The sequence below is a fragment of the Molothrus ater genome, chromosome 2, assembly GCF_012460135.2.
Source record: "Molothrus ater isolate BHLD 08-10-18 breed brown headed cowbird chromosome 2, BPBGC_Mater_1.1, whole genome shotgun sequence".
Lineage (NCBI taxonomy): Eukaryota > Metazoa > Chordata > Aves > Passeriformes > Icteridae > Molothrus > Molothrus ater.
Genome location: NC_050479.2, coordinates 89,171,020 through 89,292,915, shown reverse-complemented (window position 1 = coordinate 89,292,915; position 121,896 = coordinate 89,171,020). Strand labels below are relative to the sequence as shown.

At 50.1% G+C, this 121,896-nt stretch overlaps 9 protein-coding genes and 2 non-coding genes across 17 annotated transcripts; 5 read left to right on the top strand and 6 right to left on the bottom strand.

Annotated features, from left to right (window-relative positions):
- The first annotated feature begins 2,675 nt into the window (after positions 1-2,675).
- On the top strand, positions 2,676-9,384 carry SCNN1A (sodium channel epithelial 1 subunit alpha). The gene is made up of 12 exons (XM_036384721.2): positions 2,676-3,040; positions 3,402-3,657; positions 4,507-4,691; positions 5,473-5,573; positions 6,267-6,430; positions 6,737-6,835; positions 7,077-7,194; positions 7,439-7,517; positions 7,838-7,895; positions 8,023-8,078; positions 8,604-8,679; positions 8,900-9,384. The coding sequence occupies exons 1-12, from the start codon at positions 2,691-2,693 to the stop codon at positions 9,224-9,226; spliced, it is 1,869 nt and encodes a 622-aa protein (XP_036240614.2). The 5' UTR covers positions 2,676-2,690; the 3' UTR covers positions 9,227-9,384.
- A 5,768-nt stretch (positions 9,385-15,152) lies between these two features.
- Positions 15,153-19,936, bottom strand: VAMP1 (vesicle associated membrane protein 1). 2 transcript variants are annotated; one of them, XM_036393878.1, is made up of 5 exons: positions 19,896-19,936; positions 19,074-19,233; positions 18,103-18,261; positions 17,821-17,872; positions 15,153-17,420 (listed from the first exon to the last, which is right to left on the bottom strand). In XM_036393878.1, coding segments are annotated over exons 1-5 (390 nt in total). In that variant the 5' UTR covers positions 19,898-19,936; the 3' UTR covers positions 15,153-17,403. The 2 variants fall into 2 exon arrangements, with proteins under 2 accessions (XP_036249771.1, XP_036249762.1); XM_036393869.1 differs by having other exon boundaries at positions 15,153-17,872.
- A 2,281-nt stretch (positions 19,937-22,217) lies between these two features.
- Positions 22,218-22,972, bottom strand: MRPL51 (mitochondrial ribosomal protein L51). The gene is given in 3 exon segments (XM_036382804.1): positions 22,218-22,489; positions 22,683-22,917; positions 22,919-22,972. Coding segments are annotated over 3 exon segments (471 nt in total). The 5' UTR covers positions 22,958-22,972; the 3' UTR covers positions 22,218-22,292.
- Positions 22,973-23,169: 197 nt separating this feature from the next.
- NCAPD2 (non-SMC condensin I complex subunit D2) lies at positions 23,170-47,846 on the top strand. The gene is given in 32 exon segments (XM_036382791.2): positions 23,170-23,341; positions 23,434-23,509; positions 23,606-23,664; positions 24,113-24,294; positions 24,823-24,962; positions 25,240-25,367; positions 25,452-25,575; positions 25,668-25,815; positions 26,689-26,886; positions 27,408-27,542; positions 28,096-28,180; positions 28,781-28,958; positions 29,165-29,286; positions 30,215-30,261; positions 30,263-30,425; positions 32,368-32,542; positions 34,050-34,134; positions 34,270-34,403; positions 35,384-35,516; positions 37,021-37,105; positions 37,210-37,371; positions 37,612-37,826; positions 39,469-39,580; positions 39,895-40,018; positions 40,214-40,369; positions 40,574-40,751; positions 41,793-41,887; positions 43,847-43,927; positions 45,980-46,166; positions 46,379-46,505; positions 46,641-46,799; positions 46,964-47,846. Coding segments are annotated over 32 exon segments (4,200 nt in total). The 5' UTR covers positions 23,170-23,217; the 3' UTR covers positions 47,047-47,846.
- Positions 23,715-24,038, top strand: LOC118694010 (small nucleolar RNA U85). The gene has a single exon (XR_004981363.1). It is a non-coding gene; the product is annotated as a small nucleolar RNA U85 (small nucleolar RNA).
- Positions 47,847-51,130: 3,284 nt separating the features above from the next.
- LOC118686546 (C-type natriuretic peptide 2-like) lies at positions 51,131-53,916 on the top strand. 2 transcript variants are annotated; one of them, XM_054513992.1, is made up of 2 exons: positions 51,131-51,177; positions 53,505-53,916. In XM_054513992.1, exon 2 carries the CDS (start codon positions 53,505-53,507, stop codon positions 53,775-53,777), a length of 273 nt encoding a protein of 90 aa, XP_054369967.1. In that variant the 5' UTR covers positions 51,131-51,177; the 3' UTR covers positions 53,778-53,916. The 2 variants fall into 2 exon arrangements, with proteins under 2 accessions (XP_054369967.1, XP_036238709.1); XM_036382816.1 differs by lacking the exon at positions 51,131-51,177 and adding an exon at positions 51,755-52,144.
- A 2,296-nt stretch (positions 53,917-56,212) lies between these two features.
- GAPDH (glyceraldehyde-3-phosphate dehydrogenase) lies at positions 56,213-59,497 on the top strand. The gene is made up of 11 exons (XM_036390391.2): positions 56,213-56,304; positions 56,831-56,874; positions 57,452-57,551; positions 57,687-57,793; positions 57,879-57,969; positions 58,144-58,259; positions 58,374-58,455; positions 58,601-58,752; positions 58,854-58,932; positions 59,162-59,245; positions 59,396-59,497. Exons 2-11 carry the CDS (start codon positions 56,852-56,854, stop codon positions 59,495-59,497), a joined length of 936 nt encoding a protein of 311 aa, XP_036246284.2. The 5' UTR covers positions 56,213-56,304; positions 56,831-56,851.
- An 11,841-nt stretch (positions 59,498-71,338) lies between these two features.
- Positions 71,339-81,625, bottom strand: IFFO1 (intermediate filament family orphan 1). 5 transcript variants are annotated; one of them, XM_036379230.2, is made up of 10 exons: positions 80,883-81,625; positions 76,039-76,099; positions 75,859-75,954; positions 75,492-75,632; positions 74,979-75,041; positions 74,389-74,573; positions 73,788-73,908; positions 73,019-73,111; positions 72,698-72,828; positions 71,339-72,091 (listed from the first exon to the last, which is right to left on the bottom strand). In XM_036379230.2, the coding sequence occupies exons 1-10, from the start codon at positions 81,566-81,568 to the stop codon at positions 71,989-71,991; spliced, it is 1,680 nt and encodes a 559-aa protein (XP_036235123.1). In that variant the 5' UTR covers positions 81,569-81,625; the 3' UTR covers positions 71,339-71,988. The 5 variants fall into 5 exon arrangements, with proteins under 5 accessions (XP_036235123.1, XP_054374545.1, XP_036235146.1 ...); XM_054518570.1 differs by having other exon boundaries at positions 73,019-73,114; positions 80,883-81,623; XM_036379253.2 differs by lacking the exon at positions 74,979-75,041 and having other exon boundaries at positions 73,019-73,114; positions 80,883-81,622.
- A 6,672-nt stretch (positions 81,626-88,297) lies between these two features.
- NOP2 (NOP2 nucleolar protein) lies at positions 88,298-94,303 on the bottom strand. The gene is made up of 16 exons (XM_036401667.1): positions 94,177-94,303; positions 94,055-94,100; positions 93,879-93,979; positions 92,511-92,773; positions 92,169-92,212; positions 91,886-92,052; positions 90,937-91,136; positions 90,757-90,846; positions 90,590-90,677; positions 90,354-90,494; positions 90,039-90,178; positions 89,685-89,774; positions 89,280-89,402; positions 89,096-89,193; positions 88,868-88,998; positions 88,298-88,759 (listed from the first exon to the last, which is right to left on the bottom strand). Exons 1-16 carry the CDS (start codon positions 94,280-94,282, stop codon positions 88,500-88,502), a joined length of 2,088 nt encoding a protein of 695 aa, XP_036257560.1. The 5' UTR covers positions 94,283-94,303; the 3' UTR covers positions 88,298-88,499.
- Positions 94,304-94,845: 542 nt separating this feature from the next.
- Positions 94,846-115,741, bottom strand: CHD4 (chromodomain helicase DNA binding protein 4). Its single transcript, XM_036401799.1, is given in 41 exon segments — positions 94,846-95,413; positions 95,529-95,704; positions 95,806-96,001; positions 96,872-97,004; positions 97,326-97,434; positions 97,529-97,666; positions 97,782-97,859; positions 98,008-98,143; positions 98,369-98,478; positions 98,841-99,006; positions 99,200-99,344; positions 99,829-99,962; positions 100,048-100,136; positions 100,302-100,388; positions 100,489-100,669; positions 100,825-100,997; positions 101,168-101,405; positions 101,693-101,817; positions 102,031-102,148; positions 102,265-102,396; positions 102,847-102,988; positions 103,288-103,461; positions 103,572-103,693; positions 105,645-105,782; positions 106,726-106,926; positions 107,012-107,203; positions 107,584-107,680; positions 107,982-108,093; positions 108,096-108,112; positions 108,345-108,550; positions 108,632-108,835; positions 109,568-109,807; positions 109,930-110,111; positions 110,552-110,687; positions 110,816-110,943; positions 111,026-111,267; positions 111,673-111,791; positions 112,158-112,349; positions 112,533-112,660; positions 114,634-114,799; positions 115,655-115,741. Coding segments are annotated over 40 exon segments (5,751 nt in total). The 5' UTR covers positions 114,731-114,799; positions 115,655-115,741; the 3' UTR covers positions 94,846-95,395.
- On the bottom strand, positions 98,676-98,814 carry LOC118693984 (small Cajal body-specific RNA 11). The gene has a single exon (XR_004981356.1). It is a non-coding gene; the product is annotated as a small Cajal body-specific RNA 11 (non-coding RNA).
- Positions 115,742-121,896: the final 6,155 nt, after the last annotated feature.

Here is a 121,896-nt window from a genome sequence, read left to right as displayed (position 1 = left end):
ACGTCTGGGGTCACCATTTAGTGGTGGACACAGGACTGACACTGAAGATGGTGGCAAGCATCAAAACCCCACTTTATTGCAAAACCCAGGCTTTTCTAGCAGTTAGCTGGTTATCAGTTTACATAGTGCTAGGGCACAAGAAATCCAAGTCAACCAATCACCATACACCACAACATGGACATGCAGCAGTCCGTGCATCATGTCTCTCATGTCTCCCTACCCCTATTCCAGCTGAGACCCTCTCCCATAGACCTCTTCTATTTAGCCAAAGCAGCAGGCCTGAGCCATGATTTCACAAGGGCAACAAGGCCCTTATTTCATCAGGCTTCACCTATATACAACAGGGTATGGAGCTGCACGGACTGTCGGCCCAACCCAGGATATTTCTAATCATGGAATGGTTTAGGTTGGAAGGGACCTTTAAAGGTCACCCAGTTCCAACCCCCCTGCCATGTGCAGGGACACCTTCCACTAGATCAGACTGCTTAAAGCCCCGTCCAACCTGGCCTTGAACACTTCCTGGGATGTAGCATCTACAGTTTCTCTGGGAAACCTGTTCAGTGCCTCACCAATCCCACAGTGAAAAATTTCTCCCTAACATCTCATCTAAACCTACCCTCTTTCAGTTTGAAGCCATTCTGCCTTGTCCTATCACGACATGTCCTGATAAACAGTCCCTTCCCAGGTCTCTTGTAGCCCTGTTAGACACTGAAAGGATGCAATAAGGTTTCACTGCAGGCCTTGCTTCTCCAAGCTGAACAACCCCAACTCTCTCCTCGTAGCCTGCCTTCACAGGAGAGATGCTCCAGCCCTCTGATCACCTTCGTGGCCTTCTCTGGACTCTATCCAAAAGGACCATGTCCTTCCTGAGTTGGGGGCCCCAGAAGGGGAGGCAGAAATGCTCCGAGGAAGCTGCATTTGACAATATTAGTCCATTCACCTCACACCACCCACTTTTCCCAAGTTTTATCTTGATGAAAGTTCAAAATTAATTTACTGGAGGTACAATTAAGTTTAGAACTGCAGGGGAAACTATGCTTTTGCATTGCTCTTTGTCACAGGACAGAGCTAGCGGAACGCTCCAAATTGTGGCTGTAGGTTTATAACAAGCACCTGTCACAAGGCTGTTTCTGGCACACTGACACTTAACTGCTGGCCTCAAAAGTGTACTGCTTGCCATTTTCAAGCATGGGATTTTGCAATATGAAGAGGTGAAAGTGGCTGAGTATTTTGAGTCACTAACCAAACCACAGCTAACTCAACAAGGATCAAAATTCAGTAACCAAAGACTCTGAACAAGGACCTATCTGAAGGAGGTAACCAGAAAGAGAAGAAATAAGTGAGAACTTCAGAGACAGCTAGTTTAAAAGAAAATCATTGGGAGAAAAGATTGGTAAAGGAGTTTCACGGTTATAATGACGGGAGAGTGTTTGAGACTTTCGGTCACATTTTGCTAAGGGTGTTCATTTCCGTGGTCCGAGGAAACACTGGAAGGCTTTGGGTAATGCCGGGAGGCCTTGATTTCCCAGACACAGCTCAGCGAAACAAGTTCCCACTCATGGTTGGGCCAGGCAGTTGCGGACACAAAAGATTTCTTTAGTTAAGGCACCAGCAAAGGCGATGCGGTAACTGAGGTGTATCACCGACTTGCCCCCAGTCTTCTCTGTCCCAGCTTCATCCCCCTCGCAGTTCTCACCCGAAACTCGCGGCTTTGCCCTTGGAAAGCACAATTTGGCGATGAAAGCCAGGCCCTCTCCGCCGGTCGGTGGCAGGGCAGGGTCCCGGGGGGTACGGACGGTGGGGGCTCCCGGCCGGCCGGCGCTGCCTCGGGGACCAGCGCTGCCAACTTTCGTTCTGCATCGCCTGGGCTCGCCGGGACGCCGCGTCGCCGCCGGAGGGGATGGGAGGAGGAGGAGGAGGAGGAGGAGGAGGAGGAGGAGGAGGAGGAGGAGGAGGAGGAGGCTCAGGCTGTTCGGCGGCCGTACCTGGCGGGGCCGGGCTCCCCTCGGGGGGCCGGGGGGCCCCGCTGCCCCGGGAGCGCCCTGACCCCGCCGGCACCGCCAAGGTCAGCGCCCCGACGTGTCCCCTGTCCCCCGGCCGCCGCTGCCCCGCCGCCGACACTTGAGAGTTTAAAGAGGCTTTTCTTCCCCGGGAGCGGCGCCTGAGGGAAGGGGAAGGGGCAGGAGGGGGCAGGCAGGAGGGACAGGCGGGAGGGGCGGGGAGAGGCTGGCAGGGCAGGAGCCGGGCGGGGTGCTGGCTCCAACTGGAAAGGAACCGGTCCCAGCCCAGCCGGGGAGGCTGCGGGAGAGCCGGCAGCGCTGGGCAGAGCACGCCGGTCCCGGCCCCGGCCCCGGTCCCGGTCCCGGCCCGAGCAGCCGCCGCCCGCCATGGGCACCGCGCCCCCCGTCAGTGCCGCGGCCCCGGGGCGGGCGGGGGGCGCAGCCGCGGGAGGGACGGGGGCTCCTGGCGGGGGAGGATCGACCCCGTGGCAAATGTGGGACGGGAGGACTCGGAGCGGGACCTGCAGCCTGGGCGGGGGTCAGGGAGGAGGGGGTGAGAGCAGCGGGGCTCGGGGAAGATGGGGATGCAGAGCCGGTTTGTGCAGCGGGCATGGCTTCCCGGAGCCACGGTCCTGCTGGGCGACTAATTCTGGGTTTGTGCTGTAGACTGGGTCTGTGAAGGCAGGGAAGATGCCAGAAGGGGAGAAAATGAGACAATATAAGCAAGAAGAGGAGCAGCAACAGAAAGAAGAGGAGCGGGAGGGTCTCATCGAATTCTACAGTTCCTACCAGGAGCTATTCCAGTTCTTCTGCAGCAACACAACCATCCACGGGGCTATCCGCCTGGTGTGCTCCAAAAAGAATAAGATGAAGACAGCCTTCTGGTCCGTCCTCTTCTTCCTCACCTTCGGCTTAATGTACTGGCAGTTCGGGATCCTCTACAGGGAGTACTTCAGCTACCCTGTCAACCTCAACCTCAACCTGAACTCCGACAGGCTGACTTTCCCGGCCGTGACGCTGTGCACCCTCAATCCGTACAGGTAAGAAACAGACTTGCAGAGATGTTGAGTGCCTTGACTTTGATGGATGCAGGATAAAAGCACCTACTCTGGTTCTCCTCGTGGTCCTCGACTGTTGTAGCTGTGCTTTTCAGAGGCCTTTGCTGCCGCGGGGCACTCACAGTAAGGCATGTGAGCTTGGGCAGCTCTGCTCGGCGGTGCATTTAGCAGGCTGCGATGTAAAGTGCCACAGGGCTAGAGCAGATTAACTTCTCTCCAGCAAGGGGTTAGATTTACAGCTGGGGGCAGGAATCACCCCAGCAAACTCTGCTGCATGTCTTATTCAGAGCTGATTGTGTGCATCCAGCCCTAAACCTGCTGGTCTTCTCTCCCCCCTGCACAGATACAGCGCCATCCGAAAGCAGCTGGATAAGCTGGACGAAATCACCCACCAGACACTGCTAGACCTCTATGACTACAACATGTCTCTGCCACAGAGAGACTGGTCCACGTCGTCCTCACAAAGGCGTAGCTCAAGGAGCCTGCTCCATCACATCCAGCGCCATCCTCTGCGGAGGCAGAAGCGGGACAACTTAGTCAACCTGCCAGAGAACAGTCCCTCAGTGGACAAGAATGACTGGAAAATTGGCTTTGTTCTGGTGAGATCCCTAGATACTCCATGCCCTACCCACTCCAGTCTGCCTGGCTACTTCTGTCTTGTTAGACCCTTGGCCATGCCTTTCCTTACACAGAAGTCTGATTAATCTCCACCGGCTTTTGCTACTGACAGATAAAAGCAGAGCCGAATCCTTTGCTCCATACAATCCTGCTCCCCAAAATCTATCCATGTTCCTGCAGGCCCCAGGGAACATGTCCAGGTCAGTGTAGTCTCTCCCCAAGAGCTGGAAAACCTTGTCCTTCCTGAGGGTACATCAGCCTTGCAGTTGCTTTTGAGAGCAGTTTATCAGCATCAACTGCTGCATTGCCCAATAATAGCAAAGGAGAAAGTATTTGATGGTCCTGGGCCACCTGAAAGGTGATCATGGTCGCAATTGCTCCTAGGTAGCAGCTTCCTCGCCCCAGGGTATCTGTGTTTGCATTTAAAAAGGCACTGAAGGACTGAAGCTAATCGCTCAGCAGCTAACTGGGGTTCCCACAGGATCACAGACGTTTTTCTGGACACACCCTGAAGGAAGGGCTCCCCACGCAAGAATTTAAAGCTCCTGGTAGAATTTATGTGCATATTACCCTGCACACCTTGCTGCCTCCTGGGTCTTACTCAGCCTCGCTTATTCGCCTGGCGTTGCCCTTCCACCGAGGAGCTGCCCTGGGTTTTTTTCCATCCAATCACCCGTTGGTCACACACAGGAGTCCTGTGGAACTCTTCACTTCCTCGGTCACCTGCCTGTGCTGAGGGAGCACAGCTTATCCACGGGCGGAGCCTTGTCTCCTGGATGAGAAGACTTCTCTGACACGGCTCTTCCTCTTCTTCCTCTTCCTCTCAACAGTGCAATGAAAACAACGACTGTTTCCACCAGGCATACTCCTCGGGAGTGGATGCCGTGCGGGAATGGTACAGCTTTCACTACATCAATATCCTGGCACAGGTGCCTGATGCAAAAGCCCTGGACGAGTCTGACTTTGAGAATTTCATCTATGCTTGTCGCTTCAACGAGGCAACCTGTGACAAGGCGTAAGTAGTGGGAACACCCCTGGAAACACTTATTTTGTGCCTGGGGTCCAGGGAAATCAAGGAACCCACATTAGAGAACCTCTTTTCTGAGGTGGAATTGTTCCTTGTTCAGTTCCCATTTGAAAGGTCAAAGGATCTTTCTTGAGTCTTTCCCGTGGCTTTTGCATATCAGGGCCACAGGTTCTGTGACCTGGAAGTATGAACCTTGAAGGATGGTTTTGCCTTTTTCTGGGTTTCACACAAATGAAATAATTATACTGGTACAAACACCAGAGAGGGCACAGATGTACAGCGTAGAAGTATTTTTATTCTACCCTCCACAGTGGTAAAATGGTGCATATCAGCCCACATGAAGGAATAAGAGAGATTTGACACAAAAAGACAGTAAAAACATATCCCACTTTTCTCCTGCCATTATTGGTCAAAAAGCCCCAAGGAGGTAGTGGAATGAAAACGATCTGCAAGGAAAGAAAAGGGGGTAGGAAAATCTAAGAGCTTCATCAGTATTAGGAAAATAATACAGTAATTGCTAGCACTGCTAAAACCTATTTGGGCTCTGAAAAGCAGCATGAAAAACCTTGTGTAAAAACCTGTCCAGCTCCAGACATTTTTTACAGCACTTTTTAATTGCTTTTCCCTGTTCATGAGAGTTTACATAACAAATACTGCCCATCCGCTGTAAGCCCCTGTCCCTGCTGATGGAAAAGAGAGTTGTTCCTTTCAGAAAGCCCTTCCCCTTGGTTTTGCAGCCCTTCTCACTCTGCTTCTGTTCCCCTCTCAGGAACTATACTCACTTCCACCATCCCTTGTATGGCAACTGCTATACCTTTAATGACAACAGCAGCAGCGTATGGACATCCTCGATGCCTGGGATCAATAATGGTGGGTGAGAGGCACTCTTTGGTGAGTAAGCTCACCAAAGGCTTACTCTTTTAGCTTACTTTTCTGTTTTCCCTAGGAGTTACAGGCATCCTGCTGTGCTCAGTACTGGTGGTGGCAGATTGCAGCCCTGCTCTGCCTCGCCCAAGCTGTTTTCACCCATCTGGAGAGAGCTGTCTTATGGACGTGGCTGCCCCTCACCACTGCCCACTGAACTCTCTCTCCCTCATCAGTGCCTGATCCTTATGCTCTTTGTGTCCTCTGGGCATCTGTTGGCCCTTCCTCAAGTCCTCTGCTGAGCCATAGTGCTCCTGGTCTTCACCTTCCCCATTTCCCCCTTCAAGAAACTGACCTGTTTGTGTTCCTAAACTCCCTGAAAGCTCTCCAGACCACATCTTCAGGCTTTTCTTCCATCTGGCTTCAAGTTTCTCCATGAAATCTCTCTCAGTTCCCAGTTCTGTCTTTTTCTAAGCCACGGTGATTAAATCCAGTTTTCACTGGCCTCTTCTGGAGCCTCCAGCTTTTTCTCTGGCCTCCCTCCAACCACCCTCTATTGCTGCCAGGCTTTGGTGCAGCCCTGGTTGATGTCTGTCTTCTCCTTTATCTCTTTCAGACTTCCTTCTAAGCATCCTGCTCTCCCTTCTCTGCTGCAGCACAGCTAGCCATGACCTCCCTGGCTCTCTGGTGTTCCCTCAGGTCTCTCCCTGGTGGTACGCACCGAACAGAACGATTTCATCCCTCTGCTGTCCACGGTGACAGGAGCCAGGGTCATGGTCCATGATCAGAATGAGCCAGCCTTCATGGATGATGGGGGCTTCAACGTTCGTCCTGGCATCGAGACCTCCATCAGCATGAGAAAGGTGAGCAAGCAGAAGGGGGGAGAGCTCTGGATGGGAGGTTTAACTTGGTGGACCAGCAGTGTGTGTTTAAGGGAAGGGACTAATCCCATGGAGTGAAGGGAGAGGAAGAACAGCTTGCTGGACTAGATGAGAAGCATTTGGCTACAGTTTATCAGTGAACAACGAAATGGAGGCAAGCAGGGGGAGCTGGCATCCCGAGGAAAGCATAAGGAGCAGAGACTGATGGATGAGCAGTGTGTGGTTGGGAGAGTGGGAAGAGGACAGCAAAGTGGAGCTGTTGTGTGCAGCGAGAGTCTGCTCTTGCAGGAGATGACCGAGCGCCTTGGGGGCAGTTACAGCGACTGCACAGAGGATGGCAGTGACGTGCCAGTGCAAAACCTGTACTCATCCCGCTACACCGAGCAGGTAACTCAAACCTGTACTCATCCCGCTACACCGAGCAGGTAACTCAAACCTGTACTCATCCCGCTACACCGAGCAGGTAACTCACCGAGCTGATCCCTTCTGGGTCACATTGGTTCTCCTCTTTCCTGACATGCTCCAGCCCCCTGATGGCCCTGCCTTTCCTTGGGCTCTGTTAATAGTGATACAGGCACGGTGAGTTTGGTTCCCTTGATCAGCCTTTTCCACCTTATGTGCCTCCCAGGTCTGCATTCGCTCCTGCTTCCAGCTCAACATGGTAGAGCGCTGTGGCTGTGCATATTACTTCTATCCCCTGCCCAGCAGAGCAGAGTACTGTGACTACACAAAGCACAAGGCCTGGGGTGAGTGGACAGCAGGGATAGCAGAGCTCGTGCCCACCTGAACCTGTTTGGTCCAGCCCACGTCCCAGCACATCCCTTCGTCTTCAATGAGCTTCCTGGTGTGAGACATCCAAAAGACAGTCTTGCCTTGAATGATTAGCCCCTTGTGGAAGGAAACCTCTTCTGGGTTCCCCTTGCTGTCACATAGCACCTTTTGTCTAAAGATACTGTGAGCTTACCTGGATGTACTTTCTTTGCTGTTCAGGCTACTGCTATTACAAACTCCTGGCTGAATTCAAAGCTGACGTGCTGGGCTGTTTCCACAAGTGTCGGAAACCTTGCAAGTAGGTTGATCATCAGTCAGGCAGGAAGATTGGAAAGTATTCCCAGAAGTGTTGGGAAGCATTCACTGATGGGCAGAAGCTTGAGTCAATGGCTGAGCCCCAACCTGAAATGGTATTTCTCCCATCAGGAAGCCAAAATGGCTGAGGAGTATGTGGGTTGGCTTAGGGGTGAGCTCCCAAGGACTGTGCATTCCACATGGTGGGAAGTGGGTGGAACTTCAGCATGGGAGGGAATCTCCAGGTGTGCCTGAGGATGGTGAGACCTGGCCCTGTGGCTCCTACAGCTTTGCCAGCTAACACAGCCTCCCCTTGCCTTGCAGAATGACAGAATACCAGCTGTCAGCTGGATACTCCCACTGGCCTTCTGCTGTCTCAGAGGTAAGGAGAGGGTGTCCTGGCTTCCCAGCACTCCTCCCACCTCCCATTTAGTCCCTCCTCAACGGGTACTAAACCTGCAGGAGGTGACTGTGATCGTGTGACACAATGTTTTGCACTTTCATTTCAGGACTGGGTTTTCTACATGCTTTCACAACAGAACAAATACAATATCACATCCAAGAGGTGAGAGCCCCTAAACAGAGACTGTCTCCAAACCAGAAACCATCCCAGTGGAATGTGTGTGTTGGAAATGTTAGAGTAAAGATTAAATTACTGATGGGAAGAGATCAGGCATGGGACCTGTGGACAAGGGCAGTGGATTTGAGTCAGAGTAGATGTATAGCCAGACTTCAGCAAGGACTGGGGACCCAAGTGAAAAAATTTGAAAGAGGTCAGATGCTGATATGAAAATAGTAAGCCTCAGCACTTGCTGTGTGTTTTGGAGACACAGAAGGTGCTTGTGGAAAAGTGGGAAGGAGAGCTGTGTGAGAGCTTTTGCCACAAACACTGGGTTTTTAAAGTACAGTGTCAGAAGTGCAAAGTACCAAAGACTGTATTTAGGGCAGAATGAGAACTGCAGAGATGGGAGAAAGCCTCTGGGTAGTACGTGCGGGAGAAGGACAGGGGGCAGAAGGGGACAATTAGGCTTAGTGAAGAAATGCAGGGATTGAGGAGTTGGGGTTACTGAGCGTCATCTCTCATTCACAGGAACGGAGTTGCCAAAGTGAATATCTTTTTTAAGGAGTGGAACTACAAGACCAATGGGGAGTCTCCAGCCTTCACGGTACACACTTTACTACCGTGTCTTCTCTGGCCACCTGTTCCCCCACGATGTCCCTCCACTGTGGCAAGCTTTTGTTCCAGCAGCATTGCTGGATATTGTTTCTTTTCCTTGGGCAGGGTGAGGGGAACCTCCCCCCAGCCCCACAGGGAAGAGGGAACAGGCAGGGAGGCAAAGTCCCAGATGAGGGCTGTTGTCACTGCTCTTTCTCCATCTCCTGCAGGTTGTGACTCTGCTGTCCCAGCTTGGGAACCAGTGGAGTCTCTGGTTTGGATCCTCTGTCCTGTCTGTGATGGAGCTTGCAGAGCTGGTTCTGGATTTCATTGCCATCACCTTTATCCTGGGTTTCCGCTGGTTCCGCTCCCGGCAGAAGCTGCCTGCCGCGGTGCCCCCCCTGAACAGCCAGGATAACGCCGCTTTCCAAGACGAGGCACCGGCGCTCCGTGCTCCTCATCGCTTCACCGTGGAGGCTGTAGTGACCACGCTGCCCTCCTACAACAGCCTGGAACCACGTGGGCCAAGCAGGGATGGGGAGGAGGGACACGAGTGAGGCAGCAGCTTCCTGCACTGTTCCACTGGTGGCTGGCAGCTGGAGCAGAGACTGCACTCTTTGTCTGCGGGGCCTGCGTTTCCTTCTTTCTGGGGTGCTGCACATGGACCACAGCAAAAGACTGCTCCATGGTCCGCCTGGGCTTGTTTCTTTCACTTCTATAGGCACATTCTTCACTCTCATAAAATACTATTGCTGTGGGATCACCAGGGATGAGAGTTGATCTAGTGTATGTGTGGGGGAGATGTCCTCCAGATTTCCTTATGCTCTGTGCATGTGCACACCTACACGTGCAGGCATGCTTCTTCCCTCCAACAAGGATGCTGCCACAGTTCTGGTCTGTCATTAATTAAAGAGGTTTGGCAGGTGTGACTGGCCTCCTCTGTGGTATAACAAGGAACAGGAATGGAGTCTTAGCTGGGGTACAAATCTCCCAACAGGCTGAGCTTTGTTAAGCTTTCCGTAAACTGGTTGCTCTTTCCTCGTTCTTCATGAGCTCTGATCCCAAGACTGTGTCACCTACCCTCTCCTCCCCCCAGGAGAGGCTCCTTGAGACAAGAGCCATTGGCACGATCTCAATCTGTATTACACACAATGCTCTAGAGAGGTGCTCCAAGCTTGCTGCCACTCCCAGGTCTGGGACAAAACACCCCTGGCAAAATAAAGGCTCCCTTTTCAAGCTGCCTTTGTGGCATTGGTAGATCTTGGATGTCCCCCCTTCCTTGGGATACACCATACATGTGTACATCCAGCTGATTGTTTGCCAATAGCTCTGGGACAAATCGATCTCTACAATTTCTTAACCCTCCAGCTTTCTTCCTGAGGGAAATAAAAAGTTTGGCAGGATTATGAACACCCTCCAAAAATCCCAAATGGTACCTCTGCTGCAATGGGATCCTGCAAGAGAGGCTCAGAGCAGTGCAGGTCATGCAGTGCACATTCTGCTCCTCCCAGTCCTTGTCTGGTCCTCCCACAGAAACTCTGCTAAGCCTCTTGTTCCTGAGGGAAGCACAGGAAAGTACTGCAGGCTTTAATCAAAAGTGCTTCCAAGGAAAGCTTTAGCCTATTTGATTGGACCACATGGGCAAAAATGGTCCTCTTCTCAGGAACTAACTGGGGGACCTTTGTATGAGAGAACACATTTCTTGCAGTGCTTGCCATGCTCTTTTTCTTACAAATACTCAGACTTCTGCTGCAATGGTGTTTGCTCTGCACTTTATGGGATATCAAGAGAGCAAGGGTGATGTCCTTTAAAAACAGGATTATCCACTTCACAGGACAAACAGAGATACCAGAATTTAAGCAGTTTAGGCAAAGACCTGTGGAACCCTGTAACAAGTCACACTGCTAACAGCCACTTTTGAATTTAAAAACTACTTAATCATAACAAAAGAAAAATTGAAGCTGTTTTAAAATTTAAGGTAGACGCACTGCCCTTGGGAAGTTGGAGGAGTTTACTGTAATATCTAAATTGTTGCCTAATTTTTCCCTTTGAGATGCTAAACACATGCTGGTTGTACTACTCCTGCCTTGATTACCTAAAAGCACTTTCCAATTCCCAGCAGAGTGATTTTATTCTTTTTCACATACACACACAAATGCTATGTTCTTTATTGCACAAATATTCCTGCTTTTACAAATTTTATCGCAGTGCCCAGCTGATAATTCTTGTTTGAAAGTGAAGATAATGTCTCTCTGCTAGGAATGGAAGCTTGCAATCTGGGAGGTGTCCTTCAGCAAGGGTGACAGTCCAGCAGGAGGGAGGGGCCTGAAACAAGCACTTAAGAGGTGTGGAAACATGTATTCCTCCTAGGAGGCCCCCCACTAGAAAAAAAATCAGAGCTTCTGCAAACATGAAAAAAATCCATTTTCTAAATGAAGTAAAAAAGAGTGAGCAATCAATGAAATCTCAAAATTGCCTCTGTGAAGGTACTTTCATGTTCTGTAAAAACACTGCCCAAGAGGCAGAGGTAAAAGCTAGGTTTAGTTGCTCAAAGTAACTTTGGCCACAATTAAAATACAAAAGGCAAGCAGATAGAGGAGCTAGGATGCTGCACCCAGTTCTTGGTCACAAATTCAGTACTGCAGACTGATGCATTGGGTGTTTTCTAGCACATGAATGAGCAAAAACCTGACACTGGACACAAAGCTGTTTGCTTCACAAAGCCACCTTTAGATCAAGAAAGGATAAAGAGCAGGTGCAACACCTCAAAACAGTCTTTGTATACCATAAACATACAGTGATTCATATGGTAAGTATGATATTTCCTCAGTATCCAAAGAGTAAGACACGATTCTTCACATCACAGAACCATAAATAACCTTGTAATAACCATAAAATTGATGAGACCTGCTGCATCATGCATAGTCAAGTGGGTGATTAAAGCAAGATTAATCAGAGGCATAACTACTTGAAACAGTAAGTTCTCTTCATCAATAAAGAAATACAGCTGCAGAAGTTGGTGATGTATTCCCTGGGGGAAGCTTGAACCATATCCTATCTGTTCCATACGAGTGTTAAAATGCAAAAAAAAAATGGGTTTTGACTGATGAACTCAAAGTAATGGCACCATTCAGGATAGCTGTAAATCCAGAATTAAAAGCCTGTACAAATGTGAAGCAGTTATACAAGTTGGTAAATAGATGAGCCCTCCCTGACCTGCGAATCAGTGCAAAAATTGCCATCTTGGGAGAAATCAGGGGCTTGTTCCAGAAATAATCCCTACATTTCTTGTAGGCTGGCAAGACCACAAATGAGCTCAGCAGATGTATAGTGAGCTTGGCCTGGCTGAAAACAAGAGGCAAGGCCAGCAGTGCTGGAGTAAGAGCCCAAAAATGGGAGTGTTTCACTGAGAACATGAAAAATTGGAGAAAAGGGAAGAAAGTATGCAAGTATGAGGGATCTGCAGGTCAGCAAAAGGCAAATTAAAGGTCTGAGCTGGGGTGAATTTGTACAAGAGGAGAAAGTTGAGGGGATGCTCAGTAGTCATAGATGTGTTAGAGGCATAGCAGAGTTATTTTGTGGACATGGAAAACATGCAGGAAACAGCTGAAGGTTGTGTCTTTTTGGACTGGGAACAGATGCCAAACTATTGTTTTTCCATAAGAATTAAGGTAATAGAGGAAAGGCATGGAAGTACAACAGAAGTGTCTAGGGAAACTAGAAAAAAAATGAGACAACCATCACTTTGGAAAATAAACAATATATTTAGAAGAACAAAACTCTGCTTGCTGGAGAGCTTGAGAGAAGCTGGATAGATAGGTCAAGGATTGTCTGCACAGACTGAGGTCAAACTGAGAAAGAACTTGAAGAAAGGGTTACCAAGCTCTTGGGACAGGTTCAATAAAGTCTGAGGGGTTACAGGCTACATCAAGAAATGGAAAGGGCGGTAGTGCTGCTGGTGAAAGGACGCAGGGGAACCACAGAGATCAGGAACACACCAGAGCCACAGCCACGTTCAGTCACAGTTCTTTGTATTTAACAATATGCAATATTTAAAGGGGGCTTGTAAGCACAAGAGGGGAAAGTGCCTTCAGTTTCCAAGTGCATGCTTAAAAGCACTGAACTAAAAAGAGCTTATAATCTTTATTAATTTTTTAATACATTTATGGCAAATTTAGTTTTAAAAAATAGTACAAAGGCTTTTGGAAAAGAAGCCTCTGAGGGAAGAACATAAAAAGAAAGTGTCATTTAGTCCTCTGCAGAAATCATTTAGTGGATCTGTGCACTGAAGGAAAGGACATTATGAGGCTGTTCATATTTGAAACCTGGGGAGCAAGTAAGGGTGTTCTGTGTAAGTGTTGTACTCTATCTCAGGCCAAAAATAGGTCAAATATTATCAAGAGTGTGGAGGCTCAATATCCAACAGACATGGCTGAGCTGCCTATTTGTAAAACCTGTATCTTTATCTGTTACATCTCTCAGAGCAATCATTTGTTTAGAGGTCAGAACAAAGATAAAACCTCCCCCTTATTACCTCCCTTCACCAAGTTAAGGCTTCCAACCCCAGTGGATACATCAGAACAGGGACCTCTGTCACTTCCCAAGGAAGCCAGGTTCATTAAACAAGTGTTGATGCTGCATTCCAGCTGTGAAGAAAAATCTGTCTTGCCCATCATCATTTGGCTGCTCTCCAGCTGAGACAACAAACCCCACCACTGCTGAGAGCCTGCACCTGGCTTTGACCAGCACAGAGACACCTCAGGAAAGGCCAGAGCAATGCCTCAGGCATCTGGAGATATGGAGGTTTAGGGTATTCCATTTAGGAGCTGTACAGTTGAGGCTTTTCTTCCACCACATCTGAAGACATCAGGATGAAGCAGTTGATATGGGAGCTGCATTTTGCACAGAATGGTTTGGGCTGGAAGCAACCTTAAACATCATCTTAGCTCCAACTCCCTACCAGGCAGGGACACCTTCCACTACACCAGGTTGCTCAAAGCCCCATCCAACCCAGCTCTGGACATCTCCAGAGATGGGGCATCCACAGCTTCTCTGGGCAATCTGTTCCAGTTCAAAGGCATGTTAAGCATGTTCCATGTTTAAAGGCAGAGCTTGACTTTTTAATTAAACATTCAAAGAACTATTCTCCCAAAGCCTTGGCCTTGCTTTTGGAGCACATTTAAAATCCTGCTTTGTCTGGGATAAGAGAGTACAGGAGCAGCAGAAACGCTGATGCAGGTAAGGATGGCACCTCAGAAGAGCTTCCAGTAGAACATGGTATTTTCAATGCCTAAGAGAGGATTTATGGCTAGACATGCAAGTCTTTGCAAACAGCCACAACATGACTCATGAACTGGGCTCAACCCTGGGGCAACTTTCAGGGTATGTTCAGCCCCAGCTCTGTGCTCCAGAGCAGCTGCCAGCTTTGGAAAATTAGCATTCAATCCCCAGCTTTGGCTAGGGACTTGGACACTGCATCATCAACAGTCCAAAAATGCATCTGTCCCATGAAAACATCTTCCCTATTCCCCTACATGAGTGAGGCTGAGAACTGACAGGAACGCAACACAAAACTTGGCAGGAATTGTAGCACGACTCGTTTGTTCAGGTTGTGCAGGCCTGAACTGTGGGGAATTTTAGACTGTACATGCTGCTTTAATCCACCAGCCAGTCCAGACACCCTCCTTTCCCAGGAGGGCTTCCATCTTTGAAGAATAAGTCTAGCTGCCTTGCTCCAAATTCACCATTGAGTTGTTCCAGTGTGTTCACTGTTCTGGTGTGGATTTTGGTGACGTATAAGACTGGACAAAGACTGATCATAAGGGAACCAGAAGCCACATGGAAGATTGGTTTGCAACCTAGCTTTTGTAGCAATAAGGGCAGATAAGGGCACGAGTACCTAATTTTAAAAGAAGTCTGCACTGGACAAAGCTCTGTCATTTCCTTTTAATGAGTTTCAAACATACAGTGAAGCAAAACAAAGGGGCACTTACCTTTATTCCAGTCATGCTACAAGATATATTGTGAACAGCATCCTACTCTTGGAGGTCTTCATTTGTGTCCTGAGCTTAAATTCCAACACCAATGGATAATTGTTTTCTGGGTTTAAGGATCTGAGGTTATTGAAATCCAAAGGCAGCACAGCCTGAGAGCCAGAGCTGCCCCCAACACAATAATGCACAGAAGGCAGTCCCCTGAACAAGACACTGGCTGGATATTCAGTGGCTGAAAGTAGATTTGGCTTGGGCAGCCTCTTCTCCCAGAGCTTCTGCTTCTCACATCTTGTTACAGACTTACCAGAGTCAGTCCAGCACACTTGGAACTACCATCATTTTACAATGGAAAAGCAGCCACTCTCTGAGGGACAGAACTTCAGGTATGTGCATGCTATGGAAGTCACAAAAAAAAAAAAAAAAAAAAAAAAATTCCAGAAGTTCGGTATCCCAACCCCTTCCCGCTCACTGACAGACCAGACAGACTCAGTAAGGTGGTGAATCGTGTTTCTTAGAGACCATTAAAAGTACATGAGCTGATTTCTAGAACATGCCAGAGGAGATTACAGTTGTGTTTATAGAGGAAGTAAATAAACTGCACGTGCATGAGTGGCTGTGATGCTGTGGGCAGCAGAGTCCCTTGCTTTTACTAAGAGGGCCTTGGTGATTTGTATTGCCCATGCACAGAGACACAAAGGAGGGGAAAGGGAGCAGAGGAGGAGGCAACATACAACATCTGAGAGAAAGAAATGAAAGAGACAGCCTAGGGGGACCTCAGCTCCCAGAGAGACAGGAGGAATGGGACACCAAAGGCTTGTTTAGAAGAGTTCAAGAGAATTGCTGGTCTGGGGGCCTCAAGCTTGTAAAAGCCTACCCCCTAAAATGAGAGCAGGAGGTGGCACAAGCAGGCCCTGGCTCCTCTTCAGCAGATGCACTTCTGACCGTCCATCCCATCTCAGTTCCAGGGAATTAGGGAAGTGCTCAGGGGACGAGGGCTGCTTCACTCCAGGTCTTCATCTCTGCCCTCCCCCAAGGTGGAGAGGAATGGAATTGCAGGGAGATGAACTCAAATGAAAACGCTGGGGCATGGAAGTGAGCATGCAAAACCTAGCCCCTTGCCAGGTGTCCTGGGAGGCAGAAAGGGGCTTCCCCAGCACGTCCAGTGAAATAAAAAGCATCTGCTCCTCCCATCTTTTGTACTTTGCTCCTATCTGGGAACTCCAGTGATGTCCTCCCTGCCTCCTCTTAAGCCTAAACAGATCCCAGTGTATTCTAGAACAGAGGCAGAGCTTTCTAAATTAAAGGAGCACCCTCTTTCCAGTCTAGATTACAGGCTACAGCTCAGCTTGTTAAAAAAAGTTAAAAGACAAGATACACATTCCTCAGAAGACTCTACAGAAACAGGGCAGCTCATTTAACCCATGTCTGACAACCATTCAAACAACTCACAGCTCCTGTTACTTTTGATGGAGAAGAACAAGGGAATCACTCACAGAAAGCCACAGCCACAAGTTTACTTCCATCAGAAACCACCCTGGACCTAAATTCAGGAGAACCCACAGCAAGTAGGAGGATTCAGTTTGATCAGCAAGATCTCTAGAGGCATAAGTTGCCAAACTGGGACATCTGATGCCACTTTGCAATATCCATGCCCAGAGCACCATTTCCCTTTGAATCCCCAGCTAACCATTTCAAGTGTTTTCTAACTCCTGCTGAAAGTTAGGGCTTTGTGGCAGCAGAAACAGAGCAGAGATTCTTAATCAGAAAGCTGTGCAGCTCATTTAGTGTCATCTGGAATACCTCCAGCCCCCTCACCTCTATCTGCTGTGGCAGTGAGCTTCCTCGACCTTCAACCCAGTCACACAAAAGCAAAACACCAATTCCCATTCTGCCACTACTCCAAAGCCTTCCTTCTGGAAAGCTAGAAGACAGTAGGAAGCTACAAGGTCCTGGCTTGTGTGTGCATAGATGAAAGGCATATTTGACTAATTGTTGTTCATTTGTTCCTTGTGGAGAGAGGCTTTACTCCCACACATGGGTTTTAGATGGTAGCAATGCCCCTTTCACTGAACTGTGTTTAGCCTGTTACACTTGACTGAGGTAATCATGTAGGCCCTCCTTTATAAAAACTGAAATGGCCATGTTCAGGCAGCAAGTCACCTGGAAATAAGGACAGGCAGAATAAATCATTTCTTCAAGTGCTCACCCCTCCACAGCTATAGAAACCTACATCACTACGTGTAGCTTAGATGGCTCACAGCCACTGGCCAACACAAACTAGCTTTTATTTCAGAAGCTCAATGAAAAGCTCAAGTCATGCTGCCACTCTTTTTAGGCAGAACACTAAAGGCTCTCACATGCTGCAGGTCCTTCATCCCAAAAGGCACTGTGTTAAGGCATTCTTATTTTGCTAGAGTTCACACAGGCACTATTTGACAAGCTTACACCCAGAAATAAACACAAAAAGTTCTCTGCAGAAGAGCAGGAGCAAATAGCTACCCACTCTTCCTCAGCTTCCCTTTCCTCTAAACTTAGAGGATGCTCCCTAAAGCTGCAGCAGCTATTGAAAAGGTTACCTATGTTTAGTAAGCAGCTCAGAGTCCTATAGAGAAGATAAATTAAAACCAATAAGGAAATCAATGAAGAAGCTAGGTGAAAGGGAAGGAAAGGAAAAATTCAGAGGCAAGAAGAGACAGGCAAGGTAATAGGGTACAGGAGGTTGCAGACTGAAGGAGCCACATTTAAGTAAAAAAGTAGACTGGAGACAAAGCAATAGAAAAAAGAAAAAAGGAAAGAACAGAAGGGCAAGTTACACCAAAGGTCCCTCAGAGACCTCCAAACCACCCACCAGGGAACGAACTTGCCAACCCACCCACTCCAGGGTAAATGCCCCTCATATTTACAAGCTTATCTGACCTGGCAGGCAGAATTTCCCATTTCTATAGTGATGGCATTCCCCATTCCTCATATTACTAGGTAAAGCATACCATTTCCACACTAAGTGAGGGAGTTCCAGCACTTCTACCTCCCTTTCCCAAAGACTGGAGTTGACACTTACACAACTAAGATCCTCAAGACCTCAAAAGAAAAAGGAAAAGTTTAAAGTACTCTAGAGGTGGTATTTCCTCACCTTTGAGCCTGAGGTTTTTCGTACTTACTTGCAATCACCACCACCACAAGGGCACCAATCACTCCCATCATGATCATCATCTGAAGAAAAAGATTGTCCAAGAGCAGTACTCAGAACAGATTGACAAGCTCCCATTCTTCCTGACAGCCAGGGAACCTAAGCCAGGCCCCAAAGGCAAGACAGCCAAAGCCTCAAAGCCTTCCCACAGTGAAAGAATCTTAAGCATTTGAAACTGTTAGCAAGCCTCAGGTATACTTGAAAGCTCTGCAGGAGAGGAGTAGCCCAGCTCCCTCCTGACAAGGAAACTCACCTTGCAGTTCTTCCACCAGTACTTCCTTTTGAGTTTGGCTGCACTGCTTTCAAACACTGAGGCGCCGGCCTGCAGCGCATCTGCCCGGTCATCCAGCTCTGACAGCTTCTCGTCTCGCTGCAGCACCTTGTCTACGTTTACACACATTATATCAACCACCTGCAGAAGGAGAACGGTAGGAACAGTTGTATTGTTAAAGACAGCTGAAAATGTAAGAGGAGTTACTTAGCCATTAAGTGATGTTGCAATACTAACCAACAAAAAACATGAACAAGAGTGGGGGAAAGATCAGGGTAAGAAAGAAGTGATTTCAAGTCATTGCCTACTTTGGAATGAAAAAAAAAAATCCGAGAGTAACTGTTAAAACATCACTTCAAGTACACTTCAACCATGTCCTCAGCCTCACATTCTCATCTGCTTCTAAGAGCCCTCCATTCCAGCAGCAAGCCAAAGCCACCCTCGGTATGAGAGGAGTCCGGCGCTCACTCACTCCCCGGGAGCTGCAAAATCACCTTATCAGCTTCGTGCTGCTGCCCCGGTGAGGCACACAGGCGCTACAGCAGCCAAGCCACCGGCTCTGATCCCGGGAAGCCAGGCGAGGGTTCCCCACATCACTGCACACAGCGTTCCCTTGGAGCAGCCCGCAGGGATTAAGAGCTGTCCTGGACGCCGTACAGCTTTATTCCCAAAAGAGATGCGCGATAACGAGATACCAAAAGAATCTAGCAAGCCTGGTCCTTGGAAGTCATATCTGGAATGAAGTGGCTTTTAAACATAAAGCAATCTCTCCTCCAGCTTCTTTAATAGGTTTGCCACCCTATTTTTGAGTATTCAGCATTAATTAATTTCTGGCTTTGGCATGACAAAAGGAGCCACCCCTCAGCGCCAGACACGGGTCGGGAACACCGCTGCTGCTGCAGAGCGGTGGGAGAAGAGCCCAGGCGTCCCTCAAGGCTGGCAGAGCTACTGACCTCCTGCACTTGTGCCTGCGTCTGCTGCAGGCGGCGATTGCTGGTCAGGTTGGGGGGAGCCCCGGGGGGACCCCCGCCGGGGGCTGCCCCCTCGGGAGCGCCTCCTTCGGGAGCTCCTCCTTCGGGAGCGCCGGGAGCAGGCTGCTGAGCCGGGTCAGACCTAGGGGAGCACACGCATGAGCCAAGGGAAAACTCAGCCGCTCAAGAGTGAACCCCCCAAATGCGGGGGGGAACCCCAGTGTCCCCAGGGCTGCAGCAGCGCTGGCAGCAGCCTCGGCAGCCTGCAGCCTCGCTGGATCCCGCCGCATCGGGAACAGGGAGACCCCAGAGCAGGGGCAAGCCCAAGGGAGCAGCGGGAATGGAACGAGCCTCTCGCCGAAGGAGCTTGCGGGTGCGGTCGCGCCAAACACTGCGGCCTCCCGGGGGAACAGCGACCTGGCCGCACGGACATGACCGGGACCCGGGGAAGGAAGGTGGGGGAAGAGGGACAGGGAGAAGCGCGGGGGCACCAGGCAGCACCGGGCTGGGCGCAGTGGTGGCCACCGGCCAGGCTGGCTCCGGCTGGGCCCCGCACATCATCCCCACTGGGGCACGGCCCACGCACCCACTCACCCACGCAGCCAGCGGGGGAGCGGGACCGCCCGGGGGCGGTGCGGGCAGCCCAGCCTGCGGCTGCTGCAATGCGCCACCCGACCCCACCGCCGCCAGTCGGGACGCGGGCTCTGCACCGACCCCCGTCCCTCACGCTGCAGCAGCACCACCCCCGCACCGCGCCCGCCGCAGCTCGCCCACGGCCGGTCGGTTGGGTGGGCGGACACTCACATGGCCGGGCCGGAGGGAAGCAGGACCGAAGCACGCACGGAGCTTCGTACCGACAGTGCCCCGAGCCCCCGGACTCCGCACTTATAACAGCGCGGTCCCGCCCACAGAGCCAGCAGCCAATCAAAAGTTGCTCCGCAGAGAGATGCAGCTCGGCACCGCCCCTCGGTTCCTCCTCAGCCAATCAGCGCTGCGCGCCCTGCGGAAAAGGACATAAACCTAGCCCCGCCCCCAGAGCGCCACAGGTTTAGCCCCACCCCGCCGTGTAGCTGCCCAATGGGAGCAGCGCCCTGCGCCCCGCCCCCGGCTGGCCCCGCCCCTGCAGAGGTCCCGCGGTGCCGGCCCGGGGGTGCCCGGCGCTCCCTCCGCCGCGCCGCCCCGCTTCCCACCCACGGCCCTGCCGCGGGACCCGCCGGCCCCGACAGCCCTCAGCGGGTCCGCCGCGCTCCGTGTAGGTCAAGCAGGGCCCGATCGTGGTTACCTGCACCCTTTTGGAGCCCAGCCCGGCTGGCGCCGCTGTGGTTGGGCCGCGGAGCGCTCCCGAAATCCCATCTCCGCAGTGTGCCTGTTGGCTCTGGCTAAGCCGCTGGCCTTGCAATTAAGAGATGGTGTCGCTGGCCCACTTCCAGCATACAACGCGTCATGAAAGCGAAGCTGAACAAGTCCCGATCGAGCTTCTGCAGCCTCCTGGGAGAAATGAGGCTCCCACAGCAGCCCCAAGAACGGCAATGTGTTTGAGGTTTTTCCATCTAAATATCTGGAGAAGCCTGCTGGATCAGAACGGGAGATTCTCCAACTCAGGACAAAAAAGGGGACAAGAGTGTACTGGACAAGACTCTTCATACAGAATTTCGCATGGTGAGTAGACAGTGACAAGCATAGGCTCACACACTACTTTTTCCTTCCATAAGGTGATGCAGGATGTTCATGTAAGTTTTTAGTGTCAGATCTCACAGATGATTAGGTACACAAGACTGGTATGTTACAGATTACAGCATAGTAACCAGAAGATCGTGGTTACAAGGTGAAGAAGAATGCAGCGTTGTGACTAGAGACAGGTGATTTGCAGACAGGAGCAGTCTAGCACTGACCTCAGAACTCCAGGTTTTTACACTCTGCCTTCAGATGAAGGCACAAGTTGAGGAAGAAGCTTCTGTAGGCTGGCAGCCTTTCCACTGCAGTCTGAGCACCGTTCCAATAACCACTGCAAATAAGTTTGAGCTTATGGAATTAGTGGCCACAGAGTTTTTGCCAGGTTGGTGCTGAGGGATGAAGAGATGACAAAGGGTACAAGATACTTTCTCTGATACTTTTCCAGTTTCTGACATATTTTCAATCAAGGATTTGCTATTCCTGCTCAGTCTCCACTTGGATCTGTGCAAGCTTCCAGAATCCACAACACCTTTTGGCAAGTCCCACAGGTCTGTCACCCTGCCTCTGAAAATGTGGACTTCAGCTGTTTAAACAGAGAGTTTGCCATCACTTTCCTCAGGCTTAGGCCTAAAGAAAGTTCTTTCCATTCATTCCTTGCTGCTTCCAAACAAATGCTTTTGGAGACAGAGCAGCATTGCTCTGTAGCAAGATGCATCAAGTCAGCAGATAACTCCCTGGATTACTTAGCATCTAAATTAACAACTAAGGCAGAATTGGTTTGCAAATGCTGCTCATCTAATGGATTTTCACAAGTGTACTGCAGTGTTGGACTAGAGGGATGCCAGCTGTGATTCACTGTCACTTCTCCTCTAGAGGAACTGGCAACAGTTACAGAAAACTAGAAGCTAGAATTTTAAAAACATTTAAATACCTGAATTACTTTTGCAAATCCTGCCTAAATTATAAACAAAAGGCCATTGGTCATAAAGTGTCATTAGCAGGGGATAAAGTCATCAAGAGTGTGGAATGAGACAAATCCCATTCTTAAGACAAGTTTTGATGCACTTCAACTAACATTTGGATCATTCACACTTAACTACAGATGAGTGGATGGCAGTGGGGAAAGCCATGAGCAGGAAGACATATTAGCAGGACCTCGTGGCATTAATTTGAAAAATTTGGCTATGAGGAAAAATCTAAGCTGGAGAATACTGGAATTGTCATGATGTGTGAACCTGGGGCTCAGAGACTGAAATGATACTAGAAGCCTGGCCAAAAAACCAGAGGAGCGGAGGGTCAAGTTGTGGGATGCAGGTTGGAATTGATGCCTGTAAGAAGAACATCAGAAATGACTGAGGGAGCACAGAGGAGCTCAGGCCTGGAGCAGGAGCAGGACCTTGGGACCTGGGTAGAAATAGGCAGCAAAGGTTGTAGAAAGCACTGGGAACTCAATTGTGTGGAAGCTGGCTTTATTCTGACTGCAATGCCACAAAACGACACTCCACAGGCTGAAGGCACTGCTGTTCCCTAGCGGTGCTTTCCGGTGCGATTGAAGCGCTTGTACAAGTAGCGGATCCTCTTGTTGAGTTTGTGATAGTCCTCTGCAAACATCCGATCGCCCACCATCCGCTTCTTGCGGAGGCACCTCTGCAGCTCATTCCCCCGCCAGCCTCGCAGCCAGGTGGGCCCCATGATGAGATTCTTCGGGTGGATCTGGAAGCCGCCTGAGAAGAGGAGAGCAGAGACAGATGAAGCCAGGCCCTGGAGAAGGCTGTTCCCAGGGCGGCCGGCCCCCATCCTCCCCGCCCTGTCGCTGCTGGCAGAGGCGCCATCCCGCAGGTGAGTCCGGCCTCCCTCCCCTCCCGCCCCGGGCGCACAGCGCCGGGGAGGGAGCTGCGGACGGGCTGTGTGTCTTACCCAAGATCCCCACGTTATCATACACCCCGAACAAGGCCCGCTTCTTCGTCCACCGATCTACCGGCTTGCGCTTGGGCGGCTCCTTGATGCGGATGGGCCGGGAGAGCCCTGCCAGGGGCGAGGACAGCGGCACGGGGAGGCCGGGCCGCGCGGGGGCCCAGCGCGCCCCGCCGCAGTCGCTAAAGCCTCGCTCGGCGCAGGGCAGGGGAGTGGCACGGCCCAGCAGGGCCCGGCCCTGCCGCCCGCAGCAGGTGCGCTGCTGCCGCCGCCGCCATGGGGAAGCCCCCCGGTGCCCCGGGGAAGAGACGGGACGGGACGGGAAGCGCGGCGGCGCTGCCGGACCGCCCCTTCCGCCGCCAAGCGCAGAGGCGCGCGGGTGACGTCACGCCAACGGTCGGGAGGGCAGGGGAGCCGGCGATTGGGCGAGGGGCGGGCGCGCCGTGCAGCCGGCGGGCGCTGATAGGCCCGTGGCGGGAAGGGGCGGGGCTAGCGCGGTCCGCGCGCGCAGTTTCGAGCGCCCGGGGCTGTGGCGGCCATGGCGGCGGCCCCAGAGTTCCACCTGCCCCTCGCTGCCGCCGATCTGCTGCGGGATGGCGGCCCCGGGCGCTACGTGGTGCAGGAGGTGCTGGCCGCCCGCGACCTGCCGCCCGCCCTTGCAGGTAAAGTGTCCCTGCACCCCCTTCCCTGCCGGGCCCGGTCCTGCCGCCGGCTCACGGGCATGCCCCCCGCCTCTCTCCGTGTTTTGCCGCAGCTTTCCGGGCCGCCTCCCGTGCGCGGGGCGCGCTGGCCGTGCTGGAGCACTTCGACTGCGTGTACAGCGTGCTGCAGTGAGTACGGGGCAGGGATGGGCGGGAGGGCGGGCACTCGCCCCTCTGCCAGGCGCTTTTCGCTCGCCACCCTTACGCCCTGTGCTTGTCCCGCAGCCACTTCCAAACCGTGGGCACGGCTGTCAAGGAGGACGCCCTGGAGCTGATGATGCACGGTGGGTACTCGCTGTTTCCGGACTAACAGAGAGCTTGTTTTCCCTTGGCAGCTCAATGATGATATAAAGGCTAATGTGACTCGGACAGCTGGGCTGCACCCTCAGCCCACTCCTGTCATACGGGTCTGTAATCTTGGTGGACGATGCTGAGTTGTGCATGTTCGCTGTAAGGGCAGACCGACAGAAAATCCTCTTGCCCCTGTCCCTGGAAAATACATCTGTAGGATGTTTCAGCTCAGAGCGAGTGTTTCTCTGAGCTGACGGAGGGCTGTGGGGATAGGACAAGACAGGTGTGCCCAAGGTCTGGGTTGCAGGGGGCAGCCCGTGTTACAGCTGGTGAGATGTGAGCACACATCTTTGGTAATCTGATGGCTGCTCTAAGCCTCCCAAAGAGAGGATGGCTGAGGCACCTGGCAAGGAGTGCTCATGACTTTCTGCTTCTCCTCAGTGGTGTCCCATCATTCCAATGAACTTCCCACTATCCTGAGTGACTCTGGGCTGAGCCATGCAGAGCGGGCTGCTCACCTCAATGCTCTTAAGATGAACTGCTATTTGCTGACTGGCCTGATGGATGCCTTTGAAATGGAAACCTGCAAGAACATTTGCTCAGAGGCAGATCCTGGTAGGAAGGTAGGTGAAGGGACTGGGGGAAAGATTATAAAAGTCAGAATAAAATTTTAAGCTTGCTGAACTCTCTAGTATCTATCAGATTTTATAGCTGAGTTTATATAAACACGATGCCAGCAAGAGAAGTGCATAATGTGAAGCACTGGTGCTTCTGTGAAACTGTGCATGGAAAACAGTAAAGGGACAATCGTGTGTCTAAATTTCAGAAGGGACTTGGATGCCCAGACCTTTCTATTTCATTCTTGAGTTTCTGGGTGGAACTTAGTGTGCCAGTGTTTTCTCAAGATTTCCTTTCTGTGATGGCAGTGGATGCAGGTATAATCCTTAGACCACACAAGGCACTGGTGCTGGCCTGAGCTGAGAGACAAGAGCTGGGGGGAAAAAAGCCCCTGTGATCTCACACATCTCACTGTGTGTCTCTTAATGCTGTAGAATTTAATAGACTTCTTATTTTGAAGGAAGCAGAGTAGTGATGGGGTTTTGTCTGTTGTGAAGCTGCTGATGTATCTTACTGTGTAACCTCCTTTCTAGAACAGGAAGAACCATGCCAAGACTTCTGGATCCTTGTGGGAAGAGGAGAGGGAGCCGCTTTTACGGCTGCTTACACAGCTGCTGCAGCTGGATCTCCGTCAGCTTTGGGGTGGTCTAGTGGTGGAAGAAGAGTTTGTCAGGTATGAGTTGGAGAGGAGATATCCATGGAATGAGTGACTGGTTCTGAGGAATAAAAATGTGGGGTGCAGATCATTGGGAAACTGAGGAAACAGCTCGAGGCAAAAGCAATGTGCATATGAACCACTCCTCTCCTCACATAGGCCACAAAAAACTCAGATGCTTGCTAATTTTTAGAGGACACTGGAGAATCTCTCAGACAGAAATGTGTGGTGTGCTAGAATGATGTTTGTGCAAGTTGTGATAGTGAGGTTTGCTGTCTGTCTTCTGGGGGTGTAGCTTGATGATGGGGAGCTGCTACCGTATCCTGGAGAATCCAAGTATCGGCCTTCAGAAGTACCGGGTCACACGGGAGGCTGTGACACATCTGCTTGCTGCAGCTCTGGTTCACTGTGACCGCATGTTCAGTGAGTTCCTGCTCTTCTGCCTTCTTCTTGAAGCCGTTCCCAGTTACTTTCCCTGACCTCTTTCTTCCTTCTCACGTGTTAAAGGTGCCACTCTGAAGATCACACAGATGCTGCAGCACTTCGAACATGTAGCCCCAGTGTTTGCACAGGCTGTGAGCCTCTGGGCTAAAGAGTATGGTCTAAAAAGCCTGGTGGGTGAACTGCTAAGGTGAGAGAAATACTTGGAGGCTTGTCCTTTTATCTCTAGCAATTTGAGGCTATTCCTTGTTTCCCCATTCCTTGTTTCATCTTTCTGTACAGGGAAATTGGACAGAAATGTCCCCAGGATTTGGCTCGTGAGGCTTCTGGAGTCAAGGGTTATGCTACTTTTATAAGTGAACTGGCTGAACAGATTCCAGCTCTGGTGCTCTCCAACATGAGTGTTCTCCTGCCTCACTTGGATGGGGAGGTATGTTTCTGCAAAGTCACCTGTCCAGAAAAGTCAAACGGTAGAGATGCTGCTATCCAGTTTTTCTGTCTGAAACAGAAACTCTTTCACAGAGCTCAAGTATCCAAAACCTGCTCTATTGGAATAGATTCTGCCCTTACCTAAAAGATGCAAAGGGAACAGAAACCATGGCAATCTCCTGTCTGGTTGTTAGACTCTGTCTGTCTGCAATCTCCTGTCTGGTATCAGATGTCAGAGAACAGGAGACTGCCTACTTGTCTGAGGTCCCTACTGTTGTCCCTTGTTCTTCAGCACTTGATGAGCTTGTCATTGTGTACCTTTTCTTTATCTGCTGTAAGTGTTTCTCCTGTCAGTTCTTGGCTTCTGTGTACCTACCTGGATAGCAGGATTTGGGTTGGAAGGGCCCTTAGGGTCACCCTCCACTAGACCAGGTTGCTCAAAGCCCCATCCAACCTGGCCTTGAACAATTCTAGGGATGGGGCATCCACAGCTTTTCTGGGCAACCTTTTCAAGTGTCTCACCACACTCTCAGTAAAGAATTTCTTCCTCATATGTAATCTAAACCTACCTTCACTTTGAGGCCATTCCCTCTTTCCCTATTACTGAATGCCCTGGTAAAAAGTCCCTCTTCAGCTCTCTCACAGCCCCCTTTAGGTGCCTCCCCAGAGCCTTCTCTTCTGCAGGCTGAACAAGACCAACTCTCAGCCTGTCTTCATAGCAAAGATTACTCTGTCTTGCACGCACAGCTATGTTCACCCAAACTTAATACAATATCCATACTGAAAAAATTCACTTAGGGCTGGAGCCTGGGATGTGGAAGGCCTAAACTCTGGGCATGGTCTGTTCCTAGTTCACCAACTCCTGTCTTGGCAGAGTTACACGATGCGAAACGCCATTCTGGCAGCCATGGCAGAAGTGCTGGTGCAGGTGCTGAATGGTGACCAGCTGGAGGAAACAGCCCGTGGTACTCGGGACAAGTTCCTGAGCATGCTGCAGACCCACGTGTGTGACGTCCATAGCTTCGTCCGCAGCCGCGTGCTGCAGCTCTTCACCCGCATCGTGCAGTGCAAGGCAAGTCTGTGCTGGGCAAATGGTGCTCCTCAGTCATCTCTTCCATCTTGTGTGTTCTGTGGGAATTTCTACCACCCTGCTTTTTGTTTGCAGAGACTGAAGTTTTAACAGAGAAAGGAGGTGCTGTCCCTGTGTACTGTGGTGGCTGCAGTTTCTTCCAAGAGACCAAAGATGCCAGGGGTGGGGGAACTGGGGGGTGGAAATTAGATGCTGCTTATTCTTACCAGGACAAACTAGAAGAAAAAGCATAGCGTACAGCCTCTTTTCACACACTGGTATGGGAGAACATCACAATTACCAGATATACTAATACTCAATTCAGCAGCAGGATCCTCAACTCAACCTAAATCCTTGCTTTCAGTGGATGCTGGACTAGAATATATGCAGAGGTCTTTTGAGCCCTAGAGTCTTCAGTAAATCTATAATCTGTGCTTTTTAGTACATGAAGATGTCTGCAGTAAACTTTTCCCAAGTCTCTGAGCCTTCTTGATAACTTTATCTGTGCTCTTGTTGTGTTCTAGGCCCTGCCTCTGACTCAGTTTCAGGCTGTGGTGTCGCTGGCTGTTGGGCGGCTCAAAGACAAATCTGTCTTAGTGGTTAAGAATGCAGTCCAGCTCCTGGCTGCGTTTTTGTCCAATAACCCCTTCTCCAGCAAGGTAATTCCAACTAATATGGTGGATGTGTTAGATGTCTCTTTGCAGGCTAAATATCTGCAGTGTGCTATAGTCAGGGCAGTAGCATTTATGTGTCTTGTGGGAGGAATGGTGTAACCTTTGATTCTGCAGCTGGCAGCTTTCTGGTCTTCCCATGTTCAGATTTGAGTTCTTGGACTCATCCCTCTCTTGGTGAAATTCATAGCTATGTTGAAGGCCAGGAGGGGTGTGATTGAGGTAAAAACCTGCAGCAGTTTTGAGTCCACTGTGAGGTTTCTCTCCTTAGGATCAAAATTAGTATTTTAGAATATTCTTTGTGGATGTGCAGCTCTTTGTGTCTAGCTGAACCTTCTCCTGAGTTTCTGAGCCTTAGACAGGGAACTTAGAGCAGTTCTCATTCTAGGATCAGGGCCAGAGTCTACTCTTCCACTTTCCCAAAGGAGGGTTATCCATGGGAATTGACAACTAAGGCAGGGAGTGGAAGAGAGAGGAGAAATCTGGCATTTCAGGAAAAGGAGGATAGCTAACATATTTCTTCTCTTCCTGACATCTTCAGCTAAGCTGGACTGACTTGGATGAGCCACTAAAGAAAGAAGTACAGAAACTGAAAGAAATGAGGGATCGTAGCAGACCCAGAGCAGGTAATTTCCTTTCTTCTTCTTTCCACTTTCTAGGACAGTCCAGAATGTACTTTTCCTCATATTAAATTTGCTTCCAAAATTGTTGTGACAGCTTTTGTCTCAGATCTTATCTGTGTGAGATGGTGAGACCAGATAACTGGTATTAAACTCACAACAGTTTTCCTTATGGTATTGTTATAAAAGCATCACATTAATATCCATGTCTAAATCAACAGTCCTTATAGCTATATATCCTATTTTCTGCATAAGAACTGAAAATGTCTATGAACACCCTCCCAGGTTTCTCTTTTCTACCACTCAGGGACTGCTTGAGTCATGATTTTGATCAGATGTTATTTAAACTTGATTTGTGGGCAGCACCAAAGTCCAAGGCTAAACAAATGATGGTTCTCTTACCTGTCTTTTTTTCCTAGCTTCAGTGGTTTATTTGTTTTAGTCAGAGTTCTTATCTTATTCTCACTGCAGTCTGGGTGGGATCAGCAATGGGAACAGTGCCTGCCTGGGAGGTGGTAGGGGAAGTTCCTAAGTTCCAAATGAGTTTTTTCTTCCCATTAAAGGTGTCACCTGAGTCTGTGTTCTTCAATCCCTCTGTTTTTTAAGTAGCTCCAGTGATCGCCCCAGAGGAAGAGTGGGAAGCGATGCTGCCAGAAGTCAGAGCTGCCACACAGCAGCTCTTTCAACCACTGCAGGAAGGGGAAGAGGAAGTGCTGGAAGTTGAAGAAACAGTGGAGAGGACAGTGGAGCAAATCACTGGGCTGTTGAAGAAGCTGAATTACAGGTAAGAAGGCTCTGCAGTTTGACTGTGTTTATCCCAAGGGGTGATTTCCAATAACATTACTCTGTAGGAAGAGATTGACGTGGGCATCCAGTACAAGGTGCTGATAGGAGCTGCTCTCCCAGGTGTTCAGGGCAAAGTTGGATGGTTTCCCTTGTGTTCTGCTCTGATGTGTTGCTGATACTCTCTTGGGCAATGTCATTGTCCAGGAGCGCAGCCCGCCTTACGCAGAAGGCCCTGTGTCGCTTCCAGGGAAAGGAACCTTTCGTGGGCCCTGGGGAGGAAAACGAGGAGGCAACAATCCTGGGTGTTCTGAAGAGACTTTACACAGGTAACTGTATCACTCTCTGTTCCCCAAATCCAAGAGAATGCCAGAGCCAGACTAAAACCCTCTGGAATGCTCTGTCCCTCCTCCTGACCTATGAGGCTCAGTCTGTGTGTACCTGACGGCTCCCAGAGCTGCAGCATCTCTGCACAGTTTGTTCATTGTTTGTCCAAGTACCTTGGCATTTTAGCTGGATCATATTGATCTTGATTTTTGGTTGGAACAGTTCCATGGTCCCAATCGAACTGCATTTCTGGTGTGTTAACTCACATATCTGAGGGGAGTGGAGCCAGTGTTGCCACTCACACCCTTCTGCCCTGTCTGAATTCGTCAGGAGTTCTGCTTCCTGAACAGGTGGTGGCACATAATGCAGCCTTGACCAAGTATCTGGTTCAAGCAGAGTCTTGGTTATCTGGGGCCTGAGCCTCTGGGTGTATTTTCAAGACTTCACACACTTTGTTTGGTGGTTGTTTCAGCATAAGGTTACTTAGCTCAATTGAGCATATTTCTGTTGGAAGTCTATTGTCTAAAAATCTTAACTTGGTGAACACTCAACATTTTCACAAACTGATATGGAGTAGTAGTGTTTGCTTTCTCTTGGTTCCATTTTAGGGTCCTCATCTGTCCTTGGGGAATTATCAAGTTCAGATTAACCCCATCAGCATTTTAATAGTGTTTTCCCCAACTGGATCATGCCTTTCTATACCCTTTCACTACAGCTGGCAGTTCTTTGGAGCATCACACTGTAGTACTGGAACTTGTTCCACAGCATGCTGAGATTTTGTAGCTAGGTCTGATTGCAGAATTTGGATTTTTGTATCTTGGCTCTTGGAAGCTGTCACTGTGAGATGGGGAGAGTAGGGTTAAAATGCCCTGAACTGTGCCTGTTTATTTTGTATCTTCAGTACTGCTCACAAACAAGTGTGCTGTGTAGGTTCATGCCCAGGTGAGAACAGTGAGGATCCTCCACATGACAACAGCAGGTGACAAGACTGAAGAAGTTGTACAGGAAGAGCAGTCTCAAACGGAGCTGGTCAAACAGGAGATGTTGGTGCACTACCTGCAAGATGCTTACAACTTCTCAGTGAAAATCACAGAAGCTCTGAACCTGATCAGCAAGATGATGTACGAAAATTCTGTCTCAGGTATGCGAAATAACCTTTTTTTTCCCATTCAGCGTTCTAGCTCTTTCCTTGCTTGACAGAAAATGGAGTGGTAGAGCTCCAGGAGAAGGAGAAAAGATTGAAGGAGCTGCTCTTCATTAGGCAGATGTCATAGACACTTCCAGGGTATTGGAAAAGTGAGCACCATATAAATGAGTGTCATGAAGGGGTTGAATAGGGCATGAACAGGCTTTTTAAAAAAAACATTATTTTTTAAATACCAAGGTTGAAAAATATTTTTTTAATATGTTTTAAAGTTGTTTTAAAAAACAAATAAAATACATTTGGACTTTCTGAAATTAAAAAAAGTCAGGTGACCAAAGTGAGTTCACTTGTGGAAGCCACCCTGCCTCCTGTGGGGAGGGATGGATGTTCATCATCTCAGCTGAGGTTCTCCCAAAGTAAGCCTGGCCAGTGAAGCTGGGTTTGGTTATGTGCTCAGTGCCCTGACACAGCTTCAGCTGTTTTGCTGGCCACAAGGGAGGAACTAAGCAGCTGGTCTCATCTACTCACCTATCCTCAAACTTTATTCTCTAGTTAAACATGAGCCTGATCAACAGGTTCTGTGGCCTCGTCCTCCTCAGTGCTGTAGAGAAAGGTGGTGATCAGAAGGCCTTTGAGTTAATTCAGCTGTTCATATTTAATGTTAGAACTACTGTAATCACTTAGACTTTTTTGTAGTGTTTATCAGAAATTGGCATTTCCAAGGGATGAGGGGCACAAGTCCTGCTCCCATCCTCTCCAGCGCATCCACTTGCACACATCTGGGGTGTGGATGGTGTGGGACACTGCAGTGCCCCAGACTTCATGCAAACACTTCTGAGGCTTCATCTCTGTTGAGGGCTCATGTTACTTTGTGATAAGCAGTGGGCTTCCCCAGCAAGGTTTGGTATTGTTAGATATTTGCACACAAAAAAAATGAACTCCTGGGTTCAGTGTCTTTACCAATCCTTTGAAGTTCAAGGCCAAGAAATTGCCCTACCTGGTACTTAAACACCTGGGGTTTGATTGTGGGGATGTTTTTTTAATGGATGCACAAATTTTAATAACTTTTCATTTCCCTGTTGTCCTGTGCTGTAGTAGAAGGAAGGCAAATTTAGTGTCTGAATAGCAGAAGTGCTTTGAGACATTGTCTCCATTTGGAGAGAGTATGCTGCTGGGTTAGGAAGACTGGTGTGTGCTAAGGGATGTGGGTGCTCAGATTGACCCTTTCTTAATTAAAGATTTAATATTTGAAGTTTCAATTTTTTTCTGTTGCAAATTAATGTATTCTGGTGTGACTGGAAAGCATACCAGCTTGCCTGATAGATATTCTTAATTCTGGTTTGTAAGGGCTTATACTGGTAAAAGCTCTTACTTAACCAGAGGTCAGACTCTATGAACTGTTGCAGCACAACTCCTCTGATCACTGCTGTGGATGTCTTGTGATGTGCTCTAACTTAATGGGGTTTTATTTTTTTGTCTTATGAGAAGACTGAGCAGTCTATTTCAGGAGTAGTCAAGCTGGAACCAAATACAGTACTCCTTACCCCATTTGTACATCAAATAGCTTAGTTCCTCTGATTTTAGCATTGCACTGGGGCTTATATTCAGCTGTCTGCTGCGACTATGAGATCTTTTTTCCCAAAGCTACTGTTTCCCAGAAGAGAATTTTGTTCTTCCTCAAAGATAGTCTCTGTGCTCTTTCCCTAACCATATCACATTGGATTTAGCTGTGATATTGTTAATGTGTGTCTCTTTTCTGGGACATCTACATCTCTGTACTAGTGATCCCATTCTGACTCAAGCCCTCTGCAGACAGTAGCAGTGATCTCTAGATGCTTGTAAAGCTTGCTGTGAGACCAGTACTCGTATGAATTTGTTTTAGTGGCCTCTTTAATGGGAACTGGGAAGAACTGCACTATCACAACTGTTCTCTCTGCAGTGGTGCAGGAAACCATTGAGTTCTTCGTGACAGTCTCACAGTTTGGCGTGCCCCAGGCACTGCTTGGAGTCCGCAGGATGCTGCCCCTCATATGGTCAAAGGAGCCTGGAATTAAGGAGGCTGTGCTCAATGCCTACAGACAGCTCTATCTGAGCCCCAGCGAGGATTCCGAGAGGTATGGATCTCCCTAATCAATTTTTTTTTTCTTTTCCCTCCCCCCCATTCCCTTTCTGCTGTTGGGAATGGGGTATGGACAGAAAGAGAACTGAGAGTTGGCATGCTTCATGCTGATCTGAAATGTAAGGTTATTATCTGAGTATCCCAGTCTTCCTGCAGGACCTACTGCTGAGCTTCTGTTCTTGGTTTGTCATAGAGCTCACGTGTAGGAAATTCATGCAGCAGAACTCTGTGAGACCTTGCAAAGCAGATGCTGAGAATTACTTGAAGTTAAACTGCTGTCAGGCACTAATATTTATTCTCATAAATTTCACTTTTGTACAAAGCATTGCCTAAATAGTCTGGGTAGGGTCCCTATCTGATAGGGAACAAGAAGAGTTAATAATGAATTTTTCTCTTGCCAGAAGGGCTCTTGATTGGCAAAAATGAATTTCAGCCCATTAGGAGTCACCTGTTGATATGGAGTCATCCCATGTCTGGGAGTCTTATATACTTCACTCTGTGGGCAAAGTTGTTGGCCAATGTCAGTTGTTTGAGTTTCTTATAACTGTAGTTGTTCATCCTGCTGGGATAATAAGAGAAACAGTGTGGTCTAAAGTTGAAACTGTATTTCTATTACCAAACCTCAGGGTTTTTAGCTGACAAGTCATACATGCTGTGGCCTTGGTCAAGTGTAGGCATTCATCTTCTGATGCACACAACACATTCCCCATTTCTTTATCCTTCACACTATACAAGGTTTGTTCTTATTTGGGTGCTTTCACATGTATTTCTGTTTGTATTTCAGTCAGACCCATCTTAAATCTTTTTCTAACAATTTCTACATGCCTTAGATGTTAAGGATGTTAAGATGAGAGGATGTTAAAGGGTCTTTGTTGCTTATCCTTCTTGAGGATTTGGTGGTGGGAGCTGGCTACCACTTGCAAGTTTATTTCTCCCATACTAGAGAAGAGCTGTGTCTCCTCTCTGCTGTGGCACTTGCCCTTTTTTAGTGCTTACACACTTGTAAATCCCATTGGATACTCGTGCAATAAGTGTGATCCCTGGTGAGATGCACATAACTCACCCTCATTTGTACCATCAGGCAAATAAAGAGCACCTGCTGCTTTTTATTTCTTCCTGATAATATTGCCTGGAAACAGCTCTCCTGCAGTTGGTGCTCTGTCCTCATTTGTTCATAGATTTTCAATTTCTAGGGAATTGTACTTTGACTTGTGGCTGCGAAGAAACTGGGAAGTGGCTGCTTAGTGCCTCTGATTGGATCTTTAAGCACCAGCAGAAGCACCAGTGCATAAGGCAGTGGACATATAAGCCCACATCATGGTCATTGGTACCTGAGTTGGGATGACTTTGAGAACTCAAGCTTGTTGTGGGAGTTTTCTTGATCCTGTGGATCATCTCTGTTCTCCAACAGATGTTTTCAGCCTTTTCAATAGGGCAGTAATTGTGACAGTTGCTTTTTCTTTACCTTTTAATATTTTATTATTCTTTTTCCCCTTTTGAAGGGCCAAGGCACAGGCCCTGGTGCACTCTCTGTCTCTCATCATGGTGGATGCATCACTGGGAATGATACAGTGCTTAGAGGAGATAGTGAGTATTTGCCTTGCCTGGGTTTGGGTTGTGCATCTGTTTTAGTCAAACAGTAGTCAATGCAGATTACATCTTTACTTTGAAGCTCATGCTACTTTGCCTCTCTCTAATTTTTTAATTGCATCCCTTTTGCAGATCTCGGAGTTTGTGCAGAAAGATGAAATCAAGCCTGCTGTGACCCAGCTGCTTTGGGAGCGATTCACAGAAAAGTCTCCATGCTCGTTGCTGGAGCGCCGCGCTGCCGTGATGCTGCTGGGGATGATGGCACGGTGAGCCTGGGGCCAGGTCAAAGCCTCTTGAGTGGAAGGGTGTTCAGGGAGTCAATTTTTATTGAAGAACTGTGGGTGCTGCATCAGCTGACTCTTTGGCTCTAGCTTCAAAAATAGTAACCCTATCGTGGGGTAATGAAGCCTGGAACTAAACATAGTTTTGCTGGATCCCACCAACACGGCCTCTGAATGATTATGATGAGATTATTTTCCTTGTGTGAATGCCCATCCCTTCCCAGAGTTTATAGTGTCACAACTCTGCAGCTTTGTCTGTGTTTGGATAAGAAGAGTGAGAAGCTGCTGAGTAGAGATGTCTGGAGCCTTTAGCATGAAGAAAAATGAATCTGTTTCACTTTCTGGGGGCAAAAAAATGTATCTGCACTAAAAGGTTTTCACTTCCTCAGTTTCCCCTTTGGCATTCACCTTACTTGCTCTTCTTGCTGTGCTTACTTCAGTCCTTCATTAGTCAGAAACAGGCCCACATAATGATGATCCTACAGTTCTTTCACAGACAGAAATGGGAACTGGTAGGTATGGATTTGGGATTGGCTTTTTTTGGATGAATGTTGGTTTGATTTGTTTTGTTTCCCACAGTAGAGGAAGGAATGGTATATGCCACAAGTCCTGAGCTCCTCTACTCTTTCCTACTTTCCAGCATTTTTGTTTTTCTTACCCCTCTAAATTTTGGTCCTTTCTGATGGGAAAAAAGAGCCAAGAATCTTCTTTCTTTATAAAGAGGCTATTGATCACTATGGAGAAACTGATCTCCTAGTGGAGAGTGGATTACACTGGCTTCTGTGGGATACTGCTTGCTGCTCCTCCAGCTGTATCTTGAGTTGTTTGGATGGGTTTTATTTTTTCCCCTCTTATTCAAACAACTCCCTTCCACAAGGCACAAGCAGTATTTCTCTTGGTTACCCATAGTTCCATAAACTTTCAGCAGCACCTCATGTGATATCCCCATCCCTTCCATTCCACAGAGGAAAGCCAGAGATCATAGGTACCAACCTGGACATCTTGGTGACAGTGGGGCTATCTGAGAAGGCATGTGAAGACTACAGGCTGCCTCAAGAAGTATGCAATGTTATTTCCAAGCTTGCCAGTAACCCTAAGGTAAGGCTATGGGTTTGTTCTTTAGGTCATCCAGAAACAAAGAAAGGGGGGAAATTGTTTGCATGGAAGAAAAGACAGAGGTAATGAAATTTTTACAAATTTTGAAATTAAGTAGGTTGAGACCATTCAGCAGCACTGTCTGGAAAGCTTAGCACACACCAGTGAACATGTAATAAAAGAATTTTCATTAGGCAACAGGCTGGATTCAATTAGTAAAGAGTTCAGTGCACAAGAAAATATGTTTTCCTTTCAATTCTCTTCTTCAGACTCCCAATTCTAAACTGATTTGTGTTTTCTCAACCATGAAGCCCTTTCCTCTACTGATGTTTTCTGGTGGTGTGATTCTTTTGCCCTCCCTATTAATTGATATTCAGGAGTTGTCCGCTGTACAGCAGAATATAAAACATGAAAGGCTTTCAAACCTGTCCATGTTGTACTTAGAACAACACGATGGTTGATGGCTTCTTTCCCTGGGAAACAATTTATACTTCTTTTTTTAATACACTTGGAAAAAAAAATCTGTTTTTTTGACTCAGTCATTTGGGGCATTTTAGTTCAGGAGGTCTATCACAAAAGGAGTCCTCCTTTACAGAGCAGCATCATTCTGTGACAGCCCCTTGCACTGGGGATGTCGCTGCATGAACTTCATGAGTTAATGTGTATCACAACATTCTTAAATATTCTAAAGATGGCTGTTAATTCAATTTTTGGTTGACTTAAGTCTGCAGTTAAGCTTGTATGTGAAAAGGGACTGAACTGAAAATATTTGGCTGACTGAGTGGCAATAGCTCTTCTCCCCCACCCATCCTCCCAACCAGAAATCAGGAGTTGAAAATCAGGTGACTCAGGAGTTCTTGTTTCAAGCTACTGAAAGCTGGTAAATCCTCAAGTAAATTCTGTTTTGTTCAAGTATATATTCATCAGGCAGACACAGGTATGCTGGGACACCTCAGGTATTGTCATACTTGGTTTAGTATTTCTCTAGGTTATCTTATTCCCAACCTAAAAGGTGGTGTGACTGATACAGAATATATGCAACAACCTTGGTGTGAGGTGGTCTTGGATCCAGACCTATCCTGTGTTATTTCCACTGATGATATTTTGCTTTTAAACAAACCCATGTGGTTCTGGAGTACCCCAAGGCAAGCTGACTTACTGTTGTTGACTCTAAGATGCTCCAGAGGTTTTCCTCTTTATTCATTGCAGAGAGTGAGTAAATAATACCAGATTTTAAATGAATTCTTTTGACATTTCAAAGAGTTATTTTGATTTAAGGTGAGAACTGTCTGGGTTGGCCTGGGATCGTCATTTGGTCAAGCTTTAAATCCTCCCAGTGTAGTCACCATGCTGTCACAAGTGACAGTAATGTCCCTGCTGCATGTTTAGCAGCAGAGCAGTGCTGGATGTCCCTGGCATGGGTTTGATGAACATTGTGCACACAGGAAGGCTGAGTACTGGGAAGGGCATGGGGGGATGTCGTGTAACTCACCTGTTGTCTCTGCAGCCAGCACTGGAGAAGAACAGTGCCCCTTTTCGACTGCCCCAGAACCACATGCTCTTTGGTTGCCTGAGTGAGACTGTGAGTAAAGGTGAGCCCAGGTCAGCAGGAGGTTTGGAGGAGATGGGGTTGGGCTGTGAGACCACCTGTGTTATCATTGGTATGTGTGGGTACATTGCTCCCTCTTCTCATCAGGCTTTGCCCAGCCAAGCAGTCACTGGATCCCTTTCATGGAGGCAGCTATAACACTCATCTACCAGCTGGCAGAAGGGGCAGAGGAGATCTGTGCTGACATCCTGCATGTGTGCAGTCAGCAAGCTCTGGAGAAGCTGCAGGAGGCTGATGAGCAGAAAGCTGGTGAGGAAAAAAGCTGATGAAGGAAATCTGTACCTGTGGTTTCCAGTGCTGCTTTGGGTGGCCTTGAGTAACTGCAGAAGACTAGAGCTGAGGGGCTGGTGGAAATGTTGGCATGGGAGGGTGTAAGTGCTATGAAGGAGTCTGTGGAGTGTGGAGATGGATTATATGGTGAGACTTGGCACTAACTGACAGGGAAGAGGTCTAGATCAACACTGAACTGGGGCCATTTTTCTCCTTTAGATGCAGGGGATTCTCCACGCAAAGTCTCTGATGGTTCTGGCAGTCTCTCCACGTTCCTGCTGCTGCACCTGGTGGCCCTTGTGGGACAGGTGGCACTGCAGCAGGTAGCATATTTGGAAGTGTCAGTGAGTGCAGAGCTACGCAGGCGCCGCCTCCTCAAAGAGGAGAAGACCAAGAAGCAATCTGACACCAGCACAAAGAAGCAGAGACCCCAGGTGAGAGCCAAGGGGTTTTGGGGCAGCTCTTCTGGTGTCCCAGCTACAGCAAATTTCTAGAGAATGCAGTCCTGAGGCTGCATGAGGTACAGGGCAATGTGTGCTTCAGGAATAGAAACAGACACGTATTTGCCAGGATTGACAGGGAGAGCTGAGGTCCTTGAATGACCCTATTCAGTAAACTCCCATGCTGGTCCTGAGTTTTGAAGAGGCAGAGGGGAGGGAGTGAAGGGTGATGTCCTGGCCATGCTTATCCTCCTGCTTCAGGAAAACATGCCCCTTTCACTCATCACCTTCTTTCTTACCAGTGCAGTCTTTTGCAGCTGATGCAGTAGTGGTGCATCCATTTGTGCCCCGGAGTTCTGGAGAAAGGCTTCCTAGAGCCCGAGTCCAGGAGATTTGACAGTCCTATCCTCTGTTAAGTAGTAATGATGAAGGTTTAACAGTAGTCTCTCTAATGTGATTTGGATGCTACAAATGCCCTGTTTGGTTAGGGCTATCTTGGAACATTTTCCAGAGTGTAATGAGGCTAACATTCCTGGGTAAGAATAGAGACAAACATTGTGTCCATCTAGGTATCCAGTCTCTATTAGATGCTTATACTGCTAAGTCTATAGAGAACTTTGTAGTTCATTTTCTCATCTACCTGCTTATCAGTGTCACTACCATTTTCCACACAGGAGGAGGTTATTATGAGATTTTCAAAAAAGTAGCAGTTGGATACAGATTTGGTCCCCATTGCAATCTCTCCTTTCTTCCCTTGTGTTGCTTTTTATTTGCTATAAGGTTTCCCATAATCTTGCTCACAAAACCAGCAATTCAAAGGCTGCTTTGAGCTTCTTGTTTTTAGTATTTGAATGTCCCTTAAGTTACGCAGGACTCACACACTGATGCTGGATGTCTCCTAGGTCTGTTTTATCTTAGTAGTGTCAGTAGTTTAAGCTTTCTTTACATTCTGCTCTCCTCATTGCAAGAGAGACAAGGTGCTCCTGGAGCAGGTCTAGTGGAGGGCAATAAAGATGATTAAGGGACTGGAGTATCTCTTAGAAGGAAAGGCTGAGGGAACTGGGCCTCTTGTAAGCCTCAAGACTGAGAGGGGACCACATCAATGTCTGTAACTATTTGAAGAGTGGGTGCCAAGAGGATGGAGCCAGACTGTTCTTGGTGGTGCCAAGCACGAGGACATAAGGCAGTAGGCAGAAATTGATGCACAGGAAGTTCCACCTGATTATGAGGATGAACTTTACTGTGGGGGTGACCAAGCACTAGAACAGGTTGTCCAGAGAGGTTGTGGAGTCTCCCTCACTTGAGATACTCAAGAACTATCTGAACACAATCCTGTGCAATGTGTTCTAGGAAGACCCTCCTGGAGCAGATGATCCACTGTGGTCCCCTCCAACCTAACTATGTGATCCTGTGATTGGTGTTCTGTAGCATGTGGACTGGCAAATCCCAGACTACCCTTCACAGCTTCATTCAGTTCTTGGGGGAAAGTGGGTTATTACACTCTGTGTCAGTCTGTTCTCCACTTTAGTTGTGCAGCTGGTAACATGCGTGTACCTCACACCTGAGAGAAGAGAACCCTGTGAAGAAAGAGGTTGTTGTTGCCTGACATCTTTCTTACAGTCTCCTCTCTGCACAGAGCACAGGGAACGAGACCACTATGGAGGAGGAGCTAGGCCTTGTGGGAGCCACAGCTGATGACACCGAGGCCGAGCTCATCCGCAGTATTTGTGAGACAGAACTTCTGGATGGTGAGTGTGGCTGCCACTGAGCAATACTGGCTGTCTGCCTGTGTGAAACAGCAGGTACAGCAGGCAGCAGGTCCTTAGGAGGAAGGCTGTTTCCTCTGGAAGGAAGCACTGTCATTTTCCATGGTGTCACTTTCCACGTAGGCTGTGGAAATGGCTGTTTCTTGGCTCTGCCTTTCTGGAGGTGGTTGTTCAGTGGTGAAAGTGAGTCAACTAGTTACCGTAGTTTGCAGCAGCTCTGAGATAAATGGAGTAATTGTTCTTAAAGCACGATGCGCAGTGCTCTCATGCTCGCTGTCTTTATCCCCACTCTCTAGGGAAGCACCTGCTCTCTGCCTTTGTTCCACTGGTGCTGAAGATCTGCAACAACCCTGGACTCCACAGTGACTCGGCGCTGTCAGCTGCTGCAGCCCTCACTCTTGGCAAACTCTGCATGATCAGGTACTGCTGAGCCATGCCAGAGTTCTTTTCCCAGCCTTCCTAGTACTAAAGCACAAGCAAATGCTGCAATCCTTTCCTAAGGAAAGAACAAACACAGTGTTCATAGATCGCTTTTTTTAACTGTTTTTTCCCTCTGCTCTCTGAGAGATGGAATTTTGCTATTTATCCCTTTTTTCCTGTACCCTGTCTTGTTAGCTCTGAGTTCTGTGACTCCCACTTGCGTCTGCTGTTCACCATGATGGAGAAGTCCCCCCTGCCTGATGTGAGATCCAACCTCATAATTGCAGCAGGAGATCTAGCTATCCGCTTCCCCAACCTGGTGGAGCCTTGGACATCACATCTCTATGCCAGGTAATGCTACACTCATTGTTGGGAGAGGACGTGAAGAAAACCCTGTGGAAAGGTGACACTGGGCCTCCAGAAGGTGAGAATGACTCAAGAAAGCAAATTTGAAGATGCTGGTGCAGGGAGACCAGAGCTTTGGGCTGTCACAAGTACCAATAACTCAGAGACACTCCCTTGGTGCTTTCTGCAGTAACTGTTTGCTCCTGTCAGGTTGCGGGACCCCTGCCCGAGTGTGAGGCAGACGGCTGGGCTGGTGATGACTCACCTCATCCTCAAAGACATGGTGAAGGTGAAGGGCCAAGTGAGTGAGATGGCAACTCTGCTCATAGACCCAGAGGAGGCAATCGTGGCAGTGGCTCAGAACTTCTTTGGTGAACTGGCCAACAAGGCAAGTGGATGCTCAGGGACCTTATTTCACAAGACCAGGCAAGGGCTGTTGGAAGCTGGGTCAATTACATGAGCCCTGGAGAAGGCGTGTTAATGGTGTAGAGCCATTGGTCTGTCTCTCTGTGGACTAAATAAGGGTATTAAAAAGAAATTTTGCAATACAAGTTTTGTTTCATCCTTGCTTGATGTTGCTGAATTTGACCTCATCCATTCACACTGGAAGGCAGGCTCCAAACCACTGCCTTTTCCCTTTGCTTCCTTCTATATGCCCAGCACAGGGTTAACAGCAGTTTTCCATAGCTCACCTTTAGGCCTTACAGCAGAGTTCCCAGACCTTATGGCTCAGGCAGTGCACCTTCTCTGAAACCTTTCTGAGTTGTTCTTGGCTGTGGGACACTGAGATACTTAAATTGTAGCAGTTTCTGCCCAGGCAGGTGAGAACAGGAGCAGTCTTACCCCCACTGTTCATTCCGTGTGCAGCCTTGCATGGGCCCTTCAGAGTTTGAGATTTACTGCCTGAGAGGCTGCAGTGACACTGGGGCTTTTCTGTCTTGGCTTGCTTTGTTAAAGCAGAACTGGCCACCTGACTGCACTGACTTCCTACCTCTGCAGAGTATATGACTATGCTATGTGTAAAGCTATGTAAAAGCAGTGGGAAAGAGAATATGCATTGGACCTTTTCAGGCAAGAAAATGGGAAGCAGTTTCAAGAACTGAGGAGCTGTTTCCTTTATCAGGAAGCTTTTTTTTTGGGGTTGTGGCAAGGTTGGAAGGCAAAAGAAACTGCATCCAAGTCTGCCAAGGAGCAGAGCTGGAGTGCAGTGTTTAGCTTGTTGGTTGGCTGGGTTTTTTCCCCCCCAGCCAAATAGTCCTGGGTAGGTTTGGCTGGCTGTGTAAGCTTGTTTCAAAAAGCTGATGCTTTCAGTCAGTAGATTTGGGGTGGAGAAAAAGGAGGTCATTTTAAGTGGGCAGCTTATTTGGCTTGACTCAAATATTATCCTTTCTAATTCTGTATCTCATGTAGAAACTTGTGTTCTGCACAGGGTAATGCTGTCTATAACCTGCTTCCAGACATCATCAGTCATCTCTCGGATCCTAACAGCAGCATAGAGGAGGAATCCTTCCACACTATTATGAGGTATTCTGAGGTTAAATAAATCCTCCCTTATTGCCAGGACTATGTTTATGCAAAGGGGGTGCCATATCAAGGGAAGAAAAACTACATTGACGTGTACAAAATGCTTTTTCAGTTGTTCTCTTTGATCTGACTTTTTCAGTCTGTACTGGAAATGGAGTCATGCTGAGGGGAATTGATTTTAAAGCCACACACTTGGGAGTGAGGAGAGACTCTACAAAGAGTATCCACCAACTCAAAATTACTTTCCCTCTAGAAAAGGAAAATAGTTGGTTTTACACATGGGAACGTGGATATGCGACATTAGGAAAACACAACAGGTTTTAAAGTCTGTTGCTTTTGTCATTTTGGTGGCTACTGGAGTTTTGTAAGCAGTTTTAGTAAAGCTGTAGTTACAGTAACAGTTTTGGGTCTGGGTTGTCTTTCTGGTGGTTTGGTTTGTGTGGGGTTTTTTTAGTTTGGTTTCAGTTTTTTTTCAAGAAAGCCTGACTCTGGAGATATAGAGATATAGATATAGAGATCTTGGAATATTTCACTCTGAGGTTATTGGTTGCTCATAGACAGCATTAGTAATGTCCTTATTGGTACCGTAGAGACATTCTCCTCTCATTTCTGAAACTTGACCACATGAGGGTTTTTCTGAGCCATTCGAATCCCTATGGATTATAGAGGGGGGTGTTAGACAAAAGTATTGCTGTTGCTGAAGAGAAGAACAATAAAATTTCCTGTGATTTTTCAAGTAGTCTTTTTGTCTATGGGAATCCAGTGCATTTAGGAAGAGGGATGGGATTTTGGATAGTAGGAATTGCAAGACACAGAAAAGGTCTATTAGTGAGGCTGTAATTGAAACTAAAATTAATTTATGGTGGCAAAAGTAGATGGATATCTTTGCTTCTGCTTTAATTAAAGAGGGTAATGTGAAATACTGGGAATTATAGCTTGTGGTTCCTGACAGCACACATAGAAGTGGAAGTTAATGCCTGAAGTGAAACAAACCATCACAGGTAGACAAGACGCAGCATGTAAAAAAAATCCAAATAATTTTGGAATTTTCAATCCTGTTTTTAATTAATATCAAACTGAAGGTGTTACCACAGACATAGAGCATAATTGTAGCAATTGCATTAAAGTGTGATTGGTGGGGTTAAGATAGGTGTAAGATGGACATTTTAGTTCCAACAGCATACATGGAGAGAACTGGAGGTGTCTAGCAAATAAGAGAAGAGGGATTTAACAATGTAGACAGGTATCAAATTAGCATCAGGATAATTAATTTTAAAGACTTGATCATCCGTTAACGCACAACATATCCTTTATATAGAAAAAGAAGGGAATGAGTAGTTAAAGATTAATTGATGCTGGAAAAAATGCAAAGGGAGGACTCTTGAGAATGCTCTCTCTGTTATGTATCTTAGAAAAGCAGTTTGGTGTGGTGGGTTAACAGAAATGTTGGTACAAGAAATGGGGAGAGCAGCAGGACCTTCTTAATAAATAGAAGTTATTCAGTGATTTCTAAGAGGACATAGTGCAAAATGCACCAGTACTTAACTGTGCTAAAGTCCAGGTGTCTCTATCCCTCAAGAAGCTAATGAATTAAGTTAGCATTTAAGTTCTGTTAGACTTTGTTCCCATTTTAGTGCAAAGTAGTGCTTACTTTTGCATTGATCCAAAATGGCAACAACACACTTTTAGCAAATTAATAGTGAAAAAGTCACAGGCTTGGTTTTGAGGAGGGAAAACGCTGCATGCCACAGTGCTCCTCTCAAGGTTTGCTTGTCAGACAAACTAGTCTGTCAGTGCAACTTGTGAGGTGAGGAGATTGTCTGGAGATGCTGCATGCTCTTAAAACTGGATGGAAAGAGCAGATAAGAAGTCAGCACTGCTGCCTTTTCAGCACCTCTCCTCCCTGAAATGGGGATTCCTCTCTGGGCTCTAATCTTTTGTGCTTTTTCCCCCTTGCAGACATCTGTTCTCATATATTACAAAAGACAAACAAACAGAGAGCTTGGTGGAGAAACTTTGTCAGAGATTCCGGACTGCCAGGTGGGTTGTAATCTTAATTTTCCTGACAAGTGTTTCTGCTTCTCAGGATTTTTCAGAAGATATGAGCTTGTATGTTGTGGTTCTAAAAGGTTCCCATTAAATTCTTCATGTGACAAATGCAACATAACTTGGTTTTGGTCCCCCTTTTTTTAAACTACCTTCTCCTAAAAATACATGAATACTTATAAATTAAGGTTTTTGATTTTATTATGCAGTGATTGACCCCCTCTTCCTTCCTTTTTAAGGAAAAAGTTATGTGACAGTCTAGATCTTCATTATAGCTGAGCAAGGAGACATCCCACATGTGGATTTTACATACTTTTGTGATCCTTCCCCACAGGCTATTCCCTTGTAGCTCAGCTAGGAAATTAGTGTGTTCAGCTGAGAAGTTGGGATCTTTCCAGCAGTCCTGCCTGGGGTCATCTCAGCTATCAAGCTGATACAGGCCTCGCCTTGTTCTGTGTGCATGGGCTGCTCAGTACCAAGTCTATGCCTGGGACTCTGTTCTGGAGTTTTTATTATTATTATTTTACCTAAGGGCTTGTGCCACCATACACTTTGGCTTTTGCTCTGTTCCATCTCCAAGATGTGCAGAATTTGCTTGTGTATTGCTGATTACAGAGTATAGAGTGCAGGACCCACGCTGTGAATCTGGGATATCACTTTTCTTTCTGGGTTTTGGAGCTTTTTTGCTGCCTTTCTCCTGCTCCCCAAGCTGTAACTTCACTGGCCCAGGCATACACTTTTTGTTTCCTTCCAAGAAGAATAATTATAGAAATTTATCTCCTTCCATTCCAGTGAGATATCTTAATTTTAACTTCCACTGGCTTTGGTGTACCCTGCTTCCCTCCATTCCAGTGGTTTTCCTTCTCCATTGTTGTGGCTTTGCCCTTGAGATTTAAGCTGTCTGCTTATCTTGGCCATTTGTGCACAGTGCCTGGGCATGTGACCTGCTCAGCTGCCTCAGGGAGTTGCATATTTCCCAAAATATTTGGATTTTGTTTCCTGAGCAAGAGTGGAGAGTGGTCCCTCTCTCCAACTCCCAGGAGCATTGGTGAGCTCTTCACACCACATTTGTAATTCACTGTCTGTGTGTATGTTGTGTCTCACCTTTAGTAGAATGCCCTGATATTTCTGTACCACAAAGGTGATCAGCTTGGTGCACACTAGTGGTACTGCTGGTGCAAGACTCTCACTCCAGGCTAAAACAGGAGCTTATCAGAGCAGATTTGCAGCCACCATCACCCTCCTCAGCACTTCTGGAGTTCTAAACATAGGAACTTGCCAGGTGTCATTCAGACTGTACAGGTGGAAACACCTGGATGCTGCAGCTTTGTTCTCCATCTGTCTGGGTTTGAGCAGAGCATCCTGAGACAGCGTGTGCTGGACAGACTTGAGGCCCTCACTTAGTGTATATTAAAAACAAGGGCTTTGGCCTTGCTTTTTCCTTCCCATTCCATCACAGTGATCTACATTAGGGATGTTAGTTTGTGCTTTTGTTTTTCTTTCCCTTTGGTTTTATTCCAGTAACTTTTGCCAGAATTTGAATGTAGTCATTCTCTGATGCAGCAATTGTTATTCGTTGACTTAATAACTTAATGAATATGACCTTCTTTATGTAACTAACCAGGAAAGGGAGAGAGAACATCAAATACAGCTTCTGCTTGAGATCATCTCAAACATGCAAAAATAAACAGCTGGGGGGGGGGTTATTATAGGTTGAAATAAGGCCCTTGAAGAGGAGTCCTCACCACTGAGTCTTTTCCTCCTGATCAGCAGTAATTTCTGACACTTTTCAAACAAGTAACTGTGTTCTTTAGCAGTGGAGCTTTCATGTTTTTCCAACAGGCACTAAGTCAGTGTCATGGAATACAGTGGTGGTTATCTGTGGTATGGCACAGCACCCTGTCACTGACCTGTAATAGAACAACCTGAATCTCATGTTCTCCAGGGCAGAAGCACCTGCAGGAAATGCTGGTAGTTCTGGGTGGGATGTGCTCATCCTCACACACCCTTTTTGTAGGAGCTAATGGTGATCTTTGTCTTTCCCAGGACTGAGCGTCAGTATCGGGATCTGTCCCACTGCCTTGCTCTGCTTCCAGTCTCGGAACGGGGCCTTCACAAGCTGCAGGACAACTATGACTGCTTTGCAGACAAGCTCCAAGATCCAGCTGTCTACAATTGTTTCCAAACTGTGCTGGCTCGATTCCGCAGAGCAGGCATCAAACCTGAGACTAAAGTAAGGGTGTGGGACAAGGGTCCAGGCCAGAAAACAATTTATTTTTACATGCAGGGACTGGAAAGCCATTTTAAGCAGACTGTTCCTCACCCCTAACAATTTATCAATTTATTTCTTTAACTTGATGGCAATTCTGCTATGAATGTAATACTTCTCTCCCCTCACCTTCTCTTTTTTTTTTCCCCTGCACTGCTGTTTTACATCTCCATCAGGCTCTAGCTGAAGAGCTGGAGCAGAAGCTGTCTGCCTCCCATAAACGAGGACTGGATTCCACAGAGACATGCCAGGACGGTAGTCAGACTCCAATGCCAGCACCAGCCAAGCGGAAACCAATAGGAAGTATGTTCCTTTTTGTGACATTCCAGCCTTCCCCTGATCCTGCAGTCCAGCAGAAACACCTAAGCACTTCTCCTCACCCTTACAGACAGAAATTTGCTGCCTTTCTCTATTTTTTTTTTCCCTTTTTCTTGACAGGTTCACGGCGCCAGCCCCTAAGCCCAGTCAACTCAGACAATGATTTTGTCACACCCCCATCCTGCACCCTCCGAAATCATAAGCGTGCCCAGAAGCACGCTCCACGCAAAAAAGCCATCATTACCTTCTCCAGTGACGAGGAGAACAACTCTGAGGATGGTAAGGCACTGCACACGTGTGCTCTAAGGGGGGAGGGACTACAGGTTCGGCCCAACAGGGATGTCCCTTTGGTCATGGGCTTCAGACCACTGTGGAGGTTGCCTGTAGGTTTCTCTGCTCAAGGCAGTGGAGTGCTCATTATTGACACGTTTTACTCTCTTTAGAGCTATTGGCAGAATTAAGAGAGGAAGAAACCCCCACCAAAACAACTCCCATCACCAGATCTTCAGCCCGACGGCGGCGCTGAAGGAACCATCTGCCACTGCCTTTAACTAAAAATAAAACTCCCTTTATGCAACCATCGCCTTCTCTTGTCTGAACTACCCCAGAATACAGCAGTGCTTTAAATGAGGACAAAATGGAAGTTAACACCAGGATAAAGCAATTCCAACCCTTTCTTCTGATATCTCCACAAAGAAGGCAGTGATGATGAACATAGTTGCCACTTGGCTGATTTTGCCCTGACTTTGCAGATGAGAATAAGCTGCTCTTATTAATTATTTTTTTTTTAATCTTTGGAAGAAAGTGTAAGAAGAGCCAGATTACCCACAGAGTACAAAATGCTCATTCCTTTCTTATTTTGTATGTGCTTTATACTACACTATTTAGCTTTTATCACAGGACCAATGCAGCAGTGCTGGGTTTAGGCTCTTTTATATTTCATGCTTTTTGAAGCTCTTATCCTGTAAATCCAAGCCAAGGGTTTTGAGGTGAAGGCACCTGCATGTTTTTCTTGTGCATATCTCATCCAAGAAGTGTTCAGGGAGTGGGGTGTGAGGAGAAAGGGAGAGAGGCTAACTTAGACTAGAGCACTTGAATAAACAATAGGTAAAGTCCATAGGAAAAAATACATCTTTTAAAAGCTAAAAACCAAAACCAATCCAACACTAAAACTTTAGAAGTAACTTGTAATAATGCTAATTTTATAAGTTACGAAGAATACTGATACCCTTGATTGTCTTACTGCTTTCTGGAATGTATTTGCTGCAAATCCAATTATGTTTCAAGTAAAATTCGCACTTGGTTTTGTTCTTTTTGCAAATGCCACATCAGTTTTCAAGTCAGTCCTGCCACTCCTTAAACTGCCCCGTGAACATGAAGTGCCCTAAATTAGATTCTGTGTTAATCACATAAATAACCTTTAACCTTCTGTCTAGAGGCAAGTTGGCATTTGTCCCAGAGCTCTTACTACAGAATTCTTTCCTCTTACCTTGTCAGCTGCCTCGAAAGCAGACTAGTCACTAGCTGGGCAGGAATGGGAAGGGTGCTCCTCCTCTCCACTGGTTCCTGCAGATCTGCAGTCTCTGTCTCTGAGGCTCTACCACCTTCCCACAGTTGTGCTCATGGGTTCACCCAGCAAGTAGAGCATGCTGCTCAGTTCCCTTCTGCTCTGACTGCAGAAGTAGCTGCTGTAGCTTATTTTGATCCCTATTAAAAAAAAAACAAACAATCATTAGGAAGTGCATAGCTTTGCACTAACCTGAGCATACCTGAATGGACATAATCATGTTAAATGCTTCCAGAAACAAGTAAAGGGGAATGATGGGGTAACAGGTGTATTTATAAACACTCCACTTGAGTCCCATGACTCAGTGAAAGTACTTGCCCACTTGCCACCAGACTAAAATAGCCAAATACCAATATCAATATGCTCCAACTCCAGAGCACACCAGTAGCCTCGGGACAATCACATGAAATACAAAGATCAGAAAGCTACAGCAATGTTGTCCTCCTCCCCTCCTTCCTGACAAAATATTCAGTGAGGGCTCCAGGAGGCAAAGGTAGCAGCTACAGCATTGACAGTAAATACAACACAGAGTCATGCACACCATACGTGATTCCCTCACCACCCACAGGGTATGACACTCACATACAGGAATTAAAAAAGCAAAAGATAGCATATATGGATGTCTGCCCAGGCTCAAGGTTTTACAAGCAATCAATCTTGTGTCCATGTGAGATAATATGTTGCTAATGGTACGGTAGGGGAGATATGAATTCGTGGATAGAGGAAGTGAGGTGGCCATAAAACTCTTAGGTATTGGCTCATGGTTGAACTTTTTCCTTCAGGAGATCAACACAGTCATCCTTCTGGAAGGAGGGTTTGGCAATCAGTGACTGGACTGACATGCTGGCTCCTTCACTGCTTTGCAGTCTGTCCTTTGCTCAGGACACTCAGACATTGTACTACCTGGGCAAGTGAGAGTGAGAAATGAGTGGGTGAGAACTCTGATTGGTCCCTTTCTGCAGATTTTTGAGGTGGAGCACCTTCCTCTCCTCACTATCCTCCCCTGATATTAGAAGAATTCGCAGTCCTGTGTCATAGACAAACAAGTCCTGAAGAAAGATGAGGCAAAATCTAAGAGGGATTGGGCAGCTACACAGTGGCCACAGCCTTAAGTAGATATTTGCTCTTCTATTCCTCAAAAACATATATTTTGGTGGCTGCCACAATGACCATAAATCACTGCTGAAGGAGTAATTTCACTCCCCTGCTCCTGAGGCAGTGGGATTACTCAGTGCCAAGATCAATGAATATTGTACACTTCTAGAGCCTGGTGTTCCCTCAGGGTTCTTCACTCAGTTCCCAGATCTCCCAGTCTCCAGTTGCCCTGCTCCTTTCCTATATGAGCAACTGTTTGTAGAAGGCTGATTGTGATTCAGCAGCACTTTTCTGGTCTTGCAAGCTCTCGAGTCAGTGCCCCAGCATCCAAGGGGGAAGGGTTTTTATAAAGGAAACTTGTTAGCATCAGAGAGGAAAAAAGGACAATAACCTGTTTGAGACTGAGAAAACTGGGGCAATCAAGGACTTGTCTGCCAAAGCCTTTTCACTTCACAGTCACTGCCAGGACATGTCAGAGTAACTAATCAGTTCTACTGCAGTCCCAGCAAGGATCTGGGGCGCAGAGCAGCTGCAACATCACAGCACCTGAGTCACTGAGCACCTGCGTTTTATCCAGGCTTTGCTGGATTTGCAAGAACTTACAAGAATCTGCAAGAAAATTCGCGAATTTTCTGCAGTCTCTGAAGTTTCTTGCTTGATATGGGAGGGGGATGGCTCTTTCCCTCTTGCCAGCCCCAGCTCTTGCTGAACCCAAGGAGGGCATTTGTCATTTGAGTTCTCAGAGCCTGCCCACCCCTGCAGGGCTCAGTCTTTGTGCAAGTGGACTGGAATTTTGGAGCAGTTGCAAACACATTTTTGGCATTCTTGCAGTATGGGGGCCACCCCATTCAAGGGATGCCAGATCAAACTGCTGCTACATTTCATATCAAAACCAAAGTGCTGTTCCTTTTGCACTTACCTTTCCCTCAGCAAAGGAGTGACTCTGACTCATGTAACCGGTGTGTTCCAGTGGAGCTGCTCCTGCCGGCAGCAGGAGTGCTTGAGCACACTGACTCAGCTCTTTCTGGACAGTCACATGTGACTGGGAAGTACAGAACAGCATCCTCTGGGACACTTTGCATGCAGCATGAACATGTGCTGACTTCCTGTCCTTCCTCTCTTTTCCATCCCTCTCTTTCACATCACAGGGCTCCTTACACCACTGCATCCAGCACAAGGAGGGGCTGGCTGTGCACACACATCCCTGTACCCCATTTGTGCCCAGGCACCCCATCCTAATGCCACATGGGGTGCGTGTCCTGTGGCTGTCCAGCAATCCCCTGTGCTTTGTTAATTCAAAGGTTGGTATGAAAGTAATCCTGTTTCCCACAAAATGTCTTGGTGGGGCCTCGGGAGCCCCTCCATGTGCTGGCCCAGATGACAGGGTGACATAAATGCCACACAGGATCACTAGAGCATCACATTGCTCTGGACACAGCACCAACCATGGGTTGCAGCCATCAGCTGGAGCTAACAAAATGGGATGTCCACAGCTGTGCAAAGCACTGCTTCCAGCATCAGTGCCCCACACTGAAGGGCCATACTCACTTCTCGAGGACTGGATGCAAAAGGTTTGTAAAACTTTCTGTCTCCTTGGGCAGAGAAGAAATGGACCCACAAACCTGCATCTGCAAGTGAAAAATGCCTGGAAAAAAGGGAGAGAAGGAGGGAGAGACAGCAAATATCTGAACTGTGACTTTTGTTATCTCTGCAGAAGACCTTTTTCTAATTTTCTTCTTTCTTTGAAAAAAATAAACAAAAGCAGGCAGAAGAACATGTTCTGTCAAGTTCTGGCCTGACTTGTGCAACAGTACTGAACTAAGGGAAGTTCGGGGTGTTAAACTCTCCCAGCACACCCACTGCTAATCCTGTACTGGGGTACAGTCCCCCCATTCCTCTCCCTGACAAACTTTGCTGATTAATTTCTGTCTTCATACCCAGGCTGACTTCTGCACCCTGATCTCTAAACAGTGACCTCATTGCCTTGTTCAGCTGGTGAGAAACTACAATAAAATGGAAGAGGTAAACAAAGTGGGGGGAACTAATGGCCAGAAGATTTAGGAGGTAGGAATCTGCTCCTTGCTATCCTGCTCCCATTGTGTGCCTGAGCTTGACAAAGTGCAAGCTGAGCCTCGACAAGCTCTTTTCTGTGACGGTTCCTCTGGAAACTCAGCCCAGTCCTCCAGATGGTGACTTGGGACAGACAGCCCGCAAATTATATGCTAATAGTACTAGACCCACGCTCCTGTCACTGCTACAAATTCTGTGTAGTACTGGAATTCACCCACCTTCTGCAGCAGGAGCTCTTCATCCCCAGCCCAACTGTCTCACCAAGATATAAATATTAAAAACAAAAGCCTGTGTTGTCACAGACCTGAATTTGTGTCCACTCTGTGCAGCCAGCAGTGTGCCTACCTCTACCTGAGCTGCAGTTCATGCTCACACTGATCAGAGAAATAGCATTAACAGCACTCTGCCTATGAGGAGGATGTTAAATACTCCTACACAATGCAGCCTTCAATATCCTCCTTTTGGGATGTGTTTCAAAGTGTCACCCTGACCCTGACAGACACCTCCAGGTCCTGGCGAGCAGCAGCTCAATTCACATTTGTCTTCCCAGACACTCAGTAAACACCTTTGTGTCCTTTTTCTTTAGAGGAAGGGGTCTTGCTGAGCTCACCCTGAAATATATCATCCTGGACAAAAGGGCTGAAAGGTTCAGGAGCTCCAGGGGGTGGTTCAGCAGGGAGCTGGGGCCAGCTGCCTGCCAGGACCAAAGCTATAAAGGCAGAGAGGGGCTAGGGACCACATCCCACACAGATGCTGCAAGTCCTGCCTTGCCTCCCACCAGCCCTGGGCTAAGATGCTGGGGCTTCGGTTGTGGCCTTGCTCATTTTTCCTCTTCTTGGTTCTGCTCTCTGCCAGCGTTCAGACTGTGTCCTTACCAAGACAGAGACTACAGGTAGGAGGGAGAGAGCTGAGGTTGATTTCAGGAGGGGAGGAGGAGGAGGGAGGCTGTGTTTGAACCTCAAATGAGAGGTGGTCCCAAATTCCAACTACAAGAAGGCTGCTGTCTATTCTTGTTGCACTCTGCCCTTCAGCAGCCTCAGCTCTAGGGTGACTTTATAATCCAGCCCCTAAGGAGCTCCAGCATTTCAAGACAGGAAACAGACAAAAGCTTTTTAGTGCTCTGCAAAAGCTTTTAGCAGTGAAGAGCCTGGTCCTTTTGAAGCCCACTGTGTCAGCAGCCACCAGATATTACAGTCATGTCTCTCATCATGGTTCTGGTTCTGGTATTTCAGAGGGGAGATGCATCCTGTTGGGCCAGGAGTTTTGCTCCTAAGCTCAGTATTATCCCCCTTAAAGACCCTCTCTAAGGCCAAGAGCCCTGTCCGGATGCCAACTAAGGGCTTCTTCACTTGAGTAAAACTTTATCCTCAGCAATTATAGCAATAATATTTTTGACTTTGCAATCTAGTCAGCTCCCTCTTACCCAAACCCTAACCTGAGCCCCAGCACCTTGCCTTTACATCACCCTGGGAAAGCCACAGGGAAATAGGACATTAACTAAAATCACAAGACTGAGCCTGCTATGACTCACCACTTTCACTCCTCGCTGAGGATGCCTGTGTCCGCTTCAGTTAACTTGCTACCACAAAGAGCTGCACAAAGGCATCCTCAGCCTTAGCTCAGCATCCATGTGAGAGACAGATGTAGAACGGCTCCTGCAGGCTGCTTCTATAGGCAGCAATGCCATGCCTCCACTGCACCCAACACACCCCCCAACCCTTGTCTCCCAGCAGTGCTGAGGGCTTACAGTCAGCACAGTTAACCTAGAGGGTTTCCAGCAGATGGGGAGTCCCTCTTCCTCACACCTGCTCTGCTCCTGCCTCTCCCTCAGCTTTATAATGGTCCTTTGAGGCAGGACCATCCTTCCCAGCAGCCCTCTGATAAAATGAAATAGTACACAGCAGCCTGAGCACATAGAGATGCTCAGCATCCACAAAAGGAGTGAGGACTGAAGAGTTACCTTCCAAATCTGGGGCAGGGCAGGACGTGTGTATGGTTTTACAAGCGCAGGGCAATCTGCCCGCAGGCAGAGCTCACAGCAGCTGTCTGCCTGCTGTTTTGGTCGACAAAGTCATTTCAGACAGTGGGAGTTACTGGTCAAGGCTCTTCCCTGTGTCTGGATGCAATGTCACAGGCACAGTGCTGTGAGCAGGCATCACTTTAATGTCCTGCCTGAGCCCTCAGGAGGGTATGGGCAGTGGGGTACCAGAGGGTACAAGGCTTATCACCCCTCTCTCCTCTGTTTATCCCAGATGCTCCTTTCACGATTGCTGCCCCTGGAGCCCGAGTCCACGCTGACCGAAGAGGACACAAAGGAGGGGTCCAGCTTTGGTCCTCAGCTGCTCTCCTCCACTCTGCCCTTCCTCCCATCTGGGGCTAGAGCCGCCCGTCCATCCCTCTGGCGCAAGAACCTCGCCAGTCGCAAGTGGGCACTGCCTGGAGATTGGGCCTGGAAGGCCATGCCCAGGGGTTGCTTCGGGCTGAAACTGGACCGAATCGGGACCTTCAGTGGTTTGGGGTGTTAGCTTTGGAGGGCCTCCGAGGTGAGAGGGCTAAGAGCGTGGGCTCGAGCAAGCAGGCAGGGAAGGAGTTCAGGGCAGAGTGGAGCGCACAGACAGACAGCGAGGGGATGGGGCAGCGGGGCAGGCTGTGGGGCCACTACCTGCCAGCCGCCGGGGCAAAGGCCGGCACCGGGGACGCGCCGTGCTGCCGGCGCGGTGCTGGGGCCGGCCGGGGCGAGAGCAGGCGGGCGGGACGCCGCTGGGCGGCTCACCAGGCCCGCTTCTCCGCAGCCGGAGGGCACCCAGCCTCGGGAACCTGCACGGCTCGGGAACCAGCACCGGCTCGGGAACCCGCACCGCTGCGCGAAGCCCTGAAGCTCCCGCTCCGAAAACGGGAGGCTGCGGCAGCGAGGAAGCGGCGCGGCCGTACGAGGAGGAGCTGCCCGGCTCCGCAGCTGCCCCCCGCGGCCGCTGAACCCCCGCTCCGCCGGCAGCCCCCTCCCTGCTCCCCGTGCCTGAGGACTCGCTCATTAAACAAGCTGTACTCATTCGCCGCGTCCGCGCTCGGCGGTGGCTGCCCCCGGCCGAGGGGCGGGCGGGAGGCGGTGGCAGAGCCCGCCCGGCGCCCCCGGCCCCACGCGCGGAGCCGTGCCGGGCCCTGCCGGCGCCGCCGCCATTCCGCGTGGGGCGTGCGGCACGCGCGGCTGCGGCGCGGTGCGGCCGGGGGGGCGGACACGGGTGAGGTATCGACCGGGCACGGGGCACAAGGGCCGCGCTGCTCACCCCGGCCGCACTCTGCCCCCGCCAGAACAAACACCGGGGCCTCCTGTTTGCGCTGAAGCTTCCCCCGAGCCTGCCTCGGTGGGCTGCGGCTGGGGCACCACCGACCCCGGCACGAGCTCGTAGCCCTGCTGCTGTGCCCCGCGAGCCATCACCATGTCCTGGCCTTTAAGAAAAGGTTGTAACCTCAGCTGGGTCTAAACTTAGCCCCTCAGCAGCACCGGGAATAGCAGTGGTTTACGGAGAGTAGGGTTACGTTTGAGCTGCATGACCCCTCTCTTGTCCCCCACCCCAGTACCTGCGTGGTTCCCCCAGCCTGCCCACCCCCTCCCTTATCCTTAAAGCCCTGCTCAGCGGAGCAGCCAGAGGGACATTCCAGCTCCCACCACCCCCACCCGCTCTGACAGTCGAGATTTGCATTCCCACTGGTCCCACACCTTCCTCCGGGATGGGAGATTTGGGATTTGTGCGTGCTCTGGGCGTTGTACCTAAGGCGGGTGTGTCCCGCCGCACCTGCCCCGCACGGAGCCGAGGGATGGAGGCGGCAGGCTCGGTGAGGGAGCCCAGCATGGGGGGCGGGGAACCGGGCAGCGGCCATGCCAGGAGCGCTTCCTCCTCGCAGGCAGCCAGGGAAGGCGGGCCGAGGCGGCAGACGAGCAGGATTTCCGCCGTCACGTCCCGCGGGCAGCGGCAGCAGTGCCGCAGTGCCTCATTAAGATGGTGCTCACGCTGCCGCCCGTGGCCTGCTGGGGCAGCGCCCGGCCAGGGGCCACGTCCAGAGCACGCCTGGATAAACCCATCCAGAGGGGGGTCCTAGCCTAGAGGCGGGAGAACTCCCAGACAGTACCTCCCGTGCTGGGGGGAATAGGGATCCGCTGATCCCTCGGGGTGGCCCGAGCATCCCTGCAGTCCATTTGCCCTTGCAGCCATAGAATCATGGAATGTTAAGGGGTTGGAATAGACCTTAAAGATTATCCAGTTCCAACCCCCGTGCCACCTGCACGGATGCCTCCCACTAGAGCAGGTTGCTTAAGGCCTTATCCAGCCTGGCTTGGAACACTGCCATGGCTGGGGCATCCACAGCCTCCCTGGGCAACGTGTTACAGTACCTCATCACCCTCACAGTAAAGAACTTCTTCCTAATATCCATCCTAAATTTCCTCCCTTTCAATTTGTACCCAATACTCCCTTTCCCATCACTACAGCTCCTGACGAAGAGTCCCTCTCCGGCTTCCCCGTAGGTCCCTTCGGATACTGGATACTACTCCATCCAATTGGGCAAAGGCTACAGCCGGGGCGGGTGACTACCTGCCCTTTGTTACCAGGTGAAAACAGCGCATATCATCCTCCGGAGCAGCAGCGAGCCCGGCGGGACCAGCCCCCGACCTGCTATCACCCTCCCTGCCTCCTCTGGCAGGGGTACAGCCGCCCATCCCCGCTCTGGGGACACCTCCCCGCAAGGACCGGTGCCTTTTTCACCACTGCCACCAACCCCCTCGGGGTGGCTCGACGGGAGGGTGATCGCTACGGAGCCTGTGTTCCCAGAGCGGGGCCTTTGTTAACGGGGGGTGGCGGGGCGGGGGAAACAGGGGGGGTCTTCGGCAGCCGCACCCGCAGCACGGGCGCACGTAGCCCGGTCCGGCCCTCGCGCTGCCATTCGACGGCGTCGCGGCGGGGCGGGCCCCCGCCCTACCCTCACGCGGCTATAAAGGGCGGCGGAGAGGCGCTGCGCCACCTCCTCACTGCGCGCCGGGCGGTTCGGAGGCAGCAGGTAACGGGCGGGGCGGGGGAGATGCGCGGGGGGAGAGAGCGGAGGCGGCGGGGGGTGGGCGTGTGAGAGCCCTCTCCCCACACACCCGCGCCGCCCACCGGCAGGGGGTGCGGCAGCCCCCGGGCGGAGCGGGGCCGCGTGGCGGCGGGGCCCATGGGCACAAAGGCGGCGCGGCGCAAAATGGCGGGGGCAGCGTGAAGGGGGGCGGTGAGGCCAGGAGGGATAGGGGTGTGAGGGGGGAGATGGTCGCCGGAGGAGGAGGAGGGGTGGATGGTTGTGGCGGGGGGGGGAGGTGAATTAATCGCCCGGGGCGGGGGAGTGATCGCCCGGGGGGGGAGGGGGGTGGGTGTATGGGGCTGGCTCGGAGCGCGGGCTCCCGCTCGCCCGCTCTCCTCGCCCTCCCCCCCCGGTGCCCACTCGCCCCTCGGCGCGGGCGAGGCGTTAACGGCGGCGGGTGCGGGCGCGACCGCCGCGGGTGGTGGTTGCCAGTTCCCCTCATGCCCCTACCGGTGGTTTCTGCCCGCAGGAACATCCCGAAGCGGTAAAGATGGTGAAAGTCGGAGTCAATGGGTGAGTGCCGGGGCCGACGGGACCAGCAGGGATCTGGGGGAGGGTTGCGGTGGGGCGGCAAGGTCGCCTCAAGGGCGCGGGGGGAGGATTTGGGGAGAGGGAGAGGTTGAATCCCGCCGGTCCCGCTCCGCCGGCGCCCCCCGGGGCAAAGAGCGGTGCTGCTGACTCATTTCTACTCGGATTCGGGGTGACTCACTCCGGAAAGGGCTGCCGTTGCTCGGCTGCCCCAGTTTCCCTCCCCATTCCCGGGGATCCCTGCAGCCCCCCACCAAAAGGTCTCTCGGTGGATCGTGTGTCGATGGCGGCCCTGGGGCTGTGACCTTCTCGTGCCGGGTCGAGGAGTAACCGGATCCCCGGGGCTCTCAGTAAATTTAGCGATTGACCTTTCTGGGGCGGGGGTCGCTCTTAATCTTTAACTGGGGTGCCTTGGCCTTTGGACGAGCTGCAGGACTCTCTCCCGCCCTAATGGGCAGGGAGCAGCCGATGATCCCGAGGGAAGGCTGCCAAGGACTGCCTCCCATGCCCAGCTGGGCTGGTTCTCTGTTGCACCTCCTCACCCTTGTCTTTTTCTCTCCAGATTTGGCCGTATCGGCCGCCTGGTTACCCGGGCTGCCGTCCTCTCTGGCAAAGTCCAAGTGGTGGCCATCAACGATCCCTTCATTGATCTGAACTACATGGTGAGTTGCTTTGTAGTGCCCCCTCTGGGCCTTTCTGAGTAGGGCTTCTCTGGATCTGTTCTGGTAGCTTCCCAGGGTGTTAGAGGATGATGGCAGCCTGGGTGCCTGACCTTCCACTCCCCCTCTCTTTATTAGGTTTACATGTTCAAATATGACTCTACTCATGGCCACTTCCGGGGCACTGTCAAGGCTGAGAATGGAAAACTTGTCATCAATGGGAATGCTATCACCATCTTCCAGGAGTAAGTATCTCTTTCCTGATTGCCCCTCTGGATATTGGAAGCAGGTGTCTCATGGACCAGCTTGTAAAATTTTGTCCCTCCTTAGGCGTGACCCCAGCAACATCAAGTGGGCAGATGCTGGTGCTGAATATGTTGTGGAGTCTACTGGTGTCTTCACCACCATGGAGAAGGCCGGGGTGAGTATGCCACAGAGGCACAGGAGAGAAGGGATAGGGCTGCTTTCTGCCTGTTGGGCATGCCACCATGTACAGGGCTGCTCAGGATGGGGCTGTGAAGGAGAAGAGATCTGAAGAAGAAAGTTTGGAAGGATCCTGATTTATATAATCTCTTATCTCTCTCTCTCTCTTCAGGCTCACCTGAAGGGTGGTGCCAAGCGTGTGATCATCTCTGCCCCCTCTGCTGATGCTCCCATGTTCGTGATGGGTGTCAACCATGAGAAGTATGACAAGTCTCTGAAAATTGTCAGGTAAGGAGAGAGGAGCGTGCTTTCTGGCCTGGAGCTCTCAGCAGCTGCCAGGGGTCTCACCTCACCTCAGTGGAAGTGTTGCCTCTGGCTGATGTGCCTTTATCTCTACCCCAGCAATGCTTCCTGCACTACTAACTGCCTGGCACCCTTGGCCAAGGTCATCCACGACAACTTCGGCATTGTGGAGGGTCTCATGGTAGGTCTGCAGCTTGGTGCTGAGGAGGGTGACCTGCTACAGATCCCCTTGTGTGAGAGGGAAAGCATCTGTACTCCCTGTGTCACCTGGGATGCTCTTTCTGGAGAGTACTGGCTGTGTTCTTAGTCCTGTCCTCTTTCTTCAGACCACTGTCCATGCCATCACAGCCACACAGAAGACAGTGGATGGGCCTTCTGGGAAGCTTTGGAGAGATGGCAGAGGTGCTGCTCAGAACATTATCCCAGCATCTACTGGAGCTGCTAAGGCTGTGGGAAAAGTCATTCCTGAGCTCAATGGGTGAGTGTTGTCCCTTCTCAGGTGTCAGGAGGAGGCCAAACATTCCTAGGCTGGCAGAGGAGTGCCAGATGCTGTTCCTTACTGACTTATGTCTCTCACAGGAAACTTACTGGAATGGCTTTCCGTGTGCCAACCCCTAATGTCTCTGTTGTGGACCTGACCTGCCGTCTGGAGAAGCCAGTAAGTGTTGTGGATGAGATCCTAACAACTTCCAGATGTGCCCCTGCTTCCTCTAAGCTCTGTATTGCACCTGGAATTGCCCTCTCTGCACCCATCTTGTCCTGAGGATGTGATCTTTGAGAAAAGAGCACCTGCTGCGTGTTGCCATGTGTGTCTCCTCCCTCCCCTGTCCCCAGTGGACATTCTGTGTGAGTTGGGGTCTGATGATGTTGGATCTGTGTCTCCTCAGGCCAAGTACGATGACATCAAGAGGGTAGTGAAGGCTGCTGCTGATGGGCCCCTGAAGGGCATCCTGGCATACACAGAGGACCAGGTGAGAAGTGCCTGCTCTCTCAGCCTGCACTTAATGGCTCCTGCCTTATTTTTCCAAAAGGCTGTTGGCAGCAGCTTTGCCAGGGTCCTGGTTTGGGCACTTGGAGTAGACTGTGGGCAGCCATATGTATTACAATTTCTTGTGTTTCAGGTTGTCTCCTGTGACTTCAATGGTGATAGCCATTCCTCCACCTTTGATGCGGGTGCTGGCATTGCACTGAACGACCATTTTGTCAAGCTGGTTTCCTGGTAGGTGCAGCCCTGGGGGACGTGGGGGTTGGCACAGACAGGTTACAGACTTGGGTGTCCTGTTGCTTACTGCCGGTGATCCAGGTGGATACACAGACCTCCAATCTCACTGTGGAGTGAGATTGCTTCTTACCTGAAATTACTGTAGCTGCCTCCTCCCCCCCAGAGGGTAGATGGGAGTTCAGTTGTGTGGGATGGGGCAGAGGAGCAGGAAGAATGCAAGAAGGGGTGCAAGAAATGGGTCAGCCCTGACACGCCTGTTTTCTGTCCCCAGGTATGATAATGAATATGGATACAGCAACCGTGTTGTGGACTTGATGGTCCACATGGCATCCCAGGAGTAAGCTGAGCACACAGCCCCCCCTGCTGCCTAGGGAAGCAGGACTCTCCTTTGTTGGAGCCCCTGCCCTTGTTCACCACCGCTTAGCTCTGCATCCTGCAGTGAGAGGCCAGTTCTGTTCCCTTGTCTCCCCCACTCCTCCAACTTCTCCCCGAGCCTGGGGGAGGTGGAGAGGCTGATAGAAACTGATCTGTTTGTGTACCACCTTACATCAATAAAAGTGATCACCATCTGAAAAGCCTTGTCTGTCTGTCAGGGGGAGATGGGAGGAGGCGGGGGGGGGGGGGTACATGTATGTAATGAGCAGCTACAGGCGCCTGCATGGCACAGTCTGCCAGCTGCCATGAGAAGCTGGGGAGTGCAGCCTGCTGAGCTGCTTGTTCCACGTGGGAGAGCCCAGAGTCCAACCCAGGAGCCAAAACAAGGTGTGGGTGGTGCAGGGCTGTGCTCCACAGCAGGACTCTGTGTGGTAGGATGGGAAGTGGCTCTGGCTCCATCCACCCAGCTCTGGATTTGCTTGTCTGATGGGCACATGCAGAATAAAAGTGCTGAGCAGATGACTCATGCATTTGGTTTGGTAAAGGGGCACAAGAAACAAATTAATTCTCCTTCCCCTGCCTCAGCGGGGGACAAGGAAGATGCTTCCTGGTGTTACAAGGCAGGTATTTCACTTGCTTTTACCTTTTAAAATGAATTGGCTTTGCCCCGGGGGAAGTGGCTGCCTAGGGACGTGTTGGAGGCCATCGTCGGCATGGTGGCGGCCAGTCTTAATTCTGGCTTAATTCTGTGCGTAAGGAGGGGCAGTTGCAGTTAATCTGCTGAGCAGCAAATCTCTGCAAGGTGAGTGTCAGCCCTCTGCCTCCCTGCATTAGTTCTGGAAGCATGAATGCCGCTGGGCAGCGACAGAGCCTTCCGTGACCTGTGAGCACCAGGACAGATAAGTAATGCACTGCACAAAATCACGTGGAACTCCATTTTTAGCAGCTTAATTTAGCATCTCAGGGCTGATGTGTTCTCTCCCTGGCAGGCACTTTTGGAGCTGTTGTCCGGACCCCAAGTGCTTTAGACCCTGATCTGGATGCTGCAAGGACGTAAGCTGGAGGATTTAAACTCTCAGGATCAAGGTATGCTGGACATGGTTTCCCAGAGCCGCTTATCTCCTGCAGTTAGGCTGCGTAAGAATTAAATGTTTGGTGGACTAGAGGGCGATGACTCGAAGATATTTTGCAAAGAGAAGAGGTTGAATAACCTGCCTCTGGATAGGAACTGGGATTCTGAGCAGCTTGTTAGCCCTAGGACAGCAGAAATACTTGGATTACACCAGAAATGGCCCCGTCATTGGAGCTTTAGGTAACTGTGGCATCAAACGGGAGCTGCCTGGTGCTGGAGCTCACTGGAGGCAGCCCTCCTATGGAGCTGGCTTTCTGCTGGGGGGGTTTGTGTAGCTTTGGAGACCTGTCAAGATTACAAATGAGTCTTGGGTTGGTCCCATCCTGTCCTTGATTGCTGTGCCTGGGTGCTTTGAATGGCTGTGCTGTGTGCTGCCTGCATATTGTGTGCATGCAAGTCAGCGCCTCGACTGATAATCTGGAAGAGCAGAGAGGCTACTGAAACGTCTAAAGGGGGGGAAGGATAGATATCCTCTTTTCCCATGTAAAGCATATTTTGAACTGGGTTAAAAGCTGGAACATTTATATGAGTCAAATTTTTCTCCTAAAAAGCCTTATGTTTCCTAAGTGAGATAAGACTACCTGAAAATTCTAGAGCAAATTCTTGTTATTTAACAAGCGTGAGCCCTATCCAACCTGAGATCAAATTGCTCTTGGAATGAGCAAAGTCATACAGCCTCGGGGTGGAGGAAGAGTATGTGCTCTCAGACCAACAGCTGCTGGGAATGGCTTGAATAAAGGTTCACTCTGTTTTCAAATACTATTTCAACTGGTTTACAATCTCATCTCTCCCAGAAAAATTATATGGTATTGAGGTGAGGAAAGCCAGGAATCACAGCATTTAAAACATGGTTGGTCTTGTACGGAAACAGGGAGAGTGAGCATGGCAAACTAGTCATGCAGCTTTTGGATTGCCTGGAGGGCTTGGTTTCCTCTCTCTAATATAACCTCCCTAAAATGCACAGCTCTTCCAAATCCTTATTTTGCATCCAGACACTGTACCTACAGATGGCACCACAGCGAGGCCCCTCTGGACAGATGGAAAAACTAGCTCAGTGGCCAGCCTGTCTGAGAACTGCAACCCTGACCTAAAAAAACCCATGTAATTTTGTTTTCCCATCAGTTTGCAAAATTGACATATATTACTGTGGATGGCATTGAGATAAAGATGGGAGATCTGCTGTGGCAGCTGCTTCTGTCTCTGGAGAGTTTTTCCCCAAGAAGGGGAGGTCTAGATTTGTTCTGTTTGCTCTAGTGTTTTTATGGAAAGCAGATAGAAATGCTTGGTCAGGCAAGGCAGGTGCTCAGGGCAGACATGAAGAGGCTCTCATTCAGCAAGGTAGTGAAAAGCAATTGTGCCACTTTGCTGGGACAAACAAACTCCAAGAGCAGCAGCCACAAGCCAGAATCCATCCTGGTTTGTGAGCACCTTGCAAGGGGAAGGTACAGAAAGACACTGATCCTGGCTAAAGGGTTGACTCTGCCTTCCCTGGCTGGCCAGGCAGCAGGAATCACTGTGCAGAGCCATTGTAGGAGAGGGATGCACCTGGGAAAGCTCTCTGGCTGACCCAAGAGACAGCTTCTCTGATGGGCAGCCAACCATTTCTAGGGGTGGTAAGCTCTATGTTTTATTCTCCTTTTTTTTAAGACAGCTAAGGGTAACTGGCAGTGGTGTTACAGAAAATTCAGTTTTATGATAACTTTGAACATTCAGAGAAATTATTTTATACTTCCTTGGCATTTTTGCACAGACTACTACACATGCATTGCTTCCCCAAGAAAGGTCCTCAGACCACCTTCATGTTGAGATGTCAGCATGAAACTTCAGCATTAAGGAAGATGCCATGTAGTGAAAACCAGCTTGAGCAGATGTGGAAAATAGTTAAGTTCACTTGAAAAATCAATCCAAAACATAACAAAATGGTAACTGTGTAAGCACAGTGAAAAAAGGTTTTGGACTTTTAAAACATCCTGTATCCACTTCTGAAGTAAATCAGTCTTTAAGCAAAGCAATTGGCAAGACCAGGGCAAGGAAGAGGAGATACAGGTCTCTGAAAGACTTATGACACAGTTACAAAAGACAAACATCTTAAAGGATGGTGTTTCAACCTCCTTCATAACTGATGCCATTCACAAAATGCAGGTTCATGACTTGGGGTATGCAAATATCCCTGCAGGCTCCAGCAGTGCTCAAATTTCATCAAAACCAAGCTGCCTACCTTTGGGCAATCCCAATGTGTTGTACATGCTGCAAAAACAAGTAATTTGTTACTTACTCGTCTAAGCTTAATGTAATCTCTTTACTCTAGGACAGCTGACTTACCTCCATAAATTACCTTACTAAAGAAGTATCATCTTCTTGAGGGAGTTAATTAAGTGTTCCCTAGAAGGAACAGTAGTGCTGGGTTATACTTCACAGCGTAAGATTTGAAAAGGCAGCTGTCAAAAAGCAGAAGCTGTAGTCAAATGAAAACAAAAGAAAAACTCATAAATACTAGTAAATGAGACTAGTAGCTGTAAAGGGGAAAAAAAAAAAGAGATTATGTGACAAATAGAAAAGGAAGGCTGAAAACCTCTTTCAAATGCATCTTGGAGATAAGAAAGCTGCCAAAAAGCTGTAAGAAGGCGTGGGAGTGATTAGGGAAGCTTAAGTCCATGAATGAAAAGTAAAGTTGATGTTTTGCCGTCAGAGGAGCTTTGGGGTGTTGCCAGACAGATTTTCCTCAGCAGCAATGAGATGGAGCCTCCACTGAAAACTGAAGCATCAGGACTTAAAAACGTCTGTGACATGAAGGGCAGCAAACCACATGTGAGACTCAGTGGTCTCCAGCATGAAATGGATGAACAGGTACCTGTGCTGCAAGTAATTCACCACTCACCTCAACCCCCCCATGATGAAAAGCAATGGAATTTAGGAAAAAACAGGCTGGCAAAACCTTTCAAAGAATTACCTGAGGACAGGGAAAACCACCCTCTCCAGGCTGAAAACTTGTGGCAAGGCTGGTGGCAACTGAGAGATGTGAGTGGCCAGCATATCTGAGGCCATCTGCCCCACCAATCAACACTTTCAGAACAATTTAGAGCACGGGGTGCCAAGATGTGTTGATTATGCAAAATGACCCAAAACATTCAGCCATGAATGAGCCTGTGGAAAGGTGCAGAAGGATCTTGTGACCGAGTGACTGGGTAATTAAAATGCTGGATGAAATTCAAGGTTGCTAAGTGAGAAATACTACATACAGGCGTCAAAGCCCTCTTTTGACATTGCCCAAACCTCCAACAAACAAGTGAGCAACTTTTGCTGACCTTGGTCTGAGTCCTGCAACAGAAGGGGAAAATTTTTAAAAAAAGGTGGTTTGTAATCTCTGCAATCTCCAGTTTTTTAGTTGCCAAGTTGGATACCGGTTTAGGTGCTGGACACCAAGTACCAAATCTCACATGGCCTCCAGCTTCCCCATCTCCTCAGAATCCTCATATGCCTTTATCAGCCTGACTAAACTGCCATCCAGACCAACATCATGAAATTACTTTAGGCACTGTGCAAAAATGCTCACTTATCTTTTTTTTTTTAGGAGCAAAGTAACTAAACTTTTCACTTTCAAAACATTTTTTTTCTAGCCTGGAATCATGGTTAGGAGTCTTTGGTCCATCTATTCCAATTTCTGATGCAAAGCAGGATGAAGGACACCAATGTCACATGTGGATAAAAGATGTTTAAAGACATCTTTAGTGTCTGGCTGAGAACTTGCACATGATTGCAGGTGAGCCCTGCTCCCTAGGAACAGGGAAAGGTCTTTCCAACCCTTCTGTTCTCCCAGCAAGGTCAGTCACTATTTCTTGCTCTTGGATGTATCTATGCATGGCTATGTACATCTGGCAACAGAAATTCTCTTTTGACCCTATTCAGAAATACTCTGTAATGCCTCTTGGCACTTTTGACTGAGATATTTAGCCCTTTTGAGAGTCTGTATCATTTCTACGTATCAAAAATGGTGTCAGTTTTGTCTGTCAATTCCTTGTCCTTCTATAAATATTCCTTAAACTGCAGATTTTTTCCATTCCTTCATGATTTCTCGCCTCCTCCCCCCTCCACTGGTTCCTCATTGGCTTTTGTCCATGCCCTGTCAGACTAAGCACTGACGTCATCTGCTTGCCCATCCACCCAGGCTTTTCTTTAAATGTCTTCCCTGATGCTTTTAAAAACTGACCTCAGCAAACCACGGATTTCAGCAGCCAGTGCTTTTTTCCCAGTGTGGAGGTTACTGCGCTTCCCCAAGCGCCGTTTGCGGGAAGGCAGCGACAGCGCCGTGCTTCACTTTCAGCGTTGCTCATTCCAGCTCCCCAGGCAGCCTCAGGCCTTGTGTGGGGGCTTGCTCATCCCTACAGCACCCCAGACACCTCACAGTTACTGTGCTCCAGGTCATCTGTGCCTGGAACTGCAGCAGTGCTCAGCTGGAGATCATGTCAAGGATCCTCCTTATTGCTAACTGCCTGGAAAGTGCTTCATCATTCCCTTCTGAGCACATTCTGAATTTTCCATATACAGAGCAGACTTATCTGGTGAGTGCTTCTTTTTTTTTTTTTTCCTTGTTTTGATTATTTTCCCAATTTCAGCCAATAAAAAGAAAATATTACTGTTTGGATTGATTTTTCTTTAAATGTAACTAGAACAGCATGCTAGTTCCTTGCACATTCAAATATTGTTATTTTTCTCTGAGGTGATATGAGCAGCTGAAGACCTTTTTTCAGACAGCTGAATTATTCTGTTGTCCCTCTATTCCTTTTCTCCTAACCACAGTTGCTGTAGTTGTTACAAGGACTATTTTTCATTAATGTAGGTCAAGCTTTATTATTATTTCTATTAGCTATTCTTATTTCTAAGTACTTTTGTCACACGGCCACTTACTCAAGGAAGTTCACTTACTGAAAGTTATCTTATGTTGCTAAATCACAGCCTTTTGAAAAACTGGAAAAATACTGCTCTTTCCACAATCTGCAAGTTCACTTTTTTCACTCTAAGGAAAAGTTACAGGAAACACACAGCTCTCAGCTGTGACATTTTGTTCTGGCTGATGTCTCAATTTGTTTCTCAGTTGATCCCTTGTCCTTAGGCAACCATCAATCTTTACCCAATCTTCATCTGTCATAAGGACATCTAAAATCATTGCCTTACTTGGGCATTCCATCACTTGTAAATTGATGAGAAATTCCCCCTGGCACAGCATATTCTTTGGTATCCCAAGCCAAAGTCTCCTATTGACAACACAATTTTTTTTGTCAAGCAAAGCAGGGAGGTACTTACAAAATAAATCAACATGTTTTTTGGGGGGATTCAGGAGTATTTATAGAAGACCCTTCACTACCTTGATGAAATTGTGCATCAGAGCATGTTTGGCTAGCAGCTCTAGAGTGAATATCACTTTTAACATTGCTTGTAAACCAAATTCACAATGGCTCTTGCCTATTCCTTTATCCAACAGGTTAAGCTGATCTAGCAGTTCTACCATATGGCTGTGACCCTTAAAAATATCAGTTAGCTACATTTCTTCCTACCCTGATGATTTCTATTTCCTCTTGCACTTTGCCCAGATGCAGTCTGCTCTTGAAGCTGGAAATGCTGCCTCTTCCCATCTGTTGTGACATTTGTCCAGCTTGATCATGATGGCTTTACCATCACTCCTGGCATTAATCACCATGTGCAGCGCCTTGTTAGATGTTTCCAGGAGCTTGTCCCTGCACCATCCAGGTGTATTTCCAATGAGACAGTACCTCCACTGTGCTCTGCATTAATTCTGACCTCTCCTCTTGAAAGGAGCTTTCTTCCCTGTAGCCAGAGTACTTGACCTACTTGGTCATCACCTGTGAGTTCTGGGGCACCCTGTGTCACAGGTACCTGAGACACAGCAACCATAAATGTATGAAGAGCATGGCCAAAGGTAAAAGGCTTAGGAAAGTCAAGCTTCCAGATCAAACTGAGAAACAAGAGCACCTTTCTACGCAGCTTTGTCCTCTCCTAACTCCTGACTAAGAAACATGATAAATAAAATAATACAACAGGTTAGCTGGAATCCAAAAGTGCTCTGGTGAAGGCTGTCAGCATTGCATTTAGGTCCATCCAAGGAATCCTGATATGGGGAAAGATAACTCACACCACCACAGGTCATGCAGGATGAGTGACAAGTGCCTCCAGCAGAAGGGTGCTGGGTGGAAAATACAGGGCCTTGACTGACTCAACAGACAGGTCAGACTCTCTCAGTGATATGATCTAAGAGATGGGATCCAGGAATCAGTGAAGGGAGGGTGCAGGTTCACTTAACACAAGGAAGAAGATGCGGGCTACTTAGTGGTTAGGTTTCCTGAACCCACTGAAGCCAGTAAAGTACAATCCCACCCTCATGTGGTGAGGTGCAAGGGAAGTGATGCTCCCCACCCTCCTCTCTGTGGGAATATCTGCTAGTATTCATCAAGAAATTCAGTGGGCCTGGTCAGAATCCCAGAATGGGTAAGGGTGGAAGGGACTACCAGAGGAGTAATCTGGTCTCAACTCCTGTCCTCAAGCAGGGTTGTCCCAGACCACATGGGACAGGATTGCCCCCAGACAGTTCTGGAATAACTGCAGTGAGGGAGACTCCACAACCTCTCTGGGCAATCAGCTCCAGTGTTCAGACACCTGCCCAGTAAAGAAGTTCTTCCTTCATTCACGTGGAACTTCCTGTGTTCCAGTTTCTGCCGTTGTCTCGTCTTCTTGGCGCCACCAAGAACAGGATCCTGGCTCCTTCCTCTGACACCCAGCCTGCAGATAACTTATAGACAATGATGAGGTCCCCTATCAAACATCTCTTACCAAGCCTGAACAGGCCCAGCTCCCTCAGCCCTTCCTCATGAGGCTAAGATCGCCTAATGATCTTTATTCCCCATTGCTAGACCTACTCCAGGAGCTCCATGTCTCTCTTGGATGGAGGAGCCCAGAATGGGACACAGCACTGCAGACTCCCCTCACCAGAGCTGAGTGGAGCCTCACCTCCCTCGCCCTGCTGGCAATGCTCTTCCTAATGCATGCCAGGACACCAGGACACACTCCTGGCTCATGGAGAGCTTGTTGTCCACCAGGACCCCCAGGTCCTTCTCTGAAGAGCTGCTCACCAGCAGGTCAGCCCCCAGCCTGTGCTGGTACATGGGGTTATTTTTCCACACGTGTAGGGCCCTGCATTTGGCTTTGCTGAATTTCAGAAGGTTCCTCTCTGCCCATCTCTCCAACCTGTCCCTCTGCAGGACTGCACAACACTGAGGTATTGGAAACTCCTCCCAGCTTGGTGTCACCAATGAACAAGATGAGAAAGCATTTACCCTTCATCCAAGTCTTTGATGAGCAAGTTAAACAAGGATGGGCCTGGTACTGAACCTTGTGGGATACCACTAGTGACAGGCCTTCAGCTAGACCCTGTGCCACTGACTATGACCTTCTGGGATCTGCTGTTCAGCCAGTTCCCAATCTGTGCACTCATCCAGTCCTCACTAAGTTTGTCTATGAGAATCTTGTGAGAGACAGTATTGAAAGTCTTGCTGAAGTCAAGACAGACTCGAATATCCCCTGCTCTGCCCTCATCCATCCAGGCAGTTGTCTTGTGGTAGAAGGCAATCATGTTGGTCAAGCATAACTTGCCTCTAGTGAAGTCAAGCCGACTCTCCTGCTCACCTTCCTGTATTCCACATGCTTAGAGATAACCTCCAGAATGAGGTGCTCCATCACCTTGTTGGCATTGAGGTGAGGCTGACTGGCTGACTGGTTTCCTGGGTCCTCCTTCTTGGCCTCTTTGAAGAGTGGGGTGACATTTGCTTTCTTCCAGGCCTCAGGCCCCTCTCCTGATGTCAGACCCTTCAAAGATGACCGCTGTGGTGTTCAGCAGCTCCTCAGCACTGTGGATGCATCCCTACAAGGGCCATGGATTTGTGGATATCCCATTTCCCTAGGTGATCTCTAACCCAATTCTCCCTGCCTAGGGGAGAATCTTCCTTCCAACATTTCTGAGGGTTAATAAGCTGATGAACCAGTCTGCCTAAATATTCAATGGGAAGACCTTCTTGCCCAGTCCAGAGATATGACCCCAAAAGGGTGGTCTTGGACAAATGAATGTTCAAGAGATCAGCACTCAGCAGCCACAGTCCTGAGCTAAATGCTGGCAGAGGGACTGCCCAGATGCCTCCTGCCATGGAGCCCCATCCAGTCTGTGCTCAGACTGTTCTTGGGCATTAAACATTCACATTAATGCCCAGGCACTGAGCCAGACAGGACTTGATACTGCTTCCTGAGCAGGCACTGCCGAGAGGTGTCCTGGAAAGGAGGTAACACTGGGGACTCAAGAAGCAACACAGCACTGAGTAGTTCCTGGACATCACAGTTCCCAGCAGGGCACATGGTGGAGAAAAGCAGGCTTGATACTCCTCAAAGAATGAAAAGGAGCCCACAGAGAAGAACTCAGTAGATGGAGGGACCACATCTCATTTCAGCATCAAAGATGTGGGGTCACCACAGCTGGACAGGTGGCCCAGCTAACACTGGGGCCTTGGGCTGTGCTTCCCACACTGAGGAACTGCTGAGGCAAGGGATCCTTGCTGCATATCCAGCAAGAGATCTTGGGCTGTCAGACTGGTGGGGGAACAGAGCCTCTTGCTGGTGATACAATTCACAGGGAACAGCATCTTGCACACGTGGGTGGTGGAGATTTTGGTTTCACTGCAAATGGAGTCCTGGCAGGCAGTGTGGGACCAGGGTCACCACATGTCCTGGGACATGGGTGTCTGGCACCTGCTGCTCCTCTGCTCAAGGCAGAGATGTCATCCTTCTGTGCTTCACTCCTGAAATCTCTCAGGGCATGTACTCTGCAATCTTCTGGGTTCCTTAAGCAGTACCAAGGCAAAGGTATGCATGTCCTGGATTATGCACAGGGGAAGCCAGAAGTTGTCAGAACATTTACAGAACTCTCCACAGGAGAGAAAGAGAAGAAAACACTGCAAAGATGCCTACAGGAAAGGGGACTTGCATGAAACTGAAGAGCCTCCAGACAGGATAGAAGTGATCCCTGATCTACTGTGTGTGAGGCATCATCACTTGAAAGTAGAAAACTGAAATAGTAAAATATTTCCTCTGGCTTTAGCTCTTTTAGGTAGAAAAATAAAGAGGGAAGAGGGAAAGGAATGGAAGAAACAGTTGAACAAGGTGGCATAGAGGTGAGGGCCATGGCAGCCACAGACACACACCTCCCATCTACCCACACACCCACAGGCAGCCAGGGCTTCTGCTGCTTCCCAGCACCCTGCTGCTCCCATGAAACACTTTCCCAACTTCCTGCAAGCAGTGAAGACGGCAGTCAGGAGCCACAGCATACCACAGGCTGAAGAACTGCCATTCCCCAGCACCAGCAGTGCTCCACCTGCGCCCTGATTTCCTGCTTCCTGCTCAATTCTTCTGCCATTTGCAGGGACTCACCTCCCTGCCTGCTCTAGGCAGCTCAGCCCCTGCTGGAATGCCAACACATGCCTTAACACACAGGGCAGGCACGGGCAGAGCACCTCACCCTGCCCAACACGGACACTGTGCCGTGGTGCATGGATGCCACAGCGCTCCCAGCTCATGCACCCAGCAGCATCAGCCACCCAGCCACATCTACATCTACAGAGAGAAACTCCTGCATCCCTCAGCCCCCGTTTTATCTTCCATACCTAATCTTAGAGATGTTCCAAAAACTCTACTGCCATGTGCTTTCTTCTCTCTTCAGTACCTTTAGTGAGAAGCATTTTTTCTCCAGAGCTTCACCTGCCTTGGCTGTGCAGGCTGTGTCCACTTCTCAGTGATCACACTGCCTCTCTGGAGGCTGCTTGCTCCCTCCTGACACCCTGCCAGGCCCCAGCCTCCTGTCACCATGACTGGAGGAGCCAGCCAGGAAAATGCCACAGGAGATGGTGTGACAGGGGATCCCCACTGAGGTTACACTGAGGTGGGATATGGGACTGAGGGCAGGCAGGAAGGTGCTCTGGGATGCCCTGGTGTGGCACAAGAGACCAGGAAACAGGAAGAGGTTCACAAGCCAGGATCAGTTCCATTTTTCAGTCCTTCGGCCTCTGCATTGATGATGCTCCAGGTTAAAAACAAGGCAGCCCATGCAGCACCAGTGCCTATTGATGGCCAGTGGCTCTCAGAACAGGGATCTCACCCCTGTCCTACCTGGGACTCCCATAGGAGACCCAGTGATGCAGGCTTGGCGTCTGAGGGACCACAGCCCTGCCTCAAGCCCCGCCTGGCCCGCGGCAGCACAGGAGAGGCCACACCCAGCGAAGCTGTAGAAAAGGAAATCGTCCCATTTAATGACCTCGCCCCCGTAACACAGACGTGAGCAAAGCAAAGTGCACAGTGAGCGGGACTCGGCCCCCGCCCCCGAGAAGGCCTGGGAGGCTCGGGGTGCCCGGCACGGCACGGGCAGTGCCAGCCAGGTGCCCGGCCAGCAGCAAGGACAGGGAGAGCCCCGGGCTCGGTCCAGTTGGCACCAGTGTCAGGTCCAGTTTGCAGGGAGGTACGGCTCTCGTTGGGCTCCGTGAAGCGCAGGGAGGGCAGGGGCAGGTCAGGTGTACCAGGACGGAGGCCAGAGGAGGTGGGTCTGGGGCGCCTGGGAGCACGTCCTGCAGAACGCCACCGTGGCAGGTTTGGAGCCTCCCTGCCCAAAGCACGGCTTACCCAAAGCAGGGAAAGGGAATGGAGAAGGGGCTGAAGGCAGAGCAGCCCGGGCAAGGGCCCTCAGGTCTATCTAGCTATTCCCATTTGCAAGGTATCCGGTGAGGGGGTGTGTGGGGTCTGCCAAGTACCCCAAAATGGGAGTGAGCCTGGGCGACAGACGTTTACCAGCAGTTCCACGTCCCTGACAGTCTCTCCCAGGTGTGACTCAGGCAACCCCGTGCCAGGAAGGGGGTCCGAGGGAGCCGGGCCTCCCCTCATTATCTGATGGAAGCATCGCTGGGGGGATCGCGGTCGGATTCCTCACTCTCCTCATTCGGGGCTGACTCGCTGTTGGAGGTCGGGGTGAAGGCAGGAGACTTTCTGCAGAGAACAGTAAAGGGCAGCAGTCACAGCATCGCCCAGGGGGAGGGAAAGGACCCAGTTTGGTGTGGGCAGGGGTCAGCAGAGCAAGAAGGACAGAAGCTGAAGCGCCCTTTGGGCATGTGTATGTCTGCAGGAATCCCTGGGTGCTGGGAGGGTGTTCCAGAGGACACCAATCAAGAGCATGAAGCAGAGCTGGGGGAGACGTTGGAGGGGCCTGCCCAGAGCAGGAACCTGACAAGGTATGTAAGGCCAAGGGGTCTGTGGAAGTCCACCACAGGGGTCCCCAGCCTGGAGCCACCCTGGCTCCACAGGCCTTTGGGGACTTACACGATGTCCCTGCACAATGGCAGCTCCTCTCTCCACAGGGGGGGGTCTGGCTTCATGTGTCAAAAGTGACTCCTGTGTGTCTCCTGCCTTCTGCAGAGGCAGCACCATGACCTCTGTGGAGGCCAGCCAGGCGTACAACAGCCTCTGGGAACCACCCTCTCCTCACACCACATGAGGGCAGGGCAGGAGTTCTACCACGTCCTTCAGCTCCCTCCTACCACCACCCCGGCTTCAGACCCAGAGCCTGGGTGTCCTGGCTCTCCTGCTGGAGCTCACCTGTCCCCAGACTGGGTGATGAGCCGCCGGCAAGTCTCCATCTGCACATCCAAGCCTCGCTTCATGCTGCACATCTCCATGTACTCGTGGAGGTGCCGGTTCATGTCATTTTTGGCTGTGGCCAGTTCCAGCTGCTCAAGGGAAACGGTGCAGAGATGATCCCAGGGCACGTGGCGCAGGGCAGCGGGCATGGCCAGACCGAGGACTGTCACCCACATTACCAGTGACCTGCTCCAGCATTGTGTCTCCCTCCCCCAGGGACCCAGTCCCCCATTTCACACCCTTCTGTGCCATGGCACCCCCACTTCCTCCTTCTCCCACCTCTATTTGGTCGATGGTTTCCTGGTACTCCTTCTCACGGCTCTTGAACAGTGACTCCGTGTCCTTGATCACCTTCTCCAGGCTGTCATCCTGCTGCTGAGGAGAGCAGACAGCAGGTTTAGAGGCAGGGAAGCGTCCAACATGAGGAACCAAAGGCAAGAGAGAGACAAATCAGAGAAAGAACTGGCAGCACAGAGAAAAGAGGAAGAAATATATACAATGTAGTACAAATAAGACAGGATTCAATCCTGTCAACATGGACTTGAGACTCAGGACTCGCCACACTGGGCAGTGACCACATCAACACGAACAAGCCCAGCATTGCATTGAAGACTTGGAGAGCACAGGCCATTCCTGAGCATGATCCATCCCCAGGGGACAGCCAAGGGCCAAAGATTTGGGATGACAAGGGCTTTGGCCAGACACCAAGGCCCCTCTTTGGGCAGTTTTGCTGCACAGTGGGTAGGTGGGCTGGAGAACATGAGCAAGAATCACCAGAGACCAGTCCAGCCAGAGGAAGTGTTCTGTTCTGGACATGTGTGCACCCCACCCTCAGCACACCCCTCAGGCTACAGGTCCCTGTCTCTGAAAAGGAGACCTCGACAGGATGCTGTAATGTATTCATGCAGAAAAGGTAGGAAAGCATCGTGTACAGGCCTGCAAAGGCAAAGGGGCTGAAATCTGGTCTTTGAGAGAGCATCTTCCCAGGCTCAGGCAGGATCGAGCGTCCCAACCCAAGGAGACCTCAGGGCCCTGACACCACCGTTACCTCCCCCTGCACCTCTGCGGCTGCAATGGCGTATCCAGAGAAGTCCTCCCAGAGGAGCAGCGTTTCTTCTGTCTCCTCCCACGTGAGGCTGTCACAGTCGTCCTCAAAGTCATATTCCCTCCTGGGCACAAGGGAACAGCACATCAGCACCCAGCAGGAGAGCACAGCAGGTAGGGGGCTGTGTCAGTGCCAAAGCCTTGCACCCGCTCATGGGCAGGGCTGCAGCTCTTGGGGGTCTGGCCAGGATGAACTCAGGTGTGCCCAAACCCAACAGCTGATGGGGAAGGGGCTGGTTTTATGGTCAGGAGCCCCAGCAAATCCAGGCACAGATTCCCAAAAAGCAGGAAGAGGGGCAAGAGGAGGGGAGCTGGACCAGCTCCCACTCTCGGCATAGGTGGGCTTAGGTCTCCCAGGGGGTCAGTCCCACTGTGCCACAGAGCACAGGGTGACCACTCTCCACAGCAGCATCTCTCATCTCACCCTCACCTGGCAAGGGAAGGCACAGACCACCCTTGCCCTCCCCATCCCAGGGCCAGCAGGGAGCCTGGTGCTGGAGCCTGGCTGCACAGCACGGGCAGAGGTGCGCAGCAGCCGCACTCACAGCTGGTTCAGCATCCTCTGCATTTCCTCATTGATACTCATGGCCGTGGTCTCGTCCTCCTCCTCCTCGTCGGGCTTCCGGGAGGCATCGCTCTCCGACAGCGAGGTGTCCTCGTCGCTGACCTGCCTGCGCTCCCGCTTCCGCCCCACCGAGGCTGGGACCTTAACGGGAGACAAGTGCAGAGACTACAGAAACGAGGCCGGGTCCGAGGGCAGGAGCAGGGAGTGGGCAGGAGATGGAGAGGAAAGGAATGGTGGAGGGACAGAAAGGCAGGGAAAGAGAGAAAGACAGAAAGAAAGGAAGGAAGAAAAGAGAGAGAGAGAGAGAGAGAGAGAGAGAGATGGGCTCGTTATGATCAGGTTAAAGATGGGTGCAATGGATAAAACATGGTTTTAGCATTTTCTAAAATTAAAGCTAAGCAACTAAAGATGGAATCTATGAATTTGATGAGAAAAAAACAATGTGGTTTTACTGCAGAAAAACTCAAATCACCCACCACCCCAGTCCAGAGACAGGGAAACACAGTGACAGAAACAGGAAAAAAGAGACAGTCTGAAAAACGTGAAATATGTCAATATTTATAGGCCAACCTTTTTTAAAGAAAGTTTAAAATTTTTAAAATTTCTCAACTGAATGGAACTAACCAGTTGCTTCTGTAGGGACAAAGAGCGAGACAGAAAAGCAGCAACATCCAGAAAGAGAAAAGAGACAGAGACAGAGAAGAGAGACAGAGAGAAGATGGCGGAGAGGGGAAGGGAAAGGAGAGAGATGGAGTTAGAGACAGACACTCAAGCAACTTGTCTCCCTCCTGCAGCTGCTCCCCTAGCACTGGGGGGTCCCCGGGCCCAACACAACACATCAGCAAGAGGTTGAGGGGACTCTTGATGTCCAAAGCAACATCTGGAGCATTCCACCTCCACTCTGTGCCCTTTTGCCTGGTCCTCCCGAGAGAGACAGAAAGCAGGGGACCAGAAAGAGCAAGGGCAAGGGTGACCACACCACCTCTAGCAGGGGGCTGGTGTTGTCTCTTCTACCTCCTCCTTTGGGATCTCTCCTCCCCAGAGCTGGTGGCTGAGTTGGGATCAGCAGCGGGCGCTTCTCACCTGAAACATCTTGATCATGTCCTCGCAGTTCCGCTGCTGTGCCACGTCACACAGCTTGGCAGTGATGTCGATGCGACGGCAGATGTCCATGTCCACCTTCATGGCCTTCTCCTGGATCTTGGTGTCCAGCTCCGTGATGTTCTGAACCCACAGCACCACAGGAAGGGGACAAGGGAGGAATATTAGGCAAGACAGATGGCAATAAGTGCCCCCATGTTCCCCCTCATGCAGGACTACTCTCTCGTCCCTGCTTTGCTCGCTGTACCCCAGACCAACCCTGCCAGTGCTGGATGGAACTGCTTTTCTACACAGCCACGCCACATGGGTAGGACACTGCTGTGGGCTTGGAGAGGGATTGGGGACTCACATTGCTCATCAGTCCCTTGAAGACAACAAGCTCTGCCTTGAGCTGCTCCACCTTCATGGCCAGCTCCTCCTGGCAAGCTTCAGCCTCCTGGGCTTCCTGCACCAGGGCGAGAGAGACGTGCAAATCAGCACCAGCGTGGGGCAGCCGGGGTGCAGGGGCAGGGGGAACAGCCAGGCTCACCTCCCGCAGCTCAGTCACCCGGTCCTGAAGCTGGACACGCACCGTGTACTCCTCTTCCCATCTAGGGAGACAAACGCCGCTCAGATCCCATCAGCCTCGCCTTGCTGGCTGCCAAAGGGAGAGCACGGAGCGGCAGCTGCTCACCCCACAGCCATCCGAGAGGGGGGCACGACAGCACCAGCCCGGGAAGGAGAACGTGCCCAGGAATGCATGGCCTCTTGTTTTCGGGCCATGGCAGCTGCCAAGCCCATCGTCCCCCCAGCCACAAACGCTGCCCCACCCACCACGGCCCGCCCTGTGCTGGGGGGAGCTGGGGACACCGACCACAGGCTCTGCCCAGCAGCTGGGCCGCACACCCACGGCCTCTCACAGCCCATCGGCCTCTCCCTCTGAGGCCTGGGCCACAGCAGCTCCAGCCCTCACAACAGCTCTGCAGATGGACTGCGGAGTTGCCCCCATCTGCATCACTTCTGTGACCACATCACTTCTGTGTGCGTCTGCGGTGCTGCAGTTCAGGCTGTCCGGAAGCACAAACCCTGATCCTGACACCGAACCAGCTCACAGCGAGAGTGACCACCATGTGCACCAAGGGCTGCTCCTCTGCCTGTCCCAATGCAGAGGGCAGACACACTGCCTGGGCAGGGGCACAAGACTCCTTGGCTCTACTGCTACGTACCAGGTTGGATTAAAGAACACTGTGTCATCCCACAAGGGAGCAGGATGGATTGTGCCCCTTTATGCCGGGCTGTCCAGTGGGTATTGGGCTCTGCAGCTTTGCAAAAAGCAGAGCTGCAAGGCGCCCAGCCTTGCTGTGCAAAGACACATCCCCTAGCAATTATTATATTACATTTCAGTGCATGAGCTCAACCTCTTGGGTCTCACTGCAGTGTTGGCCCAGCCCACGGTCTGTTGGGAGGCCATCAAGCCGTGCCGCCCTTGGCTAAATGATGATCCCATAGATCAGGGGGTTGGCATGTGCTGCTGTGTAGCATGGGGCAGGGCTGCTGTATTCTTACCCAGCTCCTGGCTCTTCTGGGAGAGCCAGATTTTTCTGAGAAAGCGAGATCACTCTGGGACAGCAACCAGAGCTGGACTCTTCCTGGTGCTGTGAGGTCTGGTTTCTATTTAATGCCTGCAAGCACCAACACAGACACTGCGACTCTGCAAAAGGATGTGAAAAATCTCTCCTCTCACTTACCCACACCAAGTTTGAACAATAAATCCTAAGGTCTAGGAGGCCAGAAAGCATATGAAAAGCCCTCACATTTGTTATCTCAGGGTATCTGGACAATCTGACGACGTGGGAGAGCCCTGGCTTGTGAATTTCTGAGCTCTTAAAGCTAGCAATGCTGCTCCTTACTCAAACAAGGACAAAAGTGTGCACTCCTCAAGTTGGTGTTGGATCCATACCACAGCTTCAGAAGGGGAATCAAAGAGTGTTCCCATCCTTTTGGGGAAAGCGAGATGAAGGGAAAAGAAAGGAGAAAGTTAAAAGGTACAATTGCCCTTATATGGGAACTGCTCAAACAAAGCCTCCCTCCCCAGGGACAAAAACGCCTTCCACCACAATAAAAAATTTTCAGCATCTTTCTTGGTGTGGCACTGCCTCTTTTTTGGTCCCCGCCTCCCTCTGGGTTCCTATATATCCCAGACTCACTGGGGACGTAAAGCAGAGCTGCAAATCCTGGTAAGAGTTCATTTCACAGCAATGCTGTGGAAGATGAGTGCAGGTCACAAACACACCGGCTTAGATGGCAGGGGAAAACAGCAATTCACCCCACCAGGGACAAATCCATGCACCCATCCACTGCAAACCTCTCTCCCTCATCTCCTGCCTGGCTCCTTCTCCCCTGTTCCCTCCTGCAATGCACCACTCCTAATAATAACCTGCCTGCAGCACTGCGCCCGCAGCCGCCGCAGGTCGCTGCCAGCTGGAAGCAAGGCTGCCCCAGCCACAGCCCCACGGCCACCCGTGTGCCAAGGGGACAGGGGGCTCCTCCCTGCACTGCTGCACAGCAACAGCCTGCCCAAAGGCAGGCAGCGAGGGCAGGAGGGTCCCAGCTGCACACACACCTGACCAGCACCTTGCCAGCTAGGAGACAGCTCTCCCAAAGCCAGGGATGTGGAAAGATGCAGTGCTGTCCCTGCCAGGTGTGTCCCTTCAACAAGTTCACTGAGAAAAATCAACAATTCCTCCATCCTTAAAATCCTGCTCACTGCCACAGGCACTGGGGTGCTTTACCCCATCCTGCAGGGTCAGTGTACACAGGGGCTTTGGGCTGCTCAAGGCTGAGGCTCCACTTAGCCCCCTCTTGCCACATCTGAACTATGTTGGAGCTCACCTCAATGGGGATGGCCCTACAGCCTGGCACAGCTCCTCAGAGGGCAATTACAAGAAGAAAAAACCTTCTTGAAGCACTTTAACAAACAAGGGGGCTTACAAGAATGATGGAGAGACTTTGTACCAGACCTTTTGCCTGCAGTGACAAGAGGTGAAGGTTTTAAACTGAAAGAAGGTAGGTTTAGATTGGACATAAGGAACAAATTTTATGATGGTGGTGAGACAGTGGAGCAGGCTGCCCAGAGAAGTTGTGGATGGCCTATCACTGGAAATGTTCAAGGTCAGCACTTTGAGCAACCTGATCTAGTGAAACCTCAGAGCAGGGATACAGGGTAACCCCTAAAGGTCCTCTCCAACCCAAATCATTCTGAGAGTCTAACACACAGTGTTGTCGCGCTGCTCGCTCCACACCTCCAGAGTGTCCTTGCAACATCCAGGATTAGAACTACTTGTGACTACAAGTAGTAGGTGTAGCAGACAGCACAAACCTGACGAGACTCCCAGATCCCCAGCACTTAGCAGGTCTGTGTGATACTCACAGGCACCCTTTGCCCCTATCCCCGCCACCTAATTTCAGTCTGCTCCTCCCAAGGGCTGCTCCCGTGAGCCTCTCTCCTGCTGCTGCAACTATTCTCATCCCTCCCTACAGCCCCCACAGCCCTCCTGGATCCCTGACTTGAATTCCAGGCCCTGTGTATCCAGAGAGAAGCTCCTGCTGCACTGCTCCAAGTGCTGTGGGGCACACGGCAGCAATGCAGCAACGCTGTCCTGATCAAAGCACAAGCTCCAGCCCCCAAGCAATGGGTAAGAGAACTGGGAAGTCCTGTGTTAATATGGCCTCTTCCATCTGTCTCCAGGCAGGTGGCAAAGGCATGACACCAGCTGCACTGTCCCTGTGGCAGATCACAGCCCACCGTGTCAGGGAACTCTCAGCTCCCAAGGGATGTTGGTGTCAGCCCCCAGCATGGAGAAGGGTGTGGAAATGGAATCCTTCTGTCCCATTCCCCTGTTTGGGACCTGCCTGTACCCGTCACAAAGTTCCCAGTCCTGGATAGGGTCTGGGGGTGGGGTCTGCTTTCCCCCAGCTCCTGGTAACATACTCCAAAAATAGATCCCACCAATAACATTGGCTCACAGCAGCTTGTGGTGCCCCCCCATCTCACCCTCGGCAGCCTTCCCTGAAGGCTCTTGGGAAGAGCAGGACAACCCTGTGCAGCTCTCCGTTCTCCCAAAGTTTCAGCAGCACCACCAAACCCAACTTGGTTCCCTCTGGCTGACCCACTTTGAGGCTCAAGCTTTCCTGGCCAAAAAACTGGCTCCAGCTTCCCACTCTCTGATCTGAAAATGCAATGCAAGGAGTGCTGCTCCCCTTTGGAGAAGGAGCCTGACCACTGGCTTAATAATAAAAGGTCTTAGGTACATGCAGCACTTGGTGGGAAAGAAGAAATGCCAACTCTTCCTTTTCACGTGCCTTGCTCAGTGCCTTTGGAGCATCTGAGAGGCAAGTTTGCTCAGCCTAAGCCTTATAAAGCCAAAAGCACAAGGTGTCAACTTGGACCCCAGCCTCCCTCCTGGTACTGGAGCCCGTGGCCATGCAGAACTGGTCAGTGGCACAGCTCCCCATGAGGAATTGGGTGTGGAATCACAAACTTCCTAACTGCTTCTAAAGAATCACAGTGTGACTTCTGAAAAGTCCCAGACCAGTGGCTCGGGTGGTGTCAGTCACCAGGGCCACACCAGCCCAGCCTGAGCTCATCCTACGTGCGGATCCGGGAGCAGCCTCGGAAACTGGCCTGACACAAAGAGAGCAGCGGCCACCCTGCACGGGAAAGAAGAACCGGCCAAGAGATTAGCTTTGCATTCTGCTTCACCCTTCTCCAAGGCACGTGCCAGGCCACAGCTATTTTGGGTCGGGAGGAAAGCCCCCGAGGAGTGGGGTGTCCTGCCTCGGCTCTCTGCTGCCGAGGGGCCAGCTGGAGAGTGCTGGCGAGGGAAAGGGCCTAGGAGAGGCCAGCCACCCTGCTGAGGGGCTTCTCCACACCTTCCGACACATCCAGAGAACTCTTTCCTTCCCAGCAGCCTTCTCCACTTCAAACCCGGCTCACCACTGCATGTCCACCTTCCTCACCTACTTTCAGGCTGCTCCTCTTTCCTGAGCATTTCCAGATCCCCTTGGCTTTAAAACACAGCTCCTGGAGTTATTCCTTCCCTGCCTGGAAAAGCATTTCTAGTCCCTCATGCCAGGTTGGTAAGATGGAAAAAGGCTCAAGGAACATCACGAGAGGGTTCGCACACCAGGCGCCAAGGGAGGAGACCCAGGCACAAACAAATGCTTTCGGGAGTCCACATTTTGCCCCATGCTGCCTGCAGCCCGTGCTCCCGAGAAGTCCGGCCAGGACTGTCGCCTTCCCTGCCTGCTTCCCCCTCACATCTCCCACCGGGCAGAGCCCAGAAGCGACAGTCTCGGTCCCCCGGGAATGCCGCTCCCGCCGCCCCTTCTCACCTGCGCTTGTACTCGTCGCGCTCCCTCTTCACCTTGGCCAGCACGTTGTAGAGGGCTCGGATCTCGGGGGTGATGGTGTCGATCTGCACACCCACGCCGTCGGGGTGGACCCAGGAGACGCCGGGTCCCTGCACCAGGGTGGTCTCGGGCCCCGGGCCGAGCCGCCGCGCTTGCGAGAAGGACCAGATGGTGCCGGGCATGAAGCGGGAGCCGGCGGAGTAGGCGGAGGGCTGGCCGGGACCCCCGGGGCGGGAGCCGGGGGACCCCAGCGCCCGGGCCGAGCCCAGCCCCAGCCCCGGCCCCAGGCCCAGCCCCAGGGTGCGGATGGGACCCACGAAGCCGGTCTGCACCGCCTGGTCCCGGCGCGGGGGTCCGCGGCCGCGGCCGCCCGCCCCCTCCTCCAGCGCCTGCTGCAGCTGCTTCTCCAGCTGCCGGTTGCGCCGCTCCAGCTCGTGGACCTTGGCCAGGAAGCAGCGGAACCGCAGGTTCAGCGTCTTGAGGACGCTGATGTTGGAGCCCAGGTCGTTGCGGAGGGCCATGGCGGCGGGCGGCGCGGGGAAGGGGCCGGCGGGCGGCTCCCCGCCCAGGGGCTCGGCGGCGGGCGGCGGCGGCGGCAGCTCGGGGCCCGCCAGCCCCTGCTGCTCCTGCGGCAGGAGGAAGAGGTTGGGGCCGAAGAGCGGGTTCATGGCGGCGGCGGGACGGGGCGGGGAGCGCCGGGCGGGGGGATGCGCCCGGCCGGCCCCGGCGGCGGGGGCGCGGCTTCCGCTGCGGCGGGGATGCGGCGGCGGCGGCGGGCGCCGAGAGCCGCCCCCGCTCCCGCCCGCTCCCCGCCGCCGGCCCCGGGCGGAGCGAGCAGACGAGGGGACGCGACAGAACCTCCCTTTCCTCTGCCGGCCCCGTCTCTCCCCCCGCCGAGGGGCGGCCCGGCCTCCCCGGAGGGCTTCGGGGCGCCCCGGGGCGAAGGGACGCGGCCCGGGCCAGCAGGATTCCCGGAGGGAAGTCCCTCTCCGGCTAGCTGAAGCCCCGCATGTTACCGATTTCCGTAACTAGCCCAGCCGCAACACAGTGTGCTTCTGCCTCCTTTTTAATATTTTATTCTTTTTTTTTTTCGTAGAACTTAGTGCTTTCCCAGACCTGCCCCCCTTAAAGAAGGAATAATTTTGCCTCTGCGCCCCAAAGCCTCTCGTTATCCTCTCTGGAGCCCCCAAGACAGCCCTGTGCCCGCAGCCCGCCTACGGGCAGCTGCCGCTGGACAATGGCGAGCCAGCGGGCAGAGAAGGCTGTGTGGATGGAGGCAGCCTCTCAGACATCATGCTTGGCCTGCAACCGGCTTCCTCCTTCCTTGTTCACAAAGCAGCCTCGGCTCTTGTTTCATGTCCCTTATTTCAACCTACTTTAGGTCATTCCCTCTCACCCCCTGAGCCCGACCCCAGGTGAATTCTGCAGAAAGCGCTGGCGTCGCCCCTCACCCCATTAGCCGGTGGGAGGAGACTGCGCACAAATCGATCGCTACATAAATATTTTATGGCTGTGGACGCCTGTGTTCCCTTGTTTTCTGTGTGCTCCTGGCCCGTTCTCCCAGGACTTGAGGAGCTGAGCCGAGCGTGGCACTTGTGCAAAGCGGCCTCTGATGTGTCAGCTGAGCCATCGGCAAGGGGTGAGAGAGCAGTGGGATGGAATTCAGAGAGATGCCCAGCACCACACTAGGCTGAGCTCTGTGGAAGGAGCTGGGCGTGCTCCAGTGGTCTACAGCCCTTCCCTTGGGATCAGAGGTATGGCTCAATCCACACTGCCAGGAACTTCCCGGCTCCAGTGAGGATGGCCAGCTTTGTGAGTCTTGACTGACAGTCTGCCTATTACATGTTCCCTGCTGCTTCTCCTCCAGGGCTACAGGTCTCCTCCATCCTCCATTACTCTTCTGCCATCGTGACCTGGGAGCAGTCCAAATGAAATTTGTTCCCCTCTCCTGCCTTGCTGTGTCCAGCATCAGTTGTATCCTGTGGCCTGCCTGTCTCCCCTGTCCTGCCCACAACTCAGGGCTCCCCACAGCAAGTGCATTTATAATACTTCCCCCCAAGTGCATTTATAATACTTCCTCTCCCACCATTTATAATACTTCCTCTCCCACCAGTAACCATCTGCATCCTCCCTGGCACACCCATGACCACTGGAACCCAACTGGATTTCAGTCCCTCCAAGATGGGCTTAGGTTGGGGAAGAAGTGAGCTTTCCTCTTTGTCATCTCCTTTTTAACTCTTTTCCTCTTCTCAAGCAGATGTTCCTTTGCTCTGCCTCTGACTAGGGAGGCTGAGCAGCGGCAAGCAGTGCTATTATCCAAGGAAAGGAGGGTAGGAAGGCTTTCCTCATGGGCAGGCAGAAGAGATCCCCATCTTCCAAAAACCAGTGCTGCAATAGCAGCTGGTAGGGAGCAATGTGCCTGGCAGCAATGCTGCCAAATAAACAACACCCAGGGAAAAGAGAAGGACAGATGGACAAGAGGAATCCCAGTCAAGAAGCTTGTTTTGAAGCAGCACTGACAGTTCCAGCTCGGAAACCTCCCAGCATGTGACTTTCAGCCACCGCTGACTCCCTCCTTCCTGCTGCCACGTCCTGTCACAGCCTGCCTGCGTGCCTGGCAGCTGTGCCAGCGTCCTCCCCCCTCACCACTCCTGCTTTTACCCCTCCACACCCTTGCACCTGGGCAAGCAAGGTCAGACTGGGGGGACCTGCTGCTGCTATGTGCAGCCAGTGAAGAGCACAGGTGAGAGCAGCACCACAAACTGGCAGCAAGTGCCTTCCCAAGCTCTGCTTGGCCTCTCCTGTCCAGCCAGGGAAACCCAGCAAGTGGAGCTGATTAATGAAATGCCAGTGGAGGAAGGAAAATGCCATCCATCAGGAAAAGCTTTTTTTACCAGCAGGCCAACACAGCACTGGAGCAGGTGGTGGGATCCCTGTCTGTGGTGGTTCTTGGGGCCCAGCTGTGCAAACCCAGAGATGTGAGCTAGTGCTGGGACAGCCCTACTTACTGCAGGGACTGGGCTACAGACCTCCAGCACCTCTTCCCACCAACACTCCTGCTGCCTTCTGGACAGGAGGCAATGTGGAGCCTCCTTTTTTCTCTAACTTCGTTTGCTTAGGATACTTGCTGGGGTAAAGGATTCCTACTGATGCAGAAGGTGGCTGGGGCCAAGGGCCAACTTGTTCTAGTTATTCCTGCAGAAGCCCAGAAGCTGGAGACAATCCTGCTACCCAGGGGACCACAGCACTCCTCCTCTGGGCCTCAATCTCACTGCAGCACAACAGCTCCTTCTCCTCATCTTCCCCTCTTGGTTCACCTAACACCTGGCACTTCTCCAGACCCTCCCACTGCTCCTGCTCCCACTTTGTCAGCTCAGGGTCAACAGTGGCACTGCTGAGCTGCAGCTGCTGACATGCAGAGCTGCTTGTTGCAGCTCTTGAAATCATTCCTGTAGCCAATGTGAAAAAAGACACTTACTTGCAAACATGGTGGTATTTATCTTCCACAGATTTCAAGGCCAAGGAAGAAGCACTGCATTTTCTGAGCCTGTGCAAAACAGACAGTGCAAGTTGCTGTAGTTCAGATCAGGTACTCATGTGGGACTCTGTCTCTAACTGCTGACAGCACAGTAAAAAGAGATTAAGCCTCTACCACTATCCTCCATGGGCAAATCAAGGTAGGTTTCCCAGCTGCAAACTCCTATTAAAATCACCTGTCCCCTTTGCCTTTGCCCAGCTGTAACATCCATTACCAGGCTGAGATGCTCCTCCTCTCCCAGATCTCAGAAGCTCTTGGTAGCTAACACATCCTCCTTGCAAAGGTACTTCACAGGTGAAACCTGTCCAGATCAGCTCCACGGTTTTCACAGAGGCTCCTTTTGGAAGGCACAGGTCTCCTTGGTGTGTCTGTACCCCATCTCCCTGCTCCCCTTTCCCTCCAAGTACCCCAGTGGTACTTTGTCCCTCGCACAACACTGCTGAAGTATTTCTGTGTAAACTCTCCAAGTCTTCCAACTTCCAAGATTCTTCACTAAAACTGACCCATAAAATTGCTTCTATCCACAACCAGAGGGAGGTGTTGCAATGCACACATGACTTTTGGGCCTAGCAAACTCATCAGCCCAGTCAGCTGCCTGGATTTGGGTGCAAATGTGGAGGAATTGGTGCAGAGGAGCGGTTGCCAGCAGTGGCTGGGTGATGGCCACATGTAACACACAGAAATGTTTCTGTCTAACAGCAAAGGAGGGAATGCATTTTCTTCTAAAAACACACAAACACCAGTCCAGGAGGGAGTTTTGGAGCCAGGTCTTCATGAGAAGGCAGCTCTAGGCAGTGCTAGAGCCCAGGACCCAAGTGACTTTACTTCCCCAGCATTTCCCCCTGACCCCATCAGGCAGCTGGGACTTGCAGACATCCTCCCCAGGAGCTCTCCACGTCCTCCCCAGCAGGGATGGGCAAGCAAGACCCACCGATGGGACTTTGGCCATTTGTGGATCCAGCCCCTACAAAAGTGTCTGTATCTCTGGGTGTTATGTGCAATGCAGTGTGTGCAGGAAGATCCAGATTTCACACCCAAGTATGTCCCTGAAATGTGCAGGGCAGGATTTCAGCCCCTTCCTCAGGATACAGGCAGACATGAGGCAATGCAGCCAGAGGCAGCCTGCCCAGCTGGGAACAGACATTACAGCACATGACATCACTGGAGTCAGCGACTGACCCCGTCACTACTGGAGTCTTTCCATTACACACTCTTGTCCCCTTGTTTCCTTCCTGCACCAGCCCAAGGGTGCAGCAGTGCAGGGGCTGCCTCTCCCAGTGTGCAGAGGAGAGCTGCTGGAGCCTGCAGGGCAGGAGCTGCCAGCTGGCTGATTTCTTTGTGCCCTGATAAGGCTTCTCCAGCAGACTCCCAGTTTGGGGAGAAGGACAGCATGCAGCACAGAGGAACAGATATCACGACTCCTCTCAACAAGCTTTTAATCTGTGACAGCATTTTTACCCCTCAGATCTGCTTTCAATCCGTGCTCTGCCTCAGTCTTGCTTTGCTGTGTCTCAGCTCCTGCAAGCCTCATTATCAGCAGCTTTCAGATATTAAAACACATTAAAGGAAGGTACTGAAAGATGATCCAGCAGTCACATTCTCCAGAAATCTCAGCTTTCAGGTAACAAAAGATTCCCAGAGTAAGGAGATGGCTGCAAGCACAAGCCTGACGTGACCACAGTCTTGTACCAGAATGCAGAGGAAACCACCAAGCTTTGTCCCCAGCTGCTGCATCCCCACTACTGCCTCTGAAGCTCAGTGGTGGCATTTCAACGTCACATTCAACATTATCTCTCTGAGCAGTGATAACTGCAACAGCTGAAATCAAGAGCAGATCAGACCACCAAAGAGAGATGAAAATTTATCCCATCTCTTCCCAGCTATAAAAAAAGGTTTGCAGGCATGCCAAGTGATTGGAACAATGCTCAGCAAGAGAGAAGTTTTCTTGACACAGTTAAAGCAGCGGCTATTCCTGCATTACAGGGCTGGAATTCAACCATAATTTGGACATTTGCTGGAAAACAGACAGTTACCTTGGGATCCCAGCCAGGAAAACTCTATCCTGCTGATGGGGTTATCAGGATAAAGTGGTTCTCAAGCTGAGGTTGCACACTCACATGGTTACTTCAGCAGGCAGGCAGCAACAACTGGGGACAGATCTGCACTGCTCCCAAAAGGACAGGCCCAGGGCTGAAAGTGGCTCTTGCTGCTTTTCTCGCCAAAACTTAGGGTGCATTTGTCTTCTCTGAATATTTCCAGTTTTACAGCCTTTATGCAGATGGGGGGTACTAGAAATGCAATATTGAAGCAGTAATTCTTTCCCTTGGGTGCTATTGCACCTAGCATTTATTTAATTATTCTGAAAGACGCCGAAAATCTTCCCTTGGGTCATCTGTATCCAACAATTCAGACCTCAACACACAAACTCAAAGCGAGACAGTTGCATTCAGAGGCTCCTCCCTGACCTAATTCACATGGGGAAGCATGGGGGAAAAGTTAGTTTTCAACTATGAAGATATTTGTTTAATGGCTAATCAACACAAAACGATAAAGTCAGTTCCCCCCTCCACTCCAAACAGGGTTATAGTAAATAAAACACACAGATAGATAAGGCCTAAAAAGCAGAATATAACCAAGGTCTGTAACAAAGACCAGGGCTCCTGAGACACTGAGAGACAACCATTACAGCAATCACTCAAGTGCAACCTTGAAGGGCTTCAGCCAGAAACTTCCCAACTGATAAAAAAGCAGCATTATCATGGGCTTTGTGGGAAAGGGCAGATCTGTGGTGGGATGTTTGAGGGAAATTGCAGGAGCATGTAAAGTTTATTGTGCAATATTTTAAGGAAGATTATGGGAGCAAAACTTATTATGGGATGTTGATGGGAAGGACTGAAGGAGGCAAAAGGGAGGCATCAAGCTAAATCAGGGAGAATTGAGCATGGGAAATGGAGAGAGGAATAAATAGGAGCCAGTCACACGGAGACTGGCTGCTGGTCAGTGTGCCTGTGTGGCTGAGCCCTACTCCCAGTTACCACCATCTGTCCTGGCCTGGCGTTAAGCTAATCCCAGCACGTATGCACTGCAAGCTAGGCTAGGCTGCAAGCAGGAAAGGAGCACTGAGAACCAGGCAGCAGACAGATCACAAGCCCCAGGACCAGCTGCCAGTGACCCAGCAAAGTGTGGGCAGAGAATCCACCAGCACAGTCCAGGTTTGATGGGCCCAGGAGCTAGAACAGGATTAGGCCTTTTTTGCTGTTCATGTCTTTTAAGTGCTGTTTTGTTTCCCTGGGCACCCATCACAGCAGGTTCCCTCAGTCTCTGCTGATCACTCTGTGCCTGCTGGCATCCATAGCAAGTGGAAAGCTGCAGCCTTACATGCAGCAGACCAGGACATTTAAACAGGAACAGCCCAGACCACTGTGTCCCAAGGAGAAGCAGCTGCAGCTGGGTGAGCACAAAGGCAAAAAGAACTTCACTGTACAGCTCCACAAACCAAAAGCAATCCCTGCTCAAGTCGGGGAGGCCAAGAACTGAGAGACTGCTGGAATGAGAAAAATGGTGAAATAGGGGCAGTCACAAGAGTGAACTAAATGACAAGAGGGAACTAGGAAGCACTGGGCTAGAGCCTTGCCCAGACAAAGCACTCAGCTGACAGCTCCACACAATACAGCCTTCATGCAGGCAGCAAGGATTTCAGCTCCCACTGCTTCTTCACAAACAACCCCGTTGTAGGGAATAAGGACAGACACCAGAAATGCCAGAGCATCTGCTGGGAATAAGAGGGGTTTCTGCTGCAAAGGAATAAGGGGACACAGCAGAATTCTGTATTTCGTGTTCCAATGAAAAAGAACAAGACTTGAGCAAGAGTATAAAACTTTTAATGGGTCAGTGCCCCAGTCCTTGATGCAAAGGGAAAGGAGCAAAGGGGGCTGTCATTGTCCCAGGTGCTCAGAGCTGCAGAGATGATCTGCACAGAGCAGCAAAGTGGAGGTACACACAGAGCTGCAGCAGCCTTTGCTCTCCAAGGAAGGGACCAACACATGGAGAAGCAGTTCCTCTCACTGTCCGTTTGCTTTCACTCTATGCTTCTTCTTCCTGGTAGGGACTTTAGGCCGCATCATTTTGGGAGAGGGCCGGACAGCCTTCAAAGGTCTCCTCTGTGCTTGCAATGCATGTTTCTTCTTCAAAGCAGGCTGGGGCAGCTTCTGCTCTTTATCAGCTTTTGAGCCCTCAAGTTTCTTCTTTTTTGCTGGAGGCTCCGTGACGATGGTATCAGGGGTAGCGGACGGAGCTGCCGCTTCCACAGCAGGCTCTTCATCTGAAAGGAGAGAAGGGCACTGTGAGAAGAACCAGAGTGGCTTCTGCAGGGGAAGCAGCCTGTGAGGGCAGGCCCAGCCAGCTCAGCTGAGCTCCAGCACTACGTCACCTTTCTGTGCCTGCGGGATGGCATTGGAGAACTTCTTGAACTTGGCGATGAAGAACCCATCCATGTTGTGCGTGTGCGGGTAGAAACGCCGCGTGCACTTGAGGGACGGGTGGAAGCGACGGTCCTTGAACCTGGAGGAGGAAGAGGGGTGAGGAGTGATAGAACCCCTCTGCTCAAGCCTGGCCACCAAGGAGCAGTCACACATGCAGCTTGTGACCTGGCACACACCTGGTGAAGCCTTCCTTGCCAAAGTCCAGGCCTGTGGGCACCAAACGGACATTGCGTTTCTTCAGGGCATAATCCACAACCCACTCGTTCTCCTCCACCTGCCAGAGGCCAAGCATTAGGATCCATAACCCACCATCTCCTGAGGAGGAGGTGACCACAGCAGATGATGGTAGAAGGCACTTACCATGATGGAGCAAGTGCAGTAGACAATGTAGCCCCCTGTCTCTGAGGCAGCATTGACCGAATCTATGGCGCTAAGAATCAGCTCCTTCTGCAGGTGGGCACAACGAAGGATATCCTTCTCATCCTGAGAGAGAAACAAAGGTTAGGATGCCACAGGCACAGGCAAGCAATCCAGGCCTCTGCTGTGGATGAGGGAATGACAGGAGAGCAAAGCACATATAATGTGCAACAGTTTGGAGTCTTCTGCAGAATACCTAAACCAGCCCTAGTACCACACACAGCCCTGGTACATGACACACAATCAGAAAGAAAAGGAAAAATGTATTGTTGGTATCTCTCAAGAACACAGCTGCCCCCAAAGGCCTTCCTCTCATGACTCATACTTGAGTCTGCACTTGCCACCCACCTTGTTGGTTTTGACAGCAGGATCCTTGGAAATGACGCCTGTTCCGCTACAAGGAGCATCAAGCAAGACACGGTCGAACCCTCCAAGAACCTACAGGCAGACGTAGGTTTGGAATTATGCTCACAGGTGGGGACTCAAAACAAGGCCAACACTAGAAGGTGAACCAGAAGACTGGGAAGGCAGGAAACACTCCTTCTCCCTCTTCCCTGTCCACCTTCCTGCCTCTGTATCAAGTAACAACCACACTCCCCAGCAGCTCTACTCATCCTGCTGTGGCAGGTAACTCTGGAGAGCACAGCTTCACTGAACCGACAGCACAGCAGCTCTGGGTGAGCACTGCAAACAGGCACGTACCTTGGGGAACTGGCGTCCATCGCAGTTACTCACAACAGCGTTGGTGACTCCCAGGCGGTGCAAATTCCCTACCACGCTCCGGAGCCGCTCAGCACTGCTGTCATTAGCCAGGATCATCCCTGTGTTCTTCATAAGCTGAGCTGCCAGAGGGCAAAACACACCACCAAGGGCTGAAAACCTCTTGTGCCTTTGTCTCCAGTGACAGCCACCCCCTCCCTTCCTTGAGTTCAGTCCCCCTCTATTCCCCCTTTCTGTGTGGACCAGTGGAAACTCCCCACTTGACAGAGCATCCCTCCCAAGGCTCCAGGGTGGTACCTATGTAGCTGGTCTTGCCTCCTGGGGCACAGCACATATCCAGGATGCGCTCGTTCTCCTGTGGAGCCAGCGCCATGACAGGGAGAAGACTGGAGGCTCCTTGCAGCATGTAGTGTCCAGCCAGATACTCTGGGGTGGCACCTGGGCAGGGAAGGCAGAACAGAAGAAGATGAGAAGTGAGAGAAAGGGAAGCAGTAGCGGTTGAGCTCAGCCCTGCAGGGTAAAGGTGATCTCACCGATGGGCACAGTGGAGTCATAAATCACAAGTCCTGTTTTGGACCACTTCCCCAGGGGGTCAAGATTCACACCACGGTTGATGAGAGCCTGCAAGGCAAGGAGAAGGGACTGAGACACCGCTCTGGGGGACAGGCAGTTCAGGGCACAGCCACTGGCTCCTCCTCACCTGGGCCAGGTCCCGCCGCCGTGTCTTCAGTGTGTTGGTGCGAATGGTGACAGGGCGCGGAACCTCGTTAGCCTCCAGGAAGTTTACCAGCTGGAAGGGACAGAGAACAGAGACAGAAATGGATTCTCAGGGAGGCAGCCAAACCCCCATTGGCCACCTACAGGCAGGGCAGGATCCCACCTCAGGGAGAGGGAAGATGTCCATGAGCTTGGTGAGCAGGAAGTCGCTGTAGGAGTAGTAGGCAGCCATGTCCCGGCGCAGCAGCGCGAGGTATTCCTGCCGGGAGCGCCCCTCCTCCCGCTTCGCCCCGAAGTCCTGCAGCACCTCCATGTTGCCCTGGATGCGCTGGTGAATAATGTGCAGGTCGGGGGGCTCAGCAGGTGGGAACACCGTCAAGGAATCACCAACAGCCAAGGAACTTGCACAGTGGTTCTTTACAAGTACAATGAGCAGTGCCGGACGCGCGTGGCACAACAGAGCCTGCTGGAATACTGCTTCCATCAGAGCTCAGCAGGTGCAGGGTTCAAGGGATTAAACCAGACAAAAAAAGCTCACAAGGCAGAACTAGAGAGTGTTTAAAAGAATTACTTTAGATAAATAGTGAAATATAGAAAAAAAAACAACAAAAGAAGTGTTATAATACTGAAAGCATTACCTGCAGCAGAAAAAGAGACCAGAAATTCTCCAAGGGCAACCAAATGGTACAGAGGAGAGTAAGAAGGGAGGCAGGAAATGAAAATTGCCAAAGTCCAGAAGTAAGCACTTTGGAAGCTAGAATTGCTGTCATTAGAAACTCTGGGAATGGGTTGCACAAGCACCCACCAGGAAAATCAGGGTAGAGAGGAACAAACCACATAATAAGTGATCCATATGTATTTAGGACTAGAAAGGAAATTAGGGCAGGCTCCAAGCCCCATACAGGGCGTCACAGATTTCCTAACTGTGCTATACAGAAGCACAGCATTATACACTATCTATTAGGACAGCTCAGCTAAAAATACCTTGTCATGCACAGACACTTTTGCTGAGCAATATGCATGATAAAGTCCAAGTGAAGCTCTTTGGTTGTATCCAGGCCCCGTGCTGCATCACGCACATGGCTTATGGATGTCACAGATAAAAAGGATATCCTCCTTCTCAATCTCTTCGCTAGTTGGCAGTTTAAACTGTTCATCTATATCCAGGTTGAGCTGCAGATCTGGGCCCTCTTCTTCCTTCTGTCCCATTTTCTGCTTGCTTGCCTCCTCTGCTTCCTCTTCCTCCTCCTCTTCGCTGTCATCTTCACTGAGGCCTTCCCTAAGGACAAAGGATCACACAGATGCTTCTCAGTTACCGTTTCTTAGATGGCACAAAAGACAGAGGAATAACAACACATGCTCCTCATCTCCCCAGGAAAGGCTCTACACACTCACCTCTCAGGCTTCTGCTTCAGGGCAGCTTTTTCAATAGGCAGCAGCTAAATAGAGACAAAAGATTAATCAATCAAAAAACAACCACAGTCGTCCCCTTGCTTCCCCCCATCTGTGAAATTTACTTGCTCTGTTTAAAAGGGATAACAAACAAAAGCACTGAATGTTATGCTGGAATCAGCTGCTAAACTTGAAATCATTCTTGTGAAGGAAAGAAGGGGAAAGTTCCCCACCACCTCTCCACCCCCTGCCACTAAAGCCATCCTTTCCCCCCAGGCCCAAGGGGACCTTTCAGCCAACAACACCCAAATATTTCCTGTGTAATTAAGGGCAAGAAGTTCCTACCTCTTCTTCCTCTGATGATGAGGCACCGTAATCATCCACCATCTCCTCGCTACTCCCATCCTCCTCCTCCTCCATCTCCCAGCCCTCTTCCACCTCACCATCACTGGATAATTCCACATGGTTTCCTTTTGGTTGGGTTTTCTTGGCTTTGGCTGGAGCCAGCCACTTGGAATTGCCATCACTGAAGCCAGAACGGCCACGGGCAGTTTGTCGTGCTGCCTTTACAGCACGTTTCTCCTTCTGTGGGGACAGCTGCTCTTCAACTAGAGGCAGAAGAAGGAGTCAAAAGTTAGGCATTATTTCCAAAATCAGCTGCTCTGCTTTTCCAGTTGTTACACAAAAAGGCCTTAGTCCAAATCCTGAGCTGCCTGTCCAGAGGGAGGGACTGCTTGCTCTCTGCATCTCATAAAGTGCTAGGCATATTCTCACCTCTCCCCAGTGGACCTTGCAGGAGTTACCAAATTAAAACACTGCCACAAAACTCTTACGGTATTTGCTCTGACATATTGCAGTACCCTCTGCCCCAAATCTTTGTCTATCCTTCTTTCTTTCTACTTTAAAAGTTTCCTGGGCTATGCAAGATGCAACACAAAGACTTAAAAGCCTCAGCCATAAAAGCAGCCTGCAACAACCTTGCTGTGAATGGAGGGTAAGTAAAAAATAGATTTAACAGGCAGAAGAGAGACTTTTGACTAGTTCTTCAGACAACACTGCCTCCTGACACGACAGCCACCAGAAATCAGATAGAATTCATTGCTATTATCTATTAGAGAGAACCCAAAAGAGGACCAAGATGATGAAGGGTCTGGAGGTGAAGCCTTGTGAGGAGCAGCTGAGGTCACTTGGTCTGTTCAGCCTGGAGAGGAGGAGACTGAGGAGAGAGCTCATTGCAGGGTGCAGCCTTCTCATGAGGGGAAGAAGAGGGACAGGCACTGATCTCTCCTCTGTGATGACCCGTGACAGGACCCGAGGGTACAGCAATCACAGTTGTGTCAGGGGAGGTTTGGGTTGGATACCAGAAAAAGATTCTCCACCCAGAGGGTGGTTGGGCACTGGAACAAGTTCCTAAGGAAGTGATCACAGCACCAAGTCTATCTGAGTTCAGACAGAAAAGTTTAGACAACACTTTCAGGAACGTGGTGTGATTCTTGGGGTGGTCCTGTGCAGGGCCAGGAGCTGACTCAACTATCCTTGTGGGTCCCTTTCAACTCAGGAAACTCTAGGATTCTGTGATTTAAAATAATCAAATTCTACGTGTACCCTGCCTTGAAAACGACGCCAGAGAAGGATGGTGGCGGCAGCGCCCGTGGGGAAGCACGACTGGGGACCGCCGCCCGGTCAGCCCGGTTCGGACCCGCTCCCACTCACCTGTGGGCTCCCGCTCTCCGTCTCCTCCTCTTCCTCCTGCTCCTCCGAGCGGCCTCCTCCCGGCCGGGCCGCCGCCCGCTGCCAGCCGCCTCTTCGCCGCCCTGCATCGCGAGGGGAAGCGCCGATCAGCCCCGGCCCGGCCCGCCCGCCCCGGCCCGCCGCACCGCCCCCCTCACCTCCTTCTGCCGTGACTGGAGAGCTTCTTCCTGCCGCTCTCGGGCTCTGCGGGAAGACACGCGGCGGTCAGACGGCGGCGGGCGCCTTGGGGCGGCGGCGGGCCGGCGCAGGCCGCACTTACCTGGCGGCAGGAAGCGGGCCAGCTCCACCTCGGCCCCGCGCTGCTTGCGGGCCTTGCGCCCGGGCCCACGCTTCTCCTTCCTGCTGGGGTCGAGCTTCCGCCCCATGGCCGCGCCGCCGGACCCCCGCGCGCCGCCGCACGTGCCGCGCTCCCCGCCGCCCCGGCGCACGCGCCCGCCGCGAGCCCGCCCCCGCGCTGCCCACCGCGATCGCTGATTGGCCCCTGTCGGCAACGTCAGCGGCGCGGGCCGCCCGCCCCCGGGACGCGTGGGGCCGCGGGCCCGCCCCGCCGCGGGAACCGCCGTACGGGGAAGGGGGCGGCCGGGCCCGGGAGTGAGGCAGGGCCCCGGGAGCCGGGCTCCTGCAGCAGTGCAGAGGCAGGGGCGAAAGCAGCTACAGAATCAGACTGTTAAGGTTCGGGGCACAGAGGTTTAAAGATCATCCAGCTCAACACCCATACCAGAGGCAGGGACAGCACTCCTCTCCTGAGACCAGGTTCCTCAAGGCCTTCTGGCGCCTGGCCTTAAACACTGCCATCTACTGCCCTTCTCAGAGGTGTAAGATACCCGAAAAGCTGCTCTGATACAGCAAAAACACATGACTAATTCTTCTTTCAATGCTGAGACCACATACTTACCCTAGTACACTCATGATACTACAGACAACAAAATAAAATACAAGGAAACTTTATTTTTCAGTTTTATCAACGTTTTGCTCTGTTTTTTGTTGGTTTTTCATTGTTGTTTGCTTTTGTCTTCAAGCTGCTTATTAGTCGACAAGTCCGGTCAGTTTTTGTATTAAAAAGGATTTTGATGGAGGTAGCTTTGTCTCTGTCCTGGCTTTTGCTTGGTCTTGCCTGCACACTTGTCTCAGTAAACAAACTCAAAATAAAATTAAGAACGAAAACTGGAATTCCAGGCGGAGGCAACGAGCAATGCAGCCAGGTTTCTCCATGTAACAGACATGGCGCTGGGGCCTCCAGTCACTATGTACAGAGTCCATCATACATCCATCCCCCTCTCTCCTAAACACACTCCTTGCTCCAACGGGCTGGCTGCAGAGGAAGGAGTTTCTTCTCCTTCCAGAGACCTGAGCAGCAGCTTCCATGGAGGGAAACAGCACCCAGTCAGGAATGTCAGGCAGAGGGGTAGAGTGTGAAGGGGTGGGCTAGGGGAGTCACTTCAGCTTGGCCGAAAGGTCAACAGCACTGGGCCAGGAACTCACTGCTGCTGGGCCACCTGCAGGGCGAGAGAGGAGGAGCTGAGACTCCCGGGCTGGTCACGGGAGCCCGGCCCGGCCCTCGGAGGGCCCCTCCCCCCCGTGGCTCCCGTACTGACCAGAGCGGGTACGTACTTGTTGGGGCGGGGGCGGCGGCGGGGGCTCGCTGCTGCGGTTGGCCAGGCGGCTGAGGATGTTGCGCTCCGACATCTGGAGGCGCACCGCCACAGGGGGGATGCGGGCAATCGTGGCGGGCAGACGGGTCACATCGGCCTTCATGTCACTCAAAAGCTCCTCCAGCTGCTTCAGAACTACAAGAGAAAGGGACATCTGTTCGGACGGGAAAGAGACACCCCAGAGGGGACAACACTGCTGAACACCTATCCCACCCCTGTTTAACACACTGCATTACCTTTGTGCAGCACGGCATTGGCTGGTTTATTCCCAGCCATTGATTCCTTGGATAGGTGCTGGTGGCTCTCAGCCAGGCATTCCACCTCCGCAAAACGTGTGTTCAGAGCCATGGAGGGGTGAGATGGGTCTTCGGACATGTTCAGATAGGCAGCTCGCCGCAACTGCTCCTCGATCACCAGCGCTTGCTCCAGGAGCTGCAAGGTGGGGCAGCAATGAGTCTTTCAGCAGCTGCCTCAGTGGGAGCCTTGTCTGTGCCCCCAGTCTCTCCTGATCCAATTCCCCACCAGCTCGTAAGGGGAGATTGTGTAGCTGAATCTCTTTTCACCAGCCGGTTTTACTGAGTAGCCCAAAACAGTAAGAGCTTCATGAAGCAACAAAGTCAGATACACATATTGGGTTTAATAGACTACTACAACTCCTCTAGTATCTTCATTCCTGCTCTGATTCTTTTTACCCATTCTTTATGAGGCAAATGGGATGGAGATTACTCCTTGAACCCAAGGGAAAAGTATTCCATCCTATTTATAGAGAGAGTCTAGAATCTTGTAAGCATTTGGAGAAATCAGCTGGAATCCTGTCAGTGCAGAACTTATAATTCAGTCTATAGTTAATCAACATTTTGCCCCAAGACTGAGACCTACATGGCTTTTACCTGATTGTAAATCACTCCCACAGCTAAGCTATGTTCACTCCTAAAGAGGATCAAGTAGAGACTGAAGGAAGGCCTTTCAGCAACCAGAGTTCTGTTCAGGTACATGGAGTGGGTTGTAGCAGACTGAGCAGAAGCTGTGATGAAAACAGCCACTTGAACCTTAAGCCTCTTGCTTAGTTGTTCAATAAACATTTGGATAGAGAGCACTGAACCAAGCTGCCCAACACCACTTCCAGAAAAAAGGGAGCTCCTATCATGGAGCAACTGCATGATCCTGAGATATGCTGCTTTTTTATTACCCCTAAAACAAAAGGCATTGCATACATCTTTCACTTTCTTGGTGGAAACCCAGAAGTGCAAGAACCTGTTCTTAGAGATCCAGGCAGTTATCACACTAAAGAGAAATCCTTACCTTAAATCTCCTTGCCAAAAACTTATTCTTTATTTCCAGGAAGTTACCCCTGTTCATCTCACCCTTGAAGGGTTCATTGAGGATGGCGTAACGTGGATCATTCTGAATATCCTGCCAACGGGCATAGCCATGACTGAGATGGGATGAGCTCAGGCAAACAAAGGCAGTGAAAACAAGGGAATACACAGCCCAGGCAGTACTGTTCTCCAGAGGGAGTGGGGAAAGGGGGTACAGAGAGGGGACAAACAGGAGCCAAGGAAGGGGAATGAGAACTATGTCCCGCCAAGTCTTAACTATGCTGCAAGAAGAAGCTCCCCCTCCCATCATCACTTTCACTCTTGTGAAGATAAAGCACTCTCTCACTTAACCTATGCCAGTCAGATCCAGAACGGTCACTTTCCCCGTGACAAGTTATGTACAAGGTGGGAGAATGTGTCTGTCATGGCAAGGATACTTGATAATCCCAGCTAGGAGCCAGTAGTCATGACGCCGATGCCAGATCTCATAGGTCTTCTTGGTGACAGTGGCAGCCCGCTCCTCATTCTGCCAGAGGGAGTGTAGTTCTGCAAAGGCAAGAGACACCAGAACAGGTGGAAGTTATTTCACAAACATAAGCAGGAGCTTATAAACGAGCTCAAGTAGATAAAGATCACATACCAGTGAAACCACCATCTGCTATGTTGAACATGAAGCGCTGCTTTACTGCCTTCTTGTGCCTTTCATCTACTGACTCTTTCAGCATCTCTCCATTCTGCAGCATCACCACATCTCTCTTATCATCATCCTTTTTCTCATCTGTACACATAGGAAATTTTTAAAGCAAACATGGCAGGTACTGCAACAAGTTGGACCCACAATGAATCCTTGCAGAAGAAGGGTTAAGGAAGAGAAGGGAGTCATCATGCCTCACCTTTCTCATCCAGAGTGATTATAGGAGGGTCAGGAGGATTTTCAGTAGCTGCTCTGTCTTCCACTTTCTCCACATCAGCTGCAGGAAAGAAGGGGAACATGAGATGCACAGGAACACAGCAAGTCCATAGTTTTATTCTTCAACCAATTAAACCCAATACTATACTGCAACTTCCCAGTTGATTTTTACATTTCAGCCTATTTCATCAGGATTAAGTGCTTTGTACCTTTGCTTTCTACTTCCATTGGTTCATCTGGTCTTTCCTTCACTTCTGTTTCCTCTACTTTTTTTTCATCTGCTTCTGTGGAGTTCACTGGGGATTTTGCTTCCTGGGGTGGTGTCTCCACAGGCTGAGCACTCTGCTGAGGACAGTGATCAGTGAGACACAAAGTATAGCAGTGCATGACAACAGAACACAGTCACAGTCATTTGAGAAGCAGACACACACAAAACGGTGAGGCCAGTTCTGAGGACCAGAGAGTTATCTTAAAGCATCACTCTCAAAACTCATCTCTGCCTCAGCTAAAACAAAGAGGTGGCAGAAGTAGAGAAATTAACAATTACAAGGCAAAAAAGCCAAAACTCACCTCCATAGGGGCCTCTGTTTCAGTAGCAGAGGCACTGAGCTCCTTCTCTGGTTCAGAAGGCTCTCCTTGCTCCTTAGCACTAGCTCCTTCTTCCACTTTTACTCCATCTTCTGTGTATTCCCCATGCCAGAGCAGCACAGGAGACAAAAGAGAAGCAAATCAGTAAGGCCTTCCCCACTACCAAGACCACTTCTTAGCTCCCAGAGATCAGGCCCATCAAAATGGAACTAACATGACCCCTCCTTCCTTTTCCTGCCCACTACAAATGCTGGGCTTCTCACTGATGCCAGCTCATCCAAGGAAAGCCAGTGTCCTCTCTTGCCTTTAAGGGCTTGCACATGTCTTTGGCAGCCCTCCTAACATGAGAGTAAGTTGATCTGCGTCCTCCCCCAGACCCCAGCACCACAGGTCTGGTGAGGGGAACAGCCAGGCTAAGGTCAGGACGCAGGGCTGTACAAGAGGGAGCCCTCACCAGGTGGAGGAACAGGGGCTGGTGTGTTCGGCTGTGTATCCCCTGGTGTTGAAGGAGTTGGAGTTTTGGGAGAGGGTGAGCTGGGCTGTGACAGTTTCTTGTTCTCCTCTATCTCTGCCAGTTCTGGCATACTCCAGCGGCCGTTCACATGCTCAAATTCCTGCACCTGCACAAGAGGGAGAGAAAGACATATCACTGGAGGAGTCATATAAAACTCATCCTTACACCTGTATGGGCAGAGCACTAAGCACACAACAAAAGTAGCGGTGAAAGAAGAGGTAACTCTCCAGCTCAAGACCCCAGTGACTACAGTTGTATGTAAGGCCAGCAAAGGCCACACTGCTCTGCCAGGCACTCACCTTTTTGCGTATAAGTGACATGACCCCAATGCGAGTAAGGACGTGCTGCCGAGAAAGACCTTCCCGTGGGACCCCATCTGCAAAGGTCTCAGCACCATCAGCTCCAGGTTCACATAAATGGCGCATGAACAGCGAGACGTAGGCCCTGCAGAGATTGAGAGAGAAGCAATTAGTTCATAAATTGCATTATCTGGAGACATGCATTGTCAGACTCCTGCCAGCACAAAAGGAAAATTACCCCGAGACTCTTAACTCATAGTAAGAGGTTCTGGGGCTCCAGGCTTCTTCAAGGGAGAATTTCCTAACAGAATCACTAAGTACATAGAGGACACACAGCTTACTCAAGAATCTTGAGCCAGAAACAATCATAAACCCACACAAGACTCTGTGAGAGTATTCCCTACATGCTTGTAGAGCCATGCTACTCCTATAAAAGCATTTACTTTTGGTGACTGAAGAGTCAGATCCAAGTAAGAGTTATCAACAATCCCAGCTTATACTTCTTTCTCCCACAAAGAATCAACCAATAAGTTAAGGAAATGTAGTCTCCAAGAAAAGGCCCAATTCTCATTCTTGCCAGACAGGTCTAGCTCCTGTCAGTCTTCCATTCCTGCCTACTGCAAACTCACTTGAACTCTTTCTCTGACTTGCCACGGAGGTCCCGAACAAGCCACTGAGTGGTGAAGGCATCCTGAGGTGGCATTCCGTAGCGCATGATAGCATTGAGGAAGGCTTTCCGCTGGCGAGCGTTGAAACCCAGCACCTGGAATGAAGGAGCAGACAGACGGATATGGCAAGAGGAATACAGGAGCAGCTGGGATGCAAATGCCTTCCCTGGTACAACTTACCTCGATGTTCCCTCCCACACGGGCCAGTAAGGGAGGCAGAGGCTTATCCTTGTCGTTTCTCAGGCCCTTGCGGCTAGGCCGACGAGCTGCTGAAGAGAGAAATGCAGCTAAGTAAAGAGACAATGCACAGCACGTTGTTGTGTGAGTACTGCCCCAGCAGGAGAGCACCACAAAATGTGTAAATCACCCAAATCAAGTCCCAGCTGTTCCCACACTCAAAGCAGCCCAGGAACTCTGTCTCCAGTAGAACTTACCTTCAGATCTCTCATCAAAGTCCTCGTCTCCTTCTTCAGAAGCAACTGAATAGTCTGACTGATTATCTGACTGGTCATCCTGCCAGTCTGAAAGAAAAACAGCACGTGAGCCTGAGACGCTACTCCGTTACTTCCCAGCAACATATACTTACACCCGTTTTTCCCTCAGGCTCCTGTGGATTTGTACCTCTATCCTCCTGCGAGCCATCGTTGTAGTTCACTTGCTTGCGAATACGTTTGCCCTTGCCCAGATTCCTGGCCAGATCCTCCTGCTGTTGCTCATAATGGTGACGGAGCAGTTTCTCCCAGTAATCAGGATCTACCGATTCCTCCTGCTTGATAATTTCCCGTTCAACCTCCTCTTCCTCCTGCCAGAGAGGTAACCAACTTAGGGCCCTATGCTCCAAGTCCTAGCCTGTCATAGCAGATATATGCCTGCCTGCTTAGCCTTAAATGCTTCAGAGCTCAATTAACTTAATTGATCCTCCATCACTTCGGAGAATGTATTAGGCCTCATACTCACCCCCATCTCCTCCTCACGAACCACATACTGGGCCACCTTGAAGGAGCTGAGATATTCATTCATGCCCTGAAGTTCTGTATCTTCCGTTTCATCCTGGTTCCGATCCAACAGACGCTCAATTGCTTTGTCATCATAGTGGATGACACTACTGTCCTCACCTTCTTTGTTATCCCCTGAAGGAAGAGTACAGGGACCATTGCTGTATGGATCTCAATGGACTATGAAAGGGAATGCCACTCTAGACCCTCTCTGTAGAGTTATAATCAGCACTGTGTCTACAGTCTCTCACTAAATAAGGGGTCAGATCTCCCCACCCCCTTCACTTCTACTCCCAGGCACTCACCCCCCTCAGTTGCTTCATCCTTGAAGAGTTCTTCAGTGCCAAATTTGAGAATGTCATCAAGCTCCTGCTTGGACATGGAGCCTGTCTTGGAGCCCAATCCTGGTCTCACTACCAGGTGAGTTAGCATCATTTTCTTCTTGGCCACCTGAGTGATACGCTCCTCCACTGAGGCCCTCGTCACAAAGCGGTATATCATCACTTTCTTGTTCTGTCCAATTCTGTGTGCACGGCTGAAGGCCTAGAAAAGAGACGTGCTCAGAACAATCTAGAGATGCACAAGCAGCAGGTCTGACATACCCCACCTACCTCCACAAGCCTCCCACCTGCCCTCACGTTCGCTCTTAGCTTTAGTGAAGGCTGTGCCCTAGAAGATTGCTCCACTGTTTCACTTCCCATCTCTACCCATCCTCACTGCTCTAATTTCACGTATTTTAGAGGGGAAGTCTCACACTACTTCACTCTGATGACTTAGTGTCTCCTCTTCCTCAGGATTACTCCATAATGAGTGATCCCATTCAGACTCACCTGGATATCATTGTGGGGGTTCCAGTCTGAATCGTAGATAATCACAGTATCTGCTGTGGCCAAGTTAATACCAAGACCCCCAGCTCGAGTTGAAAGCAGAAAGCAGAACTGCTGAGCTCCAGGAGCTTAGATTAAAAAAAAAAAGAGAATAAAAGTAATCAAGAGAATGTGCAGTACTCAAAGAAGAATTTTTAATTGACCCACATCACCTGACAGGGAATTGCTACTAATTTAAGATTCCAGAAAGCAATAGAAGACTTGGGGCACAACAATCCCATGAGTATTAAGCACATACAAGGCAAGCTTTCATTTTACAGAAAAAGTAGGTGACTGTATACCATTGAAGCGATCAATAGCCTCCTGACGCATGTTCCCTGTGATTCCTCCATCAATCCGCTCGTATTTGTACCCTTCGTGTTCCAAAAAATCTTCTAGAAGGTCCAACATTTTAGTCATCTGCATATTGGAAAAGCACCACCACAGAAGAGTGAGGGCGGGCCAAGTGGATACTAGATCAACAGACTTCTTTCTCAGAAAAAGTATTCTAGGCCTAAAGGTTTTTTTCCATATACCTGAGAGAATATGAGCACCCTGTGACCTCCTTCCTTCAGGTTCTTTAACATCTTCTGGAGCAGCAACAGCTTTCCAGAGGCTCGAATAAGTGCACTACCATCATACATGCCATTTGGCATTTTTGGAGCTTCCTAAAAAGAAAAAGAGAAAGAGGGAATAAGGTGCAAAGCACACAAACAGCCTGAAGGGATGTAACTTTGCCTTAGTCCCCAGCTGATGCTGGCTCCACTGACCTTGGCACAACCACTGCCTGTACGAAACATCAGTGCTACCCTGTCCCTGTTCTCTTGCCATTTGACTCCTACATACTCTTCTCTTTTCTTACTTAGTCCCTACTCTTACAGTCTTCACAACCGCACATGAATCAAATCAAAAGATAGCTCCTACCTATCACATAAACGTGCTAGAAAAGAAATAGCCTTCCAGCATGCTGGGTCTAAATAAAGACAGGATGAAAAAAAACACATAAAAGCAAAAGGAGAGAAATGGGAACCCCTCCATGCCTCACCTAGGGAGCTAACTGGCTTCCTGGTAACAGCCAGCAGGGAATTTGCTTATACAGAATAAGTGACTGGACATACCATAGCAGCCACAGGAAAGAGATACGGGTGGTTACAGCACTTCTTCAGATCCATAACAACATTGAGCAATGAGACTTGGTTACCACCACCCCGTGCATTCAGTGCCTCAAAGTTTCTTGTCAAAATGTATTTATAGTATTTCCTGAAAACAAAAAAGAAAATAAAACAACTCAGCCAGTTGTCATGAGAATGACTAACCTACTCTTCTCTTACTAAACTCTGCACAGCTTCTGGCAATAATACCTAGGCTCTGCCAGTGGCACTCACTATCTCTTTATCCCTTACACCAGAGCTCAGGATTAGTCCTTCCTGCTCTAGTGGCAGCCACTATGCAGAAAACCCTGAAGAGTAAGGATAAGGCTGCTTCAGCATCCTCTTTTAAACGGCAGAGCAGAGAAACAGCAGTTCAACAGCAAGGGCTCTCTTCACCCTCACACTCACTTCTGCATGGGACTCAGCTCCACTCTGACAATGAGTTCAGTCTTAGATGGCATATTCTTGAAAACATCAGCCTTGAGACGCCTCAGCATATGCGGGCCCAGCATGTCGTGCAGCTTCTTGATCTGATCTTCCTTGGCAATATCCGCAAACTCTTCTAGGAAGCCCTCCAAATTACTGCAGGGAAACAGACACTCAGCAAACAGCACAAAGGAAAAAGAGCAAAAGAGCAAGCGAGGGGAAAGGAGTGACAAGACAGGCAGGCTGACTGGCACGGCAAGACATACTGGAATCTCTCGGGCGTCAGGAAGTTCAGCAGGTGGAACAGTTCCTCCAGGTTGTTCTGCAGGGGAGTTCCCGTAAGCAGCAGCTTGTGCTGGAGGGAGTAACCATTCAGCACACGGAAGAACTGGAAAGGACAAAGCAGGGAAGAAAGTGGGAAAATAAACCAAAACTCACACACAAATACACCAAAGGCTTATTAAGTCATAGACTTACAAAAAAAAAATAATTCTAGAAAGTTGACACCAATCTAGGGTTCAATTTAGATCACATCAGCTGTTTGGACAAGACTTTCAAGTAGTTCACATTCCAGCCAGGGTTACTAGACTGATCTTATTTGGATCATTGTTCTGCATAGCTAAACCATGACTGCAGCAAATCCTCTGAGCCATCAGGTGCAAGTAGGTTTTCCTTTGCTCTTACAAGTCACAATCTCTTTCAGACCACAAATCCTTTCTAGACTGCTGTACTATGTATTTTTTCTTGCTAAATTAGCGTTCCACATTCCTACAACTACTCTGCCTTGAGAATTCTAGAAATAACTAAGTCACTCTTCCTATTCATATCACTCCTGGCAGTGCTCCAGAGCCCTGAACAAGCAGAGGAGAAAAACAGCTAAGGGTTTGCCAATGTGTTCTAAAGGTAATTTGCACTGGCTTTCACAAAAATGAAGTAATTCCAGACAGATGTAGTGAGCAGTTAAAAGTACTGCACTGAAAAGCACAAGTGTATCATGTTCACCTGCACAAATTAACAGTAAAGCAGTAATTTATCAGTTTGGCCATTTCTTTGCTTATCATACACTTAGCATGACACAAGGTCAAACTTAATGAAAGCAGCTGTACTAAATGGTAAACAAAAACCAAATCACTTGTGTTTTGGTTATTGCACCAGAACAGTACTTCTAGTGGCCTCCACAGGGACTTATCTTTCTATGTAGTTATAGTTAAAATATTTTTATTTTGGAATCAAATGTGGAAGTTACTAATTATATCTGCAAAACTTTAGGAGATGACCCAAATTTGTCAAGAAGCACCTGACCTAATCTATCTTGCAGCCAAACACCTATAAGCTGTTCTTATAGGACAGGAAACTGCTGTAGAAAAAGATTTAATGGTTCTGCATAGTGTCATAGTGTGACCTTGAGCCTTTACATCCTCTTTCAATTAATGAATATTAATAGTAAGCATTCATTCCTACTTCCAGTGGTTTCAATGCTAAGCACAGAATGGCATCCAGTCTTAGTGCCTACAACAAAACAAGATCTAGAAACTGAACTGCATGCACAGCTGTGATGTCTCAGGAAGATACCTCATGCCAAGATCCAAAACACTAAAGCCATTTAAACAAAACAAACAAAAAAAAAGAAATCAAGCAGCAATTTTCTCTTACAGTCTCCAGGAACCTCTAAACCCAGCTTTCCAATAATAATTGGTTTTGGCATACAGAGCACTGGAATCCAGCTGAAGACAGACAAATCAATACCAGAATTAAGGCACAAGGCCCACCTAGGGAGGGGCCGGATTAAGAAAGTACAGTCAAGTCCACTCAATTCAAACAAGCTTAGTTAAGGTGCAGGCTCATATTAAAGCAGCTATATGGCTTTCAGCACCTACCCAGGCATTTTTAAACACCTCTGCCCACCTTCAGTTTCTGCAACACCTAATTAGTTCTGCTACAAAGCCAGATAAACACAGAGAGCAAGCCTACTCTGGAAGCAGGGTAATTCTGCTCATGGAGCATGTTTTATGCTCAGCATGGTAAACCTGTACAGAATAGAGGTGGTGCAGGTGTGTGATGCTTTCAGAGAAATCATTTTGTATTTCAAAGCAACAACCACATCCAGGTTTTTCTGTTTTTCAGTCTAGACCAATTGCCCATTCACCTGGAAAGAAAGCTGTTTTAACCAGTGATCTATATAAGTAAAGCTGTTGCCAATGATGATTGATCTCCAAATCCAGGCTGTTGATTTTTCTTTTTATTAACACATCAAATTTACTACTGAACAAATGACTAAGAGCTGTCTCTCTCCCCTGCAACATATGCCATGCCCATGAGCCACCTATGCTTCTCTGTACCTTAGACTGGTTGTTCTTCAGTCTGTGAGCTTCATCCACGATGAGACAGGCCCAGTCAATAGAGCCTAGTATGGCCATATCAATTGTGATCAATTCATAGGAAGTCAGAAGCACATGGAACTTGACAGCAGCCTCCTTCTGCAAAGGAAAAGAATGAACATGTAATGGGATAGAGGATGCAGTGCTCCTCCATAAAGTCATCCTGATAAGCTGTGGTCAACAGCACATAAACTTTCATACTCACAGTCTCCTGTCACAAGACTCAAAATGCTGCCCAAACCATTTTAGCCTTTTAATTCCCTATTGCTCTCAACACATGTAAGTCTCCTTAACCCCCTCAGTACTTGCTATTTTTGGACAGATGCCAAATACTCTAACAAAGATGTTTAAGAAGTAAGTAGTGAGTAAAGGCATGTTAGAGAATTGAGATTTGGAGAAGAGTGGCTCACCAGAAAGCTAAGACTTCTAAAGATAAATAGTGTACCATGAAGCATTAAATTACTATTAATACTTAAGGCTGTTCCATTTCAAAGGAAGGAAATGAGTATCTGCCTCTGCCACTGAAAATGCTTTAGCTGCCATCTTGGTTTTACCAGGAAGACTTCAGTTCTACAAGAAGTAGCCACCTAGGTCAGAGTCTTCCTGTCTGGGCACAAAATGCAATTTCTCACATGTCTGGGTACAGCCTGTCAGCCAATTCCTCAGGATGAAAAGGTTCATACTTGTTTTGTGTATTTGTGTTTTACACAGAGTGGCAATTCTGACATCAACTTAGATCTGTAGAACTAAAGAAGCACAACTTCACAGGTTAAGTAGGGAAGACAGAGGGACTTGCCTAGGATCAGTATTACCTTAGTCAACTGTCTTTCTCCAGTACTAAATCAGTTCAGACTAGCAGGAGTATTTAAACAGTCTATAGCAAGAGTCTGAATGTCCACTTGTCATCGATTTGGAGTTATTTCCCCTTGGAAACTACAAGCATAATCAGCTCTCAGGGACAGCAGAGTATCTGAATCTCAGCTGCTCAAAGTCAGTTGAATGCATCTCAATTCAGGCTTGTATTAAAGCAGAGTTCTGTTACCTTCATTCTGGATGCTTTTTTGCCTCCACGTATGGCATTATCCTCAAAAGTGAACTCATTCTCACGGATGATGGCCCGGCTGTCCTTGTCCCCAACGTAGGTCACTACATACATATCTGGGGCCCACATCTCAAATTCTCGTTCCCAGTTGATGATTGTGGACAGTGGTGCACTCACCAAGAAGGGACCCTTGGAGTGGCCCTACAAATAGTCAGTAAGAGCATTAGATGACTGCAATCACTAATACAGGCAGACTGTCCCTGGGCAGTGACCTCCCAGCTCTCACCTCTTTGTATAAGGAATACAGGAACACTGCTGTCTGCACAGTCTTCCCCAGACCCATCTCATCAGCCAAGATTGTATCTGTGCCCTGGGCCCAAGAGAAGCGCAGCCAATTCAGCCCTTCCAGCTGGTAGGGATGCAAGGTCCCCCCTGTTACATCGAGGTACTCCGGTTGCCGGTCATATTTCACTGTTGGCTATAGTGGAAAGAAGGAAGAGTTGGAATCCTTTCACTCACTCAGATAACTAACAAGAGTCCTTCTTCTTAGCCACCCTTATATTCACTAGTACAAATGAGGCTCCACAGATGACAACCATCAAAGCCAATTTCCAAATGGCCAAAGGCATCCAACAAGAAGCCTTTTTTTTTGGTAAAACCCTTTCATCAAGAGCTAGGGAGTCTGACCCAACGGACACAGGGGACCTTGGTCTGAAGGCTCCCTAATGCCACTTATTCTTTGGGCTATGAGGGAGCTCCAAACCATACGCTGGTCACTCTTCAGTTTCCTATTTTTCTGCAGGCACCTCAAAATAAGCAGCTCTATCAGATGGCTCCAAAGCAAAAAGCATAACTCACATCTACTGTGGGAGTCTCCGGGGGTCTTTCCAGTTTCCGCATCTTCACTTTCTTTAACTTCTTACCAGGCCTGCCCTCTTCACCTCGCATCAGCTCCCTATGCAGACACAGTCCCAAGGACACGTAGTTTAATGGTTTTTTATTAACAGATGGAGCAAAAATTATTGCAGAGGACAGGAGGGCAATCACCCAACTCAAAAAGGCTCAAGAGAACAGGGCTGGAACCTTCATGGTAGAGAGGAAGAAGGTCCCTGCCCAAAGGCATAAGGAGTCACCAACAAGGAGACGCTTCTTGCCCATTTTCATCTATTAATCCAGCCAGTGACAGAGGCTGACATACTGAAGTATTTTGTCTTGAGGGAAGGGAAAGGAAAACAACCTCCAGATACTTCTCCTACCTGTGATTCCAGTAGGCTTGCTTGTAGAGGTCATAATCTTGAATATCCACATCTTCACTTTCCCAGGATGCCTGGTCATAGGGTAGGTCTCTCCATTTAATCAAATAGTGACATTACCCTTCTTATCGACACTGCAGAAGAAACCAGTAAGTCTCAAGCACAGTGAGATGGCAGGATTCCCCCAATCCACTCAAATGGAAAGGAAGACCTCTTAATGAAGCAGGAAAAACAGAACAACAATGTCTGTTATACCAACAAAGAACTCCCACTGTTTCTCCCAGTCATACTGCGGTTTAGCTCATCCCCTCTCCCTTAGCCCTGCTTAAGGTCTTTGTTGAAAATCCTCTTTGTTACACCCCCTACCTATGATTAAGGATCCTGTGGATCATCATCCACTCTGGCTTGATCCCATATCGATAGAAACGCTCTTCCATCTCAGCGTATTTGGGGTCCTTGTTTTTTCTCTTTCGGCTTTTCTCTTCTTCCCCTCCAAAGTCTCCTGAGGGCGGCTCATCCATATCATTTTTGCGTTGGTAGTTACGAAACATGACCTGGCAGTGCAACTCCAGCTGCAGTCAGGACACAAGCAGTCACTAGGTGTTTCAGCCTCAATTGCCCACCCTTATGCCATGGTAGGTTCCTCCACTCACCTGCAACTCTGACACCCAGGAGCAGTGCCAGTAGGACATGCCCTGCCATTTGACAAAGAACTGCCTTTCAGGCCGACCCTCCAGAGGCTTTGGTGGTGGAGCATTAGGGTCTGCGTCGGGTGGACGTGGTGGTGCAGGGCCCACTGGGGGCTGACCCCATTTCCAGATCAAGATCTTCTGCACCTTTCCTTTCAAAGCTGGGCACTGGGAAGTTAAAGAGAGCTTGATGCATCACACTGTATGTGCTTCTAATATGGAAGCACTGAAGAGCAGAAACAGTCACTTTTATGGTTTCACTACACAGATAGAATTTGCTAGGCTTGACGAGCCCAGTAGTCTGTCCAACTACAACTTCATTGAAAGTCCATGCAAAAAAAATTCTGCTGTAGAACTAAGGGCCCAACATATGCAGGTTTTTTTTTTGTTCATCACCTTCTGTAAGCAATCAGCATCATGTATACTACCTATTTCAAGAAATTTCTGGAGAAGCATAGTATTTCTCCTAACCATGTACTAAGAAAGGTCTTAGCATTACAAACTTACAACAGTGCAAAACCAGTTTGTCTCAGCATCAGTTTAAATTACTTAAAGCACTGAATTTGCTTGCACTTGATCTTCTGCCTCTACACACATAGAGGAGCCCAAAAAAGTGATCCATGGCATGCTGGACCAAAAACTGCCCAACTACCCTGCATGTGGACAAATCTCTTGAGACCCAAAGGCTGTAGCCTCGTTCTTCCCACTGTCTGGAGAAAGCAATCAAGCAATCAAAGCACAATACAGCTACAAAAAGTCAGGCCTTTAAGCTTTATGACAAAAGCATGTGAGGAGACAGTCTTCAAAGGACCATGTATTTCCACAGAAACATGATGATCCAAAGGGATTAGATCAATCACCTCTTGTAGCAATAGGACAATGGTACTAGCAGAAACTCACAGTGCAGCGAGGACACAGCCATTCTCCATTAGGAATCTCAGGCAGCGGGGGATTCAGACAGTGGATGTGATAGGATGAAGGACAGGCATCACAGCACAGCAGCTCTCCTCCATCCTTGCAGACTCTACAGAACTCCATGTGGTGGTCATCCTCTTCCTCAGCATCCCCCACTACATCCTCCAGGATTTCCTCACCTTCAGAGTTATCCTCCTTTGCTTCCCACTGAATGCCCTCTTTTTCCTATGGGAGAGGGAAATCAGAACAACAAAGTGATTATTTCATTACCACAAAAACAACCCCAAGCCACTTGACATCCCCCTCATATATGATCTCTTGCACCATTTGGGGAATCCAATACTCACACAGTGTGGGCAGCTCCACTTGCCCTCTGGAGCTTTCTCCATGTCCGGGTCCAGGCAAACCATGTGGTAGGCACGAGGGCAGGTATCACACAATATAATTTCTCCTCCCTGCTGGCACACCTCACAGTAGTCCTGGTGATCAGTCTCATAGCCATCCACAGCCACTGTGGAGTCATCTTCACCTGCAGAGGGTGATGAGGAGTTACCACAATACAAGCCACAGGTACAGGTTTCCTACAGCCAGGGAGAGTTTTCTCCCAAAAGCCTACACAGCCATCTAGAGACCCAGAATACAAAACTCCTACTCCATATAAATAAACAGAGCGAGAAGGAAGACCTGGATACAGGAGCAAAACAAGTCCCTTTGTGCCCCCTTTCACCCATGAAATAAAAGGTATAGTTAAGGCCAGGAAAACTCAGTACTGCATCTGTTTCCCTAACAAAGAACTCCTGGAAGAACTTCTGAAGACCTTTTCCTTATTCAAAATAATATCACGTTCTTCCTTCACAATCAATTCTCCCTCAAGTACACTGTTAAACATCAGAACTCCACAGAGATATCCCCCTAATCTTCCTACACACTTAGCTGTGGTTGTCTCCAACTGGTGGCAAGTATCTTTACCTTTCTTTTTCTTCTTCCCAGCCTTGAGTTTTTTGCGACTGCGGCTACTACGGCTTGTAGAACCATCTGACACAGAGTAGCTGTTGATGCTGGCATCATCAAAGTCTGACTCCACATCCAGATCATCATCTTCACTCTGAGGCAGGTAAGAGAAAAGCTTTGTTACTCAGACACACATGCTGGGGAGCAGCAGTCAGACACACCCCCAGGATCCCTATCACATCATGACCTCCTCCTCAAGGTCAAGAAAGGAGCATCACTTACTGATGATCTTTTACGCTTGGAACCAAATCCGCCCAGTTTGATTTTCAGTGGTGCCACCTTCTTTGTTTTAGGTTTCTTGATATCAGGAATACGAGGACTGGCCTTTGGCTTCCGCCGGGCATTGGGCCCTGGGAACACAGGAGGCAGAGTCAGAAGGGCTATGGCCTTGACACCAGTCACATTTTATCCTCCTGCAGACTCTCATCTCACCTTTGCCCTCCTTTGTCTTGGCTTTCCTGAGGGGCACATCTACGGGGGGCTGAGGCAGGACAGCATCCACGTTAGTCACCATACTCTCGACTACTGCAACAGCTGCAGCTGCAGCAGCTGCCACAGATGCACCTGAACTTCCCTTGAAGGGGTTGTTGGTGCTAAACTCCCTCCATTTGGCTCCCAGGACCATCATCATCTTCGACACTGCTATTTTAGGGTTCTTGGCTGCGATAAGTGGCCTGTGCACAGTTAAGGAATGAAGGAAAGGTTACTGAACCACCCTGAAATGCAGATTATTCCTCCCCACTACCACCCCCATCAGCACCTTTATCTCAACTACATTCCTTTCTAATCTCTGATCTCAACAGCCAATGAATCTCCCCACTTTCATCCTTCACTATGTGAAAGATGGAAATGTTTGGGTGCAAAAAAATGGAATTTAGCATATCAGGGAAGAAAGGGGACTTGCACCATCCTGATGACTGAAAGCAAAAAAGCTAGCAATCAATTATTATACTGTTGCTTCAGTTTTCACTCTAGGTACTACACTAGTGTGCACTAAGGCTCCAAAATCAAGGGATCTAGTTTTTGTCCCATCTATTTTTTTGTTCCCAAGTTTTTTTAAGTATAGGCTTGCAGCTCACCTGACAAACTGGCTGAAAGCTTTGTAGTTGGTGAGTGTGCGGTAATCCTCCTCTGTGAAGATGTGATCAATATCCTCCATGCCCCAGTCTTCCAGGAGCTGAGCAGAGGACTTTGGCTCCTATGAAAAGAGAAGCATGGCAACTCTGAGCAGAGCTTCCACACATCTTCCACATTCCACAGACGACCCAGGGAATTTTTTTCCCCCCACATCCATTTATCACTACCATAGGACACAGCTGCATGCAACAGCACATCAGTGGAAATGGGAAAAGTATTTGGATTCAATATAAATTCCATGTGTGCTTAAAGTAGTAAAGAGGGAAGAATGCAAGGTGGGAAAAAGGTGAAGTCAAGAGGTCTAGTGGAAGAAGAGACTACACAGTCCCAACTCCCTGTACAATCACTAAGGGAGAGCACAGTGATCCCCCAAATCAGATACTACATGGGGAATGAGAAGCAAGCAGGCAGCAGGGTAACTTGTTACCTTTGAATCATCATCTTCTTCCTCCTCTTCCTCCTCCTCCTTGCGCTTGGCTTTGTTTTTCTTTTCCTTCTTGGGTCCTAATTTCTTCTTTTTCTTCTTCCCAGGGGTATAATCACTGCCCTCGCTGTCAGAGCGCAGAACCTCTTCTTCTTCCTCCACAAACTCATTCCCCTCACCAGAGCTGTCCCCCAGCTGGGGAGGGAGGGAGAGATCAGGCATGAGAAAATACCCTGGATAAACACTAAACACTGTTATCTCCCCAAGCTCCACAAGATTCATTCAAAAGATTGCTGCTATCAGCCAACAACAACAATAAGCACCCTCACCTTCTACATCCATATTTTAGAGTGTGACCTTAGGCATCCTTTTTCTTACCTCCTTCTTCTGACGCTTGCTGAGCTTGGGAACTTTGGGTTCCTTCAGTTTCTTGGGCTTCTTCTTCTTCTTGATTTTGGGAGTGTCAGCCTCTGACAGAAGCTCTTCTTCTGGCTCTTCTTCAGGTTCTGGATGTGAAGAAGTGACATGTCTCATTCAACCCCCTTCTGCGCAGTGCAGTATAGCCCCCCTTCACAGAGATCAACTTGTCTGCTTCTTGCTACGTACTTACAAGCAGAGGTGGTTACAACTCTTACTGTTCACAACAGATACTCAAAAACTGTATCCTAAGGTACCACCAACATGGTTTATCCCCCTCCCAACACCACCACAATCTTGCTTCTCCAAGCAGAACTGCAGTCAGAACTTGGGGACAAGGAGTTTGCCATAATCCAACAAGAAGAGGAAAGAGCATAAAACAGATGGCCACATCTAAAAGGGGCAAAACTGAATTCATTTGAGAACCTGAGTAGGATACTGTTTCAGTCCATGGAACTCCAGGAAAAAAAAAAAACATCTAGCCTTTTCAGCAGTACAGAACATCCTACAGCTGCATGCAAAATACAGGCCAGTAAGCCACTACTTTTCCTCCTCCATAGGAAAGTTGTTACTCAGCAACTCTATTCTGATCCAGATTAGACAGAACCTTCCCCCAGCCCCAGCAGCCAGCAAGCTGCCTGCCGGGCCAGAACACACGCCAGTTCCCCAGCACTAGTGCACACTTCCATCTGTGTGCCCCCATTCCTGGCTGCCCTTGGCCCGAGGGGGCAGAGGCAGCCAGACAGCCCTTCCTTCTCTTTGTGGCAGGCTGCGGGAGCAGCGCGGCCACCCGCCCTCCCTGCCGCCCCGCCCACTGCACACAGCCGGAGTCACTCCTTCTCCCTCCAAGGGAAAATGGCCTCCTGACCACCCGAGCTGGGCAGGATGGAGGAAGCCACAGGTCAGAGGAGCTACTGCAGCCGTGGTTGAAACAGCACAGATAGACGTCTCAGAACCTGGAGTGCCATGCCTGGCCCCAGCCATATTCCCAGCCAATGGATGTCTCTTGGCTCCCATGGTGCTGCAACACCAGGTCCTTCAAGGATCAGGCATCTTCTCCACCAAGTTCTGATTCAGAGCCTCTAATGACCTACCCTTTCCAAGGTATCACCTAAACCTCTCAATTTTGCAGTGATTTTACCAGGTTTTTTGCAAACAGATTTTCATTACTGATAGTCCCATACTGCCCAAGATCTCAGAGGTGCCAGAAAACTCCAGAGATGAGGCTTAAGAAAAAAATGCCAAACAAACAAAAATCCAAAACTCCACAACACCATCTTCCCTCCTCCAGTTACATTTCTCATATATGACACAACACTCCAGCATGAGTTAATAGGAAATCCCACACTTGTGCTACAACTGACTACATACATCACTCCTTTTTCACAAGGAAGTGAAGAATTCAGATGCATGTCCACAGAGCAGGTCATCAACAGCAGCAGAAGCAACAAAAAAAAAAAAGCAAACCAGAAGAAATCCCAGGGCTCTAACGTAAGCCTCACATTGACGATGAGGATGCAAATACAAGGGAAAAAGCAAGATGTAAGGACTAAAGAAAAGCAAAGGTGAGCAAGCAGCACAGAGTAAGAATCCTCAATAATTGGGTGTGGTGATGAAGGAAAGTGGGTCACGCAACAGCCCAGGGCAGTTTTTTCTGGACGTCAGCCGGCCTTAGCTCCCAGATGAAAGCAAGCCAGGCAACCTGCCCTTTCACATACTACTTCCTCTTCCCCCTCCCCATTCATGAAAATTGAAATTCACAAGCATTTCGGTACCCTGTCAGAATTGGCCGCTCTGCCCCCACCCGCTACACCTCCTCCAAGCACAGGCCCTGACAACCTGCAATGGCTTGGAACAAAGTCAGCTCCACCTGACACAAAGCCTCGAGCCTCTCACTTCAAAGTAACCCTGGGACTCTGATATCAAAAGCATACCTGTGACTTGCAGCAAAAAAAAAAACCCAAAACCAAAAACATTCCCCAACACATCATGCACTTCACATATTCAGCTTGAAACCAACATTATCCCCACTCCACATGCATGCCCTGCAGGCTCCCCATACCTGGATGCTGGGGGATAGCGTTGTTCAACAGGATCTCCATCTCATCATCATCACTGCCCCCTGAGCATGGTGATGGAGATCCAATGCCCGAAGCCATGTCCTCCACACTGGGGGAGGCCTGGGCTTACACAGGTTATCTGTCGTCTTCTTGCCAGTCTGGCCAGTACTTCATTGAAAAGAAAAACACAAAGTTACAGCAAACCTGAACTCCGTTCTCCCAAGCGATAGTGCTACTAAGAGGATCTGTGAGAAAGCTTAGACAGCAACTTTACTGGCTTTGGAGCCTATGGATAATAGAACCACTGGCAGGCAGCAAGGATCACTTTAGAGTTGTGATAAAGCAGGCTTTGGAGACACTAGATATTAAACTGAGTCAGCAACTCATCGCTGGCGAGGAAGCCAAAACAGCTGTCCTAAAGGAAAATTCTCCCGTCCTCTGCAGCCAGGCGCCCTCGGTTATTTCTGCCTTGTGCCGGGAGAAGGCAGCGGGGCAAGCAAGGCAGCCGGGCTTCCAAGGGAGCCCCGGGGCCAGCGGGGCGGCTGTCAGCGCGGCGCCCTGGCCAGCAGCCCCAGCCCGCCCCGGGCTGGCACTGCAGCGCTGGCCCAGCCCCTGCCCGGCCGCCGGCCGCACACAAAAGGCCGGGCGGGCTCGGCGGCCCCGCTCCGCCGCCCCCGCCCGGAGCGGGGCTGCGCGGCGCAGGGCGGGGGCGGGGGGCACCGTCTCCCGGGCGGGGGCGTGGGGCGGGGCCGGGGAAGTCCGGCGGGCGTGCGGCGAGGGGCCGCCGTTCCCCGGGGGCCGGCGCAGGCCTGGGCTGCGGGCACCGGCGAGGCGGTTGCGGGGCGGGGGAGGAGGGGCCGGACCCGTCCTGCGGCCGCCCGGGCACAGGGACGGCGCGTCCCCGCAGGAGCTGCGGCCAGAGCCGACGGGGCGTCCGGCGGAGAGACGCCTCTGCTGGCCCGGGCGCCCCAGGAGACGTCAGATGATGGCCTTGCCCGCCCTCGTTCCCTCCCGGCTCCTCACCCGGCTCCGGACCCCGGCTCCTCTCTCGCCGCTGCCGCCGCTGAAGGGAAAATGGCTCCGGCCGCGGCACCGCCTCTTAAAGGGGAAAAAAACCCGGCTAGGCCCCGCCCCCTCCCGCCTACATCCCATAATATGCCCCAGGACCCCGGCAACAGGCCCCGCCCCCGTCTCCCCGGCAAACACACACCCCCTTCCCCCCCCCACCGACATCCCATAATACTCACCCTCCCCTCAGAACTTCCCACTCACTGCCCGGCCCGGCATCCCATAATAATAACCACCCCTCCCGCCGGTAACATCCCATAATACTACCCCCCCCCCCCCCTCCGCCCGCACCTTCACCCCGAGAAACATCCCATAATACTCCCCCACGCTCGCACCCCTTCGCTCCGGCATCCCATAATACTGACCCCCACCAAGAAACATCCCATAATACTGTCCCCCCGCCCCGCGCGGGACCCCGCGCGCCGGGGCAGGGCGCCCCCCCGCGCCTCCCGGGGCTGCCATCCCATAATAGGCACGTCCCCCTCCCGCGGGGAGAGCGCGGTGGGGGGGGGGGGAAGGGCGCACTGTGAGGACCCCCCCCCCCCAACATCCCATAATAGTCACACCCAGAGCGCGCACATCCCATAATAGTCACACCTCCCCACCTCCCCCCCCGCCTCGCGCCCAGGCAGGCATCCCATAATAGTCGCCGGGAGCCACCGTCCAGCCCGGCATCCCATAATACTCGCGGCCGCCCGCCCCGCACCCGCACCCGCGGGGCTCCGCCGCCGCCCCCCGCCTGCCCTGCCCGAGGGCGCGGGGCCCGCACCAGCCCAGCCCCCGCTCCGGCACGGGGCACGGGGCCGATCCCTGGCACCGCGCGGCCTCCGCGCACCTCCCGCCCTCCTGCGCGCTGGCACCGGCCCCGGGCACAGGCTCCGGGCACCGCCCTCCCATCGCCGACCGCCCCCGACCTCGGGGCTGAGCTGAGCGCCCCGCTGGCTTCCCTGCCCCGTCCTGCCGTGCCCATCCCACACGCTCCGCCCGCGGGGCCGCAGGACCCCTCCAGGGCTGTATATGCCCGGCGCGGTCAGTGCCACCGCCGGCCTGTGTGCGGGGAGCCCGCAGGGACTTTGGTGCCTTCCCAGCACCTCGAGGCTTCCTGTCTGCCGGTACCTGCAGATGTACCTACCCCAGAGATACGCATTCTCCCAGGCAACTAGAGACAGGACCAGAGCATGCAGTCTCAAGCAATGCCAAGAGAGGCTTAGGTTGGGCATCAGGAGGGATTTCTTCATGGAAAGGGTGATCAGGCATTGGAATGGACTGCCAGGGAAATGGTGGAGTCACCATCCCCAGAGCTGTTTAAGGAAAGGCTGGATGTGGCACTTAGTGCCATGGTGGTGTTTGGTCAAAGGTTGGACTTGATGATTTCAGAGGTCTTTTCCAGCCTAACTGACTCTGTGATACACGGTGTGTCCACGTACTCCATTCCTCCCTGTCACCCAGCACCCTGCTCCCTGCTGCAGCCTCCAGCAGGAAACTCATCATCGATTTACACAGATGGGAACGGTCCGCAGGTATAAGTATACTCCAATTATGCACATGCAACTGTATCATTAATTTCCCATTAAACAAAATCACATCCCATAATGCTGCCTTATCCTCTGTTGAGCATTTTCATAACACTATTAATCTCAACAAAGAGGCGCAGACCTGTCCGTCTCTCCCAGTGAATGTGTGGGTGTCAACAACTGTGCTCGTTGCCTTCGCTGTCCCACATCTGGTGGTGCGTGTGCACGTTTCGTCCCAACACAGTGAAACACGCCGCAACACAAGGGGAGGATTGGCTGTTTACAGACTGCAACAGGTCACTCACAGATCCTGTAACACAGGCCGGGCTTTGTCTCTTAAAGCTCACTGAAAACACGTCCACGCACACAGTGGGCACGCAGGTGTTCCATAACGCCATCCCACCACCTCGCCTGTGTGCCGAAGTGGTTCTGGATACTGGCAAGCTCTCCCTTACCTGTGCATGCAGGCCCTGACTGCCACCTCGCACCGACAACTCTGCTGAGATACCAGCAGGCTGGACCACCACATCCGCGTGCCCATCTCCACTGTGTGCTCCTGCAGAGTTCTACAATGCACAATATGTGTGCAGCATCTCCGCAGCATGAGTTGCACCTCCCGTGCCCTTGTTCCCACCTTCCCAGCAAAGACTAGACCAATACATCCCAACAGGCTGTTGTGTAACCCATGTTCCTGCACACATAAATATCCCACCTACCTCTCCAGCCATCAGCAGCACGCAGCCCATACTGTCCCTCTACGTACCTTTGCCCACATGACAATGATACTCTCATTTATCTCGGCTCCATGGGTGAAAAGTGCACACTGCTCTTCCACAGATGCTATCCATCCTTCGCATGGATCAAGCACACCATCCAGCACTACAGAAACATGTGGTGGATGACACCACCACCAAACTCACGTGGACCTCTGCAGGACTTCTCATTCCCTCTTGCGTGTGCTCACAGCCGCAATTCCCTCTCAACAGGAGCCAAATGGACAGCCACACCAACCAGTGCCCACCAACTCCATATTTGCCTCTTTCCCCCAGTGGCTTGGCTACAAGAAGAGAGGTGTGATGCAGATGAAGATCCTGCAAAGGGAGTTAGGTGCTGGGACTCTCTCTGTAGGTGATTCCCAATGCTCTTGCCAGCATGGTTTTGGTCTGAAGAAGGCTGCTTGCTACTGGTTAGGCAATGTGTGCCCCGGTGCCTCCAATGCTAAGGCATGAAGCTTCCCAATGAGCCACCACCTCCCTAAAATCTTTCTCTGCATGACAAATGAACACATTTTTATCATGAATGTGCCCAAGGTTCCCCACCTCAGCTCAAACTCCTTTTTTCCTTTGTAACTTGAAGTTTCTTAGACAGCAGAAATCTCAATTTTCCTTTAAGACAATTACTCCATATGGGATATACATTATTATGGTTAAGGTGTTTTTACTGTTTGTGAGGGCCAAGTAGATTAAATGGATTAAAAATATATCTATTTCTAAATATTTTTCTTTGATGAGGAAAGATAGATTTCCATGAAATAGATTTCCAGTTATTTGGCTGCTTTAAACTTGGAAGTTTCTGTACCTTATTGTGGTTCAATTACTTACCCAGTTTAATTGAATCTTTTGAGTTTATAGCGCTTGGCTTGGAAACAATTACAGCAAGATTCGTGTAATACAATCTTCCCTACCTGTGCTGATGAGTGTCAACACCCTGAACAAGCCCACAGCCCACTTCCCATGGAGAAAACATCTACAACATCTTGCTTTGGTGCTGCACGCATGTTGGGAAATCCAAACTGGCCAGAGGACCTTCCACATACCCCTGCCCAGCTCTGCTTCCAAGAACAACTGGGTGAAGTGGACTCTGTACTCCCACAGAGTACAGAGTGGGGTAACACTGGGTGTTACCAGTGTAACAATAAGCTGGGGTGACCTCTAAATAATTTCTGTAGCTTTGTGCATGGTCTAAGTTAGTCAGGGTTCAGGTCCCTGTGTGGCACCCAGGAAAGTCCTGCTCCATCTCCCTCCACCTTGTGGGCAGCTGCCCCTGTCCAGGCTCTTATCGGGCCCACAGCCCTTTCTCACTTTCACGTTTAATTTATGTTCACTTTTAAGCATATTTCCCCAAGGTAACAAGAAGAACAAAGCTTTTGACATTGTTTCACCCTGGAACCCAGGGTTGCATGCTGGAAACCTCTGTCCTGCATGTTTCACTGCTGCCCAGTGTGGGATGCGAGGGTGGGAGGAAGGAACTCCAGAGCATTTTGGAAGGAGGGGAGACTCTCCAGCCTAGCATGGACCGTTCGTATGTGGGACAGAGATAAGGGACTACAAGCCTGACATGCTGGTGCTGCAGACAATGTGATCTGAAAGATCGGTTTATGGCCTTTCAGGCTATATTTTGTCAGCTCCTCTCGCGTTCCGTAACAATACAGAGGGGCTGATGGGTTTAGATGCTGGCCACTGCAATGCTGCCACTGTATTGCTTCATTTGTGGGCTGGGACACAGCCATACTTCTGTTCTCCTCATTTTTGCTGTTTCCCGGACTGAGCATTGCTCCAGCCAGTCTGTAATATCTGTTCTGTCAGGCTACATACAACCGGTAACATGAAAAATATCTTTCAGTGTCTGCGTAAAACTGGCAGCCCCCGATGTACCTGTGAATGTGATGCTGTTCTGCAAAGGCTGCAGCTACATTTCACCTCTTCCTTTAACCTAGTTATGACTGTTTGTAACTAATGTGGATGGACTTACTCCTGGTGTTTGCCATTCAGCAGCCCTGTAGGCTCTCCAGATCATACTGAGGCTCACCATGACTGAGCTAAGGTTTTACCATTTCTGAGAAGGAACCCTGAAGATGCCAGGATTTCTGAGAAGCCTTGCCCTTTTTGTTTTTTCTTTGGTAAAGTAGAGAATTTTGCCCTAGATAATTTTTTTTGAGCGGAGAGGGGGTATCAAACTCTGAGATAGATAATTTTTACTTTGGAATTAGCAAGAAAATGGTTCAAACTTTCATTCAATATCCGGTTATTGTCCCAGAGTCTGTGTCTCTTCAACACCCAAGTCCCCCTGCCCCCATTTTAAACTATCTTGTGAGAATTCTGTATCTCCAGCACTAGCTAAAGTAACTGTTCCGGATTCTGCAAGTCTCCCCTACCATTACAAAAGCTTTTTCTTCTGCCCAGGACACACTTCTCCACTCTCAGCTTTTTACAAAGTCTCCATGGCAAGCTAAGGAAATCTAAATGACCAATTTCCATTATTGTTTTCTTCATCATGCACCCCCCTTCTATTTTTTTTTTTTTTTTTTTTGCTTATTTAGTTTGAGTGGGTTTTTTTTCAAAGAAAAGCATGAGCTTACTTTCTTAGCCCACCGGAAGTGTCTTTACTTTGGTGTCAGACATGGCAGAAAATGACACAGGAAAGTCTCCTGGTTTTGTGGAGAAAAGACAGCCCTTCCTGTCATGTCCAAGGAGCCGCTCCTGCAGCAGACAAATGCCACTGGAACAAGAGGCAGAAAGAGACTTGCACACACAGGATTTTGGAGCATACAACCAGAATAAGGTCAGGAACATGTGCTCCTTTTTTGAGAACATCCTACTGTCAATGGAGGACCGAGTCACTCTCTAACAGCCACCTAGGTGAGGGCTGCCCATATGCCAGCGTGACTCTGCATCTACTTCCCGTTAGGGGAAGAGCATTTCAGACTTCGCTCAGCACTCGTCATGAGCCTCGTCTCCTGTTTTGCCAGGAGCAGGAGGGGGCAGGGAGAGCGGCGTGGCCGCGCAGCCGGAGCCGCACCGTGTCAGCCAGACGTGCACGGTGCAGCAGGCAGGGCTGGCTGCACAGAACCAGGCGGGGGAGAGACAGAGAAGATTGGGGGTTGCTCAGCCCCCTGGAAATCAGAACGGCTGATCTCTATCTCCTGTGCTTCGCTGGTTTGTTTGCTTTAAAAAACATCACATACTTGGTACTGACACCTATAGCTAAGGTTACTCGATATTTTCCATCACAAGTCTGTTTTCAGTTACTCAGAACTTTGCCAGACATCAGATACTCAGATTCGAATTTTCCATGTTTATTTTCACTTTTTTTTTTTTCCTGAAGATGGAGGCACTTAGTAAGGCGTAAAAAACAAATGCTATTTTGCAATTATAAAAATTTGACTTTGACACCAGTCTTTTAACATAGAATTATGTATATAATGAACAACAAAAGCTGCAAGCAACACACGAAAGTTAAGAATGCTTATTAGTTACCATTTTTAGGTTCTCATTTCCCGAAAGTGCCTTAGAGATGCCCCTCTTCATGAAACAAATAGTTGGATCCAGCCAGGGAAGGAGCCAGCGGTCTCAAAGGGGCTGCAACAACACCCCACTGGTTTGAGCTGCCTGGACTGCAGTTCTGCCATACCTATTTTTGCCTCCTGTATCAAAGCTGGTGCATGCTGGCAAAAAAAATCACTAACACCGACTCACATCTCTTGAGCTCATTTAGCAGAAACACTGAAAAAACAGGCTGGGACAGAACTCTCCTTCATCTCCTACATCCAGCTGGATCTGGGAGAGGTGTTTCCAGCGCTGCACCCAGCAACAACTTGTGCTCCAGGGAACGCTGCTAATTAGCCTGGAGGTTGCATTCCCCGTTTGGCTGGGTTGAGAATAGCACTGCTGCTGAGCAGAGCTG

Excerpts from the sequence above, each read along its gene's own strand:
- VAMP1 (XM_036393869.1), bottom strand. Across the intron at positions 18,262-19,073 it reads CGCAGGCACAAGTGCAGGAG|GTGGTTGATATAATGTGTGT; the intron begins GTCAGTAGCTCT and ends CTCCTTCTGCAG. Across the intron at positions 17,873-18,102 it reads ACTGGTGGAAGAACTGCAAG|ATGATGATCATGATGGGAGT; the intron begins GTGAGTTTCCTT and ends CTTTTTCTTCAG.
- NOP2 (XM_036401667.1), bottom strand. The coding sequence starts at position 94,282 with ATGGGGCGGAAGCTCGACCCCAGCAGGAAGGAGAAGCGTGGGCCCGGG. Across the intron at positions 94,101-94,176 it reads GGCCCGCTTCCTGCCGCCAG|AGCCCGAGAGCGGCAGGAAG; the intron begins GTAAGTGCGGCC and ends GTCTTCCCGCAG. Across the intron at positions 89,194-89,279 it reads ACTGCACTTGCTCCATCATG|GTGGAGGAGAACGAGTGGGT; the intron begins GTAAGTGCCTTC and ends GGCCTCTGGCAG.
- LOC118686546 (XM_036382816.1), top strand. The coding sequence starts at position 52,046 with ATGCTGGGGCTTCGGTTGTGGCCTTGCTCATTTTTCCTCTTCTTGGTT. Across the intron at positions 52,145-53,504 it reads TACCAAGACAGAGACTACAG|ATGCTCCTTTCACGATTGCT; the intron begins GTAGGAGGGAGA and ends TGTTTATCCCAG.
- GAPDH (XM_036390391.2), top strand. The coding sequence starts at position 56,852 with ATGGTGAAAGTCGGAGTCAATGG. Across the intron at positions 57,794-57,878 it reads GCTATCACCATCTTCCAGGA|GCGTGACCCCAGCAACATCA; the intron begins GTAAGTATCTCT and ends GTCCCTCCTTAG. Across the intron at positions 58,260-58,373 it reads AAGTCTCTGAAAATTGTCAG|CAATGCTTCCTGCACTACTA; the intron begins GTAAGGAGAGAG and ends TCTCTACCCCAG.
- IFFO1 (XM_054518570.1), bottom strand. The coding sequence starts at position 81,568 with ATGAACCCGCTCTTCGGCCCCAACCTCTTCCTCCTGCCGCAGGAGCAG. Across the intron at positions 73,909-74,388 it reads CAGAGGATGCTGAACCAGCT|GAGGGAATATGACTTTGAGG; the intron begins GTGAGTGCGGCT and ends CCTTGTGCCCAG. Across the intron at positions 72,829-73,018 it reads AAACCATCGACCAAATAGAG|CTGGAACTGGCCACAGCCAA; the intron begins GTGGGAGAAGGA and ends TCCCTTGAGCAG.
- SCNN1A (XM_036384721.2), top strand. The coding sequence starts at position 2,691 with ATGCCAGAAGGGGAGAAAATGAGACAATATAAGCAAGAAGAGGAGCAG. Across the intron at positions 4,692-5,472 it reads GAGGCAACCTGTGACAAGGC|GAACTATACTCACTTCCACC; the intron begins GTAAGTAGTGGG and ends TTCCCCTCTCAG. Across the intron at positions 8,680-8,899 it reads GGGAGTCTCCAGCCTTCACG|GTTGTGACTCTGCTGTCCCA; the intron begins GTACACACTTTA and ends CATCTCCTGCAG.